This window comes from Aedes aegypti, chromosome 3 (genome assembly GCF_002204515.2).
Source record: "Aedes aegypti strain LVP_AGWG chromosome 3, AaegL5.0 Primary Assembly, whole genome shotgun sequence".
In the NCBI taxonomy this organism is placed as follows: domain Eukaryota; kingdom Metazoa; phylum Arthropoda; class Insecta; order Diptera; family Culicidae; genus Aedes; species Aedes aegypti.
In genome coordinates this window covers 93,714,678-93,836,573 of record NC_035109.1, presented here as the reverse complement: position 1 = coordinate 93,836,573, position 121,896 = coordinate 93,714,678, and the positions used below count along the sequence as shown (strand labels likewise).

The window sequence follows — 121,896 nt, the reverse complement described above, 5'->3', positions numbered from 1 at the left end:
CAATTGAGCGTGCATTGAAGAACGAAACGTCACACATCCAAAATCAAAACAAACATTCCGTTTTTTTTTCTAGCGCCGCCGATGGTGTCTCCCCAATCGGTCGGGTCAACGCCGTCGAATTTTCTAAGACATAAAATCTCTGATCATACCTTCCTTCGGAAGGGAGGTAAAGTCGTGGGTCACGGCCCATGAGCTGATGGGATTGATACGATGGGGTTTGATACGATCCCAGGTTTGTGTGTGAGAAGGTCTCTTTGGGCGTCCATATTTAGGCATAGTGCCAGAAACAGATGAAAGTAACTGATGCCAATGGATATCGGTTAGCCAGAAAAAGAAGAAAAAGAACACTCATGCCACTAAGTTTGTAGTGTGTTAGTATAGGGGAATTCGGGGTAAAACCGACACCCTAAGCTTATTGATAAAATTAGTGTACTTTCGCTTGTTAAACGAACCTAAAATTGTTGTAGAATCAAATATTGGTTTTAAATCTATCAATCCTTGCGATCGCTGGATGATATATTAAGGTTATATAGTGATTTAAATCAAATTGATATTTCATCATTTTTAGGTGAGACAATTGAGAGTGCGGGTAAGATCGACACCCTGTTGGGGTAAAACCGACACATCCACTTTGAGTATAATTTATACATTGTGAACATCACCATCACAATGAATATTTAAAAGAATGCTTTAAACATGACTTTCGACATTTATGACCCCTTCCTCCAAAGGACTAATCACATATTACGTAAATTATTGAGGAGAGGCCAAAGATCCACTAAATATATGTGAAAATTTCAGATGTCCAATGTGAGGATTATAAAATTGGGATGAATGCACATGGATATTATTAATTTGTGTTGATGGAATGCTTACGAAGATGAAGTTGTAGCGAATGATTGATTGTAAAAATAAATACTTTTTTATTCTAACAAAATAGAAAAGTGTAATCATTTTTAGATAAGAAAAACTGTCGAACCTCATGGTTTGTAAATAAACAATAAGATTAATTTATGTGATAATATTTCAAATTCTATTAATTCTTCAATTTAAAATGAGAAAAACATCTTTAAGCTTCATCAAATAAGTTGAAACGTGATAACATAGAAATATTTTTTGATATTTAATGATAGCTTGTGGCAAGTCATATAGTGTCATATTTTACATGTTAACAAGTTCGCAATCCGTAAACTTCACTGGAATTCGAAAATAAAGACTTTCATAAACTACAGAGATAGTCTTTCGATTAGAAAGGTTCCCTGCAGTTAGATTATGAAGCAAAGTAAGGTGTCGATTTTACCCCAAATGAAAGTGTCGATCTTACCCCGAGTGGACATTTATTTTTCAATAACGTTTTCAGCTGTCGAAAAGTCAGAAATTAATTTCTCCTTCATGTTGTATCAACGTAATAATAGTAAATGATGACGTAGACGCAAAACAAATACAGGTATGTTCCGTTTTTATCACTTTCCGATTTTGTCACGCTCCGATTTTGTCACGTTCCGATTTCGTCAACAAATTATTCCGTTTTTATCAACACTAAACTCTTTGTCCCACGACAAATAATGCATCGGATGCTTCATATATCGGTATAAGGCGCGCGTAGTGAGGTGCTCAAATCATGCTGCTGGAAGACCGACGGCCCTCTTTGACCGTTCAAATACCGTGTTGTTTGTCGCTAAGACGATTTTTTTCCATCCTTGCCCAGGATATTTGTTGTTTAAATGTTTTCAATGTAAGCTTATGATAACCGGAAATCAAAAGAGAAAAAAAATAATGAATTGACTGTAATGATAAATAGATTTCTACTCAGTATTGAACACAGAGCAGAACCGATCCATCCAGGGCTAACTCATGGTTAAAAAAAAGAACGAACAAAAAGAAACAAACACACGTTTGGAATATGTACGCGGGCAAAAATCGTGCAGACAGAATGCGCATCATCTGCCTAACAGTAAATCGACCGGAAGGTGCAAATCATTCACTTCCACAACCAAGCGAGAAAAAAAAACGAGCGAAAAAAAAAACAAAAAAAAAACGAGCGAGTAAAAAATTATCGGACTAGAAACAACAACACTCAACCAGTTCCGTGACAATTGACATCTTGAAACCCGTATACCGAATATACACCCGGAAAACGCGAAAAAAAAAACAAAATCGAAATTACTTCCGTCCCACTCGGGGTCAGAACGGGTACCACTTCTAGTACTGCATTTGGTCCCTCGGTTTGCAAAAGGTACCCAAGTTTGACAGATCACAGTACATTTTGAACGGCATTCTAGATTACCTTATGAGCCATAAAATTTTGGGCAACTGCAAGGGACATGGAGGTCTTAAATTTGTCTTTGATGTAATACTCAACAAAAAACTAGAACTAGGTTAGTGATTTGCCAGTCCATTTGTAATCTAACGTAAAGCTAAAAGGCGATGGTGGTGCTGTTCTAGATTGGCGATTAGTGCATCCTTGTCGAAGTTGGTAGTAATAACTTTATAAGAAAAATCACCACAAACATTTTACTGATAAATTTGGCAATTCAAAGCGCAGAAACCTGTAAGTGTTCATTTTAATTTGTAAAACTTTCGCAACACAACTTCACATTCAATCATCAATCGGATGTGGCCAAATATGCAAAAAATGTACCTTGGCAAAAAAGCTCTCAGTTGATAACTGTGGAAGTGTTTATAAGAACACTAAGCTGAGAATAAGGCTCTTTCTCAGTTGGGATGTAATGCCATGTAATGAAGAAGAAAGAGAAGAAGTAGAAGGATGAGGATGAACAGTAGAAAAAGAAGTTGTTTCTTGTTTAATCTTTCTTAAAAAAAAAAACAATGATCAGCTTGCACCACTTCCTTGTAGTTATTTTTACAAATGTGGCGTACCTTGTGATTCAAAGGACATTTATGTGATTATCGTTTTAATAATCTGTATTACATTCATTGAAATTCTAACCAAGGAAACTTCAACTATTAATGATTTATTACAAAATCATATTGAATGATAGGAGTCTGCAATCAACTTTCATTACGAACATATAAGAATGAACAATCTAAATGCTCTTCACAGCTCCTAAACATCAATACTGTGCATTTGTATGACGAAAATGTGTATTATCCTGACAAACATGCAATTTTCATTTCATATTTGTAAAATATTTTGTCTAAGAAAATTATTCCGTTTTTGTCACGGTTCCGTTTTTGTAAACTGAAAATCGCCGATCGTGTTGATAAAAACGGAACATACCTGTAATGACATTATAAAAATTTCACATACGAAATAGTTAAAGAATAACAGCAAAATATTGCAACTGCTGTTGCTTCTATGTTATCCAATATGATTTTGTTGTTTATTTTGGCAGTTTATTGGTAGTGTCAGTTGTAATGTCATTCGAAACACAACATTTCACATGTTAAGATAGAGCGTGGTGGAAACTGCATGAAAATCTGCTCTAAACATGAAAAATCAAAGGGTGTCGAGCTTACCCACAGTGTCGGTTTTACCCTGATTTCCCCTACTTTTATGGCGCTAGTGTGATGTCTTCGTCAAAACAGAGAAGTGGGGTATATTGAGATTAACAGTATTTGATTTATCTGTAATTACACAGATTTTTTCCTTTTTTTGCTTACAGATATCTGTGATCACAGATCACAGATTTTTAGATAAAAATATTTTTAAGATTTTAGGATATTTCACGAGTTTATGACACAGTTTTGGAAGATATAAAACTGAAATGCCATTACTCTGTTTAGTTTTTCTCAAAAACTTAAGTATTTTGAATTTTTAGAAACAATTATGCGTCTTTAACTTACTTTAAGTTAAAGTTCATAATAAAAAAAATGACATTCCAAGAACACCCATAAAACGATCACAAAGTTTTTTTTTAACCTAAATAAATAAAATTATGGATTTTATTGCGACACAGATTTTTCTAAGATTTTTTGAGGTTGACTTAAGATAAAAAAGATTTTTTAAGCCGAAAACACAGATGAGAGTCGGAAAAAATGTGGCAACACTGATCGGAAACGCGAGGCACGATGAATTTTCGTAGGCATCAAAGCAAAATTTGCGAATGAACACGAACAACCGTTCGGGCGCTTCATTCGTTTGTGTTTCATTTTCGGATCGCTGTTTCTCCCGATGCTATCATCGGGCGATTTTCCATCGCTCGGTAATGTGAACGGTAAGATCCACGCTGCCTGATGTTCGCGAAGAACAGGAAAATATTTATTTCGATCATCTTCATGCAGGCTCGCAACAAGCTGGTGCGCCATGAAAGGCGTGTTTATCATGCGCGTTATTTATTGATTTATTAATTTGAGAAAGAAAATTGATTTGCATGTACCTAATTTAATTTATTTAAACCGTAGAAAACCTGCAATCAAAATCTTCCAGAACTCTCATGTTTCTTCAACAATGTTTGGGTACATTTAATTAAACGCAACAAAAGCATATTTTGTTTTAATAGTTTGATGCTATACTTTTACATCTCACTAATAATAAGAGTCAAAATCAGTACATTTTGCGATTCGTATACATGCCATCGATTTTATGTTTCAATTGTACCTAAACATTACCAGAAAATTCTTGCGCAATTAGCTCAATAGCGGTCGCTCTCCAAGCCATATCCAGCAGCACCCAGCCACGCGCGTGCTGTGCACTTCAAGCGTGTTTTTGTTGGCCTGCATGTACTCAGTACACCATGCAACTAGCAGAGTGTTTGCTTGACTTTACGAGAAGAAGCAACCTTGCAATGAATCACGAGAATGAACAGCGCGTGAATACAGCTTATGCTCGATAACTGGGCTGAGAGAACCTTCCAGTTAGCGAGCAGTGCTCGATAACTGGACTGCCATTCCAACGCACACACACATTCAAATAAAAATCGAGGGGCACTTAGATGCAAAGTTTTGGTTGGCGTCATTCGGCCGAAACCTTATTTTGCATTTGCACGCCCCTCGTCAGTTACGGGATGGTGAAAGTTTTTGACGTTTAACTGTTTTTTAACTGGGCTACAGCCCAGTTAGCGAGCACCCAGTTAAAAAGCAGCCCAGTTAAATAGCACCCAGTTATCGAGCATTAGCTGTATATGAATCCTACGAGTGGGAAAGCTCCGCGAGCCACTTATCGGTGTGCACATTTTGGTTCAACACTGCCTGCCACACGATATACCAATGCGAAAATGGCAACTTTTGCAAAGAAAGCTTCCAGATAATAACTATGGAAGTGCTCATTGAACACTAAGCTGAGAAGCAGGCTCTGTCCCAGTGATGACGTAATGCCAAGAAGAAGCCAATGATTAGAAGAAGCAGAAATAACTGACAACAGTTTTCCAAGAATCGTGTTCGGCATTAAATGAGTAACAATTTCCTTTGTGGATACTATATTTTGACGACACTTACCTTAAAATGCTAGCTTAAATCTAAAGTTCTTCAAGACATCGAAGCCTCCCAGATTCAGATCCCTACGTCTACGTATAAGTATTGGCCAATCGGCGCATTCGTCGTGTGTTTCTGTCCTGGTCGCGAATCTTCTTCTCCATCTCGGCGTCGGTCAGCGTCTCTAGGAATGGTGCCCACTGGTCGGCATCGCTCGGAGTTCTGAATGGTACCTCGACCGTGGCCAGAGGGGCCTCGCTAAAGGCATAGGTGCGCTGATGCCATGAAAGTTGCCCTCTTATGGAGTAGGAGATTGCCGTGACAAATTCCCCGCCCAGTCCCAGCTCGGCACACAGTTTAATGGCGAAGTCTTCCGGATTATTGTCCTTCTGGGCCATGTCCCACTCGACCTGGTCTACCAATGAGGTGTTCCCGACGTGGATATTCAACTTGACCAGCACTCGCTGGTCGGATCCCTCTTCCAGGACTATCGGCTCACTCGGGTAAGCCTCAATTTGCTGTCTGATGGCGGCTGCAATTGCGGGCACAAACGGCGTTGGATTCAAATCTAAATCATCGCATAGAACCTCCGCGAACTGCTCCGGAGTGATCATGGATTCGTTACGGTTCCAAGTGAACGTATCGCGCAACTTTTGCCCTTCGATTTCCATATCCAAGCGAATAGGAACCAAAACCTCAGCCTGGGCAGCATTCTCAATGTTCAACGTAGGATCCGTATCGTCAAAGCACATTGGGAAGGTGCGAATCTTCTTGTTGTGGACCCGGTTCCTATTGATGGGCGTCGCTTGCGGAACCGCATCCAGGTGGCTAGAATTGGGCATGGTCGGAACCCACGGGGGTTGCTTCTTGCTGGATTTGCTCTCGCGTGGAGCAGGCGGTTCCGTGGTGGTCACCGAAACCGCTTTGTACTTCTCGTCATTACCATCCAAAATGTCCTGCACTTCCGATGCCCTCAGCAGCGACACCGAACTGGCCAAGAACTGGTTGCTGATGCCAATCTCGAGCAGTGTTTTGCGTTCTTCCGGTGAAAGGGTTTTACGCATCATCCCCGGATACTTCTTATATAGCAACCCTCGGAACAAACGGAGATAGTTTCCCACCTGGAATCCATTAGAAAACATGTTATTAAGTGATGGGGGCGTAACGCCAAAACAAAAGCACTTACCTCGGAGCCGATGCAAAAATATTCACCGCCTTCCTCCAGCTGGAAGCTGACCGGCCTGTCGCCGTATGTTTTCAGAGACATCTTGTTGATGTAGTTATTCGATTTTGCACTGAGTTTAACTAGTTAGCAAGGATATCGGCCACCGTCGGGGCTCCTTGCTGTGTCGTTTCTCGAATGCTGTTGGGTGTTCCCATCCGAGTATTCTGTGCAACCGGCGAAACCACAATGCAACACTAATCCGGAACCCTGAATCGTTAGCGCTAGAGGTAATATCACCGAGAATGAAAGAGGATCTATGCGGAACATGCAACCAGGCAGAACCACCTGCAGGAAAGAAGAAGAAAGTGGGAAAGCGGAATAAAGGCAATGTGGAGGAAATCAGTTGGATCAGCTGCGACGCGTGTCAGAAGTGGTTCCACACATTGTGTGTACGGATAAGCGATTCCCTCCTGTCCGAAATCAAAAACTACGTCTATCTGTGCGAAAGATGTAGTGTGATCGGTAGTCTCATTCGTGTGCCATCGGATGCATCCTGCAAATCCGATCTGGTCGAGGTGCAGAAACGGATAGACGAACTAACCTTGCAGATAAAAAAGCTCGAATCCGAAATCAGCACTCACCAAAGCAACACGAAGAAGCAGATTGATCGCTTCCAAAACAAAATTCGCTCCATCGATCAAGCAGGCGATTCTCCATCTTCCACCAGGCTGACAGAGGACATGGAGCAGAAAATACAGATCATCGAGTCTGGTGCGAAGCTTGCAAAAATCTGTTCCCAGAGTATCAACTGCCACCGGATTTCCATCAACAAAGTACCACATCGTGAAGGAGAGAACACTCGGTCCATCGTCGAAAACTTTCTAAGTTTCCTTGGTATCAAAAACCTGATGTCACACGTTACATCCTGCTTCCGGCTGCCCGTGAAGCCGTCCAAGTGGACCGACAGGTCGCTCACTCCGACAATTGTGGTAGTATTCAGTAGCGCTGAAGTACGCTCGGAAGTTTTGAAGAAATACTTCCAGTTACACAAAGAAGCCAAGTTGTGTAATTTGGAAAAGGGGCTTCCTCTAGAGTATCGCTTCACCGTTAATGAGATGCTCTCTGTCAAAAGCTTCCGAGTTCGAAACCTTGCGCTAAGAATGAAGCAGAAAAAGCTCATTCAATCGGTGTACGTCAGAAACGACAGCATATCGATACGTCTACCGTGCCAGAAAAAGTACATTCCCATCGAAGACACCGGACATCTGCTTAAATTGATGAACGCAAGCTCTTGCACTAACGAGTCCTCGATTTTCTACGACGCAGAATCCTCACATTTCTAAATATTTAATCAAGCGCTAACGATTCCTATCACGACAAAAATATGCCCAACAACTACACGAACCTCCGTATAGGCCACCTTAACGTCCGTGGACTAGAATGTCACGCGGATGAAATGAAAATTCTACTCGACAAGAACCAGTACCACTTTTTCGCAGTCACCGAAACCAAAATGAAAGCATCCAGTCCGATGGGGCCCGTTCGAGTCCCGTCTTACAATTTCATGAAACACTGCCTACCAGCTGGAAGAGGCAGAGGCAGCAAATCATGCGGTGGAATAGGACTGTACTTCCTCAAAGGGCTGAAGGTTTCACCAGTGATGAAGTCAACTTTCAACCCCGACGTCCCTGTTGGACAAAGGTTCGAATACCTTGTGGTCCAAACCAAAATCAACGAGCTCACTGTAGGTATCGCGATCATCTACAATCCGATCGTTACTAATCCGAATTTCACCGCTGAGTATGAAAAGTTACTCTTTGATATACAAGACCTAGGCGTCGACAGGCTGTACCTCCTAGGAGATTTCAATATCAATGTAACTGCACCTTCGCCTACCGGAAACCATGAAACACTTTTGCGAATACACCAAACTTTTAATTTAACAATTCTGCCAACAACACCAACTAGGATTACAGACAGGAGTGCAACGACTATCGACCTGATGGTTACCGACTGCCCTCAATCAATTGTGACGGCCAAAGCAGTCTCGAACTCAATTTCGGATCACGAGACAATTTACCTAATCTCGAACGTTCGATGCAGGAAACCAACAGCCCACCGCCTAACGGTAAGAGATTTCCGTGCCATCGACACCACCAGATTGCAAGCAGACTTCCAGGGAATAAGATTCGAAAACATTTTGGATACGAGGGACGTCAATGTCAAAACACAATCCCTCACGTCTGAGTTGTGCAACCTGATGGATCGCCATGCACCTGAGAAGATCATCACAGTCAAGGATAAACGCACGCCATGGATGACAACAGAAATTGAACAAGCAATCGTCGTCAGAAACCTTGCCCACGAACTCTATTCGCGAAATCCCAATCGAAGGCGGGATGACGCACAATGGCTGGAGTATACCCAAAAACGTGACCGAGCTGCAATCCTGGTTTCACAAGCCAAAAAGCGTTACGGCGAACGTTACTTCGCACCACATCTACCAGCGAAAAAACTCTGGAACAACCTAAGGAGGGAGGGCGTTCACAACAGCACCAAGAAAGAGCTACCAGAGGAACAGATCGACGTTGAGCAGCTAAACAGCTTCTTTTGCGAAGGTCATCGCCAACTACAAATACAAGTACCTGCCACCTCTACGAGGGATGAACTACATCGTGCAATCAGAGACGAGGGCGTCAGGGAACAGTTTAACTTCTGCCATACCAACGCTGGTGAAGTTGCCTCTAAGGTGAAACAGATTCAATCAAACGCCACCGGTGCGGATGGCATCCCAATCTCGTTTGTAAAGCTGCTTTGTCCATTCATCTATCCCGTACTGGTAGACCTGTACAACTCGGTGATTGATAGCAGAACGTTTCCAGCCATGTGGAAGAAGGGAATCGTCACTCCGATTCCAAAAGTGCCGAACCCGCTACAGCCCAAAGACTTCAGGCCGATTACAGTGCTTCCCGCAATATCCAAAGTACTGGAAAAGGTTTTACTCGACCAGATTGTTGAGTACATCGACGCTCCAGGCTCGCATTTGCTTTCGAGGTGCCAATCGGGTTACAGGAAGAAATACAGCACAACAACAGCTCTCGCCAAAATTACACACGACATCTACAACAGCTTCGATGGTGACCACTGTACTCTCATGGTGTTAGTGGACTTCTCTCTCGCATTCAATTGCGTCAACCACCTGAAACTGAAGTCCAAGCTCAGCGAAGAGTTTTGCTTTTCTCAAGATGCCTGTGCGCTGGTTACATCCTTCCTTGGGCATCGCAGCCAAGCTGTGAAAGTTGGATCCACGGTCTCTGCAGTGCACCCTCTCACAGATGGTACGCCTCAGGGTTCCTGCCTAAGCGCTCTTCTTTTTAGCCTGTACGTAAATAGTCTACCGCAGGGACTCAAGTGCAGCTACCAGCTGTACGCAGACGACCTACAAATATATGTATCCGGACCAAAGCAAGACATCGAAAGGCTTGTAGCGTTGATCAACACCGATCTTCAGCACATTGAACGTTGGGCCGGGATCAACTCACTTTTCCCAAATCCAAAAAAAACTCAAGCTATTATCTTTTGCAGAGAAGGAACAATTACACCGATTACAGACATCACCTTTTGCGCCGAAACCATCCCACTATCCGATAGCGTCACTAACTTAGGTCTACAAATGGACAGGAATCTTCGATGGCTCACTCAGGTTAATGGAATCACAAAAAAGGTTTTTGGCACTCTGCATACCTTTCGTCGTTTCTCGCCTGTGCTGACTACCCAAACCCGGAAGAAACTAGTGCAAGCTGTGGTGATGCCTTTCTTCACCTACTGCGATGTAGTGTATCACCCCGGCCTGTCCGTCGCACAAAAGGAGCAGCTGAACAGATGTTTTAAGGCAGCGGTCCGTTTCGTATATCGGCTTCGTCGGAGAGAGTCCACCGAAGAAGTGAGGAACACCATCTTGGGACACGATCTAGCAACGAACTATCGGAACCGTATTTGCAGCTTTATGCGGCAGGGATATGCCAAGGATCTGCCCGACTATTTGCTGCAGCACCTGCAGCGAGGAACGCAAGAGCGCACTCGGTGCTTTACCATCCCAGCACACACGACGTCCCAAAGGAAAAGTATCCTCATTGCAGGAGCTCTTAGCTGGAACGGCGTTCCTCTTCAAATTAAGCTTGAACCAACAATTAATTCATTCAAGGCAGCCGTCAAACGATGGCACTAGATAATAGGTACCTAGATTAAATTTAATGTGGTCGGTATTGACACTGAGTCACTGTAACTTGTAAAACCGTGATTTAATGACTAGTTTCCAATGTTTACTATCCAAATTTACTTCGTTCCTTTCCTTGACCTGAGATATAGTTTGTTAACTGACAGGGTATCGTAACGTTAATAAATTACAATTACAATTACAATTACAATTAGTTTAATGAAGAAAACTGAGTAAATTTGCAAGTTTTTCCAAATCACACAAAAGTAGCGTCACCTAAAAGACCGACGACTGACAGAACGATTTGATGATCTGTCAAATTTTCGCCTGGAAATGTTTTTGAGAGAGGGATCAAGTCCCAGAGGTCGAAAAAGCATTTCGCTCGAGACGAGAAGATCACTGACTTCAGTCGTGGTTACACTTTTTCTTGCACTCATTAAAAATCATTGGTAAAATTAATCGTTGGTGAAGCGAAGTACGGGCTTAAAAAGTAAATCACCCCAAGAGTCCATTCACAAATTTCATAACGCTATAGGGGGTGGGTGGGTTGCCTCATGATGTTACGGCTCATAAAATATTTGTTAAATTTTCATACCAAAAGCGTTACAAGGGGGTGGGAAGGTGTCAAAAATAGCCATTTTTGGCGTTATGAAATAAATGAATACAACCGTCACCGTCAGACGGCAACCCCGTGGCACATCCTCTGCTGGAGAAAATTTTCACTTCACTGTATTTATGTTTGTTGGAGTAAACATTCCCTGAATGGGCCCCCATAGAAACGGTAGGGGCCCATTCACAAATTTCATAACACTGAAGGGGGTGGGTGGGTGTCGTCGTGATGTTACAGTTCATACAAAATTTGTAGCATATTAATACAAAGTGCGTTACGAAGGGGTGGGTGGGGGTCAAAAATAACAATTTTTGGCGTTATTAAATTTTTGAATTAACCCTAGAGTGAAATACAGTGTACACAAACCCGCCAGCTAGCCAACTCGTCAACTATCACTTCCACCTTCTCCGCAGCCAACCACACCGCGCACCCACTGACTGCTTAGATCGGTAAACCTGTCATTATAAAAACCTTGGTCCAATGTTTGAGATCTGAGCTCACAGTGACAGTTCGTGACAGTGGAATCTCGGCTCACTATGACGTACAGAAATTTTTTTTTTTTTTTTTTTTTTTTTTTTTTTTTTTTTTTTTTTTTTTTTTTTTTTTTTTTTTTTTTTTTTTTTTTTTTTTAGTATCATTCCAAATATTACATTCATTATTTCTTATATCTAGGTGTTCTGTGTTATTAGACAACACTATCATCCTTATTTGGTAAAACAAATCTAAGATTTTATTAACATTTTGTTAACAACATATTACATTTCATTTGCCTTAGCAGTTCAGATTTTTTACAGGTGAGTTGATTTCACCTGTTTATAAGAGAAAAAAAAAGTTTTTAATATACTTAACCTAACTTAACCTAAACATATAACGCATTAATCGTGGCAATAGTAGATTGTAACGATTTTTGCCTGAAATTATTGATTATTTTATTTGACATTTGTTCCAATGTTTCAACATTGGATATCCTATGTAACTCATTGGTACTATACCAGGGAGGAAGCCTCAGAATCATTTTCAAAATTTTATTTTGAATTCTCTGCAGAGCTTTCTTCCTGGTATTACAACAGCTAGTCCATATTGGTACAGCATACAACATGGCTGGCCTGAAAATTTGTTTGAATATCAAAAGCTTGTTCTTAAGACAAAGTTTTGATTTTCTATTAATAAGGGGATAGAGACATTTAACATATTTGTTACATTTGGCTTGAATGCCCTCAATGTGATTTTTGAAAGTTAAATTCTTATCTAGCATGAGTCCTAGATACTTAACTTCATCTGACCAATTTATTGGAACCCCTCTCATCGTGACAACATGTCTACTTGAAGGTTTCAAATAAAGAGCTTTTGGTTTATGTGGGAATATTATTAGTTGAGTTTTGGAAGCATTAGGAGAAATCTTCCATTTTTGCAAGTATGAAGAAAAAATATCCAAACTTTTTTGCAATCGACTACAGATGACACGCAGGCTTCGTCCTTTGGCGGAGAGGCCTGTGTCATCCGCAAACAAAGATTTTTGACATCCCTGAGGTAACTCAGGTAAGTCAGATGTGAAAATATTGTATAATATTGGTCCCAAAATGCTGCCTTGGGGAACGTACAGAAATTTTGTATCGGTTTCTCCCTCCCAGGTGGTGACCAATGGGATAAATTTTCAACGCAGAGCGCTGTTTAATTCTCAAGTCTTGTGCTCTTGAAAATTTGAGGCGTGACTTCGTTCTATAATCACCTTAAGGGGGCAGGATCCATCATTGATTTCGAAATTTTCAAAAGCAGTTTTTTCGTTCAAAATTGAGAAAATAGGGTAGGTGTACCAGTTATGGCCATAGTGGTTCCCTATTTCGCCATACGTGATATCTTGAATGCCTTCACATTTTGAAAAATCTTTTGTGTTTTAGCAGTAAGATAAAGGATAAATCTTGATATTAAAACATTCAGAAAGATTAAAATGGTAAAAGTTATCCATATTTCGCATATGGCCAAATAGGGAACCACTATGGCCATAACTGGTACACCTTCCCTATACAGGAAAATGTGTTCACTGTATTCTATTCTCCAACCGAAACACATTGAACACATTTTCATCGAATAATGTTTAGTTTTGAACAGAAAAACTGCTTTTGAAGTTTCAATGATGACGATGATTAGCATTCTAAAGGCTGAGCTACAATGATGTGAGCGGCAACGTGGCACGGCAAGACTTGACAGTTAGCCCATACATTTACTGTCAAAACCTGCCGCGCCGCGTTGCCGCTCCCATCATTGTAGCTCAGCCTTAAGGCGAAGTAGGTCGTCATTGAAAATTGTACGCGTCGTTGATGATTGTTGCTAATTCATCTCACGATTTCGAATCAAAGAAAATCAGTTAAGCCCTCAGTACACTCTTTGCCAAGTGTGCAATTTTTTCCACACGCATAAACTAACACTTCAATATCCACTTGACACTTCAGATGTTTCGTTATTGTTGAGACCGATGTTTGCATGTTGGTTTATGCGTGCGGAAATATTTGCACACTTGACAAACAGTGTACTGAGGGCTTTAGTTTTGCACTGACACAGCTGAAAAAGTATCAGCATACTTTATGCATATTAGCGCGTACAGTGATACGTTTTCAAGTCAATATAAACTATTAAGACTGAGTTTTATCACTTTGAAATGCAAGCTGAAAAATCATCATTGTTGTCAAAACGAATGACGGGCTACTTAGCCTTAAGCCCCGAGCACAATGTGAGCGGCAGCGCGGTACAACGGCAAAACGGCAAGCCCATCTTGAGCTACACTCTATTTGTCAAGTCAATGTTGAAAAGGATTTAGTCAACATGGGATTGATAAGTAATGTGTACCTCAAAATGGGCATGCCGTTTTGCCGCGTTGCCGTTCACATTGTGCTTGGGGCCTTAAGCCCCAAACACAATGTGAACGGCAGCACGGTACAACGGCAAAACAACAAGCCCATCTTGAGCTACACTCTATTTGTCAAGTCAATGTTGAAAAGGATTTAGTCAACATGGGATTGATAAGTAATGTGTACCTCAAAATGGGCATGCCGTTTTGCCGCGTTGCCGTTCACATTGTGCTTGGGGCCTTAAGCCCCAAACACAATGTGAACGGCAGCACGGTACAACGGCAAAACAACAAGCCCATCTTGATCTACACTCTACTTGTAAAATCCATGTTGAATCTGATTGAATCGACATTGATCAAAACATTGAAATGTCATTCAAGTCGGTGTTGCCGTTTTGCCGTTCTTGCCGTAATGCCGTTGCATTGTGTGACCCTTTAAGGTTAATGCTTCTACTGTTGAACGTTAAACTTGTGTGATGTGCTTTTAGCGTCTGCCTCTTATTTTGGCTGGTACCGCTGTAATAAATTTACAGGAGTCACCCTAACCAAGTTTGACGTCTCGTCGCTGCAGCAAATCGAACAAATCGGTTGTTTACTTCATCCACCGGTTCGCGTTGTATTTTGTGTCCTGCGGAAATTTTCCCGCATTTTTCCAGTTTTCGGAACTGAAATCCGGTTCCATCAGTGCCGGAAACGATGGCCAACCGTACGGTGAAGGACGCGAAAAACGTCCACGGCACCAACCCACAGTATCTGATCGAGAAAATCATCCGGTCGCGAATTTACGATTCGAAGTATTGGAAGGAGCAATGTTTCGCCCTGACGGCGGAACTGCTAGTCGACAAAGCGATGGACATTCGGTATTTGGGCGGGGTGTTCGGTGGCAATATCAAACCGACACCGTTCCTGTGCCTGACGCTCAAAATGCTGCAGATCCAGCCGGAAAAAGACATCGTGGTGGAGTTTATCAAGAACGAGGAGTTTAAGTATGTGAGGGCTTTGGGGGCTTTCTACCTGCGATTGACCGGATCTTCGTTGGATTGCTACAAGTACCTAGAACCGCTGTACAACGATAACAGGAAGCTACGAAGGCAGAACCGGTTGGGCCATTACGAGTTGGTTCACATGGACGAGTTTATCGATGAATTACTCCGGGAGGAACGGGCTTGCGATATAATTCTTCCCCGAATCCAAAAGCGCCACGTCCTGGAGGAGAACAACGAGCTGGAGCCGAAAGTGTCCGCCCTGGATGACGATTTGGACGAGGAAATGCCGAGCGATGACGAGAATCTGGAGGAAATAGCCGAAGCGCTGAAGGCCAAGGAGAAGGAGAAAAAGATGGAAACGATCCGGATAAGGGGTGGAGGGAAGCGGGACCGGTCCGAGTCCCGTGAACGGCAAGAGAAGGTGGTGGCGGTGGAGAAGACGAAGGATGTGACGAGGGAACATAAGGAGCGAGGGGATCCGGAGCGGCACCGAGATTACGACAGGGGACGGGAGCGGGACTACGAGAGACGAGAGTGAGTACCTTCTTTGACAAAATGCATTTTTTCTTTCTTTTATGGGGACATCAGGGCCAATAGCAGGTCTCTTTAGAGACTAGGTCTCTATCTTAAAAGTCTTCAATTTGGACGGAAGATATATCAAGTCCATTTTTTAACCAAAATGGTCTCTAAAGTTACTATTTTCCTCTTTCTCCTTGCAGTGAATCCTGCTGCATAATTCTATAGCCTCCCCCTAAGAAACTTCGAGAGACTCTACGCGATTATTCTCGAGAAACTTCTAATCAGATTCCTTGAGGAAAAGCGTCAGAAACTCTTCTAGTTACTTCTCCAGAGATTTTTTTTTTTCTGGAATACTTTCAGTAGCTCTTCCAGACATCTCTCCAGAAATTGCTCATGGGGTTTCTTACAAACTCTTTTCGGAATTCCTTCACATATTTTATAGTGAGAATCAAACCTTGCTCCAGAAAATCCAACGCAATTACCTCCAGTAAACTTCACAGGAATTACTCTTGAAATTTTCCCAAATACTGTTCCAGGATTCCCTTCAAATATTTTTCAACTAATTTTTCCGACGATTTCTCCAGTAGTTACTCTCGCATCTACATCTTTCAAAGATTTCTAAAACTCTTACAAGAAAATTCTCATAGGTTCATTGTAAAATTTTCAAAGAAATTCTTTGAGGAATTTTTCCACACAACACAACAGGAATTCCTCAAGCAGTTTCTACGCTGATATTTCCTGTTCTTCTTCCAATCATTTTCATATGGAATCCTTTATAAATTAATGAACGGTTCCTCCCACGAATTGCGACAAAACTCTTCCAGGGATTATTTCAGTGAATCTGTTAAGAGCTCCTCCAGAAATTCCTCATGTTTTTTTCCTATGAACTCCTCTAGCCTTTCTGCAGTTGTGCAGTTCTTCCAAACATTTCTTGAGTAATTTGTCAAATAAAATCTCGATGGATTTCTTTTTTTTTAATTTCATATCACAGTATTTATTCTGATCATTCCTATTATGGTATACTACCACATACACATTTTTGTGTGTTTGCGTTTGATGATTTTCTAGAATATTGAAAAAAATGCTACAGGAAATTAGCCAGGGATTATTATTTCAATGAATATTTTATATACTTTTTTTCGGACTTCCTCAGGAATCAGAGAGTTCTTTCAGAGATCAATCAGATTGTTTTGGTAGAGACGTTTAATTCAGAGATCAGTATAGAATCTGTCTTAGAAATTTTCCCCGTATTTTTAATGAAGTATCTCCAACAATTTTTAAAAATATTCCCTGTCAATTCCATGGAAATATGTCTGTATATATTCTTTATATATTTTTTGAAATATTCCTTGGGAAATGTCACCAACATTTTCCAAAGGACTTTCTAAAAAAAAATCTTGAGAAAAGTCTTTGAAATTCCTGGTGGATACCTTAAAAAAAATTCTGAACGACAATTTTGGATGAAATCTTCATAGATCCGTAAATAAAATACTAGGTAATTGAATTCATGAACATGTCCTAAAATCTTGGACAAAATCCCTGTGGAATCAATGAAAAAATTACCCTATGAACTTCTGGGCGGCTTAGGATTTTCTTGAGAAATTTGCGAAAGAACCTTTGGAGAAATTCCAGGAAAGTTAATGGAGGAATCTCGACTACTCTAAAGTCCCTTTTTTACCAAAATGATTGTTTTTGTCTTTATTATAATGATTTTCAACCTTAGGCTGGTTCATCTCTTTGGAAAACATAGGAGAGGCGTCGTAAGAGGCCCCCTTGGAAAAGCGTTTACAGAATTTTTAAGTATACAGTATCAAAATCAAAGAGTAGTCCGGTGTTCTCGCGTTGTTCATTATCAGCTTGGCGTGGTATTTACTCCGTAATTTGTCTTCGTGTTCCTGGAGGGCTGTCTTGAGTCGTAACATGTCAGCTATATTCATTGGCGTAAATAGGGAGGGGCCAGGGGGGCCTGGCCCCCCCGAAACATGGGCTTTGCCCCCCGAAAAAAAAATGGAGAAGAAATGACAATATAGTTAAAACTACTTTTTAGTATCAAACATGCACTTGTGATACTAAACGCGTTAAATGCATTTTGAATGTACATTTCTGGATGATCATTGTTTGACAGGCAATAGCAATATGTAATCTGAAAACGACACATACTGCTACACTGTTTCCATTTTGCCCTTTTCCGATATTGAAATTCATTGAAGCATGTTTTAGAATTAGCAGAACCAGAGTTGCACAATATCGGTCATATCAGCTGATGGCTGATGGACTAAAACTATCAATATCAGTTGCGAACTATCAATATCACTTGGATCTGACAACCAACAGCTGTGATGCGACATCGCACTCTAGATCACAATCACTGCAGAATGACTGATCACGTGGTAATTACCCACGCTATTAATGTTTTTCAGTGACCAACACACAGTTTCAATCCGTCTGCAAGCACTATCAAGGATATCGTACTGATAAATTGTCAATTTATTTGCTTAATTTAAGGCTAAACTTGAACCATCAGTGATATCCATAGTCTATCGCCATCAATGCACTGCTGATGGAGTAGAGAGCATGATGTTGATGTGATATTGAATGATCCGAATTTTATCGCAGTCGGCCTGTACAAATCAGCAAATTTCAAGCGTTGATGGTGACAACAAGCAACTCTGAGCAGAACTGGCCTGATCCATTGGTAGTGGTATTGTTAATTATAAAACCAAAGTCTCTTAATATTTTTATATACGTATACGTTTTTCGCGAACTTTTAAATGTTTCATATTCAAATTTATGAGTAATTCATAAGTTTGTCTCTGAGACGTCGGGAACAGATATGAACTGCTGGTAAGTAGACGACAGTGAAGCAGTTGCAATCAAATGTGACATCAAAACTGTGAACATTGAAATCCCTTTACGTATAGTAAGATAGTGGTGGATTCGTACAAAACACAATATTGAACCGTGTAAAGTCGTAGATGTCGCATTTTTTTTTGTAATGGTATGTTGACACCAATTTTCTGAAGTTTTTAGATTGAAAAGATAATAAGACCATGTTACTATTTAAAAGACAGAAAGACACCGACACGTTAATGCTTCCAGTGGACGATTAGTCCTTTGAAGGAAGCACCACACTAGACAACGGACTAGCATGCAACGCCCAGTGGCACAGTCGAAATACGTTCCTGACGAAAAGTTTTTCCGGACTGAAGCGGGAATCGAACCCACACTCCTTGGCACGATGCGGTTAAATGCTTGGTAACACTAACCACACGGTCACGAAGCCCAGCCCAGTTTCCGTAGAACAAACGTGAAACCTTGTTCATACTGAAGATTGTTTTAGACACGCTTTTAATTCTTCTATAAGTGTTTATAATATGACCTATTTTGTATTTATATTTATTTATTTTTCTTACGCAACATTTAAGTAAGAGACTATCACTACAAATATCATAAGAATCGATTGAGATTTGGAAAAATTATGGCCATTTGTTGTTTTTTGACGTAAAAAATATAATTTTTGGTCAAACTTTCATTGCATGGAAATAAATAAGGATTCTTTGATTTTTTATGTAAGGGCGTTATCATAAGGATGCTTTGAGGTGTATTAGTTACTACATAATTGCTTGGAATCAATTTTTAGCTCATAGTGTGGCAAAAAGTCGAATCAGCGGGGCAAAAGTTCGACACATAAATGCTCGCAGAGAAATTTACAAATTATCCCAAATTCACATATTATCTTCAAGTAAAGAAATTTGCCCGATCGTGAAAAACAGTCACCAACATTTCACATCTTTACTTAGTTTTGCGAAAGACTGCTTTTTTGGGCTTTGGGAAATTTTTGATGAAAAATAAGCATGTATTTATCTGTAAACATAAGTTTATGGCTGGTATAAAGTATGTCGGTCGTAAAAGTGTATTTTGTGTTTCGGCCAGCGAACTTTTACTCTACCGGTGGGGCAAAAGTTCGTTCAAGACAATCAGCGAAATTATAGCAAATATGTTGAAGGTTCACTTTATGGTATTTATTTTTTTTTCAACTGCTATTGTTTTTAGGAAAATTTTGAACATACCACTCAATTCGAACTTTTGCCCTACCTTACTCTGCTTGGATATTAATAAATCCAAAATATCTTCCATCCTGCTTTCTTCAAACAACTGTTATAGGGGATGAACACAAATTATGTCACGCTAAATTTCAACTTTTTTTATGAAAATACCACGGTATGAAAATGCGCCACTATTATCGGTTCACAAATATTATCGAAACAAGTTAAGTTATCTAAATCCTTTACTACTTTTATCTCTCATGAGAAGGGGCCGTGGCCCCCCTCAAGTCTGATGACTATTTACGCCCATGATTGTTATTGTTACTTCTCAACAATTCGTTTATTTGTGTAAGTGTCAAAGATAAAGTTGATGGGATATTATTGCGCATTTCATTCACCACTGGACTCCGCAATTAGTTTTTATAAGTGAGGGAAGGAAAATAAAAGTGCGATTCTGCATCCAATCTTGTTAATGTCTTCAGCGCACTCATTCATTATAAATCGTAGAATAAGTGCGCTGAAGACACCAACAAGATTTGATGCAGGATCGCACTTTTATTTACAATCTCGCACTTATGAAAACTGACTGCGCAGTCCAGTGGTGAACGAAATACCCAATAATGTGGGAAGAGATTAACGTTACATTATTGATGGAGCATCTGGAATAATGCAAGAAACGGGCGTATTTTCTTAAGTTTTATGATATTAATATAATTGATTCCTAAATATCTAGAAAACGGCTAGTTTTAGGAAGTTGCTCTTAGAAAAACTTTTTTATTTTAGATTGCACCATGTTGAAACTGCCCTTAAAACATGGGATATTAATGTGGAAAGAGATAAACGTAACATTGTTGGTGGAGCATCTGGAGTAACTTATGAAACGGGCGTATTTTCTTAAGTTTTATGATATTAATATAATCGAATCCTAAATATCTAGAAAACGGCTAGTTTTAGGAAGATCATTGTTATTAGCATTTTGAATTGTTTTTGGGTGAAGAATCATATTACAGCATCAAAACGTCTTTTCTACGGCCAGAAATTGAATTTTCAGAAATGCACCAAAAGTTGCTCTTAGAAAAACTTTTTTATTTTAGATTGCACCATGTTGAAACTCTGCTTAAAACATCTGGTTTTACATTGAAATTTAACAGAAAAAATTTGAAAAAAATCTAAGATACCTTTTTTTTGCAATTTGTGTTTTAAGGTTTAATTTCGATTTTTTCATTGAAATAAAAGTTTTTTTTCAGAGTATATTTTTTTTACAAAGCCTATTTGATTGTCTACCATCCCTCCTCAGACACTCTTTCTCTATAACAAACGGTTTCCGAGGTACAATTTTTTTTTAATGGTGATGCTAAAAATACTTACGCCCTTATCAGAAGTTACTCTTGATTTAAATGGTCTCTCCACCAGTGGAAAAAACTTATTCTATTATATCGAAACTATGTGCAAAATTCCATTTGAATCCAAGGTAGTTGAGTTTCATCGTTTACCGATTTGGCGTGGAACCGCTCATTTGTTCTTAGAGTTTGGCTTCTTTTAAGAAGTTTAGCAAGGCTGCTTATGTTGGAGGATTATTGGCTAGCATATTTCTTATTATGATATCTAGTCTGGGTCGTTCTTAAGGATGTATATCGAGGACAAGCAGCAAGAATGTGTTCAATAGACTTTCTAGTGCCACAAGTATCACACACAACTCGACGATATTATTCGGATGCCATATGGCTAACTCTAGTGTGTCCAGTTTGCATTCTAGATAGAATTCGCTGATCCTTCCAGTTACTTTGATCAGTCCATTTATTCGTCTCACCCTTGACCTTGCGAAGGAAAAGCTGTATTTCTTCTTGCCATGATTCTGACCATGCACTTTTATGACTATTAAAGTCCCCAAAGACTAGTCGTGGTTCGTCAATTTGGTGAAGCAGATTCTGTAGTTCTGATTCTATATCCGGTATTTCACGGCATTGGAGGTAGATTTTCACAACTGATATCCGAAAATCTCTTCAATGCGTGCAGCTGTTGCTAGAAGATTCGTATCCAGCTTGATTGGTGAAAAATGTACCGATGTATTGACACCGAGCGCTACCGATTGATACACATTTTTTCCATGCTTTAAAATCCATGTGAATTGTCCTTACGGACACCGATTCAAAATCTCAAACCTTAACTTTGTGCGTTTCTTGGATTGCTAGAACGAGGGGCTTTTTTTTCTTCCTATACAAGTATCTCTAAGTCCGCCAGATTGTTGATAAACCAGTTCATTAATTATTTGTAGAGATGTTGTTCTATGTTGGTCGTTTGCAACAGACACGAGATTGGCCGTAAAGTCATTAGTTGAACTGTTTGGTTTGTTGCGCCAATCGGGACAAAACTATTCTGTTGGAGGCGATCGTATTCTTCCCCATTCTACCCCATTACCCCGAATTCCAAAACCCCGAACGACCCATCACCCCGAATTCCAATATCATTGAGAAATGTCATCAATATCATCATGTCAAGATAATTTTAAATTCGGGAAAATAGCATTCAGGGTGATGGAATTCGGGGTGATGGCATTCGGGGTAATGGGGTAGAATCATGACTTCCGCACTAAAGGTGCCCCGACTACTCAGGGCGTCTGACCCTCGTTTAAACAGTTTCCGTTCTTGGTCCCTGTTCGGGGATGATTGTCGTACATGTTCTATAGGTATTGCGATGTTTGGGAGCAAAATGCCCTGCACTATGGGGCGGTCCATTAATTACGTAAGGGTTAATGGGGGGAGGGGGGATCTGAGATTTCTTACGCGCCATACAATTTATTTTTAATTTTCATACAAAAAATCTTACTATGGGGGGAGGGGGGGGTTGAAAAACCCCGAAAAATGTCTTACGTAATAAATGGACAGCCCCTATGCTGTTAATGTGTAAGGTAGTAACGGTTTAATTCTGCATCGAAGGATCACCGTCTGAAAAGTTGTCAGAGGTGTCCGGCGGGATGTGACGGTGGTCTGATTTTCGACTTCGGCTGCGACTTTTACGGGGGTTGCCTTGTTTTTGCTGCTGGTAGTTTTTACTGTTCGACTTGGTCGAGCTACTATATTCTGCGGTTCGCGGGTCCATTGTTTCGGTGGCTTTTTCGGTTTTCTGCAGTGTGTTGTAGTTCTGGGTAACTTCGTTGAGCTGCGATTTGTCGTCCGGTAAAGGTTTTTATACATGTTGAGGTCATGTTGCAGTCGATCCGCCATGATCTGCTGGTCTTTCAGTTTTCTGTTCCATTCTTCCTTCCGCTGTTGTTCATACTTTTTTTTTAAACGTACCTACATTTCTGCCAGTCGCTTCAAGGTTTCCTGGTCGCAGCCGTTACTTCAGTTCCCAGTTTGATCAGCTCGTGCAGAGTTTTGTATTAGCTGTTAGTGCTTTTTAGCCGCATTATACATCATGCCTAGATCCACCCGAATCCTTGCTATTTCGTTTTTGGCCACATAAACTTGACATTTTTTACTCGATGCAGGGTGATCGGAAGACTTGCATTTTGGGCAAAGGGGTTTGAGCCGACAGGCTATTCCTTGGACTAATTCGTGATCACCAGCGCAAGTTTCTTTTCTGTTACAACGCAACTTGGTAGGTACCAAGTAACAGTACAACAAACATAGTAACAGTTCATAATGTATAGAAGTTTGGTTGGAGGGTTACTTGGTTACCTATGTCCGAACTCCCAGCATTTGTAACACTGCATGGGAGCGGTTTAATACGACATGGTTGCTACATGGATATAGCCGAGGTATACGGGTTTTGGGATCGCGGTGCCAGATACAGTTAGGATCAAAATCGGAGTGTTAATCCTCGAATTTAAGTCTCTGTTATGCCTTGATTGCCTCTGCTGTTATGCCTTGATCTACTAGGATGTCTCTTACTTCAGCTTCAGAGAGTTCGGTCAATAGAGGTAATAAACTATAGAGGATGAATGTCGCTGGCATCGCTGCCGGAACATCTTTTGCTGGCGGAGATAGGCGGGGCTATAAATGTCAACGCGAAAAAGTATGCAGTTTGACACTTATGTACCCGACATATTCCTGAGCGAGAACAAAGGGAACAGCAACGACATTCGTCCTCTATAGTTTTCTATCTCTATTGTTCGGTCACCTCAGAGAAATGAATTACACATTACAAATGACACATGACGTAGTATTGAATGGGATGTTCTTCGATGCTTATCGGAGTATGATCACACAAGTCTTTCAAATATTTCAATTTTGCTACTTGTTCTGATTTCTAATCTTCAGGGCATACCGAGTTCCACGGTTTTCGGGGAAAGCACCCTCAATCAGTCCGCAGCACTCCTTTACGGATAGACTCACTATTGTCAGATTTGTTGGCAAAGTAGCTGGATCAACAGGTTGCAGTCGGAGAATTGCCAGTTGACCATGGACGTTGTGCGGGTCCATCCATTCGGGAACTGTACGTCCCCTGAATGAGCCTTCAATCGTATTACTACCTACGGCTCCTCCACCGGGATCATGACCGAGAGGGCAGGGTGACATCACTAAGCAAAATCCAGTGGTGCTGTTCTTGGCAACAGCAGTGAGCAAAACGAACAGCAGTATGACTTTCTCTTCGCTTTCAACAATAAACTCGTCGATCTCGGGTGAGATAAGCCACACAATGGAACACCGACAATGGATGTCGTTCAAATTTAATGCCCAAATTTCGTGTTTTGTTCGATGTCACAAAATTTTATTTCACGACTTGCACCAAAACGAACTGCGTTGGACTGAAAACCCGAAAATGTTTCGATTCAAACGCGAAAAATCTCTCCAGGAGTACCTATGTCGTTTTTTTCACTTATTCCTTCAGCCATTTTAACAGCGATTTCTTCAAGGATTCATCCACAGTTTCTTTCAGAAATTGCTTGAAATAATTCCGTCAGAAATTAAGATTATGCCTGAAAATTTCATGAAAATCGATCGAACGATGACGAAATATAAGAATTTTGAAACTTTCATGTCGGCACCCAGTAATGTAAAAAGGATATTTGAGAGTTTTAAACTTCTTCTTCTTCTTTCTGGCGTTACGTCCTCACTGGGACAGAGCCTGCTTCTCAGCTTAGTGTTCTTATGAGCACTTCCACAGTTATTAACTGAGAGCTTACTATGCCAATGACCATTTTTGCATGTGTATATCGTGTGGCAGCCACAGTTTGCTTTCATCTGCTGTCGCGAACGGTTGCAGCAAAACAAGCCTCTTTTTGCCGCTGTTCAAAGTGTGCTTCGATATGGTCGAAATCAAGAACACTATGAGGTTTGCATTTCCTCCGGGATCTGCACGGCCATCATATGAAGAGATCGCCAAATTTGTGAAATCTTTGGATGTCAGTATCGTCGAATTGGATACGCTGTATAGACGAGCAGAAAATCACAGCGTTTACCTGAAATTTAGGAGCCAAACAGCATTCAAGCAAGCGTTGGAAAACAATGGGCATGCACTTCGCTTCGAATATGCGAATGGAACAACAGTGATGGTGCAAACATCAGATGCGGAGGGCAATTTCCAATACGTTCGGGTGTGTGAACTGCCGCCGGAGCTACCCGATAAGGAAATATCGCTGGTGCTAGGAAAATACGGAGAAGTGAAACGAATTGTACGAGAGAAGTTCCCTGTTGGTCTTGGGTTGGATATATTCAACGGCGTTCGTGGAGTGTATATGAACGTGAAGCATGAGATACCGCCGGCGCTTTATTTCCTTAATTGGAGAGGTAATGTCTTTTACATTGGGAATAAGGAAAAATGTTTTATTTGTGCCCAAGAAGGACACAAAATGAGCTACTGTCCCAGGAAAAAGATTCAACGCCCTAATGTGGACGAGGAGAGGACCTATGCTGGAGTGGTGAAGGTGAATACAACGGTGGATAAGGAAAATGAAACGGAACTTTTGGAGATCGAGGTATTAGAAACGGAAAGCATTCAATCGGAAGAAGTATGTTCGGAAATGCAGGAAGCTGAGGAAGTAGTGGATCCCAAGCCTGAACCGGTACCGATAAGATTTTGGAGGTCCAATGGAAAAACATATACGCAGTATGCAGGGATTGCAAAGATTAGAGTGGAAGACGAAACGACACCGCAGAAAAAACGGGACTTGGAGGCCGAGGCATCAAGGAGTTTAACACCATCCAAAGAAAAAAAGCAGAGAAGTTCTTCCCGACTATCTTCTATCGGTTCAAAGTCCGATATATCTGATTAGCTCACCTGTTAGTTTTATTATAGTTTTTTTTATTAAATTGTATAAAAACAGTATAATTTAAAAGACAATTGGCTCCGTAAAGTGTTATACACGTATGAGCCCAATAAATAAACAATTAGAAAAAAAAAAAAAAATCGTGTGGCAGATACGATTATACTCTTTGCCCTGGGAAGTCGATAAAATTTCCAACCCGAAAATATCCTCGACCGGTGGGATTCGAACCCACGACCGTCAGCTTGGTCTTGCTGAATAGCTGCGCGTTTACCGCTACGGCTATCTGGGCCATCCTACAGTTTTAAACTACAAATGGTTAAGTCCAATACTTCCTCTCGTATAGAATTAACAAATGTAGGAGAATTACCCTTATTCTACATATACATACCTATCTATGCTATTCTGAGATACGAAATCAAGACGTAACTTACCTCTATACTGTTGATTCCTGTACTATTCCATATTATGTACATTTTCGTTACATCCGATGATGAATGCTTTGACTAAATACAATAGAAATTACCAGAAATTTATTTTTTGTGTAATTTTCCAGGCCCCCGGCGGATACCCGTCACAAAGATCGGGAAGTACGCGAGAAGGAACGAGACCGCCAGAGACGTCACGAGCGTGATCGAATGGATGATCGAGATCGCGACCGTGATCGACGGTACGGGGAAAGGGAACGGGAGCGCGATCGGGACCGAGAACGGGAACGCGACAGAGATCGCGATCGGCGGGACAGAGATTACGAGCGGGATCGTGACCGGGATTATGATCGCGACCGGGACTACGATCGGCGGAGACGATGAAGTGGGAGGTTTTTTAGGTTTAAAAGTTTTCTTCTAATGTGTGTGTGTAATGTAGATTACGAGAAATTGAAATTGGTCATTTTCTTCGAATAGGAAGATGAGAAATATCCTTGTTAAAACTGTCTTTATAAGTTAACCGTCGTCCTATATCTTGGTCAATGGCTTCTTTTGCATCCATTCAATGCCATTGTAGTTTGAGAATAAGCTTCCGAATTATCGTAGCACGAGGGAACGTTACTAGCACTAACTATTCCATTTTTGACTAAACATCGAACAAACCTCTACCATGAAGTTCGCAACATACTTTCGTTATATTACGTTATTCTTCCAAAACTCCTTCATGATTCCACCAGGTGTTCCTCCACAATTCCAATCAAGATTTTGTCTAGTGATTTAACATGAAATTTCTGTAAGAATTCCTTTATAAACTCCTACCGAAAGTTTAACTGAAATTCCTCATGGGATTCTATCAGGAGTTCCTACAAAGATTCCATCAGTAATTCCTCTGAGAATGATGAGTTCTTCTTCTTCTTGGCGCTACGACTTCACTGGGACAGAGCCTGCTTCTCAACTTAGAGTTCTACTCTAGAGTTTCTACAATTTTTAACTGAGAGCTTCCTTTGACAAAGTTGTCATTTGCGCATGCATATATCGTGTGGCAGGTACGATGATACTCTATGTCCAGGGAAGTCAAGGAAATTTCCATTACTAAAAGATTCTGGACCAACCGGAAATTTAACCCAGAAACCTTCAGCATGGTTTTGCTTTGTAGCCGCGGACTCTGACCACTCGGCTAAGGAAGGCCTCTAGAATCAGGAGTTATTCTAGGGAATTAAACACAATTTCATCGAGGCATTCCATCAGGAGAACTTCTAAAGATTCAATCATAAATTTCACGAAGGTTTCATGTAGCAGTTCCTTCAGGGTTCTTATCAGGACTAGCTCTAGAGTTTCTAGTTCCTCTAGGAATACCATTAAGAATTCTTCTGGGGGTATCATCAGATGTTCGGCTAGGGATTCCATCAGGAATTCTTTCAGGGATTCCATCTGGAATTCCTACAGAAATTTGATCAGGAATTCTTTCAGGGATTGCACCTAGAACTCAACTAGGGAGTTCATCAGAAGTTTCTCCAGGGATTCTATCAGGAGACATTTCAGAGGTTCCACCTGGAATTCTTCCATGGACTCTGTCCGTCGTTGCTTTAGTTCTAGGAGTTCTTTTCGGGATTTCAACAGGAATTCCTTCAATGATTCCATACAGAGTTCCTTCAAGAATATCTTTACAAATTCTTCCAAGAATTCCTTCAGGAGTTCCCCCACGGATTTCATCAGGGGCTCCTGTATCTATATTATCTGTATTTAAATATCTGCATCTGGATTCTATCGGGAGTACCTTTAGGGCTTTCATCAGAGTTCTTCTGGAGATTTTATCAGGAGTTCCTCCAGGGATTCCATCAAGAGTTCCTTCTGAGATTTCACCCGGAATTTTTCAAGAGATTAAATCAAATGTTCCTCGAGGAATTCCATCAATATTTCTTCTAGAAATATTATGAGGAGTTCCTCTAGGGATTCTATCAGGAGTTCTAACTGGAAACTTATCAGGATTTCTACCAGGGATTTTATCAGGAGTTCCTAAAGGGATTCCATCAGAAGTCCCTCCAATGTTTAGGAGTTTTTTCAAGAATATTTATAGATAGGAGTTCTTCCAAGGATTCCATCAGGAGTTCCTCCAAGGATTCCATCAGGAATTCCTATAGGGGTACCGGGGTACTATCAGGAATACCTTTAGGGCTTCCATCAGAGTTCTTCTGGAGATTGCATCAGGAGTTCCTCCATAGTTCTTTTAGAGATTCCACCTGAATTGCCGCCAAACATTCAATCAGGATTTCCTCCAGAGATTATATCAGGAATTCCTTGAGGAATTCCATCAGGACTCCTTCAAGGGATATCATAAAGAATTCTTCTAGATTCTTACAGGAGTTTCTTCAGGGATTCCATTAGGTGTTCCTTCAGCGATTGCAACTGGAACTTCTCCAGGGATTCCATCAGGAATATATCTAGCAATTCCATTAGAAGTTTCTCCAGCAATTCCATCAGCAGTTCCTTCAGAGATTCCACCTGGAATTCCTCCATCAGGAGCTCCTCCAATAATATATTTAGGATTTCCTGCAAGAAATTCCTCCAGGGTTTCTTCTGAGATTTCACCCGGAATTCCTCAAGAGATTCTATCAGGAGTTCCTCTATAAATTCTATCAGGAATTCCTCCAGAAATTTCATGTGGAGTTCATCTAGTGATTTCATCGGGACTCCTGATTCTATCAGGAGTTCCTCTTACAATATCCTTATATTCCTCCCAGTAACGAATCCCTAACCTCAAATCTACCTGTCCCACGAATATAAAATCTAGAATTTCAGCAACAAATTTGCATGCAATGAGCAGAGAGTTGTTAGAAAAGACGATTTCAATAATTTACTCTTTGATTACTTTTTGATTTATATTCTAAATTTGTCGAAATAGTCATTTTTAGAATCATAGAACAGGTAGAAAATGAGGTTACGATTCGCCACTGATTCCTCCAAGGATTCCATCAAGAGTTCCTCTAGGGATTCTATCGGGAATTTCAATAGGGATTCTGTTAGGAGTACCTTTAAGGCTACCATTAGAGTTCTTCTGGGGATTTCATCACGAGTTCATCCAGGAATTCCATCAAGAGTTCCTTCAGAGATTCCAGCTAGCATTGCTTCCGAGATTCTATTAGGAGTTCCTCCAGAGTTTATATCAGGAGGTCACCTACGACTAACAACAGGATCTTCTAGGGATATCATAAAGAATTTATCTAGGCATTCTATCAGGAGTTCCAGCAGGAATTATATCAGGAATTCCTCCAGGGATTTCATCAGGAGTTCCCAAAGTGATCCAAAGGGAATTCTTCAAGGGATTTCATCTGGAGTTCCTGCTAGAATTCTTCTTCTTCTTGGCATTAACGTCCCCACTGGGACATACAGTGAGAGGCAAAATAAAGTGCCCACCTTACCAGTTTTCGAATTTCTCTCATTGATTTGGTTCAAATTAAAGTTAACACACCTAAATCTTTTGTGATATTTTATTTTTGATGTTCTTTTAAAGTTGCACTTACGAAATTTTGATAAAAAAAAGAATTTTACTTAAAGAAAAAGAAAATCAATTTGTATTGAAAAAAAAGTAGTGACAAAAATAAGTGCCCACTTCCTTCTTGGCCCCAGAAAAGATGATTTAAGAAAAATAAAAAGCAATTTAATAGTTAATGTGTCCTCCTTTGGCCTTAAGGACTTGCTGGAGGCTCTTCGGCATGCTTTTCACCAGGTTTTGTAGGTGTTGTGGATCTAGTTCTTCCCAGGCGCGCTCCAAGGCTTCAAAATAATTATTTTTGTTGGTAACACCAGTTTTTTCAACCCTGGCATCGAGAATCGCCCACAAATTCTCGATGGGGTTGAGGTCTGGGCTTTGTGGAGGCCATTCCAGCGGTTTAATCCGACAAGACCGGAAAAAAGACTTGGTCTTCTTTCCAGTATGCTTCGGGTCGTTGTTCTAGAGAAATATGAATTTCTCTTCAAGGCCCGTCTGGATCAGCGAAACCTCCAGATTTTCCAGCAAGATGTTAATGTAGGAATCTGCCATCATTATTCCGTCGATTTTCACGAGGTTTTCTACTCCACTCCATGAAAAACACCCCCAGACCATCACATTTCCTCCTCCATGCTTCACCGTTCCTTGGATGTGGTGCTCTGCATCACACACGAGCCCGCCGCTCTCGGTTAGACAGCTCGAGCTTCAGGAGCGCCACATCCAAGGAACGGTGACGCATGGAAGTGTGATGTGATGAAATGTGATGGTCTGGGGGTGTTTTTCATGGAGTGGAGTAGGAAGCGTCGTGAAAATCGACGGAATAATGACGGCAGATTCCTACATTAACATCTTGCTGGAAAATCTGGAGGTTTCGCTGATCCAGACGGGCCTTGAAGAGAAATTCATATTTCTCTAGAACAACGACCCGAAGCATACTGGAAAGAAGACCAAGTCTTTCTTCCGGTCTTGTCGGATTAAACCGCTGGAATGGCCTCCACAAAGCCCAGACCTCAACCCCATCGAGAATTTGTGGGCGATTCTCGATGCTAGGGTTGAAAAAACTGGTGTTACCAACAAAAATAATTATTTTGAAGCCTTGGAGCGCGCCTGGGAAGAACTAGATCCACAACACCTACAAAACCTGGTGAAAAGCATGCCGAAGAGCCTCCAGCAAGTCCTTAAGGCCAAAGGAGGACACATTAACTATTAAATTGCTTTTTATTTTTCTTAAATCATCTTTTCTGGGGCCAAGAAGGAAGTGGGCACTTATTTTTGTCACTACTTTTTTTTCAATACAAATTGATTTTCTTTTTCTTTAAGTAAAATTCTTTTTTTAATCAAAATTTCGTAAGTGCAACTTTAAAAGAACATCAAAAATAAAATATCACAAAAGATTTAGGTGTGTTAACTTTAATTTGAACCAAATCAATGAGAGAAATTCGAAAACTGGTAAGGTGGGCACTTTATTTTGCCTCTCACTGTAGCCGGCATAGTTCTTATGAGCTTTTCCACAGTTATTAACTAAGAGCTTTCTTTGCCAAAGTTGCCATTTTCGCATTCGTATATCGTGTGGCAGGTACGATTATACTCTATGCCCAGAGAAGTCAAGGAAATTTCCTTTATGAAAAGATCCTGGACCGACCGGGAATCGAACCCAGACACCTTCAGCATGGCGTTGCTTTGTAGCCGCGGACTCTAATCACTCGGATGGGATGCCTCCAAAAATTCTTCAAGGAATAAATATCTCCAAGAATACTCAAAGGTTATCAGGAATTCCTCCTTAAATTTTTCCGGAAATGTCTCAGGATTTTATCACCGGAATAACTCTACAGATTCCATCGGAAATTTCTCACAAAATATCTTCAGAGATTCTTGGAGGTTTTTAGAAATTAATTCAGCAATTTTACCAAAAATTTCTAATAAAGATTTCACAAGTAATTAGGGAACCCATCAGTATATCCTCAAGTGACTCTGTGAGGAGTTCCTCCTAGGATTCAAAAAAGGAATTCCTTCAGCGATTCTTCTGAGAATTCGTTCATTGAATCCAACAGGAATTGCTTCGAAAATTTCGCTAGGATTTCCTCTAGGCATTCCAACTAAAAGCCCTCCAAGAATTTCTCTAAGGATTCCACCAGAGGTTCATCCATGGATTGGATCTGAAATTCGCCCAGATAATTCTCCATGATTTCCATCAGGAAAATCTTCAAGGAATGAGCTGAAATTCTCATAGGGGTTCCACTAAAAATTCTTTAAGAAGCTTCACCAATATTTTTCCGTTGATTTCACCGGAAATTCAAGAAAATCTTCTAAAAGTTCTTCCAACACATTCTAGAAAAAAATCCTTCGGTTCCTTCAGAGATTTCACCAGTTATCTAACTATTTCTCCCGGAATGGTGTTTTTTTAAAGAAATTTCGCCATGAGTTCTTCCAGGGTTAAGAATATCAATAGAGTTTCGCTAGAAATTCTTTACCAGAAAAGCTGTATTAGCTTCGCCAGAAGTTCTACCAGAAAATACTTCAATGATTTGACTAGCATTTTCCTTCTTCGAATTTTTCAGGATTATCAGAAATTCCTGCAGGGTATCAATAAAAAAACACAAGTTTAAATGACTTTTTTTTTCTGGAAAACCGCGAGAGAATCGACCAGCAATTCCACGAAGGGTTGAACTTCAAGTTGAATTCCTTGAAGGATTTTTTGGAAAATTTCTGGAAAAATTCATGGAATAATTTATACTGAAATCATTGGAAGAATCACCAAAGAAAACACTGGAGAAATTCACTGGGAAAATCCCTAATATATCTCCGTAAGAACTTTTAAAGCAATCCCTGAAGGAGTTTCTAAAGGATTCTCTAAAGCAATTCCTGTTGGATTCCTTGGAAAAAATCCTCCAAGATATACTGGAAGGAATTGATGGATAAATTCCTTTAGGAATCCTCGGAGAAATATCCGGTAGATTCTTGAAGTAATTCCTTCAAAAATCCGAGGTCGAATGCCTCGTAGGTTCCCTTAAGGGATACAAAGAAAAATCTTTTAAGGAAACACTGGAAGAATTCATAAAATAATTTATTGAAGATTCCCTAGAAGAATCCCCTGAAAGTAATCTGGGGGAACCTCTCGAAAAATTGCAAGCGGAATTCCTGGTGAAATCCCGGGTGTGAATTTTGTTTTGAATTCTTTTGCAGTATTTCTTGCTGAATTCCCAAAAGCTTCCTGGTGGAATCTCAAGATGAATTCCTTAATGAATCCTTGGAGAATTTTTTGGTGGAATCACTGTAAGAGTTCCTGAAGTGAATCTCTACATGTATTTCTGTAGGAGTTTTTGAAGAATTTCTAGCAAAAATGGCGTAGGAATCTCTGGAAGAATGTTTGGGTTAATCACTGAAGGATTTTTTGGAGGTGTTCCTAGGGAAAGGTTTTTGATGCATACGAGAAATTCCTGGTAAAATTATTGATGGAATTCCTGTAATAATTTCTTGAGCAATCTCTTCAAAAATTTCTAGAGGAATTCCTAGTAAAAGCACAGGAAAAAAAAAATCATATAGGGAAAGTTTACCAGTTATGGTCATAATGGTTCCCTATTTGGACATATATGTGAAATTTTGGTAGCTTTCACATTTTAAATCTTTTTGACTATTTAACATCAAGATATATCTAAAATTTAACTACTACAACACACAAGAGTTTTCAAAATTTGAAGACATGAAAGTAATCACGTATGGCGAAATAGGGAACCACTATGTCCATAACTGGTACACCTACCCTAATCTGTATAGAATTTCTTGAAGTTTCGAAGGAGGAATTCCTAAATACATCTGTGGAGGATATTTTGGAGGAATTCTTGAAGGAAGCACTGAATTAATAAATCCCTCGGAAGTTTTTGTGTAAATCTCTGGAGGACTCTGTAAAGAAAATTACAAGAAAGAATCGCTGAAGAAATTCCTTTTGGTTGAATTTAAGGAGGAGTCCTAGGAGAAGCCCTGAAAAAAATTCTGGTGAAATCCTTATGGGATTTTCTGGTGATAAATCTATTGAGAAGTATCTGAAATAATTCGTTATGTGATTCCTGAATAATGATATAACTTTAAGAGGAACTAGAGGAATCTTTGAAAAATTGTGATAGCAATCTCCGGAAGAATTCTTGAAGTCAGCCTTGAATTAAACTCTGAAAAATTACTGAAAAAATCACTTGCGGATTTTTTTGATCTTTGAAGGAATCAGTAGAGGAATCCCTGAATAATTAGAAGAGGAATCTTTGAAGGAACCTCTGGAAGAAAGCCAGCCTGAAGAATTTTCCTCGGACGATTTTCTGGGTAAATCTGTGGATATATTTCTAGAGGAATTGTTGATGAAATTCCTGATAGAATCCCAGGAAGACTTTCTAATGGACTCATTAGTATAATCAATGGTTCTGGAAAGACTTCAAAGTGGAATAACTAGAGGAAACCGCTAAAGACTCCGGATACAAACTTAAAAGAAATTATTCCCATATCGATGACTGCTCAGAACAATCCCCGATAGAGATCCCTCATAATTTTAGAGTTCTGCCGGAATACTTCGTGCGAATTGTAATTGTAATTCCTCCTTAATATCTATTTCTTCCGGTATTTAAATTCTGAAAGTTCTGCTCTTTCTCACAACGATTATTGCCATAGATATATTCACCCCCACAGCCACAGAAATCGAAAAAAATAACAATCACATATTCACTAGGCTTGCCGAGAGCATTCAAAACATGCAAAGAAATATGGTGTTGCTGCAACAAACTTTGACAGTCGGTCAAACGGTTGCAGCAACATAAATCGGTTTGACTAACTTGGGGGCGGAGTCAATGTTGGTCAAACCGTCTGAGCGTCTGTGGGCTGCATTACAGGTAAAATTTAATTTGCAAGTTTTTTTCCTAAATCGCCAGATTTTCTATGATTTCCCTTGGCTCAATATATGCCGGAATGTGTGTAAAATGCCGAATATCACAGAAATTCATGTTATCAGCACAAGCTGTATGTTATAACTTTTAATGAATTTCATAGCTCTCAAAAGAAGCAAAAGAACTAATCGTGATATTTGTTAAAAAAAAAAGATACATTCATTGAACGGCAAGGTGGGCAGTTCTCATGAGTCATTCATTTGCGATAGAAAGATGAGATATCTATTTGCGTAAGAACTTTATTAAGGTATGACATAAGGGACCTTACATAGCTTTATTAAATCAAACTTCCTATGTGCTAATCTGTACAAACGCCCGCTTGGCAGCCGCCTCCTTCCTCTTGCGGCGCATGTCCTTCTGCCTGCGAGTCTTGGTGGCATCGCGGAACAGTTCTACACCCTGGTTGGCTTCCACCTCCCGCTGGAGCATTTGCATACCGTGGAAGTTGACCCCGATCATGTCCCGCAGTCCGACAATCGCTCCCTGCAGCTTGCCGATGATTTCCTGAATCACTGGCAGCAGCATCTGGTTGTTGACGATGGGTTTCTGGTGGATTCGGAACAGGAACAGGACTACTTTGCAGATGGTTTCGGTTTGATCCTGGCGAGTTTCCGTCAGCTTTGGGATTCGCTCGAGCAGTTCACAGACTGCGGAAAAGGGAAGAAGCAGAAGGGCTTCCTCCAGGTCACTGGCTCGGATGCGGGTGAGAACCGCCAATAGGAAGTCATCGGTGTTGGTGGCTTCATAGGCGTACATCAGCGGTGGGATGATGTTTTTGGTGTCTTCCTCTTCGAACTTCTTGCTAACTTCCAAACATTCGAGGATGTTTTCGGCAGCCTTTTCCGCGCCGATGGTTTTCTTGGAGGGAAGCTTGAGACCAGGTAAACCGGGAACGGTAGATTCTTCGCCGGTGGCAAGTGTGTTATTCTCCAGTTCTTCGCGTTCCTCTTCTTGGACGTCTTGGAGTACGAGGGGTTCTTCGGTACGTTCGTAGAGGCGTAGGGTTCGATCTGAGCCGCAAGTGACGACAAACTTTCCGTTGGGACTGACAGCAAGACTGTGCGCTTCGCCAACGTGTCCTGGGAGGGTAATGATCTTTTCGAAGCTATCTGCGTCCCATTGCTTGAGCTTTCCGTCTTTGCCACAGGAGAAGAACAAGTGAGTCTTTGGGATGAATTGGAGGCCCATGACAGAGTTGTCGTGCGCAATGAGTGATCGATGGCAATCGCCGAAGTCCATGCCCCAGATTTTGATGCTTCGATCGGCGGAACCAGTGACGATGATTGTTGAGTCGTACGAGATATCCATACAAAGAACAGGAAGCTTGTGTCCGTACAAGGAGAGGTAGAATTTCAGCGTGTCCAGGAAGAAGATTTTCACTGTAGAGTCCAACAGAGCAACAGCAATGTACTTGCTATTGCGAGATATGCGAACGCACAATACGGTTTCCTCTAACTTCAGGACATTCTTGTGAAGCAAAGAGAGTACTTTAACTTCGCTTTTGGCGTCCTTTGTGGGATCGGCGATCAGCTCAAAACTCCAGAACTTGACTGTCGTATCGCCACCTCCAGTAACACAACCTCGCATATCCGGCGTCAGAACAATGCTCCAGAGCTCCTTCTCGTGGGCTGCGATCCGTTCGATGATCTCTCCCGTAACGATGTCCACGATGAGCAATTGGCCGGTTTTCAAACCCACCAAAACGTGCCGATCGCCCGGGACGAAGCAAGTACTGACCACGTACCCGGTGTCTACCGTTCTCAAAGAAGACTGTGAAGCTCTGCTCCACAACTTCAGCGATTCTCCACTTCCGGAAGCGATTGCCAAGCTATCTGAACTGAAGGCCACGGAACGAACTTCGGAAGGATGACCCTGCTGGCGAATGGTGTGGATGGCACTTGCTTCAGCATGCTTTTCCGCCACGTTCAGTGTGAAAACTTGGATGAAATTCTTCACGAAGGTAACGCATATTCGGAGCTCATCATTGCTTCCCAACAGCAAATCAAACGACTTGACCTTCTCCGGGACGCTGATCGCTGGAAGACGTTTGATCTCATCGACTAACGAGAGCTGACGCTCGGCCAAATTGGCATTGGCATTGGTGTCGTCTGCCTTAGACTTGGCATCCAGCTTTTTCAAGCGTTTCGTCAATCGAACCAAGGCCTCATCCACGCTGTAAAAGTAGAACAGTTCAATCTTCTTATCGGTTCCGTGACAGCCCAAAATTTGACCGTTATTCTCCACAACCAAGTTGATTGTACGGCCAAATCCCGATCGCTGGATGTTTCCTATCTGGGTGCATCTGAAAGGACTCGTAGCTTCCGATTCCAGCAACAAATCGCCCAAATCTCCTGTCGGTTCCTCCACCGCATTGCTCGTATTTTCTGCAATTTTGTACACAGCCAACTGTGTGTCGCCTGATCCTGCCACCAAGAAGTCATCGTTGCGCATCAAAGCAATGCCCCACACCTCAGTCCTATGGTCAACGATCGTTTTGAAGCAGCTCTGGGTTTCAATGTTCCAAAACTTGATCTGGGTGTCCTTCGAGCTGGATACCACCACATCATGGAACCTCTCCATGAAACAAGCCTCCGTAATGGCTCCATTATGTCCCACCAGCCGACACTTTCCACTCTGGGCCACTACGTCCGAAACGACCAGATCGTTATCCAACCCACCGGAGACCAGCTTGAGTCCGATGAGGTCGAAGTTCATGGCGCTGACTGCCGATCGGTGCGCCGAAAATGTACAGACCGACTGTTTGCTCTCGAAGCTGAACATCTCGATCACGCCATCCGTGTAGCCCACGGCCAGATGCTTGCGATCTGGGCTCGGCCGAAGGAAAGTCACCTCCTGCTTGTCCCGCGCAAATTCCAGCACTTTCTCGCCTAGTCTGAAAAAAGAAACATAAGAAAGCAACGTTGGTAGCGAATTCAAGAACCGAAAATAGAAACATGGCGAATACTGGTGCAGGTTTTCGCCACTCCAATTTTTAATACAAAAGCGATGTTTCTGACGAGTTGTAATATGTTTCCTCCTAAACATGGATTGAAAGTATTCGTTCAACATATTAACAGTATTCAAAAACCTAATGTTGCCCTGAAAACCACTCTCCAGAATGTACCATTCCCCAGAGAGCTTAGATTACGCTCAAAATTTCACAGTGGCTTCTCAGAGCACAATTGAACAAATTTTTGAGATAACTGAACATTTTGACCATTCTATCGCATACTAACCTAGTGTTCCACACCAGAACCTGTTCGGCTCCGGCCACGGCCACGAAGCGCCCATCCACGCCGCCGACACTAACGAATGCAACATTGGCGCGTCCACTGGCAATGATGTTGAAGTTTGCCACCGGCTTAAAAGCCAAATATTGTTTCGTGAGACCCATTCCGCGTTGCTCGATGCTATTTTATGATGATTTTCACAAATTTAAACACTATTTCAGGTAAAAGTTGCAAAACTCATTCCGAAACACACCGCGCTGCGAACGAAAACATGCTGTTTTGATTGCCCGTTTTTGACGTTTCTCTCGTGTCGAGCGGTCCGTCACTCACACTCACTCAATCAGCATGAGGGACTCATTTCACACACACAGCTCATGTCGCGACGGTAAACAAACCATTCTTATTGGAAGTTTCTTATCGCAAGAGCGGAATTTGCTTACAGCGGTTCTTCATAGAAGAAAACTTGGCTTGCCTACATCTAGGCTCATTTATTCAATCAAGAAATTCAAAGTCCACAGAAATTTGCTACGAAATTCAATTACAGTTGCCCCACAGTTATGAATCAATGCTTCTACGTGTAATGCAGCATCAGGAAAACTAAATTTCCTATGCTGGCCTCGGTCACGATCTACAGCTCCGTGTGCTGCGAGGGGAACTTCTTCAGCACGGCATGGTACAGGTTGTAGAAGGCATACACCGACACGGACAGGATCACGATGAGCGCCCCGCCGAACGCCATCGAGAGGAAGTTCCCGTCGATGATTCCGCTGCAGCTGGAGCGCGTTTGGGGCGACCACAGATCCGAGGCGCTTCCACTGGGGGTCGTGGTCTGGCGCTCGGCAATCAACCGTTTCATTTGGTTGAGCCGCTCGCGGAGCACTTCCACCGATTCGGACGAGAGGTCCTCTGGAGAAGAAATAAAGTTTAATTATGCACCTGTGTGATACACAGGATGTAAAGGATAATCACCATCTCGAGCGCCGCTGGGGGCTTTCTTCGGTTTCGATGCCATGTCTAACTTTAGGCGCAAATTACTCGCACACGTGTATGTATTGTCCTGGTCACAAAAAGCTCACAAAAAATGTCCTAGAATGAATATATTTTGCCGTATTTTAAGCAAATATGAAGTTTTTAGATGTTTGAATGGGATGCTGTGGATTGGGATGCGAAAATATTGATTTTTCTCTCTGTCAGATCTCAAACGTCAACATCATCGGAGCTGAATCGCTTTTTCGAGAAGTTGCAGCATCCAAAGCGCAGATGTTCGCATCGCTTTCGAGCAGTGCTTTTTGTCACTTTTTTATTTATTATTTAGTTTCATTCCAAACATTCATTTCTTATATCTATAGGTGTTATGTGTTATTAGACAACACTATCATACTAATTTGGTAAAACAAATTTAAGATTTTATTAACATTCTGTTAACTTTTATATCCTGCAAATAAAGAATAAAATGATATGTTAATCAGTCCACAGTCCGGGAAGTCTCCCCTTCTGCGCTTACGGCAGCCAGTATTTACAGTGACTCAATCTCATTTTCGTACGGGGCACTGTTTTCATATCAAGTTGGTATAAATCTATTAAATGGTGCATGGACTTCGATATACTTTATCAATAATGAAGGTTATAGGTGTCATCTATTGTTTGGCAATGACAAACTGTACTCATTTGCTTAAATCTTTGGAATAATGCAAAAGTATTGAGATTGTGTCTATAATTGACCCAATTCCATATTCGTACACCTAACAAAACAGAAATATACAGCATTCAAAACTATTTTTTAATGGACTAGATGATTACTTAAGCTCTTCGTTGTGTTGTTCAGATGCAGTAGAATACATTTGGAAAATTTAAAAGCGGACATATTTGAAACTTAAGTAAATTTAAGAAAAATACCAGTTTTCCCATGTTTTTTTGCTATAATATTCGGTAAGTCGAACAATAAATTGCATTTGTTTCAACATCACTTCCTTAAAAATGATAACTGCGAATATTGCACAAATTTCAAAAAATTATAATCAGTTTTAGAGTAGCTAGGAGTGGATATCGACAACTTATACTTTTGAATCTTAGGTAGTATAACATTTATAACAAATCCAAAACCAAAAATTTTAGTCAATTTTTTTATGTTTGGCTCCTAAATGTATATACATAATCCATAGTTAATGTTCCTATCAAAACATTGCGTAATTATCATTTTTAATTTACATTTTACTACCAAACATGATTATAGAGATTTAAAGAATAAATATTATTGTCATAACCGCAACACAAACGTTTTTTAAAATGATGAAAACAACAGGATATATTCTATTAAATAGTATATCAATGCTCTCTGCTCATTCAAGTTATTTTGTATTTTTTTTTATAAAATGAATAAATTGCAAAATAGGGTGCTATTTTGAATATAATTTGAATATTATTTCAAAGATAATTGAATATTACGATGACATCAATTATGTGGAAGTATGTACAGCGTAGTTTAGGGTACTTTATTGTAAAACGAAGTTCGTAGTTCAAATTATTTTTACAGACAAATTCAAAATTAACATTTACCTGTTGTTTAGAATGAAAATTTGGTTTACATTGATTAAAAATATCATTTTAGAAGAGTTTTGAACTTATGGCACAACAATTTTCTGAACTCAAAAGGGATAACAACTGTTTATGATTTCTGTAAACTATATATATTTCAACTAAATTTCTATCAGAGCTTACGAGTATAATCTATAGATTGGATCCAATGACAAAAATGAACGTTATTTTTCGAATTATAGGATTAAATAGCAAAAATCATTGGAAAACTGGCATTTGTCATAACTTTACCTAAATTTCATATATCCACTAATAAATTGTCCAAATGTATTTCACTGCATCTGAACATCATAATAAAGCATTTCAGTAATCAAATAGAGCTTCTAAATTTAGTTTTGAACGTTGTGCGTATGAATTTTGGTAGGTGTACGAATATGGAATTGGGTGAATTTTAGACATCAATTCAATACTTTTCTATTAATCCAAAGATGAATGTAAATGGAAACATTTTGTGATTGGCAAACAATAGATGACACCTGTTACCTTCAATGTGGATAAAGTATTTGTAGCTCAATACTTCATTTAATAGTTTTTTACTAACTTTATGTGGAAACAGTATCCTGTACGAATATGAAATTGGGCCACTGTATGGCCCAGAAGTCCCGTAGGTGTACGAACAAGTAAAAGGTACCAGAGTCATAAAGAATCTCACATAAGATAGGTAGACATGACAGTCCTTTCCCATTTAGAAACTTTCTAATAACTCTTTAAAAGGCCACCTTCAAGTTATAACAACGAACAATCGAAAATATAAATACCTAAACAATTCCACAATTGTATGTTCATAGAACTTATTTCACGACTACAACAAAACATTATAATCATTGGATTCATGTTGCTCAACATTACATTTGACAAGTTCGTCAACACCAAAGAACAATTTCGTTCATCTCAATATAATATCTCGCTTCACTAAAGAACAACTTTCTTCACAATATACGACAATTTCGTCAGCACTAAAGAACAATTTAGTTCAACTCAAATTGGCAAATCACCATACTTTTCACAAACAAATAAAAGTGGCAATTTCACCATACTCAAATAAATAAAATTGGCTAACTCGCCACCTCAAAGAAAAACGATAATCGTCAACACACGTTTCCCATGATCCTCGTCGCCACTTTTATATTAACAACATATTACATTTCATTTGTCGTAGCAGTTTAAATTGTTTACATGTGAGTTGATTTCACCTGCTTATAAGAGAAAAAAAAACACGTTTTCAATTTACTTAACCTGAATATATAACGCATTAATCGTGGCAATAGAAGATTGTAACGATTTTTGCCTGAAATTATTAATTATTTTATTTGTTTGAAATTATTAATTAACCTGAAGTGTACGATTTGACAGATAACTTTGAATTATTCTAACAATGTATTTTGGAAAATTGAAGTTTTTTTTAATTTTACGATCAAGCCTTCATGCCAAACACTGTCGAACGCTTTTTCTATGTCTAGTAGAGCAAGACCAGATTTGTTGGAACAGATCAAATTTATTACACGTAAAAGCTGATGAGTGGTCTAATGTCCATTGACGAAAAATGAATTTTCGTTGATGTGGAGCATCATTCTAATCAAAATGACCTTGTCAAAAAGTTTACTGATGGAGGATAGCAAACTGATTGGACAATAGCTAAAAGATTCTGCAGGATTTTTGTTTTGCGTTTTAAAATTGGTACAACCTTAGCATTTTTCCATTTGTCAGGAAAATATGCTAATTGAAAACATTTGTTAAATATATCAACTAAAAATGATAAGTTACTTTCTGGAAGTTTCATGATGAGGATGTATAAAATTCCATCATCGTCTGGAGCTTTCATATTTTTGATTTTTTAATAATAGTTCTCACTTCTTCCAAATCAGTCTCCCAGGAATTTTCGAAAACGTTCTCTTGATTAAGAATATTTTCGAAGTCATGAGTGACTTGATTTCCAATTGAACTAGTAAGCCCTAAAATAAAATTGTGCGCGCTTTCAAACTACATAGCAAGTTTTTGAGCATTTTTGCAATTAGTTAGTTATTACTAATTATTATTTGTTTTCCTCTTTCAATGCCTGTATTGGCTCCTGAGGTTTTTTCAAAATTTTAGATAATTTCCAAAAGGGCCTAGAGCCAGGATCCAATTGAGAAATCTTATTTTTAAATTTTTTGTTTGTTAATTGTGTAAAACGTTTCTTGATTTCTTTCTGCAAATTCTGCCATATAATTTTCATAGCAGGATCGCGAGTGCGTTGAAATTGCCTTCTCCTCTCATCGGAGATCATCGTCTATAATCACGGATTCAAATTTTCACATTTTGGAATTGCAATGCTCCTGGCTTCAACAATGGAATTATTTAAAACTTCAAGAGCATTGCCAATATCAAGTTTTGTATGTAAAGAAATGTTAACATCAAGATTAGAGTCAATGTATGTTTCATATATACATATTCCAGTCGGCTCGAAAATAATTGAAAGTGGAGCTGATAGGATTGAGAATTATCACTTTTATTTGATGCTCAATTGCATGTGAAGCTTCACGAAATTCTTGTTTTGTAATTTTATATAAAAATCATTTCGTAACTTTTGTTATTGTGTCTTGAAAAAAATCAGATATCGACAAACTAGTTTCTATAAAATCAGGATATTTCGTTGATCTCTATCTCTATTTCTATCAGTCTGTGTAACTTATTCTTTATTAAATGACATTAGGTTTTTAAAAATTTGAGCATAAAAATTACAAAATAAATCCCATATATACTACAAATCAAAATGATCTTTTTTAGGGACAAAAATCCCGAAATCTGAAAACCCCGGATCCCAGGAATTCCCCTAATTTTTATGTAAATGCATTGAGTATGTTGTCCACATTCATTGGGAATACAGTCTAACAGTTTATATGAGACATGCGTTTGTTTTTCGTTCTTTACCTAAAAATCAGTGGTTTTCAAGTAGTGCTCCCCGATCGTTTTGAAAATTAGTACCAATGTCTTGAAATGTTTTAACTATTTGCTTTAATCATTTTCAGTAGAACAATACAGTGGTATTCATTGAAAGTTCTATCGATAGGTAACTAGTTGGTTGCGACTAATCGTTCGAATTTTCAATTAAGACCACTGTTTTGTTTCAGAGCTGATTTTGATTCATCTTCACCTTGTGATACTCGCGACGTTATGTTGGAAGACAACTCCCAGTGTTTATGAGTCTTGTAAAAACGGTGTCAAAGTCTTGATTATTATAGAGGTTTCATGTATCTACCTTGGATATTTTTTACGAAAACGATCAGCAATTGGGCTAAGATTTAGTTATTGAAAGAATAAAAATCTTGTGTTGATGATAATTCTCTGATTAAATTTTGTATGGGAAAGTTTTAGCTGCAAAATAGGGTCTTCTTGAATTTTGTATGGAAAACAACTCTCTCAGTCAAAGAAATTCATTTTTTTAGGTTCCAATTAAAAGTTAAAAATAGAAACAAAATTAAGATGAAGATGAATTGAAGCCGGGGCCTTCCTTTTCCGAGTGGTTAGAGCCACGGCTTCAAAGCACAGCCATGCTGAAGGTGTCTGGGTCGGTCCAGGATCTTTTCGTAATGGAAATTTCCTTGACTTCCCTGGGCATAGAGTATAATCGTACCTGCCACACGATATACGAATGCGAAAATGGCAACTTTAGCAAAGAAAGCTCTCAGTTAATAACTGTGGAAGCGCTTATAAGAACACTAAGCTGAGAAGTAGGCTCTGTCCCAGTGAGAACGTTAATGTCAAGAAGAAGAAGATGAATTGAAGCCAAAGCTCAAATTTGCAAGAGTACAAATCTGAAGAAATGAACATTTGTTCGAGTTGAAAATTTGCTCGACCACCAGTAAGTGACCAATCGATCAAGCTTTCAGCTTAAACGAATGTTTGGTTCTCCAGATTTGTGTTCTTGAAAATTTGAGACTTGGCTGCGATTCATTTTCGATTCTATACCATCACCCGGAATACCATTACCCGGAATGCAATTTACCGCAAGACCATTTACCGGAAAGTACCATTACCCGGAAAAACCAATTACCGGAATGCACCATTTACTGGAATGAACCATTACCCGGAAGACAAATCTTCCATTTTTTACGACCTTTCTCAGTACATTTGTATAAAAATTTTATTCTCTTTCATTGATGCTCAGCACAAATTATGTCACGCTAACCATAGACATGCTCGATTCCCTCGGCTTCCATGAACACTATTTCAAAAGACATCTCCAAACAGCTATGGACCAAATATGTTGTTTTTCTTGCCGGCGTTATGACTCAAATGGGACGAAACCTGCTCTCAGCTGTTCTAGGAGCATTTCTACAGTTAATAGCTGAGAGCCTACGCAGATAAAAATATTTAAATTTCAATGTAGCGTAAACAGAAGAGTACAGTAAATGGCGATTTAATTAGCAAAAAAATGGATCTTTGTTTTCTCCCCTCCAATATTTTGAACTGTTGGAAGAGGTGTTGGAGGGGGTGACATCATGTAAAAATAATATTTGTATCAGCCTGATATATAAAAAGACATTTACACCGTCTTCAGCCAAAGGCTGCACAGATTGAACAATCACTTACGGGAAAGTAGGGCAGTTTGGCCACCTTAAGGAAAAATCAATAAAAGTGCTGAAAATATTATGAATTTTTCGAATGTTTGCATGATTTCCAACAATTTTTAGATGAATACACTAGATCCGCATGATTACCTTGTTCTTATAAAGTTCACAGATGAATGATTGATTTTTCAAAAATTGTCATTTTTCGAGTCGATTTTTTACTGATGGGGTGATATGAGCACCCCATTTTTGATTGCAAAATAATCTCATATAATCTAAAAATTCAATTATTTTGTTACTACACTTGAAAGTTATTAGTATTTATAAACACTCCGTGCAAGAAGATGAAATTTTTTAGGAACATTCTAACAGTCAAATATCATTATTCTAAAATGATGAAATTTAAAAAAGCCATTCGGGGCAATATGGGCAGTTTTTTCGAACATCATTTATTTATTTTTATTTGAGTTTCGAACACTGACTTATAACATGCCTATTGCTTTATTTCCTCATCAGCTTTGGGGTTACATGTTATTTCAGATGAAATTCAAAGAATTTATGTAATTTCAAGGGGTGCTCATTCCACCCCATTGGCCAAACCGCCCCGACTACCCCTACATTAGGCAACGGACAACACGGAACACCCAGTAGCCCAGTGAAGAATTTTTCGTTTGACGAAAAGTTTTCTCCACCTGGAGCGGGAATCGAACTCACGTTTCGTGACACAATACGCCTAAACGACCCGCATAGCAAAAAACAGTTCGTCTTATATTGAGAACAGTAAACTTCTTCTAACTGAAATGGTTAATGTACCACAAACAGTAGTTTTGATATAATACAATATGGATCTCAAAACACATTACTATTCAAAACTGTTCAAATAATCCATACCGAACAGTAACAGAATAATATACTGTTGAGATATCGTTAAATAATATGAAGATGACATTTTAAAGGATATGGTGAAAGTATTTCGCCACCATTTGGCAAATGAGTTTTGTTTAAATTTGTGCATCATACTAACACATCTGCATTTTATTTTGTTTTACCAATGCTCAACAATTTGGCGAATAGTTACATGCATCGGTATCTGTGAGCAATTTTTGGAGCGTGTAATATTTTCGTCAGTTTATTTTTTGTTTTGTTCTGTTTTCGTTACCAAAGTGAAGTTGCTTCAGGATTAGAGTGGAAGTGAAAAAAGTTTAAGTTTATTTTAGAAAAGGTTTACGGAGACAGATGGATTAACCTACTGCATAACGGAAACATGCCAGCAGCACCTCTAAGCCCTCCGGCAGATGATTCCTAAAATTACTCCTGTGTCGTAAGTCACGGCTTGCTTTCAAACTTTACTCCTTCTCAATGTCGATCCGGAAGCGCCACCAGGATTTTCCCGTAATGACCAACAACTGGATGTTTCATTACCAACAAATTCCACATGCTGGGTGGGTGGCGTCCAGTAGTAGATGTTTTCTAGCGGTAAAGTACGGCAGATGATCTCCGTTGGAATCCCGGTTAAAAGAAAATGGATTACTTCGAAGCCTCCGAAGTGAATGAACCACTAGTCGACCGAAAGTCAGCGAACGGTTTATCGGTGTATCATTAGAAGGAAAAGAGGTATAGTATGAATATTATAATGTCATAACTCGTAATGAGGAAATAAATGATACAAATGATAAATGATTTATTTTAAATGCTTAAAGTGAGAAGAAAAATACAAAAAATCATGATTAGCCTTAAAACAATTTCCGAAGAATCCAAATAAAAACCAGCTGTAGGAAGAGAATGGAAATAATCAAATTAAACAAAGTTTTTTTTTAATTGTATTCTTTATAAGACACAATGAAACAAGGAAAAATGTGTTCGTATTGTGAATACATATTTCCTTGTTTCATTTTATTTTCTAATTTATTCAATTTCATATAATAAAATCTCACATGACAATACAGTATTGGCTTGAAATACACTAAACAACCGTAACAAAACAATTAGACATACGTTATTTATTTTTTTATAAGTTTATGGTTCAACTGTTTCGCAACTGTTTGTCGTAAAATAAATTTAGCGAAAAACGGATAATATGTCGACCTTTTGGCAAACTGTTGATCACAAATTTTGTTCGAGAAAATCGACGATTCTAAATGGTTACATAACTTAACCGCCTATTTCCCACATTGTTATTTTCCTATTTACTGTTTGCCGTATTGTTAAAACCGTTTGCCGAAGGGTGGATATATTGTTATTCAGCATACTATACAAAATGGTTCAGCTACTGTTGGAAATTGTTTAGCAAGGTATGAGAAACAGTACTGATACGATTCATATTTATTCGGGGACCGACGCCGCTAACCGCTCGGCCACGAAGCCCACATATATTTGATGCCAAATATTAACGAGGTCAATATAAATCGAAAAAATCACCTAAAAAATAAGGTAGGGTGCATTTGAGTAAATGGATCATCTCAGCATTTAAAAATGTTTGGAGTAATGATGGTTTTCATATTCCCTTAAGGCCGCACGGGACGTCATCATAATCACCCTATCCATTTGAAGAAGCAAATCCCAAGAACCACTCCATATATCGATGCGAAAAATGTATCACTATGATTCTATATATGTAGTGCACAACCCAATACATTTTCAGCTTCATCGATTTATTAAAACTCGAGATTTGCTTTCACAAAAGTTTTGATGATAATTGTTAGAGTGAGACAAAAGATAGGGAAAATAACACGGTCTCCCGTGTCGCCTTAAGTTGAAACAGTTCAGAATCCAATTTCAATATTGCACCAGATTAAAAAAAAAAAACATTTATATTGCGTTTTGGGCGAATGGCCATAATGGTTAAAACCCAGTAAAAACAAAAAAAAAAACTTATCTTGCGAGGGAAGCGACATATGGTTCGAGTTTATGGTTTGAGGAAAACTAAAACAAATCAAACTTGGTGATCGATAGTAGGGACACTATTCGCCATTGTGACGTCCATCTTTGGATTTCGAAATATTGAACCTCAATAGATCCACTTTTTCGTTGAATTTGCTTGATTGTGCTATTTTTCTCCGAATGTCATAATTCTGAATGTATGTACCCCAAATTGATTATGTTTTACCTAGAAAGAAAATTCTTGATCATTGTCAAACATTAGACCACTCTGTACCTTCATCCATTCGTGATATTATTGGCAGTAAATATCTTTCTATGATGAAAATTATGTTTGAGTATTCAAATGAAATTTGTTATGTTGTATGATACCGCCTTTTTCAATCATCTTTTCAGAGTTCAAGAAACCTATCTCATCGTTTGTCCGTTGGCCACCACAGCTTATTGATGTTCTCCCTTCAAGATCTTGGCTCTGTTATGGATTATTTCCGGTTGAGCCTTTACTTTATAAGTAGTCTAGTCTTATTTTATAACGTTTTTGAAAAGATGAAGAGGTTTTGCGCCCTTTTGAGAAGTATTTTGAAAGAAAATCACTCAAAGGGGTTTTTCCCTCTTCCAAATTTTTTGTTAAAACAAATAAATAAATAAATAAATAAATAAATGTACCCCAAATTAAATGCCAGGGTAACTAAACACATTTTGCCAACAATGCCGAGATCGGTGAACCGCCAATCAAATAAAGAAGAGTAAATATCAGATGACCCGAAATAGGTCATTCTAGAAAAAGGGATATACGGGGGATTTGCATTCGGTTGATTGACGTTTGTGGAAACGACATTCGGCGAATTGACACAACCAATATTAATAAAAATTCTAATCATTGCCTTTTTATTAACATTTGGACACTTGGAGAACCGACGGTCGAATGTTAAAAGTAAAGTTACATAGATGTAGCCAAATTTTGCCAGTTTAGCCAAGACAAGTTGAAAAGCTAAGTTGAAAGAACAGGTTATTTTTAAAAGAAGGGTGAATCATCTATGAAATGCAAACACATGAAGATGGTGCATATTGACATGATCAAGTATGAAAATATATTAGACTCTTCTTCAATGGTTATGTATTTTGAAGGAAAAACCTCCCCTGTGGTAGAAAAAAGTCGAGAAATGGAGATAAAATTTTCCGGTAAATGGTTCATTCCGGTAAATTGCATTCCGGGTAATGGTTTTCCGGGTAATGTCGGAGAACCTTCATTTTCACCTTAATGAAAGATGGATCAACATAAATCTTACTTTACGATGTTCGTAGGAATAGGGTCGAATTAAGCGTGTAAAATAATCCAGATTTCAAAAGGAATGGGGATGAAGAACAGGGCGCTCTGCTCAACAATTTTATTTTGAAAAGTGCTTCGCGGCCCAAAAAGGGTAAAACCCCTGGTCTATGTTATAACCGATGGCGCTCTGGGGCATGCGAGATAGGAAATAGAGGATTAAAAAAACTTTAGTCCCCTCAATCGGAAATTGTGGTCAAAATCCTTACAACTCGTGAATTTGAGCTAAATGGGGAAACATTAGGGTAACGGTCGTATTTTGGACCCCCTAAGGAAGTGATTTTACATTTTTGTCCCAATTAATTAATTGCACAGCGTAACCAACTCAAAGAACATACCAAAATGTAGAGAAAAACTTCTTCTACGAGATAAAAATGCCCATACGGTCATGTACGATCCAAAAGACGTCGAAAATAATTGAATTGTGATGCACTGTTTTTCATTATTTTGGACACACCAATACATTTTGGACCCTCAAAGTATATATTTTGGACCCCCGGCATTTTTTTATCGTTTGGCGACAAAGTCCACGGCACTGGTTGTATAATATGCTTGCCCATAGTCTAATCAAGCGATTGACAATGGAAAAGCGAAGAAACTCTACGCTTTTAGTCCAGAAATAAGAAAAAAGTTTTTGTTTACATTTGAAAAATTTCTGACGTCTTCAATTTCTGTCTGTAACGTGTTGTAACGGTTGCATGGATGAACAGATTGAATAAAATTAATTTCAGATAAAATAAACACATTTTCCATGCACAAACGCTTGATGCAAGTGCGGAATAGTCCTATCTTTCCAAATGGCATGCGGATTGTATTGGTCTTCCGATTTAAACTGGAAAATTTGCAGGAAAATGGCCCAGGGGGTCCAAAATATATAGAGGTCCAAAATATATTGGTTACCCTATATTTCGAAAATCGTCATAAACATAAATGTAGGCGCAGTGGCGTAGCTACTTTTTTGTGCTCCCAGTGCGTCAGACATGGGCGCCCTTCAAATAGAAGTTTACGAAATTTTCCTTTTTTATCGAACTCACACGTACCTTTAACGTTTTTTTTTTCGCGAACTTCAAGCAAATGGATAAAAATTTCGAAAAAAAAAATTTGCCGTCAGGGAGTAGTTTTTGATAGTATGTCTTTCGGAAAAAAGAATTTAAAGGTATTCATGGATAACTTTTTGTATGTTGTACGGTATTCAGTGGTATGCCTGACGGTTATTCCTAGTATACTTTTTCGAATATTCTTGAAAAAATAATCTTGTAACAGTTCATAGGAAAATTTCTAGTGAAATCGCTGAACAAATTCCTGAACTTCTAGTATTGCGCAAATCTCCACAACAAAGAATTTGTCAGAGATGCAGATCTTGGAGGCAATAAAGAAAAACATATTTTTATTGATCTTATTTTATGAAGAATTCGCAGCGAAACTCATAGAGGTATCCTAACAGAAAATTTTGGTGAATATATCGAAAAAAAAAAAACATGCCGAGATCCTTCCGAAGTCAAAATATTTTCCTGGAACTCTGTCGAAATTCCTTCAATTACTGGATTTTTTTTTTCTAAAAATTCCGTGTAACAGAAATCTTGGAAGAAAATTTGCAAGAATATTTTGAAGAATTCTTGAACTTAAAGCTGATAGAATCGCTAAAGAGTTTCTGGGGAAATTACAGCTGGAGGACGAATCCAAAAGGAGGAATTCTTTCAAATTTCTAAGATGAATACCAGAAAAAAATCCTAGAATAAATCTTAAGGATTTCGTGGAATTATCCCTGGAAAAGAATACTTGGGCAAACCATCAAATTTCTTGGCCAAGGGTACGCCAAGAAATCCCTTCAGTGGTTTTCAGTGGGAAATGCACGCAGGTCTCATCAGTGAAATTCTTGGTCGAAATCTTGATAAATTCCTAGAATGATTTGTGTAGGAAATCTCGAAGAATTCCTGAAAAAACATAAGTATAAATTTTCGAAATCTCTGTGGCATTTTTTTAAGAATCTTTTTATGAATTGACGAACGCCACATAGATTAATACTACTTATATTATAGTGGTTTACGCCTGAAGCAATTATCTCAGAAATTACTAGAAAAGTTCCTGGTGGCATTGCGCTGGATACTCTGTAGAGTTTCTACATGAAAGCGTTCGAAAAATTTTCTTGGATTTGTTGTCAATGTTGCTCCTGAAAGAATTCCTAAAAGAATTATTGGAAGTATTTTATTATTTTTTCAACGAAATCGTGGAAGAATCTCTGGATACGATTAATAAAGAAAAATGTTAGTAAAATCCAACTCATAATTTCACATAAATAACCAGGAGATATCTTTTGATTACTCATTCTACAAAATTCATAATTTTGAAATAAAAAAATCAAACGTAGAAATCTAAAAGAAATGAACAGCCTTTAATTTATGTGACGGGTGTTCAATAGAAACAAGATTTTTTTTAATCATATAGTAAAAAAATAGTTATTTATGCAACAAGTTGCAAAATGATGATTTGTTCAGTACGAGTCGTACATTTATCATACATAAATACGACGAGTGCTGAAGAAATCGGGTTTTGCAACAAATTGCATACAATTTTTTTTGCGATTTAAAAAAAAATACCGTTTTAATCGGATTGTACCTAGGATCACAAACACATTTCAATAGAACCCACGTGGACATCCATGCGCCGTATAGACTATGTATTTTTCAAACAGGTAAGCTGTGATACACACTACACAACTGTTACAAATTTTCACGCTGCCATCCAACTGATCAATGTTTGAGGACAGATTAAGATGGACAGGCAAGATGCCGCATGCAAGTTTCGAACAAATTGTGCAGTTACTATTTACCTATTGTGCTATCTGCTATCACTATTTCTCAACCTTGGCTCGATATTTGGTGTCCATTTCAGTGTTCTTTTTACATGGTCGGGGGACCCACTGTTGAGAAACGTGGTGCTAAATTGTCCACTTGAATCATCAGATGAAGCTCCGGGCATGTTGGGAGTAAACGGAGTAAACTTTACTTTACTCTACCGTGTCGTCAACAACGATCCGATTCTAAATCAGCTCACCGGAGTCGGATTCGGATCGTCGAACATGCTTTAGTCACTGAGTACTTCAGAGCTTATCAATTAATGGTTTTAACTAACAGTGGATTTAGTTGACGATTCCCCAAAGAGTACTGAAAGTGCTACTTTTCAGCACCAGAAACAACGCTGAAAAGTGCTATTTTTCAGGATTGTTAGTATAGTTAGGCAAAGTAGACCGTTGTGTTTTCCATATCTTAGATGAAAAGTAGGCTAATAAGCCATGGAATTGCAAAATGGTAGTTTACGGAACAAGTTGCAGAATGATTATTTTTACAGCACGAGTCGTAAATTTATCGTACGACGAGTGCTGTAAAAATCGAGTTCGGCAACGAGTTACGTACAGCATTTTTTGCACCACTTGAGGGTATCAGAAATTATATTAGAATGCAATAATGGTGATTTTACAATTTTTGAAAAATTGTTGTGTAATGATTCATTACATAACTCAAACCAGTTGCGTAATGAATCATTACAGCACTGATTTCAGTTGCGTAATGACTATTCCCGTACTGCATACTTCAGTGCAGGAAAGTAGGCCGTTTCATGACAGATTGACGTGATGAAAAACAGTCTATTACGATGAGAAATTGCAAAAAGAAACAAAGCAGTCTAAAAGAATGTTTTTCATACTTTATTTACAAATCTCTATTCACATTTTTGCGTTTGATTTATCCGTTTCAACAATGTTCTTGCGCTGTAATTGGTACTACCAAATATGTACTCTAGCTCAAAAAATAACCGAATTAGACTACACACGTTTTCTATGATACATCTATCTTCCGTCTTCATAGTCTATGTGCGTTACAATATGTCCATAGTATTTGCTAATAGTAGTATAACTCCCGCTACTACGAGGTATTGTTACCAAGATGCTTCAACAACGGTACGATCTGCGGACCGTACGTGAATGTATACGGACACGAAACGCACTTTTCATTTGTGGGGTTTATGTATTTCAGTATCCGTTGATTTCCTATCTAAACTCTATAGTGCATTCTGTTTAAGAGTTTTGTGTCTTAACTTACGAGCAAAATCTCAATCGCAAACCCTATGCGAAGTGGTTCGATTGGCGTAGAGACGAAATGATTTCATGTTTAAATCTAAGCGGCTAAATAAATAGGGTGGTTCGATGATCTCAGAAAACCATCGGAAAACCGTCCGATCGTCGAATAAAACTTTCAAATAATCAGTGGAAAACGATTACGATGGGCGGCGATATGAAATGGTTAAGAGTAATGAAATAATATGGCGAGTTTAAATTCAAATGAATTAAGAAGTTTTCCATCAATCACATAATACGCGCATCAAGTGGCAGGCCATCCCACTCTAGGCTAATTGCGCTCCCTCCTGTCGAGAGGAGGAATATTACACACAAAGCTACACCCCACTTCTAGCAGATCCGATAAATTAGTGTGTAGAGTCGTTTGTTCCTTTTTTCCTATACAATTTGTGCCTATTTATAGCTTAAGACAGTAGGAAGGTGTTGCAACCCAAAATAAGGGACCTGATTTCAGAGTCTGACTTCAGCTTCCCCCAATCTGCGGGCTAATCCGGCAGATCGATACTGACGATCGGTACCACCGGTTTGAGGTGATCGTTCTTCTTGTTCAGTGCTGCCTTTTTGCCCTTTTTGTCGTACTTTTCAAACTCGTCCAGCTGGGCGGTCGTCGTGTCCAGGGGTTGCGTTTGGCCGGCACTCTCGGTGTGATATGATATGTTGCCGTACTCCTGCAGGCACGGAACCACCCCCAGCAGAAACTGGCAGAAGTTTTTCCGAATGCCGAACCACCCTGGGGAATGAAAGAAAATGGTTTTGATTATTGTCACCTATTAATTGCTGATTTGTCAACATTTTAGGAAACTCATCAGGATGTCTTCAAGGTTTTTCAAGACATGTTTTCTAGTTTTTTTTAATTCAGATTTATTTTTCGATATTATTTTTTCAAAGCCTGTTCACGTTTTTCTTCCAAAGCTAGTTCACAAGGAATGGACCATGAGATTCTTCTAGGAATTTCTCCGAAAGTTTATTCAGGAGGTCTCTTGGGATTTATCTAGTAATTCCTTTAGAATTCATTTCACAGATAAATCCAGGCATACCTTTAGAATTTCTCAAGATACGCTTTCTTCGAAAATATATCTTGGAATTCAGAGGATCCTTAAGAGTTTTTTTTTTATTCCCCGAAGAATTCTCTAGATATTTTCAGATGGTCACTTCCGGTGAATCAGGAGACAAAAATGGAAGAAGCTCAAAACTAGGCATGCAACTACTCAAACTACATGAAACAATCTCAGCGTTGTTGTAAGAACATGCTTCCTGCCTGTATTGACACTTCGGCCAGATGACCAGACAATGACCGGATTCTGAAAAAGTTACTTCAACAACATGTTTCTTGCATGTATCGATACTTCGGATACTCGAGCTTCATGAAATGTGCGGATTCTTGAATTTGCTGCTTACTTTGCAACTAACTTGTTATTGTTGTTACGAGTTATAAGAATTTTTGCTCAATTTTCTGATAAAGTGGGTCCCACATTTGTTCAAATATGCAAAATTACCTTGTTCAAAAGAAAGTCCGATAGATTTTTTAATATTTTTACTGATTCAGTAGAACGGATTTTGAAATCCGAACATCTGGCTGAAATAGATATACATATAAGAAGCATGTTCTTACAGCAACGTTGAGATTATTTCATAAAGTTTGAGTAGTCGTCTGCCTAGTTTTACCTTTCATTTATGTTTGTCCGCCGGAAGGTATGTCAAAATCCGCTTATTGTTTGGTAATCTAGCCGAAGTATCAATAATTGCAAGAAACACGTTCTTACAGAAACGCTGAGTTGATTTTATGAAGTTTGAGCGGTCGCTTGTCCAGTTTGTACTATTATTTATGTTTGTCTCGCGGTTAACCGGAAGTGACCTCATAATCGGTCATTGTCTGGTTATCTGACCGAAGTGTCCATACGGGTAAGAAGCATGTTCTTACAGCAACACTGAGGTTATTTCATGAAGATTAAGCAGTCGCATGCCAAGTTTTGAGCTTTTTCCATGTTTGTCTCCTGGTTCACCGAAAGTGACTATAAAACCCAGTATTGGCTATATGATACAATTGACAATATTAAGAGTTGACGAGTTGCATCGGTTTTCCGAGATTTACATTTGTTCCTTGGCCTCGGCTCTTACCCGGATAGTACTTGGAACCAGGTTCAGGCTTTCACCCCATGCAAGAATATAATCCAAATGATGTACTTTTACATTGCTCCGTTACTTAAAGTCTTAAAATGGCCAAAACCAATTGTTTTATATTGATTTCGTTGCTAATGTTGTGAAAAAATGACTAGGGAACACTTATTTCCGGTTGAAAAATATTTCCAGACAGGAAGTATGACTAGGGAACACTTATTTCCGGTTGAAAAATATTTCCAGACAGGAAGTATAACTCATCCCATGGTTCGTAGTGAAAATTACATATTATTAAACATTTTTGCTTCAGAGCACCAGTCGGAATACCATCTGCCATCAGGGTTGCCACATTAAAATCTTTATTTTTTACTCGAATCATCTGTATAATCTGTATTACCCTGGAATAAAATAGCTGTATTTTAAATATGTATCCTATAAAATTGAAATAGAAATGAGTATTACGCTAGAAATTCAAGGAAATGCCAATCATTTGTAACTGCAATGTAAAATTGTCACATAACGACTTGAATTTTAAAGTTTTCAAACATATTTTTGTTTTTGTTCAAAAATCTGTATAAATCTGTATAATTTTGGCAAAATTCTATATACAGAATCTGTACATCTGTAATTTTCTAAATAAACTGTAATCTTTAAATACAGATTCTTGGTCACAAAATATCGGAGAAAATCTGTAAAATATAGATAAATCTGTATATATGGCAACCCTGTGTGCCATATGGATTAACCGAGTACCGTCATGCAATAAAATTAAATTTACCCACTGGGAGACAGAGTGGGATTTTCTCTTCATCGTGGCATTGTGAATTAACGTGTAAATCCATTCGTTTTCTCAGTAATAACAAGCTACACACTTCATTACCAATCGCTTTTAGGGTGAGATCATAAAATGAGCTAGATTTATTGTCATAAACCTTGCAATTTATACATGCTTCGTTGAAAAAGTGATTTTTAAAGTCAATCTTTTTTTAACAGCTTTGTGTTGAATTCTGAGAAAATTGAGAGTATCTCTCAATCTCTTTGATCCGCAATACATCATGAGAGTCTGTTTATCGTGTACTGCTACAGCTCTGATTGTTTAGGAGAGATAACAGTGTATGATAAAACCCTTCTAAACAAGCTACAACTCTTGGGGACGCTATTGCTATCGAGTGTTCGGGGATTATTTATCATGCCAATAAAATAAAACACCAACCCCCTTCTTCTTCTTTCTGGCGAAACGTCCTAACTGGGACATAGCCTGCTTCTCAGATTAGTGTTCTTATGAGCACTTCCACAGTTTTTAACTGAGAGCTTTCTATGCCGATTGACCATTTTTGCATGTGTATATCATGTGGTAGGTACGAGGATACCACAGCGTAACAAAAATGACATTTTTGCGTGTCTCAAGGATCCAATTATGTGTCTCGAGTAGATTTGTGGTTGCTGAATCTGATGCCATTTTCAAAAATGTTCCAGCACGTCATAATTTTTAGCTACAGGTCGCCAAAGTTGTATAAAACACTGGTTTTATTGATGTTTACATAAAATTTCAAGTATAATTTATCGAACTTTTTTGTGATCTAATCCACTAAGCATGCTATTTTGAACTTAAACTTTCATTTTGGATTAAATTAGATTGAAATTGTGCGATTAAATTTGAATTAAACCGATTTTTTTGACATGCTTGCTGTCTTCATACAAAATTCGTCGTTTCTCTTATATGGGAAATCACAATACCTTTTTAAACCATCAAAAAATAACTTTTCCGCATCTAAAGTATTATAAACGATAAGTATTGTTGTATACATAAAGTTTGAGTTCTGTGGCAAATTAAGCAAATAAATTGCCATACAAGCTGGCAAACTTGCATACAAGCTGGTAAACTGGATTCAGCAACTCTTAATTGAGTGATTAGCGATATGTTGGTGCTTGAGACAAAACGTGTTCCGCAGTGTACTCTACGCCCTGGGAAACAGAAAAATTTCCCTTTCGAAAAGGTCCTCGACTAGCGGGATTCGAACCCACGACCCTCAGCATGGTCATGCTGAATAGCTGCGCGTTTACCGCTACGGCTATCTGGACCCCAATATTGGTAAATAAGTGAGAAAAATGGGTTTCATCATAATTCTCTTTGGAGCTTGCTTTGGCAGCCCTATTTATCAAGCTTGTTACAACTTGCGAATCATTGTCGTACATGGACCGATACAGATGCGACATTTTTCTCCGCTAGCTTTGATCGTGCTTCGAAATCAATTATGAACTAATTCTGCCATTGATGTTGGTCATGACTCTACCACTTCAATCCAGAATTGATCAAGAGCGTAAAAATGGCGTTTTACATCACTGTGGGGCTGGATAACGTGAATGTCCAAAGAGTAATTCGCAATTTTTTTCCAAAGATTATGCTGAAGATTTTCTAATGGATTTCTCTGGAAATTCCTTCAAAGATTGTTCTAGGAATTTCAGCAATTTAGGATCACAAATATCAGAGTTTTTCTAGGATTCCAACTGAATGTCAGAAACTTACCAGTGTTTCACAATAATTTCAGGACTGTCAGGAATCCTACCAAAATCCTTGGAATTTCTCCGGAATTCAAGGAATCTCGTCAAGTTAACCGGAATCTCAGGAAGCCCAACGAAAGTTCAACTAATCTGGACCAATTTCCACTTGCTGATACAGCCAACTCTCCCTTACTCGATATCGACTAAGAGAACCATAGGTCAAGTTGGATTTCATGGCTAACTCGATGATCCCTTGGATCGCAGTTGCACTGGTTTTGTGTTCTGTAAATTGATTCCTCCCTTCAATATCGAGCTTTGGAGAGCTGACTGTATTAAATTGAGTATACTTGAAACCCCCTTGAAAATACCATAAGAAACACTAGAAACTAGCTAAGAACCTCTGTAAATCTTTCAAGGATCTCTTGAGAATCACTTTTGGATTCCCTCGGAAACTTCTCGGAACTTTTGAACATAGAAAGCCTCGCCAACTCCTCAGGAGCCCATGTGGGTCTTGGTAGACCCTTGGGAAATCTCACAGAAATCCCAGGGAATATTTGTAAACCTATTACATACTCTTTCAAAACTACTAAGGAAATCTCGGCAATCCTTTTCAATTCACGAGTTAGAGAAATGTTCTGTTACGCGGTTTACGCAGTGTTCTTAGCAGTGTTTGTCTTACTCGTAGCAACCGGAGTCTATATACCTACAACACATCTCCATTCATAGACTCTGGTAACAACAATGTTGTACTTACATTTATTGCCGCCTTTTGCGTTGAAGCTCAACAGGATCAGCACGAACAGGGTCAACAGCAATGGTCCGGCCACGGCTATGAACGGCCAATCGAGATCCTCGTCCAGCTTGTCCGCCAGCAGCACCTGAAACACTAGGATTGGAAGCACGGTGGCACAGTTGCCGATCGCCGAATTGATAGCTGACTTTTTCTGCTGCGGCGAAACCTCCGGTGTTCGCAGGAGAATGCCGCAGAATATTATACTATACAGCACTGCCACCAGGCAGAGGCACAGGACAATCCACAGTGGTACGAATACCACCTCCCAGCTCCAGGAAACGAATCCGTCCAGTTTGAGGGGCAGGAACACAAACTGCAGCGCGTTCACTGCACAGAACAGTTCCAGCTGTTTATTAGAATGGAAATGAAAACGTGAGATCAAGATATTTCAGTTTAGGCTGTTAGTGTCTCACCTCAAAGGATCGGTCGTGCTTCACAGCCCACACGCAAGCTCCTACACTGGCAACGCTACCGAAGATGAGCGGGATAAATACCAGCACCCACAGGTGCCTCCCGGAGGTCAGTCTATCACAGGCCAACAGCTCGAACATCAACAGTATTAGATGGAGCGACAGCGATATCAGCATGGCCTTGAAGTGGGAATAGGAATCTCCCTCGACCCTAAAATACGTATAATTGATATGATTAGCAATTTGTGAATTGATGACTAACATGTTCCAATAGTAACAGTGATTTTGCGAGGCTTGTCTGAGCAAATGCGATTTTCTCACCTGTAGTGTGGATAGCGACACCATACTATGGCTCCAACGATTGCTCCTAAAGTAGCTATCGACTTCCATATCCATAGCGGTATAAATATTACCCAATAGGGCCAATCTGCAGAACAATTCGAAAATATTTTTCATTACAAAGTACCTATACCTACATTAGATCTTCTTTTTTTTTAATTGATTTATTTTTGTTTTAAGAGACTGCCCTAACGAGGCATTCGTCTCTGTGATAATGATCATCATTAGAAAGTTTCTTACCTATGATTTCATCCAAACGCAGGCAGAACAAAACCGTAAAAGTGAATAAACAGCAATGTACAACGAATTTGCTAGAAAGAAATAAAAAGAGAGCAACCATTAATAATGTTTTAGTTAAGGATGGTTAATCAGCTTTTTCAACGTGAAGCGGACACGATAACCTTTCACGAAATAAAAAGAACGGATTTCGAGGGAAACGTGGCGTCCGTATAAATGACACGGGGGATGGGAACAAACGACGACCTCAATTTCCTTCAAGATCTTACTTTGATTACTTCAAGACGATGTTCTGCATAATGAGAGATACAAATTTTGATGCTAACGAGGGACTTGGGTTTATTCTACGAGTGGCGTGAGGTGACAATTGTCGACTCGAGTGAAGTGGCTTGCCGTGTAGATCAAATGGAGAGTCACTTCACTCGAGTCGACAATTGTCACCTCGCTATACGACACCGACAATTGTCCCCTCACGCCACTCGTAGAATTAACCCAACTATCCACTTATCTTGAAAGTTTTGTAAGCTCTCAGATTGTCGATCAATAACGGCGCCGGCCAAGTCCTTACAGTCAGTAAAGATAAGGAGGCAATATAAATGTGTAGTGATTGTTGTTACTAGAGACCATCTCCACAATCACCACAGGAAGGCTATTTCTAACGGGAAGATCTGGGAGTCACATTTGATTGGTGATGCGATATATGGATAATCAAGAACTCTATTGGCGGTATTATCGAACTCTGAATCGAAAACGAATGTTACTTATTTGTTGCTTTAATGCTATATGATCTGGATTCATCTTGGTCAGCGATGCAATACATGTAACTAAGTTATTCGTTGTCTTTGTCTTCACTATGCGTTTCAAATAGTTGATTGTTTTTTTTTAACTTTAATTGTTCATTAAGACACATAGTCAGATGAATTAACAAATATACAAATATAAAAGAAGCGCGCGAAAGCGAATACGACATCTTGCCCAATACGACAACTTCGCAATGCACTCTTTAATCATCAGCATTCGTCGAGAACTAAAAATCAGTAGCTTTATAAGCGTAGTATAGTACCAATGAGTTACATAAAATATAGAATATCCAATATTGAAACATTGGAACAAATGCCAAATAAAATAATTAATAATTTCAGGCAAAAATCGTTACAATCTTCTATTGCCACGATTAATGCGTTATATGTTTAGGTTAAGTATATTCAAAGCGTTTTTTTTCTCTTATAAGAAGGTGAAATCAACTCACCTATAAAAAATCTGAACTGCTACGACAAATGAAATGTAATATGTTGTTAACAAAATGTAAATAAAATCTTAAATTTGTTTTACCAAATTAGGATGATAGCAGGGGGGTGAAATGAGCCAATAATTAGCTACCCAACATTGATTGAACATGGCGTCCAATGTCTTTGTTTTGATTCTTTTGGGACTCACAAAACATATGATTTTTTGTATAGAAGACATCAATGATACCTCACTGTGCGTAAAACATTCAACAAAATGTTGAAAAGTGGAAAAGCGTCATCAAATATGACCATTTAACGCAATATATTTAATTGTCAGAAACTAGAACTAGCAGCACATGAGCCGTGTACTCGAAAATCAAGAGCAAGTTAGGGCAAACCGACCAGAAAGTGGATACCAAAACGCGAAGTACCAAAAACGATGTGAGGAAGAGCCGAAATGTATGAAGGATGACAGCCGTGTCAGTCCTCTGGATAATAGTGTTGTCTAATAACACAGAACACCTAGATGTAAGAAATGAATGTAATGTTTGGAATGATACTAATAAAAAAAAAAGCTTTCTAAGCTTTTGATCATGTAAATTAATGGAGCGTCGATTGACGTGTGCGTGAAACACGCACTCTGTGGTTTTCAAGTCTTTGACTCTATTCAAGGTTGTGGCTCTTTAATTCCTGGCAAATGAAATGTTATCGGCATCATTCGACAAGCCATTATTCAGTCGTTTCATCGCTGACGAATAAGAGCTTTCGATCGCAATTGCAATTTTGGAGCCAGTCCAAATATAACGTCAGGAAATCCCCCAGAAATTCCTTCAGGAAATCTCCAATGATTCTTTCAAGTATCCCTCCGGGTATATCTCCAGAAATTTCTCCAGATACTCTTCCTGAAGTTTATAGTAATTCTCGAAGGAATTTGACAGGTAATCTTCCAGACATTCCTTCAGAAATTTCTTCAGGGATTCGTTCTGGCCTTCTAAAAATTCCTCCGGAGATTTTCTCAAGCATTTCTCCAATGGTTTACCATGAAAGCATTCTCCAGGAATTTTATCGCAATTTAATCTGAGAATTTTATAGGTGGGGATTGCTCATCAAACCTTCCGGTCCGCCTCATAGTTACGTACTATTTGGTGCTGGGTGTAGTTCTTGTTTTTCCAGCTGTATTGAAAAGCATGAGCCATAGTCTTTGGCATACAATTGGATCTTTCTTTAGCAGAAAAGAACCGAAATGTCTATCGACGACCGGTGATTGCTAGCAGATATAGTGGAGAGCTTGTCTTGATACGTTCATCGCTTCAAGCTAGTTGAAAAACTGAATACACTGATTGCCTGTCGATCAGAGCCGAACTAGGCATAGATCGTATACATACATCTGAATCTACATGTCTCCGATGTATTACATCGTTCCAGGTGGGAGTTATCTGATATGTGAATATGGTACCATAACAGAATTTTCCATCTGAATGAAGTAATAAATCATAATATTCCGCAAACTGTATCACACATCTACAGAATGTATTGCGTGAAGTTAAGACACAGCAGAGTATTGAGTACACAGGACCAAGTCCCTGCCGGGTAGCGCGAAACTGATGAGCGATAGACAATAGAATCAACAACACTGCCATAAGGGATAGTAAGCATGTGACTATTGTCGAAACTATGATTAGGAGGCAAATCAACATCCCAAGATCAATTTTTTGTTACAACCCAATGTAGGTATTATTAAATTAGGCTGTAGAAAATGATAAATATCTGATCACTTAGGAATGTGTTGCAAGGTAATAAATACTCGTAGTCTGTTTTCTTCGAATACATATGTATAAATTGTTAAAATTGCCGAAGCATACGCGGAATTTATTAAACGGATTATGAAATTAGGACTGAAATCATAATGATGATAGATTATCAACTTTCCTTTCGTCGTGCTATTTGTTACCGTTAGAATCACCAAACTGATTGGTTTCCCACTACATACACCAATGCAACAGCACGAAAACTGAAGTATTATAATCGCGCGTTGAAACTTATTCAATATCCATATATTACATTAATAAATTCTTGTATACAGCTGGTATAAATAACAGAATCATCAACAGGAAAACAGGATGCTTGTTTTATTAAACATACTCAATCTGCACCTAAAATCTCGGATCCAAATAGTTTTCTAAATAAAAATTGTGTCTAAATAAAACGTGTAGGCCAACAAAACATAATTGAGTAGGAGTTTACAAGTTACTTAGGGACTTGAAAGCACATGAAAAGCAGTTTAAATTAATCTATTAGTAGATCAACACTAATGCTCACATTTTTATATTCTCATTTCATCATGGTCCTCATTGCTCGAACGGAGATGAACACCCTGGAGATGGAAAAAATCGACAGCGCTACGATAAGGAAACGTAACAGATGAGAAACTATCGATACATTTATCAATTATAAAACCCCGTTTTAATGTTAACACTTTGTTTCTGTTTTTTTTTCGTTTCAGCAATCAAACAACCGAACCAACTCTACTATCTTTTCATTTCTTCTTCGTTATACTTATAGTCCCTCTGGCACTGAACCGAGTGGTGCGCCTTCCGCTTTTATTAGCGCTGTCTTTGCTGTACGTTGAGCATGGTGTCGGAGGTGGTGTGCTCTGTAGAACATCTGATGTGCTACACGGCACGCCACTTCCGGCATTTTGTTTGGCGTGCGGGATGGGCAGTGCTGGTGATGAGGTGGAGGGCGCTATTCGGTTTAGTGCCAGAGGGACTATATCTATTTAATGTATCTGAAACTCGTGGGACCGCTTTAATTCCGGCGCCTGCTTGTGGAAGAACCCGGTGTGCTAAACGGTATAGGACATGTTAACGGGGGAGGCTTGGTAGGTCCTCACCCAGCCCGTGTCTAGATTGGCGGACAATTGTCTGCCAGGGTGTGGATTGAGCAATTACAAAATTACAATTACAATTTAATCTGAGAATTTTATATTACGAAAATCTCTACCTAGATTCCTCTTAGAATCTCTTCATGTATTCCTCCGTACCGTAAAATGGGGTATTGAGGAATGAAAACATTATTCAACCTCAATTTCGAGCAATTTCTTGTTTGTCAATAATTGAACGAAATACAGTCCTACCATTCTCCCGGCGTGTATATCAAAAGTTACATTTTCCAACAATCTAATGTAATAAGGATGAAAATTCGCTCAACACCATGTAGGGTGAACCCAAACCAACTAGATTCGTGTAATAAAACATTACATACATGTTGTTTAGTGTTCATTTCGGCACATTTTCCTTAAGTGGTGCATATTACCCCAGGAACCCTAATAACGTGCAGCTAACTATTTCTGAGCAAATGAATGACAGAAAGAGACAGCTATCTCCTCTACGAGATCGAACATCTTCTTTTTATCATAGCCATGTCGGAAAACCATATAAAACCGTTCATATACTAAGAAATAACAAGCTGCACACGTGATTACCAATGGCTTTTGAGGCGGTATCTTAAATTATGCGATATCAATGATTCTTTCATCGATTTCCCTAAAATGTACTGCAAGATGTCCGTTTAGATCTTCATTAAATATTCAACTAGAAATTACACTAGAAATGCCTTTAGGGATTTGCTCCAAGACATTTGATTAGATTAGATTAGAAAATTTCAACTAGGAATTTCTCTAAGAATGTACCTTCAGGAGTAGCTCCAAAGATTTTTTCTTAGATTCCTTCAGAAATTGCTTGATAAATTTTCCAAGGAAGTCCTCAAATAACTTATCCATGAAATTTTCCTGAAATTATTGCGGAAAAATCTGGAAAATATTTCTACGGGAAATCTTAAAGTAATCTCCGATAAAACTTCTCCGACAATGATCTCTCTCCTTGACTGTTGAGGTTGTGTTGGAGGGTTCTCTAAAGATAAGTTGCTAAGAATATTGGAAAACAACCAAACCAATCGAATCCCTTCAAGCTTTTCTGGAGAAATTTGTTTGATATCTCTTTGGAAGGATGCCTGGAGGACTCCCTGAATGTATTCCAGAAGAATTATCTGGAGAAACCAATAGGAAAATTTATTAAGTTTTCCTTCGAGAAACCTGAGAAAAATCGCGCAAGATTTTGTAACGGTTTTCCAGGAGTCCCTAGAATTTTGCACCAGGATTCACTGCATGGAGAAAATGGAAAATAATAACTCTTGAGACCACTATGTTTAGAACAGAATCTTGCATTAAAATAGTGACCAAGTTATATTTGAATGCTATACAGAGCCTTGCATTTTGGACAATCGGGCGGAAGGGCAATATTTTAGCTGCAGTTTGAACCGGTCTATTATTGCACTTCGCAACCATAAACAAAATGCCATTCAACGCAGATTTGTGGATGTTGTACTGTTGCATATAAACATTCAGCAGTCGTCGTCGTCGTTTAATAATAATTTCGGACAGCACCACCGATCGATGTGTGGACCTTGAAAAAGAAGTGTACATCGTATCGGGGGCTGGCAACGGCGGACCGTCATCAGTTTCTGCAGTAGCAAGCAGAACGACCACCAACACGTAGAAAGCCAAAAGAAGATTGACCGAAAAAAAACTTACCTCGGATTGAAGTCCTGGAACAAGGATTGCAGATTCATCGTTGCTGGATGTGACGAACGGTCAGTTGGTGCTCATGATGCTGGTCCACAAAGACAAAACTCGATCCGGAAACAGCTGGGAATCGTTGCTACTTTATGTACTTTTTGCTGACGATGGAAACCCGTAGTTCGGAAAACAACACACACTCTTGCTTTCGGTTCTAAATGACTGAGTGCGGATGGTGGAAAACTCGTCGTCAGAAAAAATGGTTCACGTTCGAGCTAAACCAGCAAAACGGTTTGACGTTTTTGACAGCTGGTTTTGTTTTTGTTTTGATTCGTCTCTTCGGCCTAATGATAAAAATATGCGTAAGAACGTTAGGGTAGATGCACCGGCATTTGTCATAGTACTGATAAATAAGTACCATAGTACTGGTGATAATATTTATCAGAGTGGATTTAAATAAGAGTAGCGTCAATATCAGAAAATTTCCCACGCATCGAGATAGACGATTACTTTTCTGTTGAAGTGCATACTTCCCATAACCAATATATATTTTGGACCGCTATGTATTTTGGACCTTCTGGGCCATTTTCTTGCAAATTTCCCATAGTTTAAATCGTTTGAATCGAAAGACCAACTCAACTGCCAAACTGTTGTTTATTGCTGGGTGCTGCGAATTGAATCCCTTTTTATTTTCAAGCAAATCTTGAAACATGCTTCTTGTGAAGAATTGAGTTTGTCGTTCAAAAATTGCCGGAGCAGCAATTGAAAGTATCATGTCGATGGTTTTAGTATTCCGGCCGTAGTATACCCCCTCAATCAAGAAGGTGGGCTAATAAGATGTATAAACTCGATTCCTAGCTTCAAACCGAATAACATCGAAAACGACGATTCTGATTAACCAATTTCGGAAATACCGATGGCGTCAGCATCTCGAACGCTTTGATTTTAAAGATTATTTGAGTGGCCAAAAGCTGAAAGGAGAAGAAATATTCAACCGACAAAATGTTGCGCATGGAGTGTCAAGTATTTTTCCTTGTGTGTATATTAGGTACACTGTTGTTGTAATAAGTCTTAAATATTATTTAGACTATTAAACAATTTGTTGCAATGGATCATTGAATGTAGTTTTTGCAAGTGTTCACCGCATCAAAACAAAGGCGCTACTGTATATGGGATTTAACATTGTGACAGCATTGCTGTTCTGTCAAATACACAAGGCTACGGTGGCGCTATCTATGCTTTCCATAGCGGCCGTTTTGGTTATTTTAATGATCCATATAAAGAAAATAACAAAAATAAATATATTTTTTATCTCTGAGATTACAATACATTCTCACGGGATCACATTACTCTCTCACAAGTAACATAACCACAATCTGGAATGTTTGGCTCCGACATTCAGGCTCCCGCTTGACAAGCAAATTGAGTCAGACCGCAGCACCCAGGTTTATTGGTATTATAAGTTGAATTGTACATGTGTGAGTGTGTCACGCGATATATAAATTTTAACAGTTTGGCACAATGTGAAGACACGGTTGCACTATTTCTTACATTTTTTATGTTCATATAATTTTACAATGTCTGGATATTATACTGAATTGTAATTTTTTGGTGTTTGGTACTCAAACCGTTTTTAATAGTCTGTCGGTTGAGGGTTCATGTTGTTCAATATAAAGCAAACAATTTGGGATACAGTAACATTTTTTTACTGGGTTTTAGCCATTATGGTCATTCGCCCAACATACAGTAACATTAACGGATAGAAAAAATGTATTGTTTTCAATGTAAGACAAATTGTAATTTTCTATGCGGGTGAGACTCGGTAATCTATTTTACCACAAGAATCCGCAAATATTTTTACTGAATTTCGGCAAAGCGAATCTGTCAAAATCTTAAAATCAGAACTGCAAAAACATACATGTACTCGAAATGTACTTGTTAAGAGCGGGTAGAGAGCGACTACATGTAAGTATTCACATAATTTACTGTAAAATTGTGCCTATAAATGAATCATTCAGCAAAAGTCGGCTAGCTCGAGTCAACAATAGTTATAGCTTTTTTATTACATTTTTGGGAATATTCCATGGAGCTTCTACTCCTCGAACTGAAATTGCAGCGAAAATTGTCGTGAGGATTTATTTCCAACGGAAAAGTGCATATATTTTTAAATGGTTAAATGTTCACAGGGGTGATACTTCATACATTTGTAATGCAAAACAATACTTTAAAAAAATTTGTTTTTATTATTAAAAATGGATCATTGAAAGTAGTTTTTGTCAGTGCTCACCGCATCAATGCAAAGGCGCCACTGTATATGGGATTTAACATTGTGACAGCATTGCTCATTGCACGGTGACGTCATCAGAAAATCGCTATCTTTCCCTCCTTCGGGAAATCTGAAAACAACGGTGCCAGTATCCTGAGATTTCGGCAAAAATCTCGGTAAAAGTTCGAAGTGCCGATTGCTCCGAAAATGTTAAATCTATCCATTGGTTCTTACATAGCGTTACGGTCCATACAAAAATTTGAAATTTTTCATACAAAAGCTGTTTTGTGGGGGTGGGAGGGGGTTTAAAATTAAATTTTGCGTTACGTAATATTTGAATGCTCCTTGAAAAAAATGTATAAAATTTTTAACATATAAAGAAAAGATATTATAGTACAAGATAGAGATTGTCGCTAGTGTTCCCATTGTTTTCCTTGCCTTGCCTGGTTGGTACATAACTGTCAAGTTCAAAAGCGAATGTATTAAGGTCAAACATTTTGTTACTCGACAGTAATTACTATGAAACTCCGCTTACCCTTCTGTATAAGACACAAATCTCAATCGTTATTGAAAATATGCATTTAATACTAGCTGTAATTAATTGATAAACAATTTACTTATAGAAAGAAAACAAATAAACTCTCTATATTGCTATATTTGTTACGATTTGTGTTTTTGAAAACGGTGCATAATAGTGGCAGTGTAAACTTTTGGACTCAACACACTTTGACCTTAAAGGCGGCAGCGGAGTTGTCCCGTGTTTTGCTACACGCAAACAAATTTTGTAGTATAATCTACTGAATCCATGGTAGAATAGGGTCCTAAAGCCATGTCCCAATTTTAGTGCCAAACGCTTAAGTTTAGCCCAATAACACATGTTTACTCAATTTTCTAATGTTTTCCGTTGGTTTGAACCCAAAAAACATTTTTTTAGATTTTATCACACCCGTTGGCTTAAACTCAAATTTTGGGTGTATTTTGTTTTCCGTGTCCCTTCCGAAATGTCAGTTAGAAGCAACCCCAGTGTTAAAACTAAAACCCCTGTGGTGTTTTTGTCGACTAAGCGAACGTCAAACATGATCTTAAGTGTCAAGGTTCATTTATGGACCCAATTTTTAAATTAAAGTTTAAACATGATATAGCCGTTATTTTAGCGGGAAAAATTGCTAAAGTAGTTGCAGTAAAATGCTCTTTCGTGTTATTGAACAAAAACAAGGTTTCATTAAAAATTTTAGGACCCAATTAAGAACTGCACCAACGATTTTCAACCGACTACAAAAATCTGTTAAGTTTACAATAATCTGGTAAAAATCACTTAGCAGTGCAGTAAAAGTGACCATGTCCATACACTCAAGATAATGTCTCCATTTGATTCATGTGCAAACCTACATGGATTTTTGCAATGGGGGTTTGCATATGCAAAGTATGTGCGAAATCAATGAGTTAACGCCAATCTTTATCCTCATTGAAAGAATGATGTCTGCATATATAATCCATGGACTAGGCACATACTTTTCAGGGGATGCCTCAATGGAATATATTGATCTACCTTATTAAGATGTTTAGAATGTTTTTTTCATTCATAAAACACATGGTAAACAATTTTGTTTTGTGAATCAGATATATTTCGGATATTGATGCACATATACTATAAGCACAGATTGATGCACATTATCTTGAGTGTAAGAATGTTTATTTTATATTTTTACCTCAACTTGTAATTTGCTCTCGCCAAAGTCGAATCCTTTTCTGCGTTTTCTGCTAACTGCTAAAACTCGCCAGAGCATTTTCCAGTGATGATAATAGGGTCCTAAAGCCATGTCCCAATTTTAGTGTCAAACGCTTAAGTTTAGCCCAATAACACATGTTTACTCAATTTTCTAATGTTTTCCGTTGGTTTGAACCCAAAAAACATTTTTTTAGATTTTATCACACCCGTTGGCTTAAACTCAAATTTTGGGTGTATTTTGTTTTCCGTGTCCCTTCCGAAATGTCAGTTAGAAGCAACCCCAGTGTTAAAACTAAAACCCCTGTGGTGTTTTTGTCGACTAAGCGAACGTCAAACATGATCTTAAGTGTCAAGGTTCATTTATGGACCCAATTTTTAAATTAAAGTTTAAACATGATATAGCCGTTATTTTAGCGGGAAAAATTGCTAAAGTAGTTGCAGTAAAATGCTCTTTCGTGTTATTGAACAAAAACAAGGTTTCATTAAAAATTTTAGGACCCAAATTGGGGAAGTATTTCCACACCTGCAAAGACGATATGTGTTGATGAATTATAATTTCTAACATTTTTTATATGATTTATATTCAAATAAATACCTTCAAGTTATCAATAGAAAACGATGTAATTATTCTTCGGCGGCCATCTTCGTTTATACCATGTGGTATGGGATACACATAAGTAAATTCTACACATGCCTTTTATATGACCCAGATAGAAAGTATTCGATGAGAATATGGTGAGTATGTGGGGCAAATAAATCTAATGAAAATAAAAAATTGAGCTCTGTATATGCAATTGCACATATATTTAAGGGAGCTATTATCTTGAGTGTAGTAGTCTCGACTACATAGCATTGTATTTCAATCCGTGACACTCTCCTTACAACACAGTGTGGTCAAAAGTACAATGCCAAACTTGTTAAATCAAGAATGTTTCAAGTCATGAATACTGCAACTGTGGTTAAATAAACCGAAAATATTTTCTTATGTAGTGATGTTGACTATGGTCTGGTAGACTTAACAGAATAATGTAGTCGGTTGAAAATCGTTGGTGCAGTTCTTAATTTTACCATGGATTCAGTAATTTCTACAACAAAATTCATTTCAGTGTATACTCTTTTTCAGACACGCCTAACAAGATCCACGCATCGCATGCGTTCGAATTTTTGCATAATGAGGCAACCGATGCACAACTGCCTGAATGAGGAAAAAATCTGCAAATCACACTTATTCTGTGAGTTGCTAAAGGCCAATAATCTTTGCACGGATCGATGGAAACGGAACTGTGAGTCATCAGTCATCTCCCGCTCGGCAGCAAACAGTCGACTATTGGTAGGAAACTGCTCATCCATTTCAAAAAGGTGGAAGGTGGTCGCAAATGAACATTTTTCCCCACTTGCTCCTGCTTCGGCTTTTCAAATGAGAAAATCTTTGAAAAAGTTTAAAATTGTGTTTTTCCGGTTTTTCAGAAGCATGTTCATGATGTTCAGAAATAAAATAAAAACATGCTCTCGGCACTCATTTTTGAGCGGAGCAAGTATAGCGTGAAAGTACAACCGTTTGACAGTTATCGCCCGGCATGTTGCCGACAGCGACGACAGCGACAATCTCTATGGATCATTAAAATAACCAAAACGGCCGCTATGGAAAGCATAGATAGCGCCACCGTAGCCTTGTGTGTTTGACAGAACAGCATTGCTGTCACAATGTTAAATCCCATATACAATGGCGCCATTGTTTTGATGCGGTGAGCACTGACAAAAACTACCTTCAATGATCCATTCGCTCCCAATACGACAATTCGTCCGGTGGGGTGTGCTGCTGTCGTCATGATGATGGTTGACGAGAGCAATGTCAAACTCATTCATGGTATCAAAACATTCGGAACAAAATATTTATTTTCACCGCTTACTTTACTTATGTATGAAATTGAATGAGATCCAATAGGTCGTATGAATAAACTGAGTAAAAGCTTTTACTTTACTCAAACCCGCCTGTCAGATAATTTTCTTGAGCATTTACTCAAGTTGGTATGATAAAACTGAGTACTTGAGCATTTACTTTTCGAACATCCAAATTGGTATGAATAAAGGGGAAAAAGCTGAGTAGATGCTCTGAAAATCCTGAGTCACCTGCTGACCATGCTCAGTTGAGATTTTCAAGCTTGAAAATTCAATTTAAAATAATATAAATGACGGAAGCACACGGAAGCTGATCCACATTATAATTAATTTCACAAATTCACGGGGGAATGGGTGGAGGAGTGCCGAAAACAGTAATTTTGGAGAAGTGTGATATAGGGTGGAAGTGAGGAAGTTTTGAAAGTAGTCATTTTGCGGGACGTATTTAGGGCCCATTCTGAAATTGCACTAATTTTTCAATTTATAGGTACCTCCAATCTCAGCCCTTTTTAAAAATTTCTTGCTAAAAAATCGTCAACGAATTTCTTCACATTTATTTCTTAAATATCACAAGGAATTATTTCAAAAAGTGATCCAACAACTCTTAAAGATCCATAAACTCATAACTCCATAAACTGAAAAAAATATTCTTGACAAACGGTCAGGATGAAAAAAATACCACTGCACTTGCCACAGTACATTTACATTTGCATTCCACTACTCACACCTCTATTGCCATGTACTTCTCGAAACTTCCGTCTTTAATTTCTACGAAAATTTCAGAAATACTTTGAAGTATTTTTTCTCAGAAATTCCTGAAGGAATTCTTGTAGTAATATTTTTGGTAAGTTTCGAAATAGTTGCAGAATACATACTTGAGGTTTATTTGAAATTTAGTTATTAGCAGTGCTAAGATATCTCTTAAACAATTCTCAAAACTTTTGGAGAACTTCCTGAAAATATTTATGAAGAAAATAAATAGATCTATAAGAATACTTTAAAAAAAAAATCTTGAATTAATGCTTGGACTTATACTAGAAAAAAAATAGTTGAGGATCAGTTTCTGGAGCAAACATTCAAGGTATTGTTAAAAGCATATCAAGGGTGATTACTCGAACAATATGTGAAACTGTGGTGCGTCTTAAGAAATCTCTAAACAAGTTTCTAAAAGTGACTTTAAAAGAATTCTTGTGAAATCTAAAAAATCTTTTCTTCTGCTGGGGAGAATATCTAGAAACGTCAATGCTTAAACTTCTCGAGGAATTCCATAAATTCTGGAATGAGTCCTTAAGTAGAATGTGATAAGTAGAATTTTAAATTAAGCATAAGCATAAGCATAAGCATTGATGACCGTACAATTCGTAGTTGCTACTCCGTGATTGACTGGAATAATCAAAATTGTACAGGGAACCAACAGATGTAGCTTGGGAGTAGCATGCCATCTTCAATGTACAATTTTGAGGACTCCAAACTCTGTTATGTCAATAACGGCGCCGGCCACGTCCTTACGGTCATCGGGGAAGGGAAGGAATGTTAGTGTGACATCCATTGCTACTAGAGACCGAGATCACCTCTGCATCCCCATGGTTTTCACAGGAAGGAGTTTTGTTAGTGGGAGGGAGGGATCATAAGCTACTTGATCAGGATTCACCTTGGTAAGTAATGCGATTCATGTAGCCTCAAATCAAAATAAAATATCTATCAGTGCGTCGACAAGTTTAATATCGAACCATTCAAAGGATATTTTTCAGTAATTACGATAAGCAAATAAAAGAATATGTACGCGTAGTTCAATTTATTTATGAAACTGTAATAAGAGCTTATGCCGACACCTACAGTGACGAACCATCCATATTTTATTAAGCAAATAAATAACATTGCCACGATACAATTTTTTTTTTCACAAACATGGAACGAACTCACCAGTTGGTAATCCGTCCTCAACGAAAATCATAAATTCGGCATCAACACGCAAAAACAGGGAACCGTAACACAAAATCGATGACCAAGAAATCTTGTGAAATCCAAGCAACTTGCAAATATCTGGTATCTTGAAACTTGAAAACTATTAGCGCTTTTGCTTGATTCTTGAATTCCTTCAAAGTTTTCTCTCTGAAACGAGAAAAAACTGTAGGACGCAGAAAAAAACAGCTTCTTGCTTTGTCAAGGTCTACTACAGCACTTTTTTATTCAAAACTTATTATAACAAATGGCTAAAAAAAAAAGGTATGTGTGTCTCAATAGTATATGAAACAGGAATAGGGGTTTATATCGACACTTGTAGTTTCGAAGTCTGTTTGAAAAATATGTAAACGTAACGTTGCCTTTATATAAATTAATGATCATAAACATGAAACGAGCTCTGCACGAAATTCACGAATACTTTTCCGCACTCGCTTGACGCGACTCGGATACGATTGATTCCGATTCCGTCGCTCACCCCACAGGAGCATGCAACGGTATCTTAAGGTTAATCGCATCTGGGATCTTAACGTTAATTGCATAAATTCATGACGTTCAACAACAAGCGACCAAATTTTGATTTTTCAGTGTAGTTTTGGTTGATTTTCTTACGTCACGAATTATTTACACCCCATATTAAAACGTTTCAATACTTATCACACAATTATATAGGGCATCACAATTATCGGTCTCATGCAACACACAATACATTTTAAAAAGGGATTACACACTGCTCACAACAACATAATTAAATTCACTCATCTAAAACACACTAAGCCAACATTCGTACAATTACCAAAAACGCAATGATAAAACATGTTCGCCCTTCACAATGCTGTATCTATCAAACTATAAGCCACTCCCTATTCAAGATGCAAGTTTAAAGATAAAAATTTACTAATATAATTCTCGCGAAACACCACTGAAGGCCCCATGTACAAATGAGAGGCTCTCTTTGGTTACCTTCTCTTTGATCAATAACTGAGTCACATTAATCTCTTCTGTTGCGTTTTTTGTATGAAACGCTAGTCATGGCAACTGCCTTTAGATCTGTAGTGAAAAACTTCCCAAAAGCTTTATTATTCCACTGTTATAATCGAAAGAGAACGAGAGAAGAGAGAATCTCTCATTTGCACATAGGTCCCTCAGCAATGTTTCGCGAGAATTAATGTCCCCATTACCCTAAGGTTCTACGAAAGCACGCATTAGGAATATAAACGGAACATTACTGTTTTGGAAGAATTACTCCGTTTTTTTTTCGAAATAGGAGCACGCGATTGACAATACGTAAAGTATTTCGTCTCACCCATAGGCCAGGGGAAGTGGTTCACCTAGAGTAAATTTCTGTCAGAGAAAAAGTAGATTTTGTATGAGAATTGACAGAAAAATGAATGACAAGTTCATCCACTCCTTCTGGCCTATTAGATGCAACATCAAAAAGAGGATTTCATTCCCAATAAACACGGGGTGCGTTCAATTTCTGTTTTCTTTTCTTTGGATTGTCTTTTCGACTGGCTAATCTCGCCGAATTGCCCGTCATCATGAATTCGCTCTCTTTCTGTCCTTCGGGAAATCTGAAAACAACGGTGCCAGTACCTCTCAAAGTTGACAGGTACTGGCACCATTGTTTTCAAGTTTTGTTGAAGAGCGAAAGAGAGAATTTCGCCGTGAAATGCCAAATTACTGAATTTACAAGTTCACTTACGCTGACAATCATGATTGAATCCACTACTACTAGCACGAGATCATTTTCATCAAATTGACTCATACATCGGCGGTTTGAGCTCACTCAATCCAGGAACTCGTACACCTGAATGGGACCGAAACATGATGGGAAGCGTTTAGAAGCGTGTCATTCGTCACAATTTCCAGACCGAACGAACTCAATCCATCGGTGGATAAATCAATACGGCAGACGAGTAAGCGACTGATTCAGTAATCGGAAAGCACTAATGCAACAGAATACAAAATATCAGATCTCCAGGTGAAACAGTCAAGCGCACGAAATGGTCATCGCAGTGTCAAAGGCAACTTGAAAGACAAACTATGCAAACGCAAACAAACACATACGGTATTCCGTGTGATTCGTATCAACAACTCATACACCAGTGAATCGAAATCACTCGGCCCAAGAACTCCGACACCTGAGCGGGGCACGCTTATGAATGTTCCCCACGTGTTCAGACCCCGCTCAAGCGTCAAATCTACCGGACCGAGCGAATTCGATTCACCGGTGGATAAATCAATCTTCCATTAGCCAGAATCCCACAAAACACACTCAAACAGAGTTATCACCAACACACACGCATCCCACGACCATTTCTCTTACGATACTCTTTCGCGCACTCCTCTTACACACACCATCAGTACCCACTATATGCACACTAGTAAATGGAAAAATACTCCCTTGGGGCAAATCCGATGCGTTGAGCACGTTGAGCAGCCATGATTAAAACAAAATTTGCAGCAACATTTATGGCACTTTCTTCGGTTTACAACACTTCGCGATAAATACTTCACATGTGAACAAAGCGAATCACTATAATCAATCGATCGACAAAGCAAAAATCATTTAAACGCGCAATTTCTTACTTAAAATCGAAAAAATATTACGGAGCACATTATGTGATAACTACACTCGGCTAGTGTTGCCAGCCTCTCCTGTGATAAGTAGAATTTTAAATTAATATATAAAAGAATTGTTTGAATTTTTGAGAAGTTCTTAAAGTAGTCTCTTAAAGAATCTTTTAAAGAATTTCTGTAGCAATGAAGAAAGAAATTGAACAATATTTTAGGGAATTTCTTAAGAATTCCTTGAAGAGTTCCTGGATGTAGTTACAGAGAAATTTTTCTTCAAATATTCATAATAACTTTTTGAAAACGCTCAAACTTATTACTTATTTATGAATTATTTTCAAATATGTATAACTTTTCAAAAACTCCCATGCTTTCGGTGATATTACTGAGAAAATTGAAAGTTGGAAACCTTAATGGTTCCTGCACGATTCCTTGAAAGAAACCTGAATAAATTTGTTCTGAGATAACTAGGGTTAAATCATTATTTGGGCTTTTCCATGATTCGCTTTGATCTGTTTTTTTTTCTCAGCTGAATGATGTATATCGTGACCAAATAAGAGCGCTGTAGCGTTATAAATTCGGGGCATCCCTTAGCCGAGTAGTTAGAGTCCGCGGTTACAAAGCAATGCCATACTGAAGAAGTCTAGGTTTGATTCCCGGTTGGTCCAGGATCTTTTCGTAATGGAAATTTCTTTGACTTTCCTGGCCATGGAGTATAATCGTACTTGCCACACGATATACGAATGCGAAAGTGGCAAATTTGGCAAAGAAAGCTTTCAGTTAATAACTGTGAAGGTGCTCATAAGAACATAAGCTGAGAAGCAGGCTCAGTGGGGACATAATGGCAAGAAGAAAAAACTTTTTAAAATTAAAAAAAAACCCTGTCGAAGTGAACCAAGCATACAAAGAATAGGATCATCAACCATTTATTTTTTCAACAAGCAGGTCGTGACATATTTCTACCGACAATCTGTCCTTTTGAGCAACTATTTTTCGGTATGTTCGCTCATCGCACTGGTGGGTTTAACTACGGTGTCGTCTTTTTGTTCCGTAGCTCTTTCACTTGTTGCCAATCCACTTGTTGCAGCCGAATTGTCTGCGTGAGTTTTTGCCGGTTTCATACATCTTCCTTGTTCATTGTGACTTCCCGTTGATATTGAGGTGGGCCCATTTTGCCGAAGGGAACTTAAAATACTGCTGCTGGTGTTGACGCTCGTCAACTATGGAAATCGATTCGCAGAGATCGGCATTGTCGATGCTTTTTGGTTTCTATTGTGCACAATTTCCGCTGGAGGCACAATTATCTGCTGGTTCGAATTCCGCTTAACGACCACCGATGAGAGCTAATTGGGAAGGACAGAATTAGTTATGTTTCAGAATATCACAAGTGCAAAACACTTACCGTTGCGAACGTATCGGTTACCATAACACTGCGGCAGCAAAATCCTTAGTTGCGTGTCCCTCATATTCCTTGCAGGTGGCACAGGATGGTTCATATTTGTCCCTGGTTCAATTTTATCGGGGTGTTTGGCTCCATCAGCAGCCGGACAGACGGCAAAAGACGGGCAATTTCCTGGAAGGCACTTCTTTCATACCGCTGGGATTCCTCTTCGTAGCAAAAATCAGATTAATCAAAATAAAAACAACATTTTTGACAGAGTAAAAGCTAAGTTCGAAATTCGAACTTACTCTGAGCAAAGTACTGTTTTATTCATACCGTTTTTAGTAAATGCTCAGAGACTTTACTTTGATCAAGCCAGGATGAGCATGAGCAAGTACTCGGTTTTATTCATATGACCTAATGGTAGAGAATTCATTTATCTACCCAATGGTATTTTAGGGGCAGCGGAGAATGTCCCGAAGCGTGTTTTATTCAAGCGCAAAAATCGCTCAGGCGAAAGTTCCAATGAAACTAACCTCACATATCCTGGTTTTCCAACCTCAAACTAGTGCTCCTACCAGCCGGATCTCAATTTTTATGAAAGTAGTGCAATAATACAAAAAACAAACGTATGTAGAACATAGAGAATGGATATTCCTACCTTTTATGCCTAACTGTTTCACTGTGAACCGTTTTATATCAGGAAAATAAAACATTTTTCCCCACAGCGGCATGTGATGGATGCCTGAAAAATCAAATCTCTCATCATCTGACTAGTTGCGCTACCAAAGTATAAATGGCTAACAGTATGTTGCGTTTTGCGATTGGAAGCGTATCTTGTACTATAATATATTTTATATAAAGTGATCTGCTACCAAGAATATCACGAACAGATATACAGTATTGGACAAAACATTTGTAACTTTTTCGATTTTCCATTCAAAATTACCAACTTTGGTAAGCTATATCTCGGTTATATATTGACCGATTTGAATAAAACTTTGGCAGAAAATCAGACATAACTTGAATTTTAACATATATTCACAGACAAACAGACGTCACACTCTCATCATTGTCCATCGACCACCTTTTTAACGGTCGATTCAAAAATATGGTAGGTGGCCAATCCACCACCTGCAGCGCTTGCATCGTTTTTGTTCGCGTTTGACGTTTACACACTACCGCCATCTGTTGGCCCGTCGGCCAAACACACCAATTTTAGCATTGGGCGTACATGTACTCGTGACTATGATTTTGATCGAAATTTGTTCTGAGCAGGCCCATGACAACCATATATCGATACACAGTGTTCTTCGTAGCCAGGATGTCCCGGGCGATAAGTGAATATCGCCCACTGTCAGTTGTAAGAACTGTGAAAATAAAGACCATTGTTTTGTTTAATTGTTTGTTATGGTTTGATTATCAACTTTTGATATTGTTAAATCAGCTAAAAATGTGCCAAAAAGTTGAAGCACATTCAACATTTCGCTGACTTTGGAAGGAGAGCAAACATTAAAAGGCATCCTGCAAGCCTAGAAGCAAGCAATCAGTGATTTGATTGCGACTCTTGCTCGATTATGGATCATAAACATTAAACAAAACTTCTCATTCTGATTGCACTCTCGATTCAAATTACCCGAAAATGAGTAAACACATGGAGATGTTGACTACGCTAAAAGTCGTCCTGTGCCATGGGCCTGGTTCTAAGTGTTACGTCTGTTTGTCTGTGATATATTTTTGATTGATTTTTCCAATCACAAGTTCAAAAGCAGTTATGGTTTGACTAAAGTGAAATTTTTGACGAGTTTTTATAAATGACATAACTAAATATATTGAAGGAATAGCTACATACACTCAAGATAATGTCTCCATTTGATTCATGTGCAAACCTACATGGATTTTTGCAATGGGGGTTTGCATATGCAAAGGGCCCATTCACAAATTTCATAACGCTGGAGGGGGTGGGTGGGTATCCTTGCGATGTTACGGTTCGTACAAAAACAGAAAAATAATAATACAAAAAGCGTTACATGGGGGTGGGAGGGTATCCAAAATTACCAATTTTAGCGTTATGAAATATATGAACAAGCCCAAAGTATGTGCGAAATCAATGAGTTAACGCCAATCTTTATCCTCATTGAAAGAATGATGTCTGCACATATAATCCATGGACTAGGCACATACTTTTCAGGGGATGCCTCAATGGAATATATTGATCTACCTTATTAAGATGTTTAGAATGTTTTTTTCATTCATAAAACACATGGTAAACAATTTTGTTTTGTGAATCAGATATATTTCGGATATTGATGCACATATACTATAAGCACAGATTGATGCACATTATCTTGAGTGTAAGAATGTTTATTTTATATTTTTACCTCAACTTGTAATTTGCTCTCGCCAAAGTCGAATCCTTTTCTGCGTTTTCTGCTAACTGCTAAAACTCGCCAGAGCATTTTCCAGTGATGATAATTGATGGGGAAGTATTTCCACACCTGCAAAGACGATATGTGTTGATGAATTATAATTTCTAACATTTTTTATATGATTTATATTCAAATAAATACCTTCAAGTTATCAATAGAAAACGATGTAATTCTTCTTCGGCGGCCATCTTCGTTTATACCATGTGGTATGGGATACACATAAGTAAATTCTACACATGCCTTTAATATGACCCAGATAGAAAGTATTCGATGAGAATATGGTGAGTATGTGGGGCAAATAAATCTAATGAAAATCAAAAATTGAGCTCTGTATATGCAATTGCACATATATTTAAGGGAGCTATCGCAGACAGACGTTTAAGCAGGAACAAATTTATTCAAAATTCCTGTGTAAATTCTACCGTGGTGTCACCTAGGGAGCAAATTGCTGCAGTACAGTGACAGTTCGTAAAAGCACGTGGCTTCATTTTCTCGCTTACCACCCAGTCCACCACCCACTGAACAAAAATATCAAAACAATCACTTTAAAAATGATTCACACAATTGTGATTTGTTCACGCCAATTTATTTTACATGAGTTACGATCATTCAAGGGTGTTATACTAGCATGAATCTGTGAGTAAATTAAATGCCAACTTGTGGTAAAAATTACAATGGATTTAATTAACTTTTACATGAGAAATTAGAATCAAAAGGGAACATCACCCACCCAGCGCGAAAAATAGGTGCATAGTTTTTAGCGTTAAGCACGTGGACTGTGGGAGCGGTTGTGTGTCATGATGTCAACGAAATGTGATCAGGATGGTGGCGGGACGCATACGCCTCTAACGCCATCTGTTAGCTTATTGCCACTTGGCGATTTGTGGCGGCCATGTTTTTACACAAGTGGCTGAGTCTAACTTGAACGTCTGTCTGCGGAGCTATTATCTTGAGTGTAAATATCTTGATAAGCTTCTCCACAGTCACTTAAACTAAATACACAACGCCACTTGATTTGTGCAGATTAAATTTGCACTTATTTCAAATATTTTGTGCATTCAATTTTAACCATGGCACCATTGCGACATTAAAAAATACTATATCATGGTTAAAAACTTGCAGCAGGCCAGAATCGAACTGCGGATCTCTCGATTGTCAAGCGCGAACGCTTACCGCTCGGCTATCGATGCGGTTGGATCGATATGGAACAAAACGCAAATAAAAAGCGTTCTTGATAGCTCAATCGTGATTGGAATAGTAAATTTAAAAACTTGTTCATGGTTCTCGATCATTACTTCAACGCTCGTTTCAGTGTAATAGCAGGTTTGCTACTGACAAGAAAAGGAATCGCCTATCTCGATGCGTGGAAAATTTCTTCCCAGAAATGGTCCAGAAAATCACATGTTTCTGATCGCAGTACGCAGTTGAGAAGAAATGTCATTTCAAATGGAGCACTCTGTAGGAAATTTCTTGACCAAGCCTGATTCGCTGCTGACAAGTAATTTCTTCGCCTATCATGATGCATGGAAAATTCCTGCAAGGAATCGACCAAGGAAGTGCTTTTTTTCTGATCGCAGTACGCCGTTGAAAAGAACTGTCAGTTCAAACGGGAGTCGCTGTAGAAAATTTCTGCAAGGAATCAGCGAGAAGATTCTTTAGCGATTCCTCTTCAGCAGCAAATCAGGCTTACGTATGCTGTTCAGCTCAAGAAAAGTAAAAAATTCTGCGGAAAGAATTGGTCAAGAAATTTTCTACAGTGAGCCTCATTTGAATTGACATTTCTTTTCAACTGCATACTGCGATCAAAGAAAAATGATTTTCTTGAGCATTTCTTGCAAGAAATTTCCCACGCATCGAGATAGGCGATTACTTTTCTGTTGAAGTGCATACTTCCCGTTTCTCCGTGTGTGTTCGAGCACTAAACGTCAAAAATCTCGGGGATCGTTCAAATATTACGTAACGCAACAGGGGGTGGATGGAGGGGGTCTTACATAGTGTAACGGTCCATACAAAAAATAAAATTGTCCATACAAAATCTGTTACGTGGGGGAGGGAGGGGGCCCAAAATGGATCATTAAAATAACCAAAAGCCTTGTGTGTTTGACAGAACAGCAATGCTGTCACAATGTCAAATCCCATATACAGTGGCGCCTTTGTTTTGATGTGGTGAGCACTGACAAAAACTACATTCAGGCTGTGAACCGTTTCACCAATTGGTTTAACTATTAGTTAAAATTTGACAGTTCGATAGTTATTTTCCCCTCGAATGGTTAAATTGAACTTCGCGGTCGAACCATTTGAGCTTTGACAGTCGAGTAGTTATTTCAGAACAAAGTTGACAGATGGTTAGTTATTCGCAAATTCACGGGAGCAGAAAATAACTTCCGAGCTGTCAAGTTTAACCATGCTCCAGAGCAGGGTTATTTCTAATCGGAGGGGAAATAACTATCGAGCTGTCAAATTTTAACTAAAAGTTAAACGAATCGGTGAAACGGTTCACAGCCTCAATGATCCATTGGCAAACTATGCGTTACGTAATATTTGAATGAACCCTCGCTGGTCGAAAAGTGCTCGCGCCACGGTTAAAAACATCCAGTCTTTTTGAAGTCGCGAAATCATAAATGATAATAATATTATCATGATATTATCATTAAATGATATTGTCCAAATTCTAAATTATTGTTTGTTTCAACATTTGAAACTCATACTCAAAAGGTTTAATATATTTATTAAAAAACAGAGAAGTTAAATCTTTGTCAATTAAACTGATTACTGCACCTTTTTAATAGTGCAACGAAGATTACGATTTGTTTTCAGATTATCAGTGCTTGTGAAATTTTCACCCGTGCATAAGCTACTTTTAGCGTGTACATGCTTAAAATTGAGACAAAGAGCGATTGAGAGAAGTAAGAGCGCGATTCCTCCGTTTCCTCTCGATTCTCTCTTCCATGGCGTGACCACACGCACACACGCTCTGCTGCTGGAAGTTTCCCGCCAGATGCTCCCCGCGCCGTCCCCCTCAGACTAACACCACGCGTAGAAACATCTCGAAGGACCGCAATTTTATAAAACCAGCCGCCAGTCGCCCACTCGCTCACATTGTTAAACTGAACAGCATCAAGAGCAAACAGCTCTCGCTGAAAAAAGAGGAGTAAAGTTCCTGAAGTGCGTGTGTGATTTTCCAAGAAGGAAGTGAGTGTGTGGAAAAGATTTTCATTCCGGAAATTAAGGAAAGTGATTTCTCGTCAAAACAACATTAATTAAAGGTAAGTTTTGTTTAGTTTTCGGTGGGGGGGGAAAATCGGTTTTTCGCGGTTCTAAAATTTTTGTGGAAGAAGTGAGTCATGCCTTTTGCGTTTTCCCGCATGGAAACAAAATGGCCTTCCCGTTTGGTGCGGTTCGGCTACAATAACGTGCTTTTCGTTTGAATCTTGCAATTTCATGGGCGTTTGCTAACAAGCGGTACTTTTCGTGTTCCTAACGGTGAGGAAAATCCGGAACGGTTGAATTGCGTTTCTGGTGCTGCCAGAACATTCTGGACTTTTCCAGTATGGCATGGAAATGAGGCTGCACCTAACCTCAATTTTTGTTATCGATTTTGGTTAGGGCTGGTCTGGAAGGAAATTGCGACATGGTTTTCCATTCATGAACTTACGTAAAGTTTCCTAACTTATGACTCTGGCAACGGTCAAACGGAAAACCGGGAAGGCATCGTTCTCCATGTGGTTCCCCGTGACCCTGCTTGATGACCTGTGAGTCGCACCACTTCTTGCATGAATTCCCCTTTTATGGCAATCGTGATGGAGAACGGGTTGCTTCTAGTAGAAGGTTATCTTTGTTCACGCGATCTTCCCTTGCGGTGAATAAAGTACCTAGTTAATGAATTGTGGAGCTCAGGGCAAAGATTTGCGGAAGTGAACAACGCTTGTGTGCGCGCTGTCATGTAGGTACTCTGGGCGCTCATGTACCCGTTAAAGGGGGCCAGGTGGTTTATTATCAGTGATGGTTTTCGTTAACGTAAAATGGGGTAACTTTGATAGTTTTTTGGAAGAAATCTGATTTTAAAGGTCAGCATTTTATATATTTTAAACAAGTAGGTACTGGTATCTTAGTTATCGATTGAAGTTAAAATCTAAATACGATTTTCGGTTGTTGGTAACCTATGAACACTCGGAAAACTATAGTTTGCCGGAGTGCCAATATAACACCATTGAACGACGTCCTGAATTAGCACTTAATCGAACGGATCACACAATTTGTAATGTTTGTTGGATGATTGATGATAACATCAAGGAAGTGATTCGTTATTGAAGATTCGATTTGCGGAGAGACCCGTTGATTTCATTCTACAGAATGTTTGCAGCCAACTCTGTAAATTTTCTTTGATAAACTGTAGTTAGTACTTTTTGAAATATTTCTTGACAAATTAGTGAAATATATCCATGGAGAAAAGATCGCAGTAGGCAGCGCGCGCGAACGGATGCGTTGAAAACGTGTAGAGCTGCAAATATCCTTTTTCTTTAAAACATGGCATCGTAGAATGTTCGTAAGCGTGTCAAAACTAATAAGATCTCAATTTTAATTATTAAATTTTTCATTCCTGTCGCTCAACTGATCGAAAGAAATTATGCTATTGCAATCAGTATATGTAGTGTGGGTTCCGCACTATGCAAGTTCCCCACATTATTAAAGACACCCAGTTTTACGGTGGTACCTCTGTTCGCGAATCGACTCGCGCTAGGGCTAGTGTTCCATGTGTGAGCAAAATTGAGGAATATCTCCCGCCGCCGCCACCACACGTCATTTTATTGCGTCAGCTGCCGGACGGCAATCGGATGGGTGGTGGTGTGTTAGCACCACTACAGCTATGATAGCAAGAGCATGCGGCAATGCATAGCAATGAGGTTAGGGTCAAGTAGGAGCGCAGCACGAATGAGTGTGAAACGAACGAACCAAGTAAGCAGAACGATTTTTTGCGCCCGTTTTGGCGTCTCCTTCGAAGTCTCCAGCATAGGGCTTCATTATCATCGATCCAATCATGACTCATGCTTCTCGAAGGCTGATGGTCGATGTTGGAGAATTTTGTTGGGGTGATACATCGAAATTGACTTAACATTTGAAGTCGATTGTGAAATATATTCTAAACGAATGATAAGTGAGCTATCTATGCAGGTCACTGTTTAGTGACTGTCACATTATTGTTATGAAAAACCTTAGAGGGAATTCCAGGAAATTTAAATTCAATGCATGATTCATGATAACCTACTTGCTTTTGCCTACTTTTACCCTGTGTTGTCCAATGTTATATGCTGAACTGGGAAAAGAATCTCTTACATAAATGTATTTTACTCATCTGTTTCCCATCCATTTTCTTCCAGATGGCCAAGGCACCAGCAGTCGGTATTGATTTGGGTACCACCTACAGTTGCGTGGGTGTGTTCCAGCATGGCAAGGTCGAAATCATTGCCAACGACCAGGGTAACCGCACGACCCCGTCCTACGTGGCGTTCACCGATACGGAGCGTCTGATCGGAGATGCCGCCAAGAACCAGGTCGCCATGAACCCAACCAACACCATCTTCGATGCCAAGCGTCTGATCGGTCGCAAGTTCGACGACCCAGCCATCCAGGCCGACATGAAGCACTGGCCGTTCGATGTGATCTCGGTCGAGGGCAAGCCCAAGATCCAGGTCGAATACAAGGGAGAGACCAAAAACTTCTTCCCAGAGGAAATCAGTTCCATGGTGCTGACCAAGATGAAGGAAACCGCCGAAGCCTACCTGGGCAAGACGGTCTCCAACGCCGTTGTGACAGTGCCTGCTTACTTCAATGACTCGCAGCGTCAGGCCACCAAGGATGCCGGAACCATCTCCGGACTCAACGTGCTGCGTATCATCAACGAACCTACGGCCGCTGCCATTGCCTACGGTCTCGACAAGAAGACCGCCGGCGAGCGCAACGTCCTGATCTTCGATCTTGGTGGCGGTACCTTCGATGTGTCAATCCTGTCCATCGATGACGGTATCTTTGAGGTCAAGTCCACCGCCGGTGACACCCATCTTGGTGGTGAGGACTTTGACAACCGATTGGTGAATCACTTCGCCCAGGAATTCAAGCGCAAGCACAAGAAGGATCTGTCGACGAACAAGCGCGCCCTGCGTCGTCTGCGCACGGCTTGCGAACGCGCGAAGCGTACTCTGTCGTCGTCGACCCAGGCCAGCATTGAGATTGACTCGTTGTTCGAGGGAACTGACTTCTACACCTCGATCACCCGTGCCCGTTTCGAGGAACTGAACGCCGATCTGTTCCGTTCCACCATGGAACCCGTCGAGAAGGCCATCCGTGATGCCAAGATGGACAAGGCCAGCATCCACGACATTGTCCTTGTCGGAGGATCCACCCGTATCCCCAAGGTACAGAAGCTCCTCCAGGACTTCTTCAACGGCAAGGAGCTGAACAAGTCGATCAATCCCGATGAAGCCGTCGCCTACGGCGCTGCTGTTCAGGCCGCTATCCTGCACGGAGACAAGTCCGAAGAAGTGCAGGACCTGCTGCTGCTTGACGTTACTCCACTGTCGCTCGGTATCGAAACTGCCGGAGGTGTCATGAGCGTTCTGATCAAGCGTAACACCACCATTCCAACCAAGCAAACCCAAACCTTCACCACCTACTCGGACAACCAACCCGGTGTGCTGATCCAGGTGTTCGAAGGTGAACGTGCCATGACCAAGGACAACAACCTGCTCGGCAAGTTCGAACTGTCCGGAATCCCACCAGCTCCCCGCGGTGTACCCCAGATTGAGGTCACCTTCGATATCGATGCCAACGGTATCCTGAATGTGACTGCCCTCGAGAAGTCGACCAACAAGGAGAACAAGATCACCATCACCAACGACAAGGGCCGTCTCAGCAAGGAGGATATCGAACGCATGGTCAACGAAGCGGAGAAATACCGCTCTGAGGACGAGAAGCAGAAGGAAACCATCTCGGCCAAGAACGCTCTGGAGTCGTACTGCTTCAACATGAAGGCCACCATGGAGGACGACAAGCTGAAGGACAAGATCACCGATAGCGATAAGACCCTCATCATGGACAAGTGCAACGATACCATCAAGTGGCTCGATGCCAACCAACTGGCCGAGAAGGAGGAGTACGAACACCGTCAGAAGGAGCTGGAATCCGTCTGCAATCCCATCATCACCAAGCTGTACCAAAGTGCCGGTGGTGCCCCAGGAGGTATGCCTGGATTCCCAGGTGGTGCCCCAGGAGCCGGTGCTGGTGCTGCCCCTGGTGCCGGATCCGGATCCGGACCCACCATCGAGGAAGTCGACTAAGCCATTCGCCGCCGTCGATCTCATTAACAACAACACCGACAGCAACAACAGCAGCGGCAGGGTGTTGTATTCTTAACTTGTGATAATGAAGTTTATTTCCGCTGTCAACAAAGAGAACAAAGCTAACAGTAAAACACAACCAGTTACTTACGGAAACAAGAATAAAAATAAACAATCGGAAACGAGTTAAGGATTAAAAACAATGGTCTTTTATTTTGTATAATATGTATAGGTTCGCTCTGCACTAAGCGTCAATTTTGTCTACATTTGTCTTTCGAATACAGTTAACCAATTGGCTGTTCGTAATTGTGTGCATATCATTCATTTTGAATGGTGTAAATCTGAGACGAGACTCGCGAAGACGGTCTTCTTTTTCTGTGATTGCTGAGTTTTTTCTTATTCCACTTTGTGTTTATACTAATTATACGCATGCTGTTCAAAACCTCACATGAACCTCTCAGCAAAAAATGATTGAGTTTGCATCACATCGAATCATAAATAGCCGTTTGAGTGAAATTTCACGCCAGCAAACGTAGCAGACATTAGAAATAATTAATCTTCTGCTTAGATTTATCTGCAACTTTGGAAGAAACTGCTCCGTCGACTGAGGTTTTTAATAACAGTTTACTTTGAACACAATACTTTTCACTTTTTCAGTCATAAAAACGGTGGGCTGCATTTGACGTTTCGTGAGAGGGGAATCTGGGCTGCATATGACGTTGATATTTTTCCTCTTCGCGAGTCTCTCTCAGGTGTAAATGGATCCATCCATGCCATGTCTTTGGTTCCACAGAAGTCGACTCGCCTCCTTTGATTAGCATCTAGTACTAGTTGTTTGAGAGTACTTAAACCCGAAGGTCATTCGTCCCTTTTAGTATTAGGGTAAGTGGTCCATTAGTAGTGGATGCTCCTATAGTTGCGGTAGTGCCATTTTCACTGATTTCAATTCACTAGCCACACAACCGACACTGCCAATCGACGTATTGGCTTGTTGATACACGAAATAACTGAAAAGAGCGTTCGAATTGGCTTGAAACTGATGAAATAACACTAAAATTGCTAAAACTTTTCTTACTTGTACCAATAGTTGCGGTAAAGACTTAGTGTTCCTATAGTGGAGGATCCCATTAGAAAACAACGGATACCGCAACTATAGGAACACAAATTAATGGACATAATTGTTCCCTATTTCGCCATACGTTATAATTTGATTATTTTCAAATTTTTAATCATTCTGTTTGTTTAAGTAGTAAGATATCAAATGAATTTTGATGTTGAATCATTCGAAAATATTCAAAATGTGAAAGTTTTCGAGGAAACACATATGGCCAAATTGGGAACCACTATAGCCATAACTGGCACATTTTCCCTAGTGGAGGTATTATTTTTCACTGACATGCTATGGGTTACTGCGATGAAATCATTTTTCTCATTAAGCAAATGGTCCTTAAGTAATTACTTCCCGTTACAACGTTACAATGTACATTAATTGCGCTTCTTGAATTTTGGCGAAATGAATGAATTTTGGATAAATGAAGTTCAATCATGCTTAGTACCTCCACTATTGGTACATCTACCCTAGCGTATCACGTCCATCGAGCGACTCACTAAAATGGCAAATGTTTCTTGGGAGGTATTCATGCAACTTTATGATGCCCAACTGCCTTAGGTGTCTCTTTAATGCATTGCAGGGTTTCCCAACCAATGGTCCGCGATATCCCAAGGGAGCCGTGATGACTTTTCAGGGGGTCCGCGAAGCCATTAAGAATAAGAATAGTTTTTTTTCTTAATTCATGAATAAATGTGGGAAATCTCTCACCTAGCTCTTGTTGGAAAAAAAAAAACTAATTTTGTCTGTTATAAGGTTTTTAAGATTTGCAATAGACCATTTCCGTCAGACCTTACCCCCAACTTTTATATTTTTCTTCGAAAGGCGATTTTTTTTAATGATTATTGACGCTTTTAGATATTTTTTATATGCACTCCTGATATTCTTACAATTTTTTGAAAATTCGGGAATTTGAGGTGAATTTTGTCGTGCGGCACAGTTGTTTCAACCCTATGGGCATAGAAAGTGGAGATTTTTCCAAAACTTTTAACAACCCTGCATTGAATGTTTGTAGACACAACAAAATGTCAAATCCAGCAACAACAAAATTGATTCGCTCGTTGGTTTGTTGCTTATCAAGCTCACGTTAAACTTGTTCCACTCAAAGATGAGTACCGGGTGCACAAAATCGGCCTCTTCTCATGCAGCACGTTTCCTGTGCAAATAGGTTGTATTCATTATTGAGCAAGGGTTTGTAAACAAAAATTAGAGAGTAAATTACGCACAGCGAAAGAACGCTCGAAATGCAGAATTGGCTTCCACTTTTCTCTTGGTTATCCAGGTTTTTAAAAGCGCTAATGGCTGCCGCAAACAGGCTCGCTTTCTGGTAGGGACATGTCGATTTGACGTTTGGCTTGGGTCGTTTTCTATTGAACGGACCCAAGCTAAACGTCAAATCGACATGTCCCTACCAGAAAGGGAGCCTGTTTGCGGCAGCCATTAGCGCTCGTAAAAAGCTGGATAAAAACATGACAATGTTTATGTTTTTTAGATTTTTGCTTTCTATTTGAATAGCTAAAGCTGAAGCAAATGAGGAAACAAATTTCGCATTTGCGGCCATCTTTAAGCTATTCGATGGAAAAAATACCGGAAAACTTTCCATCTTACCAACGATCAACTGTTTGCTGCCACGCGGAAGATGACTGACAGTTCCATTTACAGCGATCTGCATTTAGTCAATGGCCAACACGTATATGTATTATACATAGGATGAGTGCGATTTGCACAAATTTTTCACTTATGCAGACATTTTTGCATTCGTTGCTTTATTTTGTGTAGATCGAACACATGCGATGCGTGAATCTGGTTTAGCGTGCTGCTTCTATGCCCTCAAACAGTCGCACCGAAATCACAAGATCTCCACGAAAAATGGCCGTCGTTGTAGCTGGACAAATTCATCTTTGAAATCCTTCCTGACCACAACAAATGACCGATTTATCTCATGGCCTGAAGCTGCTGTGGTGCGCCGGATGATCCGCGATGGCTTCCTGCTCTCTTGTGGTTTTGTGGCCGGCTTCAAACTGCTTACGAAGATTTCACTGCGCGAAAGCGTATCATTTTTATTCCCGGATATCCATAGAAGCCGGGGCGGAATCCGAATCAAATTATATATTATTCGAACAACTCTTACAACCTTAAGGTGAAGATGCATCAAAGCCAAATCTCGAATTTTCAAGAGCACAAATCTGGAGAATCAAACTTCCGTTTGAGCTGAAAACATAATCGATTGGTCACCACCAGCTAGTAACCAGTGAGTAGCATTTTCAGCACAAACGGTTGTCTGGTTCTCTAGATTTGTGCTCTAGAAAATTCGAGGTTTGGCTTCGATGCATCTTCACGTTAAAAGCGGCAATGTTCCGGATTTAAAGTTGGGATCAAATAGCTTAAAAGACGGTATGCTGCCATACAGTGAAATTTTTCTTTGCCAATTTTCCACTGGCCGCAAAACCAGGAGATTAGGACCCTCTTCGAAAATTATATAGCTGGAGCACCACAGCAACTTCTCTCTTCTTGATAGTTTTTCCACTTGTTGGGGGTCTTGAAAATAAAACGGGATATATATGTAATTAACATTAAGGTTCCGATGTTCAAATATAGATATTTGAATGGCCAGCACCAGCACCAAGGTAGTTTCCGGGACGGATGTGGGGATTGCAGTCATCACAATTACCAAAAAAGGAACAAGTAGGCATCCAAACCCGAAGATCAACAAAGTAGAGACCAATGTTCAGAATTTACTTAGGTGGCGAAAATCATTGATACGTGCCACTATTTCTTTCTTTTATTTTCCGGCTGACGTCACTGTTTACTCTGCATAAGAATAGCGAAAGAATAAAAGAGAGGACTAGTGTCACGCATCAATGATCTGCCCCACCTTAGTAAATCTTGATCATTGGAGTAAATCCAGAAGCTTGAGTGGAGACCGCAAAGGAACAGCTGATCAAAATTCACCACAACGTGGAGATAAAATCATAGGGGAAAAAGGGGCCTGATAAAAATCGGAGAGAAATAAAATGTAGAGGACCGTGGGGCGAACTGTCGTGCCGCCAGTTTTTCATTGTTTTTCAATACAGCGGGGATTCGCTGGTTGGAACACGACTGCCTTCCATCTAGCGAATCCGACCCTTTAGTTGGAACGACTGACAGTTGGTGAAAATGCTCCAGACTAACGCATCTGGAGCGCAAATCGTCACGAAACGCACATATACATACACATTTGTTCTGTATATGGAGACTTCAATGCGACGGTACTCAGACGTCATAGTCAGTTTGACATCTTCCCTTGACATTTGAGTGCTTTTTAGTTGGCATTCTTTCCAACCAGCGGACATCCAACCATCGAGTCATTCCATGTAGCGGACCCCCAACGAGCGAATCCCCACTGTAGTTAGAGGCTTCAAACGATATGGGTTCCTTAGGGAAGTTTGTTCAGTAAATTGAAAGAAAGCTCATGAGCAAATAAAATTTTTTGACGGAAATGGTCTATTTACTTATATACGACGAAACAAGTATCACATGCTTGGCTTACAATCAAAACCTATTCCCGTTCAAGATACTATTTCGATTGACACGTTGAAAATCAGGAAATATCGGACATTTCTGATGTACGTTTGCAAGCTACCAACGAAGATGACCATGGACCTGAAGCTAATCAACAAAAATCTGAAACTATACCTTCAATTACTCCAGAGGTACGAATCCGTCCAAAGCGAACAATTAGAATGCCGTCAAAATTCGAACCGTACTGGGTACTCCGGATATAAGAAGGAAGAGATGTTATCACAAGCAATCCAGTGGTAGCATCGTAGTAGTCCATGACAGCCAAATCTGAGTTGGCATTCTGACAAGTTACTTCGCAAAGAGTGATTCCGTTACCAGCTCTTGTACAGCACAGTCGCAATAGGGTCCTAAAGCCCTGTCCTAATTTTAGTACCAAACGATTAAGTTTAGACCAGAATCACATGTTTACTCAATTTTTGAATGATTTTCGTTAGTTTACGGCCCAAAGACTTTTTTTCAGATTTGTCAGATTTTGTCACATCCTTTGGTTTAAACTCAAATTCTGGGTGTATTTTGTTTTCCGTGTCCCTTCCGAAATGTCAAATAGGAACAACCCCAGTGTTAAAAAGATGAGCTCCTGTGGCGTTTTTGCCGACTCAGTGAATGTCAAACATGACCTTAAGTGTCAAGGTTCAAAGTTGAACCTATTTTTAAAATTTAATTTTAAATGTGATAAAACCGTTATTTGAACAGGAAAAATTGCTAAGGTGGTTGCAAGAACATACTCTTTTGTCTTATTAAATAAAAACAAGATTTCATCAACAATTTTAGGACCCTATTAGCTCCAATAAAGATTATTTTAGAACAGGGGTTTCCAGCCATTTTGGCTCGTGGAGCACTTTTTGATAATAAATCTTTCCGCGGAGCACCTGTTCTTCATCTTCGTTCGAAACCCGATTTTTACACGCCTCAATCGACCCAGTAATTCCTACTAAAACTGTGAAGTGCGATTTACAGTCAGTGACAAAAGTTAGTAGCGTAATCTGGGGTAACATTGATCATTTTTTTTTGAATATTTCTTAAATATTTGGTTTGAAAATGCAAATGTTGCAAATTTTATATTTTTAAAACAAGTACTGTTACCCATAGCTCGTGACTATATACTGTATTTAGTTTTTTGAATGATTTAAGCATGTATGAAAAATGTTTTGTGAGAATTTTCGATTCAGTCGATATGGGGTAACATTGATCCCCTATGTAAATAAGGTTCGGTAATACCGGGCACCCCCGTTGGTTTGACCACATATAATCTGAACACTTTTTAATTTGTACCCCGTTAATTTGCACATCGTTCAGATTAAAAATGGTTCAAACGTCATTTACCTCGTGGAACGGAGTAAAGTGAAAAGTAACGCTGTGGAACGGAACGCAGAATCAAGACAAAACAGCAAAAGAGGTAACCAGAAACGCGTTTCTAGGGTGACTAGATGTTCAAATTAAAAATGAACCCCGATGGTTTGCATGAGGTACCGTTCAAATTAACGGGGGTGTACGGTATTGAAAATGTCGTTACTTACTTAAACCATAGCCCCTGAAGCCGAAGACCGAATATGAAAGCTTGCAAGTCATTTCATTTTTGAGTCATTTCAAAATTAAAAACACCTCGAACCACGAAATACGCCTAAAGGTAGGCAATTTCCTAAGGGAATTGTACATTCTTAACAGTAATTCGATAATGTTGTCTAATTGAGCATACTTATGAAAGTTTTGACAACGGAATCGTTTTTGGCGATGCCATTTTCAAAGAGAACCGCATTTTTATTGTTAATATCGTTTGCAGAACTTATGTGAGACATGAAACTTCGGAATTGTCATCCTTGACCATTGAAATCATTGTTTCGAAAAGTTGACAAATTTACGCATAAGGTAAAGCCAATTATTGCAAAAATCTTCACTTTTATTAGCTTATGAATATGTGAAAGAGAAGCACCATCCATGATTTGAAAATGTTCCATCAATAAATGATGATACGAACTTTTTACTAGATGAGTCATTCCGATCAATGTTACCCCGCTGATCAATGATACCCCGGATTATGGTAATTATATGTTTTTTTAATACAAAATGCCCAAGTTTGGGGCTCTGTATCTCAATTTCTGGTAGTCCGTATTGACTAGAATGTAGTGCTACAAACTACAAATAACCTGACATTTTGTTAATTCATTACAATGTAGTCATTTTCAAATGAGTGATCAGAGAGTTGTTTGAAGTAAGTAACCGAGGTTTTTTTTTATTTTACTCACAAACGCTATTTTGTGGGTAGCTGGTGTTCTAAATCTGCATAACTTTTAAAAGTGAATGACTTCGTCGGACAAACCAATCGCTCACAACTAACCGTTTCTTGTCAATTTAATTTAAAAAATCGCTTAATTACTTATTTTGTCTTCTTACAACCCTCTCAAACTCATTAAAAAATGACTGCATTGTGATGATTTCACTGCAGACAATAGTTCAGGTTACCGTAAATTCGAGTTAAATTGATCACCGTGTCACAAGATTTTATTTCATATGAGTACGAAAATCAATACAACCTATAGTGAATGAACGTTGTTTGTCTTAACTATGGTCGAATAGTAAGTTGTAAAGTTTTTTATGTTAAAGATAATTTATTTCAATGAAATTAAAGTAAAATTCCATAATCGTTTTCGGTGTGGCATTGCCAGATATCTACACTCAAAATAATCCAAACGTCATTGCTACGTGAAAAATCACGTAGACCATTCGAAATTCATTTTACCTCCACTTCACCTGACTAAGGTAATTACTACCAAACCATAGATAAAGAAGAAATGAAGCTCTGGTTATTTTCACTGCGGTTAACCTATCGGACTTACGTGAAAATTAGGTACACGGCTAAATTCATCCCGTTCGTGTTCATTTCTCGATTCATTAAAGATGGCGTCAGTTGTAAATAAACATCGAAAGGAAGTTGATGATCTGAAATACTTTTATTTGTACCATTGTGAAAATTCGGCGTGAGTAAACATTTATTTTGTGCAATTATAAGCTTCAGCTTCATCTCTTTTCGAAACAGGACTATGAGGCAGAAGGACAGACGATGGTCATATACTTCAATATCCAGCTGTGCTCTAGGTTCTTGGTTCCTAGCCATCTAGGCACCTTGATTTAAAATGTAGTGTTTACCGATAATTCAATAAAAGTTGGAATTCACAGAAAATTTTTGTTTTGTTCCATTTGAAAATAATGGTTTTTTAGAATAAAGCGCAAATCTAAATCTACTGTACCTATACCAAATTCTATTAAAATTCACTGTAATCACTCTGTAGGTTTCATCAATTCACATGGTAAGAAGAGTGGGAAATTCACGTAGCTATTACGTAGTTCTCCCGGTGTAGTGAAACAAGTTCATTAATTCATTAGTTCATTCCTCGTCACCTACGATTCCCATAAGAGCTACGTGAAAAGTGCGATGGAAAAAAACCACGTATGTTTCCACGTAACAATGACGTTTGGATTATTTTGAGTGTATAAACTTCTAGTTTTAAACAACGATTTGGACATGGTGTCAACCTGACAGTTTGTAAGGAGAATTGAAATATATCACAAAAACAGATTTTATCATCGAAATTCGTACCAGTTTAATAATTTTGTTGGAATAATTGTTTTTTTTTTAGATATCAGAAGATTCCTTTGTAAATTGCCTACATTTAGGCGTTTTCTGTAGTATTCTTGTAATTATTTCCATAAATCTTAAATTGTTAAGAATTTAGCAAGCATGTTTGGATTCAGGGAATTTTAATAAAGTAAGTAAAGTGTTCTCAAAACAAATAATACTCACCAATTTTTGACAATTGATCCTTGGATTTTCATTTAAGAGATGATTTTCAGCACTAAAAACATATATGTACGACAGTTTCGGTATATAAGCCAATGAGGACCACCGTCGTACTTGTTTCGCTACAATAATTTGTTTGGCATTGGTAATATTGTAAAAACAGACAAGGAAAACAGTGAAAAGTGATCAATTTCACCAGAAATTACGGAATTTGTGAATCGTCATCCAAATTTCAACCAATTCGGAATACCAGAAGCTGAGATACAGAACCCCAAACCAGCTTAATATAAAAAAACTTGTTTGATTGACTGTATATTGGTCAATCTTTAATTAATTTTTATTTTAATTCAATATCCTACTCCTAATCCCGAAAACAAATGTTCAATTTGTTTGAGCATGCTTTTTTATTCCGGAATTAAACTGAGACAATTAGGCATTTAAGGGGTACACAAATTATGTCATGCATCAGAAAGTCAGATACTGTATGACAAGCCATACAAAAATTGTGACTAGGGGGAAGCGGATAAAAAAGTTGTTTACCATTTCAAAATAAAACTATCCCTATTTTTTGGTTAAATATTTAAAAATTCGTGTCTTGTGGCAGAATTGTTTTGGTTACGAAATTTTAAGCTCGAACAACAGAGTGAGTTTCTGACGCGATTTTTTTACTTTTTAAGTCTCCATTGATGATCAAAACTCAACACATAAGGAATATTGATTAATCCCGTGAGATAATCCTAACAGCACAGACAAACAGACGTAACACTTAGAACAAATCTCGATCCAAATCATAGTCACGAGGACATGTACGCCCAATGCTAGAATTAGTGTATTTGGCCGACGGGTTATCAATCCAAGTGGAGCAGTAATTGCAACCGGCATCCATGATGTTCGCAAGGGTCTATTCAAGTTCGATGAAGATAAGAGCGCTGGAATGTCCTTAACATGTGTATCATCAAGCATGCAGCTGTGGCATCGAAGGATGGGCCATCTCAACATTTCCAGTTTGAAGCAGCTTAAAGCTGGTTTAGCGTCTGGTGTTATGTTTGAAGAAACTGAAATTGAAAATTGCGTCGTATGTGCCATGGGAAAACAAACTCGCTTGCCGTTTCCGAAGAAAGGACACAGGGCGGATGAAGTTTTGGAGATTGTTCATTCTGATATCTGTGGACCCATGGAGGAAAAATCACTCGATGGAAGTGTTGGAGTGAGCAATGATTGTGCCTCGTATGCAAAGCGGCAACACTGAATGTGTAGAATTTGGAGAATGAGGCTGCGACGCATGCGCCAGTAGGGCAGGCGGCGAGCGCGCCAAATGTGAGCGAAGAAAGGGAGAATGGAAAGTTTTACCATTCATCCGTAATGTGATGTTCGATCCGTTCAGACGTGTTTATTAAAGCTTTCTCGTTGCGTACAGTAGTTTATTAGTTGTGTTTCTTTCTTACCGAAATCCTGGTTCCGTGTTCCGCTTCGGTGACCCTGTTCTGCGTTGTGGTGTGTCCACCTCTGCCCAACAGGTTATGGACCCAGCAGTGCCGAAGGGAAGGTTCCGGATTGCGTAGGAAAAAGGTTCCGAGAGAGCGAAAGTGATCACGCCGTGTGTGAGTGTGTGTGAGTTGTTTTCTCCGCAGTGGTGATTTTGTGTGGACAAAATGGCGGATGTGAACAAGTTTGCGTTTGCCAGGTTGAGCAACCACAACTGGCAAATATGGAAGTTCCGGATGGAGATGCTCCTGACGAGAGAGGAGCTGTGGTATGTGGTCGGTGATGCAAGGCCGGCTGTAGTGACCGATCAGTGGACGAAGGACGATAGGAAAGCTCGTGCCACTATCGGACTGTGCATAGACGACAATCAGTTCGGTTTGGTGAAACAAGCGGACAGTGCGAAAGCTTTCTGGGATGGTTTGAAAGCTTATCACGAGAAGAACACGGTGACCTCGCGTGTGTCGTTGTTGAAGAAACTGTGTTCGTTGAATCTCGCGGAAGAAGGTGACCTTGAGAGTCATCTGGTGGTGTTGGACGATTTGTTCGACCGTTTGACGAATGCAGGCCAACAGCTGGAGGAATCGCTGCGGATTGCGATGATCCTGCGTAGCTTGCCCGATTCGTACGGTGGTTTGGTCACGGCGTTGGAGAGTCGTGCCGATGCGGACATCACGATGCAGCTTGTGAAGTCAAAGCTGATCGATGAGTTCGAACGTCGGAGGGAGCGTTCCGGCGAAATGCAATGTGAGACGAAAGCGATGAAAAGTGTGGTAGTGCGAAACGAAGTGCAAAGCGTGGGTGGACTCGGCAATAGAGCGCCAGTGAGAAGATGCTACTTTTGCGATAAGCCCGGTCATTTGCGTCGCAACTGTCGTTCGTTTTTGCTAGCGAAGCAGGAGCTAGAACGTGAGTGCGAAAAGAAGAAGAAGCAGGACGACAGAGTGCGTGTGAATCAAAATGCGAAACAAGCGAAAGACGAAAATGGTGGTGCCAGTGTGTGCTTCATGGCGGGAGTGGATCAGCAAAAGTGCTGGTATATAGATAGTGGAGCAAGTCGGCACATGACGAGCGATAGAAACTTCTTCAAATCGCTGAAAGTACGAAAAGGCCCAAGTGTAGTGTTAGCGAACGGTAAAGTGGTTACCGCCGCTGGTTGTGGCGAAGGAGTTGTATATGGTGTAAACGGAAACGGAAGTAGAGTTGAGGTGAAGCTTACCAACGTCTTGTATGTTCCGTCGTTGGCGAGTGGACTTGTGTCAGTGGACAAATTGACGTCAAAGGATTTCTCGGTAAAGTTCAAGAAAGATGGTTGCGATATTTGCGATGCATCTGGTAAGAAAGTGGTAATTGGTGAAAAGTCGGGGTCATTGTATCGGCTGAAGTTGGCGAAGGTTGAGAAGAAAGTAGAGGGCCAGCAGCCGATAATTGGCGAGAAGAAGACGACGAAGCTAAGAAGTTCACCAGTCAGTGTGGTGAGCTGGTATTCGGAGATGGAGCCGAATAGAGCAGAAGAAGATGAAGAATACTTCGATGCGGACACTTCAAGCGAGGAAGTGGAGCCGCTGCAAGTGGCGGAGCCCCACAGTGGAAACTCGGATACGGATGCTGATAACTGGTGGAAAGTTAGACGATCCCGGAGGAGCAATCGTGGAGTCCGACCCGGCCGGTTGGTAGATTACGTTGTCGATGCTTGAAGCAGGAGGAGTTTGACCCAGCATGGAAGGCAGAGATAAGAAGGACGAGTACGAGGACAACATTGAGGAGGAGTGTTGGAGTGAGCAATGATTGTGCCTCGTATGCAAAGCGGCAACACTGAATGTGTAGAATTTGGAGAATGAGGCTGCGACGCATGCGCCAGTAGGGCAGGCGGCGAGCGCGCCAAATGTGAGCGAAGAAAGGGAGAATGGAAAGTTTTACCATTCATCCGTAATGTGATGTTCGATCCGTTCAGACGTGTTTATTAAAGCTTTCTCGTTGCGTACAGTAGTTTATTAGTTGTGTTTCTTTCCTACCGAAATCCTGGTTCCGTGTTCCGCTTCGGTGACCCTGTTCTGCGTTGTGGTGTGTCCACCTCTGCCCAACAGGAAGTCGTTATTATCTATCCTTCACTGATGATAAGACAAGACGAATTTTCACGTATTTTTTGGAACGAAAAAGTGAAGACGAAGTCATGCGAGCATTCAACCAATTCAGGAGTTTTGCTGAAAATCAAACTGGACGAAGGCTGAAAACGTTAACAACTGATAATGGTAAGGAATTCACAAACAAAGCTTTCCAGAACCTTTTGAAGAAGCGTGGCATACGACATCAGACATCAGCTGACTACAATCCAGAACAGAATGGTATGGCTGAGCGCGTTAATCGTACAATTGTGGAGCGAGCGCGCTGCATGTTATTTGAAGCAAAGTTACCGAAAGCTTTTTGGGCAGAAGCAGTAGCAGCGGCTACATATTTGGTAAATCGTTCTCTAACGAAGGGGCACAAGCAAACACCAGAAGAAGCGTGGTCTGGACGAAAACCAGATTTGTCCCGAGTACGTGTGTTTGGATCAAAAGTCATGGTTCACGTTCCTAAGCAAAAGAGAAAGAAATGGGATGCCAAATCAAAAGAAGCTATTTTCGTAGGATATGAGGAAGAAACAAAAGCCTATCGTCTATTCGGGACTACGGAGCTGCTGATGTTTTCTTCGGTTTTCTGTGAGAAAAACAAGGAGAGATATATTTTTTGCTTTTTTTTCACGCACACGATGACAGTTCCTTACGAGGTTTTCCATAAGTGCGAGTGCTTTGTAAATCTCTTTTTGCTTCGAAGTCGCGAATACGATTCCGTTAAGAAGACCATATTCAAGAGTCGAGATGTTCTTTTTATCAATGAGTCAATAGAACGAGGTTAAGAAAAAGGCAACAATCTATCAAAACGATCAAGAAATCACAATTTTGTTAGCCTAGATTTTTTAGAAGATATTCCTGTTACTAATTCGAATAATGAACAGCCACTCAATACTGGAGAAGAGAGATTGCAAGTTTCCCATAATGGCGTGATTCCAGACGAACCCGATGATGACGACGAACTGCAAGAATCTGAGGATTCGCAGTATTTTTCGCAAACAGAAAGCAGTAATGAAGATAGTTCAGACGATTCAAATGACGTGACAATAATGGCGCTCCCTCCACGAACAACTTCAAACCCACCGTTGTCACCGGTGTTGAAGCGCAGTGGACGGGAGCGCGCATTCCCTGGCAAGTATAACGATTATTATCTTCCAAACAAAAGTTTGCCGTCGTACCCAATTACAGATATATCCCGAGAATCAACCAGTCGTGAGCATCAACAACAGCAGACGAATAAGGAACCACCACCAATCCATGGTTTGAAGGCAGTACGGAACATCAAAGATCCTCGAACTCCAACAGAAGCATTGAACAGTGATGATGCGGAGCTGTGTAGAGCTGCCATGGATGAGGAGTTTCAAGCGCTACTAAAGAATAATACGTGGGATTTAGTTGATTTACCAACCGGTGCGAAAACGATTGGATGCAAGTGGTTATTCAAGACCAAGGTCGATGAAAAAGGGAACGTCGTCCGATACAAAGCAAGGATTGTCACACAAGGTTTTACTCAAAAGTACGGAGTGGATTATGATGAAGTATCCGCTCCAAACAAGTTACGTTCCGCATGTTGCTGAGTATTGCTAGCCATAGAAATATGTATGTGAAGCACGTAGATGTTAAAACAGCTTATCGTAATGGACAACTGGAGGAAACTATATATATGCGGCAACCTGAAGAATACAGCACTGGATCCGAGCGCAAAGTTTGTCGATTAAGGAGGAGTTTATATGGATTGAAACAATCGGCGAGGGTCTGGAACAGAAAAGTTGATTCAGTATTCAAGACGTTAGGTTTCAAATAGTGTCGAACTGATCAATGTTTGTACAAGCGCAAGACTACAGGAGGAGAGACAGAATTTATTCTGATTTACGTTGATGACATGATTATTATTACAGCAACTGAAGAGGAATTTGTGTCGATCTACAACAAGCTTGAGAAGAACTTTGCCTTTACAAATCTAGGAGACGTACGAAGTTTTCTGGGAATTGAGGTAGAGAAAGACAATGAAGGGTACAAACTCAATCAGCAAGCATACATTCGCAAGTTAACCGAAAGATTCAATTTGCAAAATGCGAAGCCGTCCAAAGTTCCGATGGACACAAGCTATTTACAGGAGAAGGAGGACAGAGAACCGTTATCTAGCAATTCGCAATATCTTAGCCTTATCGGAGGTCTCCTGTATATAGCAGTACAAACCAGACCGGATATATCCTTAAGCGTTTCGTTACTGGCTCAGAAATCAAGTTCACCGAGTCAACAGGATTGGAATGAAGCAAAGAAGGTATTACCACTATTTGAATGCTAATTCTATTCTGTTAAAGTTTGTCGAACACGCTAACAAGATTAAATTGAGTTTTAACATTTTAAAATTTGGATCAAATTTGTACTCCGCAGTACCCAGAAATTACAGTTTTCTCAATATACATGGTATATAAAACATGCATTGGTATTATTTTTTCAGACCCTAGTCAACGGGAATAAAACATAATACATTTATGAATTCATTGACCATGAACAGATTACATGTTGCTAAAGGCAATAAATTACAATAAATGCCCAAAGATCGAGCACCGCATCGCAACCTGATGATTGTTAAGGCGACACGGGAGACCGTGTTATTTTCCCTATATTTTGTCTCACTCTAACAATTATCATCGAAACTTTGTGGAAGCAAATCTCCAGTTTTAGTGAACCGATGAAGCTGAAAATGTATTGGGTTGTGCACTACATATATAGAATCATAGTGATACATTTTTCGCATCGATATATGGAGTTGTTCTTGGGATTTGCATTTTCAAACGGATAGAGTGATTATGATGACGTCCCGTGCGGCCTTAAATCATGCATGTCACATGTACCGGAAATGAATGAATTGAACAAGTTAGCATTGCTTTTTCTTTCCGAGTGATGATTGTTTTGATCGCATTTCACTGATCATTTAGAACGATTTAAAAACAATCATCATCATCGACTGAGGAAAGGCAGTGCTAACGTGTTTATTTTTTGTATTCATTGAAGCTCACGGTGGTGCTCTTGGCTTACCCACAGTGGATTTACAAATGTGCTTCATAATTACCTATTTTTTACTATTTATTTTCGTAAGATAAATGGTTGCTTTGAACGGGATTGACATTTAGATATGCATTGTCATCATGTCTGGAAATTTAAAATCCGAAATTTTCATGCAAGCATGCTGTTCAGTAAAAACAATTCCCGAAAAAAGAGATTTTCAAGAACCTCGAGATACAAACTTCAACCAAACTATGTTTAAACTTGCTCCAATCATAAAACTGTGTTCGGCAAAAGTTCGTAGAATTGGATAAACTATTATGTAGAAGTATTTCAGATAAATTTTAATGTTTCGTTCGGTAGTTATGATTTTTTAAAGCTTGAAAATAGCCCAAAAACACATAATTGATTTGAAGCACAACTAAATTTACTCTAAATTGAGTGAAATTTTGGCCAGAAGTTCATTTCGCAATGAAAAATCAAAGTATTGGTTGACTGGGGAGTTTCCAGACATTTTTGAAAATATGAATAGGTCTACTATGCATGTACGTTGATGCTGACTACGCAGGAGATTGCAGAGACAGAAAGTCAAATTCCGGGTACCTAATCAAATATGGAGGAGGAGTTTGGGGTTCGAGCAAACAGACAAGCGTAGCTTTGAGTTCAACAGAAGCTGAATTTATTTCCCTTGCTGAAGGATGCCAAGAATTAATTTGGACTAAGCGACTGTTGGAAGAAATTGTTGAAGAAGATATTGGACCAATCACCGTATTTGAAGATAATCAAAGTTGTATAAAACTCGTTTAAGGTGACCGAATCGAACGCAGGAGCAAACACATTTGGGTTTATTCTACCAGTGTTGATAGACTCACACTCAAATCTCAATAAATACGCTCTCCCGTGAGAGCAAACTCATTAAAGATCTGCTTCGCAATTCTCACGCTTGAGATTTTGATGCAAAATCAACTCAATCAACTCAAACCGTAAAAAATGATTCAGTCGCAAAACCCGGCAAAACTCGTGAAACCCGAATGTTGTTGTTTACGTTAGAAAGGATTACTATAATTTTACCAGACTAACAAGAAATTATTGCCGTGTGTGAGTAAACTGTGGAAATACGAGACAATGAGTTAAAAAGGTGAGCCAACTCATCCATGATTTTTTGACTGCTGAGTTGCGTGATTGACAGCTCACGCATGAAAAATCTCAAGCGTGAGTTGTGAGAAATTGAGTTTTTCACAACACTGTATTCTACGAGTCACCTCGCTATACGACGCCGACAATTGTCAATCACGCCAGTCGTAGAATAAGCCCAATTGATGTACGATATTTCTTTGTGAGAGATGTGCAACAAAAAGAAGTCATCAAAATGAAATATTGTCCAACCGAAACAATGCTGGCAGATATTCTTACAAAGCCTCTGCAACGTGTACGTTTGGAGCAAATACGAAAGATGATCGGAATACTACCAGATCCAATCGAGGAGGAGTGTTAGCAGTAGGCGTTTGGACCTGAGTTTAATAATAGTAACCCTAGATAATAAATGAAAAAATAAATCTTGTCATTCACTCTTCAACTCTCAAACCAAACAGTAGTTCTTTCTACGACAATATACTAAGAAAATATACTCGACTACACTTTAACGTAATGAAGAACTTCAACAATCCAAAAGAGTATTCAAATTTAGTTTGAAATGTTGTATGCTTGAATTTGGTGTGAATTTGTGTCAATTTTAGACATTCAATACTTTTCCATTTTTCCAAACATTTAAGATTGTCGAATAATAGATGACACCTATGACCTTTATTATTGATATAATGCACAAAGTTCACATATCCTTTAATAGTTTTTTGCCGACTTGAAGTGAAAACAGTGCCATGTACGAATATGAGTTTGAGTCACTGTACTTTCAACGGGACCATTTGAGAGCAACCCACGCATTTTACGCGACAATGCGTGATCGTCGCGACAAATGCGACGCAATAAACCACACAGCAAACAGCCTTGTTTTACCAGCGCAGATCCAGACAACATCCCAAAAGAAGAGAAACGAGTTCGATCTTCATCGATCGTAAATCAGGCTACGCAAGGTGGTCATCAATGACCATACGACACACTATGCAATTGAGGCTTCCTTCAGGAAGTGTTTGTTGAACTCAAATTTATTCGCGTTCGTTTCGCAGCTGAAGATCGGGGACGTTCTCATCAAGATCGACCAGTTCCGAACTGGTTTGCTGCAGCATTTCCGGGTGCCGCTGGAGCAATTGATTTGCGTGGGCCATATTGGCCAGGATGCACTGGAGATTCCAGTCCTTCCGAAGCAGGGCGTCACCCAGCTCGAAATGTCCATGGCGAATGCACCGAATGCCGACGCAATGTGCGACGGATTTTAGATTTAGGCCGATCTCATGAACCAGGTTCCCTATGTAGGCTTCCGTTTCGTTGATGGCGTGCATTTCTGAAAGAAGAAAACATGTGATCACAGTCAAAATAATGTGCAATAAAGTGTCCCAAAGTTTCACTTAGTCTGAAAACTAATTTTGTCAAATTAATTAACTCATTACGCGTGGTAAAGATGGACAAATTATGGGTAAAATTATGAAAAAAATCCACGTGCTCGGCTGGTTTTTTTTTTCATAATTTACCACGCGTAATGAATTAATTAATTTAATAATCATGCGGATTGGATTACCGAACAGCTCAATATAAGCGTCAATTGAATTTTGTCAATTCTATGTCAAAAAACTTTTTGGATCGAAAGATGCGCCTTGATATACCAAGAAAAAGGAGAAAAAACTATTTTTTTAAAACATTTAGATAGACATACACTCCCGTGCATAAGTTTGGGTTCACCCCCTAAAAAACATGCGAAAGTGTTCTGTCCCTATCTCTGTGATTACACGTCCAATTGAAACTCTAAGTCGCATTCGAAAGGCAAAGAATTATTCTTACTTCGTATGTATTTTTACAAAAACATTCTGTGAACTTTGTATACTAAATTTTTACTTAAAGTTGTGACATTTTTGACTGAAAAATCATATTTAATTTCTTCAGGATTGGGTCGACCAAAATTTTAAATCAAAGTGTCATTAGAATCGTAAACTTATAGTCTTTGAAGAGACGCCACGAAATTTTGGCGGAAAAATTTGAAAAGTATTCAAAATCAATGAAACAGTCAGTCAAGTCATCGTGCAAAAGTTTGGGTTCACCCCTCAGTATGGTGTATCGTGCAAAAGTTTGGGTTCACCTGAACTTACTTAAATCTGTGAAATCTCAAACCAATCATGTACGCGCCATTATTTGCGCTCAATAAAGCTTTAAACTATTTAAATCGGTTGAAAAATGGCAAGGATATTGACAAAAATGATGTGCGTGCAGCTCAGGTGAATCCAAACTTTTGCACGATTTGCATCATACTGAGGGGTGAACCCAAACTTTTGCACGATGGCTTGACTGACTGTTTCATTGATTTTGAATACTTTCCATATTTTCCACCAAAATTTCGTGGGATCTCTTCAAAGAATATAAGATTACGATTCTAATGACATTTTGATTTAAAATTTTGGTCGCCCCAATGCTGAGGAAATTAAATATGATTTTACAGTGTGTATTTTGAAAAATGTCAAAACTTTAAGTAAAAAATTAGTATACAAAATTCAAAAAATGTTTTTGTAAAAATACATACGAAGTAAGAATAACTCTTTGCCTTTCGAATGCGGCTTAAAGAGTTTCAATTGGACGTTTAATCACAGAGATATGGACAGAACACTTTTGTATGTTTTTGAGGGGGTGAACCCAAACTTTTGCACGGGAGTGTATGGTGTCTGCGACAAAGTTGTGTGAGCGATTTGAAACAACTTTGACATAATATTTGTATCTATCATAATTTTTGAGATATATGCCGTTGTAGGTTGTATATTTTTCATCATAACTTTTTTCCAAGATTTCCAACATTTTTTGAGTTTTCTACAAAGTTGTTTGCCATGCAAGTTCTTTTATAGATGTTATATTTTCTAAAAAGATATTAGAAATATTAAAACACGTATTTTTGCTGTATATCACAACTCTTCTCCTTCTTGGCATTTCGTTCCGACTGGGACAAAGCCAGCTTTTCAGCTTAAGGTTCCTATGAGCACTTCCACAGTTATTAACTGAGAGCTTTCATTGTCAACGTTGCCATTAACAGATTCGTATATCGTGTGGCAGGTACGATAATGCTCTATGCCCAATGAAGTCAAGAAAATTTCCATTACGAAAAGATCCTGGACCGACCGGGAATATAATCCAGACACCTTCAGCATGGTTTTGCTGTGTAGCCGCGGACTTAAACCACTTGGCTAAGAAAACCGCAGTTTAATGATTCTTACCGAGGGTGAAGAAAGGTCTCCTAAACTCCACCAACCGGATTCCGTAAATCATCGGTTGAGACTTGTCTGCCGGCCGGATCGTGCCCTTCACAGCCAAATCGTAAGCGGCCTGTGATTGCATATCCACTCCACAGAGTTCGAACATCTTCTTCTGATGGGACGCCTGCAGCGAGGCCAACAATCGGTTGATTTTTTCACTTCCGATGTGCTTCACCGTTGCCTTGCCGATGACTCGCGAATCACCGAAATGTGTCTCGGTGGCTTTGCCTAGGAAGCCGGTCACACGATACACCCGCAGCGGACGGTTCTGCTGTATCCGGTAGGCCATCGATAGGCCCTTGTTTATTCCTACCACTGGAATTAGAATTGAAAATAGCAAGAGCGAGGCTACATTTATATTTTTTTTCTAAAGACGAATGAATGAAATTATTATTATCATATTTTTATAGATACCCACCCAGAACTCCACTCGTCAGTCGACCGTGGTTTGCGCTCATCCGCATTCGTATGTCCTCTGTTTGGTAGCGAGGTCCCACAACCAGGACATTATCGGACAGGTCCTCCGTTTTGTGAACGAGGAACTTCGAATCCAAACCCCTTTCGATGGCTACCCGCTGCAGTGGGGGACGCACCTTCAGCTGGTTGAGATCTGTTGGAAAGAAATGAATTTACAATCTATTCTATTTCATTTGAATATGGGTTTAATACGTACCTCTGCATAGATTCCCGATGATTGTGTGGCGCACTTGTTGGACCGTAAGACCTGCTGGTTTGTATACATTGATTACCCCGTTCAAATAGTTCCAAACGGTAGGGGCATCCTTGATCTTTACTAGCGACATATTTGGGAATACTTTTGATTACAGATTACTAAACTAGCCTTTTGCCCTCGGTGATGATGTTAAACATGAATAAAAAGCAACAAATCACGTACTTTTATGGAAAATTAGAATTATTATAACAAACTAATCATAGATTTGTGTTACGCAAACTTTTATCCGCACTGCGATTGTTATTCGAAACTTCACATTAATCTTGATTTTGTTGTCACCCGTGGTTTCTTCACCTTTCTTTGTGCTTTATTTTCACAACACATGCACGTGTTTCGTTAAGTTTCAAAGTATTGGACGATCTTTGCTCACACAATTCACGGCTTTTACCGAGCGCTAACGCTATAAGTAGGTACAAGGAGAAAACTGAAAATCTAGCTAAGGGCCCATTCACACAATTTCATAACGCTGAAGGGGGTGGGTGGGTGTTCTCGTGCTGTTACGTCTCATACAAAATTGGTAAATTTTCATACAAAAAGCGTTACGAGGGAGTGGGTGGGTGTCGAAAATGGCCATTTTTAGCGTTATGAAATTTGTGAATAAACCCTAAATAGGGTTTGCTTACAAATTTCATAACGCTAAAAATGGCATTTTTCGACACCCACCCACCCCTTCGTAACGCTTTTTGTATGAACGTTTTACTAATTTTGTATGAACTCTCGCATGATTTATGATCTCGACCTAAAGCCATTGGTGACCATGCGTGTAGCTCGTTGTTTCTGCACATTTAAATGGAGTTACACGTTATTCAACAACGGTATGGCGAAGAAAGGATCATTCTCTACACACCAGTGATGTTGATTTGGATGCTGATCCATTCATTTGCTCAGAACCAACGAGCTACACACGTGGTTACCAATGGCTTTTTGGGCGTTATCCCAGATTATGCGAGAACTGTAACATGACGAGGACACCCACCCACCCCCTGCAGCGTTATGAAATTTACGAACAAAGCTCGCCTAACAATCATCTCTCACGAGGGCTGGCCCAAACAGCACAGGTTGAAAACGCAGGCCAAGCTAGGCAGCAAACACTGATGCTTTTGAACACACAACCACAGACAAACAGACGTAACACTCTAAACATTTTCATCGTACAGCAGAATAGCACCCAATTCTAATATTTTGTAGTTTGCCGACGGGCCACTTGTGGCGCTCGCCTCACTTTTGTTCGAGTTTGACGTTTGCTCACTACCGCCACCTTGATCACGGTTGGCCAAATGAAGTGTTTTTAGCATTGGGCGTAATTGTTCACATGACTATGTTTCGAATTGATAATTGTTCTAGCTGTTACGTCTGTTTGTCTGTGGTTTCTTGCTCGCTAGCGCCGCCTGGTGGCAAAATCTCGAAACTCATAGCTTTAATAATGATAGTCCTTGAGCTACTGAACAACTTTGCCGAAGACGCCATCTTTCTAAGTGGTCAGGATCCTGAGATAACCGCAAAACAAAATTTCGATGCTCACTAGCACCGCTTAGTGGCAAAATTATGAATCTCATGGCTTTTATAATGAAAGTCCTTGAGCTACTGAACAACTTTGCCGAAAAAGCCATCTTTCTAAGTGGCCAGGATCCTAAGATATACGCAAAACAAATGTTGTATGCTCACTAGCGCCGCCTGGTGGCAAAATTTTGAATCTCATAGCTTTACAATGATAGCACTTGAGCTACTGTACAACCAAAGACAAATTAAAGACCTCCATGTCCCTTGCAGTTGCCCAAAATTTCATGGCTCATAAGGTAATCTAGAATGCCGTGAAAAGTGTACTGCGATCTGCTATGAGTTTCGAGATTTTGCCACCAAGCGGCGCTAGTGAGCATGAAACTTTGTTTTGCGGTTATCTTAGGATCCTGGCCACATAGAAAGATAGCGTCTTCGGCAAAGTGGTTCAGTAGCTCAAGGACTATCATTATAAAAGCTATAAGATTCATAATTTTGCCACCAGGCGGCGCTGGTGAGCATAGAACATTTGTTTTGCGGTTATCTTAGGATCCTGGCCACGTAGAAAGATGGCGTTTTCGGCAAAGTTGTTCAGTAGCTCAAGGACTATTATTATTAAAGCTATGAGATTCAAAATTTAGCCACCAGGCGGCGCTAGTGAGCATGAAACTTTTGCTAAGCTGTTATCTTAGGATCCTGGACACATAGAAAGATGGCGTCTTCGGCAGAGTAGTTCCAGGTCCGTCACACTCGCGCTCAGATTGGGTACCACTTCTAGTACTGCATTTGGTCCCTCGGTAGTGCAAAAGGTACCCAAGTTTGACACATCGCAGTACACTTTTCACGGCATTCTAGATTACCCCGCATAGAAAAATCTAATTTGCCGTATTGTCAAAACTATAAACTTCTTCCAACTGAAAATGTTAATATATCGCAAACTGTTGTCATTTTGTTAAACAATACGTAACGAAAATCAGTATACAATTAAGAACAGCTTAATTAATCCATTTCAAATTGTGACAATATATTAAACTACTCATATACTGTTGAACAATATGGGGATGTAAATCTGTTGGAAATGGCGGAAACATTTACCGCCCTTTTGTCAAATTGTTTTCGCATTTATTCGGAGAACCACACTTACACACCTGCATTTTACTATTTAATACCAATACTTAACAGTTTGGCAAACTGTTACACAAATTGGTATTTGTAATAATTTGTCTCAGTTTTGGTAGCACGCTTAAATATTGTTATAGAGGATATATGGCTTTAACAAAATCATGAATTCAACATTATTTTATGCGTTCGTACATTTCGACAAACAATGTGAAATAACTTGTTTTTTTTTGTATTGCTGCTTATGTTTTAGTCCCGATAAGGGCCTGTTCACAAATTTCATAACGTTGAAGGGGTTGGGTGGGTATCTACAAAATGTTACAGCTCATACAAAATGTACAAAATTTTCATACAACAAGTGTTACGAGGGGATGGGTAGGTGTCAAAAATGGTAATTTTCGGCGTTATAAAATTTGTGAACAAACCCTAGGTAAAACGGAATCATTTGTTTTTTTTTTTTAATTTAATTCGTAATGGTACTGTGTACGTTGTTTTAGCGTCCGATTCGATTTTTGTTTTGACAAATCAAACCGGTGTGAAAAAAATCCGTCAGCGAAATTTCAGAATTCAGCTATCTGAATGGGTTTGCTTGACCTCTGCATAATCGTTATCCATTGGTAAGTGCTTGTATTAATTGCCTTTAATTCTTTCGATTTTGTAAATTCATTCTTCTTCCCCAGAGCATTGATGATGCAAAAGGAAAGCAACATACGGGCGGTTCCTGAACAATCGCTTTCAAGTTACGTTAACTTGGCAGCTGCAATTACGGTAAGTAAATAACTTTGTAATATTCGAAAAGATTCTCGAATAACAAGTATCCATTCAACAATATCCATAAAAGGCTACGGAAAGATGTCACGGATGAAACCAACGCTGTATTTGGTGTCTATTCCAAATGTCCATACACACGATGATGGCTGTTCCGGTGAAGTGTTGTTAGCGATAGGAACGAAGATAACGATATGCTTAATGAGGGTAGGTACTTCAACATTAATTTGTAAACTTCTTATATATAAACAAAAGCTCATTTTCATTCCCTACAGTGGTTTGCGCGGAAGATTTGCAATGTAGAGTCCAGTAGAAGCAGTTCAATACCAACAGAAAATCATCCGGAATTCGGATTCGATCATCGAACCCATCTACAAGCGCGAATTACGAGCTACATATCATCAACATATTGACGAAAATTATTTAAAAGATTTTGAAAGTAGTGCAGGTAACTCTAAAAAAACATGTAATATTAAATTATTATTATCAGAAATGGACAAAAGTAAAAACATGGAATAAAACAAATAAAAATTGAGTTCCTACTTTCCTATTTTTTCGTTCCTCCGTCTATAGTTTTAATGTAAAGCAACAGTACAATATACAGTGTCCATACAATAACGCACCGTAAACATATTATTGTTGGAACCAGGGAACGGACTTAGCAGAGTGGCAACCCAATAAATGCGTGGGAATCGGATAAAATAACGTTTAACCGGAGAACTTACACTACCCGCCATAAGTATGGAATCGCATCATCTAGTATTGCAACACCTCAATTGAATATTGCAGCACCCCCCAAAAAGTTTAGCATCACCCGTAAGCTATTACACTTATGACGCAATATCTTGGAAACCTTACTTTCTAGAAAGCTGCGGTCTTCAGCAAAGTTGTTCAGAAGCCTTACGGCGTTCATCAGCTGAAATATTTTTAATGCGCCATTTTGCCGCTACGTGGCGCTAGTGTGCATGTAATTTGGTCATATTTTAGACGGCTCTAGCTCATGAACCTGACCACCTAGAACGTTCGTGCCTTCAGCAAAGTTGTTCAGAAGCTTAAAAGCAATCTGAGGCAGCACTGATTGGTTAGCAATTTTGCCGCTACGTGGCGCTAGTGTGCATATAAATTGGTCATATTTTAGACGGCTCTAGCTCATGAACCTGACCACTTAGAATGTTCGTGTCTTCAGCAAAGTTGGGCAGAAGCTTAAAAGCAATGTGAAACAGCACTGATGGGTTAGCAATTTCGCCGCTACGTGGCGCTAGTGTGCATGTAAATTGGTCATATTTTAGACGGCTCTAGCTCATGAACCTGATCACTTAGAATGTTCGTGTCTTCAGCAAATTTGTTCAGAAGCTTAAAAGCAATCTGAGGCAGCACTGATTGGTTAGCAATTCTGCCGCTACGTGGCGCTAGTGTGCATGTAAATTGGTCATATTTTAGACGGCTCTAGCTCATGAACCTGACCACTTAGAATGTTCGTGTCTTCAGCAAAGTTGTTCAGAAGCTTAAAAGCAATCTGAGGCAGCACTGATTGGTTAGCAATTCTGCCGCTACGTGGCGCTAGTGTGCATGTAAATTGGTCATATTTTAGACGGCTCTAGCTCATGAACCTGACAACTTAGAATGTTCGTGTCTTCAGCAAAGTTGTTCAGAAGCTTAAAAGCAATCTGAGGCAGCACTGATTGGTTAGCAATTCTGCCGCTACGTGGCACTAGTGTGCATTTAAATTGGTCATCTTTTAGACGGCTCTGAACCTGACAACTTAGAATGTTCGTGTCTTCAGCAAAGTTGTTCAGAAGCTTAAAAGCAATGTGAAACAGCACTGATTGGTTAGCAATTTTGCCGCTACGTGGCGCTAGTGTGCATGTAAATTGGTCATATTTTAGACGGCTCTAGCTCATGAACACCTGACCACTTAGAATGTTCGTGTCTTCAGCAAATTTGTTCAGAAGCTTAAAAGCAATCTGAGGCAGCACTGATTGGTTAGCAATTCTGCCGCTACGTGGCGCTAGTGTGCATGTAAATTGGTCATATTTTAGACGGCTCTAGCTCATGAACCTGATCACTTAGAATGTTCGTGTCTTCAGCAAATTTGTTCAGAAGCTTAAAAGCAATCTGAGGCAGCACTGATTGGTTAGCAATTCTGCCGCTACGTGGCGCTAGTGTGCATGTAAATTGGTCATATTTTAGACGGCTCTAGCTCATGAACCTGACCACTTAGAATGTTCGTGTCTTCAGCAAAGTTGTTCAGAAGCTTAAAAGCAATGTGAAACAGCACTGATTGGTTAGCAATTTTGCCGCTACGTGGCGCTAGTGTGCATGTAAATTGGTCATATTTTAGACGGCTCTAGCTCATGAACCTGATCACTTTGAATGTTCGTGTCTTCAGCAAATTTGTTCAGAAGCTTAAAAGCAATCTGAGGCAGCACTGATTGGTTAGCAATTCTGCCGCTACGTGGCGCTAGTGTGCATGTAAATTGGTCATATTTTAGACGGCTCTAGCTCATGAACCTGACCACTTAGAATGTTCGTGTCTTCAGCAAAGTTGTTCAGAAGCTTAAAAGCAATCTGAGGCAGCACTGATTGGTTAGCAATTCTGCCGCTACGTGGCGCTAGTGTGCATGTAAATTGGTCATATTTTAGACGGCTCTAGCTCATGAACCTGACAACTTAGAATGTTCGTGTCTTCAGCAAAGTTGTTCAGAAGCTTAAAAGCAATCTGAGGCAGCACTGATTGGTTAGCAATTCTGCCGCTACGTGGCACTAGTGTGCATTTAAATTGGTCATCTTTTAGACGGCTCTGAACCTGACAACTTAGAATGTTCGTGTCTTCAGCAAAGTTGTTCAGAAGCTTAAAAGCAATGTGAAACAGCACTGATTGGTTAGCAATTTTGCCGCTACGTGGCGCTAGTGTGCATGTAAATTGGTCATATTTTAGACGGCTCTAGCTCATGAACACCTGACCACTTAGAATGTTCGTGTCTTCAGCAAATTTGTTCAGAAGCTTAAAAGCAATCTGAGGCAGCACTGATTGGTTAGCAATTCTGCCGCTACGTGGCGCTAGTGTGCATGTAAATTGGTCATATTTTAGACGGCTCTAGCTCATGAACCTGATCACTTAGAATGTTCGTGTCTTCAGCAAATTTGTTCAGAAGCTTAAAAGCAATCTGAGGCAGCACTGATTGGTTAGCAATTCTGCCGCTACGTGGCGCTAGTGTGCATGTAAATTGGTCATATTTTAGACGGCTCTAGCTCATGAACCTGACCACTTAGAATGTTCGTGTCTTCAGCAAAGTTGTTCAGAAGCTTAAAAGCAATGTGAAACAGCACTGATTGGTTAGCAATTTTGCCGCTACGTGGCGCTAGTGTGCATGTAAATTGGTCATATTTTAGACGGCTCTAGCTCATGAACCTGATCACTTTGAATGTTCGTGTCTTCAGCAAATTTGTTCAGAAGCTTAAAAGCAATCTGAGGCAGCACTGATTGGTTAGCAATTCTGCCGCTACGTGGCGCTAGTGTGCATGTAAATTGGTCATATTTTAGACGGCTCTAGCTCATGAACCTGATCACTTAGAATGTTCGTGTCTTCAGCAAATTTGTTCAGAAGCTTAAAAGCAATCTGAGGCAGCACTGATTGGTTAGCAATTCTGCCGCTACGTGGCGCTAGTGTGCATGTAAATTGGTCATATTTTAGACGGCTCTAGCTCATGAACCTGACCACTTAGAATGTTCGTGTCTTCAGCAAATTTGTTCAGAAGCTTAAAAGCAATGTGAAACAGCACTGATTGGTTAGCAATTTTGCCGCTACGTGGCGCTAGTGTGCATGTAAATTGGTCATATTTTAGACGGCTCTAGCTCATGAACACCTGACCACTTAGAATGTTCGTGTCTTCAGCAAATTTGTTCAGAAGCTTAAAAGCAATGTGAAACAGCACTGATTGGTTAGCAATTTTGCCGCTACGTGGCGCTAGTGTGCATGTAAATTGGTCATATTTTAGACGGCTCTAGCTCATGAACCTGATCACTTTGAATGTTCGTGTCTTCAGCAAATTTGTTCAGAAGCTTAAAAGCAATCTGAGGCAGCACTGATTGGTTAGCAATTCTGCCGCTACGTGGCGCTAGTGTGCATGTAAATTGGTCATATTTTAGACGGCTCTAGCTCATGAACCTGATCACTTAGAATGTTCGTGTCTTCAGCAAATTTGTTCAGAAGCTTAAAAGCAATCTGAGGCAGCACTGATTGGTTAGCAATTTTGCCGCTACGTGGCGCTAGTGTGCATATAAATTGGTCATATTTTAGACGGCTCTAGCTCATGAACCTGACCACTTAGAATGTTCGTGTCTTCAGCAAAGTTGGGCAGAAGCTTAAAAGCAATGTGAAACAGCACTGATGGGTTAGCAATTTCGCCGCTACGTGGCGCTAGTGTGCATGTAAATTGGTCATATTTTAGACGGCTCTAGCTCATGAACCTGACAACTTAGAATGTTCGTGTCTTCAGCAAAGTTGTTCAGAAGCTTAAAAGCAATCTGAGGCAGCACTGATTGGTTAGCAATTCTGCCGCTACGTGGCACTAGTGTGCATTTAAATTGGTCATCTTTTAGACGGCTCTGAACCTGACAACTTAGAATGTTCGTGTCTTCAGCAAAGTTGTTCAGAAGCTTAAAAGCAATGTGAAACAGCACTGATTGGTTAGCAATTTTGCCGCTACGTGGCGCTAGTGTGCATGTAAATTGGTCATATTTTAGACGGCTCTAGCTCATGAACACCTGACCACTTAGAATGTTCGTGTCTTCAGCAAATTTGTTCAGAAGCTTAAAAGCAATCTGAGGCAGCACTGATTGGTTAGCAATTCTGCCGCTACGTGGCGCTAGTGTGCATGTAAATTGGTCATATTTTAGACGGCTCTAGCTCATGAACCTGATCACTTAGAATGTTCGTGTCTTCAGCAAATTTGTTCAGAAGCTTAAAAGCAATCTGAGGCAGCACTGATTGGTTAGCAATTCTGCCGCTACGTGGCGCTAGTGTGCATGTAAATTGGTCATATTTTAGACGGCTCTAGCTCATGAACCTGACCACTTAGAATGTTCGTGTCTTCAGCAAAGTTGTTCAGAAGCTTAAAAGCAATGTGAAACAGCACTGATTGGTTAGCAATTTTGCCGCTACGTGGCGCTAGTGTGCATGTAAATTGGTCATATTTTAGACGGCTCTAGCTCATGAACCTGACCACTTAGAATGTTCGTGTCTTCAGCAAATTTGTTCAGAAGCTTAAAAGCAATGTGAAACAGCACTGATTGGTTAGCAATTTTGCCGCTACGTGGCGCTAGTGTGCATGTAAATTGGTCATATTTTAGACGGCTCTAGCTCATGAACACCTGACCACTTAGAATGTTCGTGTCTTCAGCAAATTTGTTCAGAAGCTTAAAAGCAATGTGAAACAGCACTGATTGGTTAGCAATTTTGCCGCTACGTGGCGCTAGTGTGCATGTAAATAGGTCATATTTTAGACGGCTCTAGCTCATGAACCTGATCACTTTGAATGTTCGTGTCTTCAGCAAATTTGTTCAGAAGCTTAAAAGCAATCTGAGGCAGCACTGATTGGTTAGCAATTCTGCCGCTACGTGGCGCTAGTGTGCATGTAAATTGGTCATATTTTAGACGGCTCTAGCTCATGAACCTGATCACTTAGAATGTTCGTGTCTTCAGCAAATTTGTTCAGAAGCTTAAAAGCAATCTGAGGCAGCACTGATTGGTTAGAAATTTTGCCGCTACGTGGCGCTAGTGTGTATGTCATTTGATCATATTCTAGCAGGCTCTAACTCATGAACCTGACAACTTAGAATGTTCGTGTCTTCAGCAAAGTTGTTCAGAAGCTTAAAAGCAATCTGAGGCAGCACTGATTGGTTAGCAATTCTGCCGCTACGTGGCGCTAGTGTGCATGTAAATTGGTCATATTTTAGACGGCTCTAGCTCATGAACCTGACCACTTAGAATGTTCGTGTCTTCAGCAAATTTGTTCAGAAGCTTAAAAGCAATGGGAAACAGCACTGATTGGTTAGCAATTTTGCCGCTACGTGGCGCTAGTGTGCATGTAAATTGGTCATATTTTAGACGGCTCTAGCTCATGAACCTGACCACTTAGAATGTTCGTGTCTTCAGCAAATTTGTTCAGAAGCTTAAAAGCAATCTGAGGCAGCACTGATTGGTTAGCAATTTTGCCGCTACGTGGCGCTAGTGTGTATGTCATTTGATCATATTCTAGCAGGCTCTAACTCATGAACCTGACAACTTAGAATGTTCGTGTCTTCAGCAAAGTTGTTCAGAAGCTTAAAAGCAATGTGAAACAGCACTGATTGGTTAGCAATTTTGCCACTACGTGGCGCTAGTGTGCATGTAAATTGGTCATATTTTAGACGGCTCTAGCTCATGAACACCTGACCACTTAGAATGTTCGTGTCTTCAGCAAATTTGTTCAGAAGCTTAAAAGCAATGTGAAACAGCACTGATTGGTTAGCAATTTTGCCGCTACGTGGCGCTAGTGTGCATGTAAATTGGTCATATTTTAGACGGCTCTAGCTCATGAACCTGATCACTTTGAATGTTCGTGTCTTCAGCAAAGTTGTTCAGAAGCTTAAAAGCAATGTGAGGCAGCACTGATTGGTTAGCAGTTTTGCCGCTATGTAGTGCTAGCGTACAGCTGAGAGAGGAGACAGCTCACTGACAGTTGGCATGTTTTCTTGCCTTCTTAGACTTCTTTTTTATTATTTTATTATTTATTTTTTTATTATCTGTCTCTTCTCTCTCAGATGTGCAGGTAGATATGATTATATTTCCGCTGGCTCTAGCACATGATCTTGACCACCTAGAATGTTCGTATCTTCAGCAAATATTTAGAAGAAGGCATTTTCTACGAAACTGTTTACTTAGACAAAATTCAAAACATTGTGGAATATAATACAGTGAGGACCCGATTTTGTCAGCCCCTCGATGAATTTTAGGCTGACAAAATGGGGAACCTGACAAAATCGGGTCATTTTATTATGTTCCTGTTTTTCAAATTTCGACGTGTTAATGATTGCTTGTGAACCGCGTCAAGAACTTGCATGGACTTTTAAGAGTTCATTCAATAGTTACGTAACGCAAAATTTGTCAATTTTAGACCCCCTTTCACCTCCACGTAACAACTTTTGTATAGAAAATTTTACATTTTTCTTTGAACCGTAACACTATGTAAGACCCCCTCCCTCCCCTGTTGTGTTACGTACCCAGTAAACACAAACTCGTATACGATAGCGCATAAGAGTACAAAAGTGGAGGCGGTATACGTACATACACCATTAGGCTGCATGCAAAATGTACGTATATCGCCTCCACATTTGTACTCTTTTATCCTATCATATACGATTGTGTGTTCACTGGGTAATATTTGAACGGTCCCTAAGGGGTCGATGACCATTGGCATAGCCAGGTTTTTTCATCAGGGGGGGGGGTGGCTTGAGAAGATCGAATCTTAACATTTCATTCACGATTTTCACGACAAAACGATCATTATACAATACACTCTTTTTGCATGAAACATAAAACTATACAAGATACCCACCGTATTTTTTTCATAGTAAGCTAAGTAAAATCCTATACGCGTTTTATTTCAATGTTGAGTGACGGGTCTATTTAAAGTCTTGCATATTTACCTATTGGAAAAATTCCAAAGATTCGATTCGTTGTGGTTCCTTTGATCGGCAATTTTGCTTTGTCCAGTAAAACAAATGGAATCAACCTGAGTTCCTAGTTATACATGATCGATGAATTATCTAAAAATTTCTCACAGAGCACAGAAATTCCTAAAGAGGTTCATATTAAAATTCCTTTTGATTTAGAAACTCCTTCGAAATACATAGCATAAATAATTGCCTCGAAGCTCTTCTTGGAATTCATTTTAGTATACTTCAAAAAATGTTTCATACGGAGTTTTCACATAATTTTTCCTAAACATTGTTTTTAAACTCAATGTTTGGAAATGGAATGTGTGTAAAAATATTTCGTACTGTATGAAAACCAAGAAATTTTCTTTAGTTTTCATGGATATTTTTTTGCTGGGTTTTTAGCGCAGAAGTATTCATAAATTACATCACATGAAGTTGTGACTCATAAATTATTCCTATACCTAAGGGATGATTTAATGCTTCAAAATGATTTTGGTGAAATTCCTTGTCAAGTTCCTGAAAATCTCGTAAGCAAATTTTGAAGTTTATCTCGAGACATACTGAAGATAAAAATGGAATGAATTCAACAAGGACTAAAAGAAGATAATTAATGAAGTAATTACTTGAAAAATAAAAATATTCTATTAGAATTTTGAGTGAAGTTTGTGGTCGAGTTCAAGTTCAAGCAAAAATCAATTTTAATTTAGACGCAAAACCCTTTCGGTGTACCCAGTATGTTTCTGGAACAATTTATGAAATTATTGTTTGGAAATTTTTGAAAGAAAAGTTTTACAGTCATCTCTCCCTTACTCGATATTGAAGGGACTATCGAGTTAGGGAGGTATCGAGTTACAGAACACAAAAGCAGTGCAACTGCGTTCCAAGGGACCATCGAGTTAGCCATGAAAACCAACTTTTACTATGGTTCTCTAACTTGATATCGAGATACGGAATATCGAGTAAGGGAGAGTTAACTGTAACAGGAATCCATAGATTAATTTTTGAAATAGTATTGAGAGAAATTCTCGGAGGAATTCATGAATGAACCTACACACATGTTTTTTTTTGTCATAAACTCGGCTGTATGAATCCCGTTTTTTTAATTTTAAGAATGATTTAACTAGCGAGTTGCCAAGTTGCTAAGTAACGAAACACAGTTTTATGATACTTGAGATCACTGTGCATAACTCGTTTAATATTTGGCATATTAAATTGAGCTTTTATGGAAGAATTTTTAGAATCACCTCTAGAAAACACCTCTAAATTTTGTTGAGGAATCTCTGGAGATTTTCGAGGTACAGCCAGGAACGATTTATAGAATAATTTCAGGAATAATTGGAGAAACACGTTGAAGAAATATCTGGAGGATTATGAATGATATCTCGAGTGGAATTCCTGTGGGAAATACGAGGAGTCCGATTACTCTAATGATAATATTCTGCTGACAATAAATTTTGTAGAACCTTTTTGAGTTTCCCAACAGATTTTATATCGAAAAATTTATGGCAAGAAGTTTTTCAAAAAGCTGATTGTTTGGAACACTCCATAAGTTTTCCAATCTATCATCATGCAACAATTATATAAATATGAGTGTTGGAGACAATCTTTTAAGAATACAAACACATGATAAATTCCCGTAATATTGTTTTTAGCATCGTCCAAAGGGAAGGAGGCATTCCCATTGCCCCCTCTAGCTATGCCCATGCGTGCATGACATTAAACATCGTCATCATTTTTAATGAAAATATGGTAGAACATGGCGAAAACAATTTTTTGATAAATTTAAAACAAGCCGACAAAATCGGGTCAAAAAGCTGACAAAATCGGGGGAAGACATCGGGGACTGACAATATCGGGTCAGTACTGTATAATTGTTTACTATGTGTTAAAAAAATACAAAATTTGACATTTTTTGTTAAAATAGGCTATATTTAATGCCTTAAGGAATCGTACACAGTTTTAATTTAAAGTTATTTCCAACATTCAGTTCAAATTTCGGATCCATCATTTCGCTAAAAGCAGAGCCACCCTCATCAAAATTGCTAACCAATCAGTGCTGTCTCCGATTGCTTTTAAGCTTCTGACCAACTTTGCTGAAGACACGAACATTCTAAGTGGTCAGGTTCATGAGCCAGAGCCGTCTAAAATATAACAAATTTACATGCACACTAGCGCCACGTAGTGGCAAAACTGCTAACCAATCAGTGCTGCCTCAGATTGCTTTGAAGCTTCTGAACAACTTTGCTGAAGACACGAACATTCTAAGTGGTCAGGTTCATGAGCCAGAGCCGTCTAAAATATGACCAATTTACATGCACACTAGCGCCACGTAGCGGCAAAATTGCTAACCAATCAGTGCTGCCTCAGATTGCTTTTAAGCTTCTGAACAACTTTGCTGAAGACACGAACATTCTAAGTGGTCAGGTTCATGAGCTAGAGCCGTCTAAAATATGACCAATTTACATGCACACTAGCGCCACGTAGCGGCAAAATTGCTAACCAATCAGTGCTGTTTCACATTGCTTTTAAGTTCCTGAACAACTTTGCTGAAGACACGAACATTCTAAGTGGTCAGGTTCATGAGCCAGAGCCGTCTAAAATATGACAAATTTACATGCACACTAGCGCCACGTAGCGGCAAAACTGCTAACCAATCAGTGCTGCCTCAGATTGCTTTTAAGCTTCTGACCAACTTTGCTGAAGACACGAACATTCTAAGTGGTCAGGTTCATGAGCTAGAGCCGTCTAAAAGATGACCAATTTACATGCACACTAGCGCCACGTAGCGGCAGAATTGCTAACCAATCAGTGCTGCCTCAGATTGCTTTTAAGCTTCTGACCAACTTTGCTGAAGACACGAACATTCTAGGTGGTCAGGTTCATGAGCTAGAGCCGTCTAAAATATGACCAATTTACATGCACACTAGCGCCACGTAGCGGCAGAATTGCTAACCAATCAGTGCTGCCTCAGATTGCTTTTAAGCTTCTGACCAACTTTGCTGAAAACACGAACATTCTAAGTTGTCAGGTTCATGAGCTAGAGTCTGCTAGAATATGATCAAATGACATGCACACTAGCGCCACGTAGCGGCAAAATTGCTAACTAATCAGTGCTGTCTCAGATTGCTTTGAAGCTTCTGCCCAACTTTGCTGAAGACACGAACATTCTAGGTGGTCAGGTTCATGAGCTAGAGCCGTCTAAAATATGACCAATTTACATGCACACTAGCGCCACGTAGTGGCAAAACTGCTAACCAATCAGTGCTGCCTCAGATTGCTTTTAAGCTTCTGACCAACT

The 121,896-nt window shown here is 39.4% G+C and overlaps 7 protein-coding genes and 1 long non-coding RNA gene across 8 annotated transcripts; 3 read left to right on the top strand and 5 right to left on the bottom strand.

Moving 5' to 3' along the window:
- Positions 1-5,361: 5,361 nt before the first annotated feature.
- On the bottom strand, positions 5,362-11,080 carry LOC5564648 (SWI/SNF-related matrix-associated actin-dependent regulator of chromatin subfamily B member 1). The gene is made up of 3 exons (XM_021851456.1): positions 10,972-11,080; positions 6,560-6,684; positions 5,362-6,494 (listed from the first exon to the last, which is right to left on the bottom strand). Exons 2-3 carry the CDS (start codon positions 6,638-6,640, stop codon positions 5,466-5,468), a joined length of 1,110 nt encoding a protein of 369 aa, XP_021707148.1. The 5' UTR covers positions 6,641-6,684; positions 10,972-11,080; the 3' UTR covers positions 5,362-5,465.
- Positions 11,081-14,770: 3,690 nt separating this feature from the next.
- LOC5564641 (pre-mRNA-splicing factor 38) lies at positions 14,771-26,852 on the top strand. The gene is made up of 2 exons (XM_001648945.2): positions 14,771-15,729; positions 26,525-26,852. Exons 1-2 carry the CDS (start codon positions 14,906-14,908, stop codon positions 26,778-26,780), a joined length of 1,080 nt encoding a protein of 359 aa, XP_001648995.1. The 5' UTR covers positions 14,771-14,905; the 3' UTR covers positions 26,781-26,852.
- An 8,180-nt stretch (positions 26,853-35,032) lies between these two features.
- LOC5564655 (WD repeat-containing protein 3) lies at positions 35,033-38,348 on the bottom strand. Its single transcript, XM_001648946.2, has 2 exons — positions 38,048-38,348; positions 35,033-37,704 (listed from the first exon to the last, which is right to left on the bottom strand). The coding sequence occupies exons 1-2, from the start codon at positions 38,203-38,205 to the stop codon at positions 35,103-35,105; spliced, it is 2,760 nt and encodes a 919-aa protein (XP_001648996.2). The 5' UTR covers positions 38,206-38,348; the 3' UTR covers positions 35,033-35,102.
- Positions 38,349-38,492: 144 nt separating this feature from the next.
- On the bottom strand, positions 38,493-39,257 carry LOC5564661. The gene is made up of 2 exons (XM_001648947.2): positions 39,011-39,257; positions 38,493-38,947 (listed from the first exon to the last, which is right to left on the bottom strand). Exons 1-2 carry the CDS (start codon positions 39,051-39,053, stop codon positions 38,670-38,672), a joined length of 321 nt encoding a protein of 106 aa, XP_001648997.1. The 5' UTR covers positions 39,054-39,257; the 3' UTR covers positions 38,493-38,669.
- A 13,815-nt stretch (positions 39,258-53,072) lies between these two features.
- LOC5564666 (transmembrane protein 185B) lies at positions 53,073-66,027 on the bottom strand. Its single transcript, XM_021849734.1, has 6 exons — positions 65,742-66,027; positions 59,925-59,995; positions 59,667-59,772; positions 59,349-59,556; positions 58,897-59,281; positions 53,073-54,252 (listed from the first exon to the last, which is right to left on the bottom strand). The coding sequence occupies exons 1-6, from the start codon at positions 65,777-65,779 to the stop codon at positions 54,008-54,010; spliced, it is 1,053 nt and encodes a 350-aa protein (XP_021705426.1). The 5' UTR covers positions 65,780-66,027; the 3' UTR covers positions 53,073-54,007.
- A 17,023-nt stretch (positions 66,028-83,050) lies between these two features.
- On the top strand, positions 83,051-87,503 carry LOC110678734 (heat shock 70 kDa protein cognate 4). The gene is made up of 2 exons (XM_021852005.1): positions 83,051-83,235; positions 85,348-87,503. Exon 2 carries the CDS (start codon positions 85,348-85,350, stop codon positions 87,301-87,303), a length of 1,956 nt encoding a protein of 651 aa, XP_021707697.1. The 5' UTR covers positions 83,051-83,235; the 3' UTR covers positions 87,304-87,503.
- A 17,001-nt stretch (positions 87,504-104,504) lies between these two features.
- On the bottom strand, positions 104,505-107,873 carry LOC5564639 (probable tRNA pseudouridine synthase 2). Its single transcript, XM_001648950.2, has 4 exons — positions 107,453-107,873; positions 107,198-107,389; positions 106,741-107,094; positions 104,505-104,831 (listed from the first exon to the last, which is right to left on the bottom strand). Exons 1-4 carry the CDS (start codon positions 107,580-107,582, stop codon positions 104,536-104,538), a joined length of 972 nt encoding a protein of 323 aa, XP_001649000.2. The 5' UTR covers positions 107,583-107,873; the 3' UTR covers positions 104,505-104,535.
- Positions 107,874-110,623: 2,750 nt separating this feature from the next.
- LOC110678490 lies at positions 110,624-111,379 on the top strand. The gene is made up of 4 exons (XR_002501658.1): positions 110,624-110,745; positions 110,809-110,896; positions 110,970-111,103; positions 111,172-111,379. It is a non-coding gene; the product is annotated as an uncharacterized LOC110678490 (long non-coding RNA).
- Positions 111,380-121,896: the final 10,517 nt, after the last annotated feature.

Coding starts and splice junctions, on each gene's coding strand:
- LOC5564641 (XM_001648945.2), top strand. CDS start 14,906: ATGGCCAACCGTACGGTGAAGGACGCGAAAAACGTCCACGGCACCAAC. Junction 15,730..26,524: donor CGGGACTACGAGAGACGAGA/GTGAGTACCTTC, acceptor GTAATTTTCCAG/GCCCCCGGCGGATACCCGTC.
- LOC5564655 (XM_001648946.2), bottom strand. CDS start 38,205: ATGGGTCTCACGAAACAATATTTGGCTTTTAAGCCGGTGGCAAACTTC. Junction 37,705..38,047: donor GTTCTGGTGTGGAACACTAG/GTTAGTATGCGA, acceptor TTCTTTTTTCAG/ACTAGGCGAGAAAGTGCTGG.
- LOC5564661 (XM_001648947.2), bottom strand. CDS start 39,053: ATGGCATCGAAACCGAAGAAAGCCCCCAGCGGCGCTCGAGATG. Junction 38,948..39,010: donor CCCCAGCGGCGCTCGAGATG/GTGATTATCCTT, acceptor TTTCTTCTCCAG/AGGACCTCTCGTCCGAATCG.
- LOC5564648 (XM_021851456.1), bottom strand. CDS start 6,640: ATGTCTCTGAAAACATACGGCGACAGGCCGGTCAGCTTCCAGCTGGAG. Junction 6,495..6,559: donor ATTTTTGCATCGGCTCCGAG/GTAAGTGCTTTT, acceptor AATGGATTCCAG/GTGGGAAACTATCTCCGTTT.
- LOC5564666 (XM_021849734.1), bottom strand. CDS start 65,779: ATGAATCTGCAATCCTTGTTCCAGGACTTCAATCCGAG. Junction 59,557..59,666: donor TGTCGCTATCCACACTACAG/GTGAGAAAATCG, acceptor TACGTATTTTAG/GGTCGAGGGAGATTCCTATT. Junction 59,282..59,348: donor AGCACGACCGATCCTTTGAG/GTGAGACACTAA, acceptor TCTAATAAACAG/CTGGAACTGTTCTGTGCAGT.
- LOC110678734 (XM_021852005.1), top strand. CDS start 85,348: ATGGCCAAGGCACCAGCAGTCGGTATTGATTTGGGTACCACCTACAGT.
- LOC5564639 (XM_001648950.2), bottom strand. CDS start 107,582: ATGTCGCTAGTAAAGATCAAGGATGCCCCTACCGTTTGGAACTATTTG. Junction 107,390..107,452: donor CATCGGGAATCTATGCAGAG/GTACGTATTAAA, acceptor TCTTTCCAACAG/ATCTCAACCAGCTGAAGGTG. Junction 104,832..106,740: donor GAGACCTTTCTTCACCCTCG/GTAAGAATCATT, acceptor TTCTTCTTTCAG/AAATGCACGCCATCAACGAA.